Here is a 144,179-nt window from a genome sequence, read left to right as displayed (position 1 = left end):
AATTTTACAGATGTCTCCCTTCACTTCTTATAAAGTAGAAACAAACAAAAACAAATACAATCCTAATCATAGCTGTGAAAGGATGTGTGTGTGTGTCTGCGAGACGACCTGGCCGCGATTATCCGCTCTGCGATGGCTTTCCGACCGTTTTCAGATAACTACCCTGTTAGATATTCAGCTGTGTCCCAGACAGGACAGCAGTGTGAAAACCACAACGATATATGACAGCCGATTTCAAGAAATAAACTCCTGCAGTGTGTCATGCTTAACGATCAGACGACCCTCGGCCACTTTAAAAGTCCTACAGTGTGTACCTGCCCTTAACCCATTGCGACCTGAAGCCGATTCTACATGTCTCCTAAATCCCAACAGTATTCTTAAAAACGTATGTTTCTATATCAGTGGTGCTCAATCTTTTTCATGTCAAGGACCCCCAAAATTATATGTATTTGGCCGCGGACCCCCATCAAAATATTTTGTTCCAGGGACCCCCAGAAGCAAAGATTTGAGTTAAAAATGTTCGCTTTAAAAATATATATATTCAAAGATTTGCACACATTTTCACGATTTTTCAAAAATAGTAGATCTACAAGCTCATAGCGCGGCACTCGGTGCCGCGCTATGAGCTTGTATATCTGCTATTTTTGAATAGCCAAAAGTGTAAAAGAATGCATTTTAGCTCAAATCTAAAAAAGACACAGTTCCAGGTCTTAATTGGTTAATGTCATAAGATTAGATTTGTCTAAATCTACAGTTGATCCAGTCGACTAAAATGTATTTTGGCGGTGCCTTGATGGCTGGTTTTACACTTGTAAATTGCATGCTGCAAATAGCCGATATACAAGCTTACAACGCATCGCAGGCTGCAGGCGCGTTGTGAGCTTGTAGATCGGCTATTTTCAGGGCACAACACCCGAGCGCAACCAAACATAAAATGACTTCTACTGGATCTCTTCTCTACTAGTCCCTCCTCCCTGACATGTTAGTCTAGTTTTTATTTGTTGCCAAATTGTCAGTATATTTAGTCTTAGTCATCGTAGATTCGTTCTTATTTAGTTTGTCAGTGAAAAGAGGTGGTTATCTTCTTCATCTCGTTGCAGAATTTGTCCCATACGTGTTCCAGGTGATGTCCCTGCTCCTGGAGATCCACGACCACTCCATCCCCGACTCCTACATGGCTCTGTTCCCTCACCTGCTGCAGCCCGTGCTGTGGGAGCGCTCGGGGAACATCCCCCCTCTGGTCCGCCTGCTCCAAGCCTACCTGCAGAAGGGCGGAGCCACCATCGCCGGCTCTGCGGCAGATAAAATCGTATGTGATAGCATTGTCCGCAGCAGTGGTGTAAAGTAACTAAGTACATGTACTCAAGTACTGTACTTAACTCATTGAGTGCCAGAATTGCCAGAATTATTTCTATATTATGTTGTCCCAGTGCCAGAGTTTTTTTCAAAGTAAAAAAAGAGTGCTTAGGAAGCGACATACAGCCTTTTTCAGTTATACGTTAAATCTGCAAATCTAGAGATAATGATATCTTGGGTTCTGAACATGTTTTACAAAAAAAATAAACTTTTTTTTTCAAAAACACGTCAAACACGTCATTGGCATGTTGCGCCATAGCGGTAAAAACATGTGAAACACGTTAATGGCACTCAATGAGTTGAGTACAATTTTGAGGTACTTTTCCTTCTACTCCACTACATCTCAGAGGAAAATATTGTACTTTTACTCCACTACAATTAATTGAAAACGTTAGCTACTTTGCAGATATAAATCATTGTATTATAAAACCTACATTAACCAATTTAGCCCTATTTTATACAGATCTACAAGCTCACAACGCGTTGCATCGTGACACGTTGTGAGCTTGTAGATCTGCTATTTTCAAACATTTTAGTACTTTTACTTTTGGTACTTTGAGTACATTTTGATGCCAATACCTTTGTACTTTTACTAAAGTAATTATTTAATTCTGGACTTTTACTTTTAACAAGAGTATTTCTACATTGCAGTATTGATACTTTTACTTAAGTAAAACATTTTAGTACCTTTTCCACCACTGCATGTTGGGGACATACATATTGCGGACATACAATAAAAGAACCCTGTCAGGTTGTCCACCCGATCAGGGATCAATATCCCCTGTATTGTCTGGGCCCGGTATTTTGACACTTGCCTTACTTTGCTTCTTCTACCCTTCTTCTCGCAGCCTGGTTTGCTGGGGGTCTTCCAAAAGCTTATTGCCTCAAAGGCCAACGACCATCAAGGTTTCTACCTTCTCAACAGCATCGTAGAGCACATGCCCCCGTAAGTCAACCACAAGAGATATTGCTTTTATTGGAACACGATTAAAACCAGGCTTGGGCAATATACCGGTAATATCGTATATCTCGATATCTAAAGACAATACTGGTATTATAAAAAATACTGCATAGCGTCATTATACTGTACTTTATTAAAAAATTTAAATCAAAAAAATTAAAACTTTTAATTATTTCTTATTTTTTTACCTATAAACGTCTAAATTACTTATTTCTACTTACTTTATTCCGAACCGAAACTGACCCGTGGATAATTGGACCGGACGGAACCGAGAAAATATCTGGACCGGACGGAAAATATCCTAATTACTGGTCCCGGTCCGAAACGGACCCGTGCTTAGGTGGACCCGGCCCGAAACTGGACCGAGGCAAACTGGACCCGTTCCGAAACGAACCGAGGATAATTAAAATGTATTAGACCCGGTCGGACCGGGTCTCTAGACCCGTACTGGACCCGGAGCTCATTTATAGCTTGAATCACCGTGGTATTCAGATTAGCCATGTGTTTCAGTCAACTCCTGCTCCCCCCCCTCCGCCCCAACAGAGTAATCACAGACAGGCTGCGTCGCGTGCATTCTGCTCTGTGTTGCAGACAGACAACATTTGGCCGACTTTATACCGTCTGTCCCCGCAGATAATGTCCATAAACATGCTCCACACAGACGACGTTCCAACTTGCATCTTCCCGGTGGCTTTTGTTTGCATTTCATGTGCTAAAAAACCTCCATGATGTTACTACGCAGGTCGCAGGGTAGCCGCCCGGAAGACTCGCCCCAAAACACACTCGCCCCCATTTTCTTGTATTTTTTTTTACTGAGGATAAGGTTAGAAATAAGTTTAGGTTTAGGCATAGTTTTACTGAGGTTAAGTTTAGGAATAAGGTTAGATTTTGGCACCGTTTTAATGAGGTTACGTTTAGGATTAAGGTTAGGTTTAGGCATAGTTTACTGAGGTTACGGGGCGACTGTGTTTTGGGGCGACTGCAGTGCGGTGCGCGTGAGATTGGCTGCGTTTCAATCGGCTGTTAGCAGATTAAACTATGAGAAAACAGGCGATATGATTTGGGAGCGTAATTTACAACGCATTGGTCTCATTTTAAAACCGAAGGTTAAAGCGATTAATATAATAATAATAATACAAAGCTGGTCGTTGGGTCCTCACGGGTCAACACAGGTCCATCCATTTCAAATGGATCCGACCGAGAACCGTGGCAATTGGAACTGATCCGACCCGTGCCCGAGGGACATGTCAATATTTTGGCCCCGAACCGGCTCGGTTCTCGGTTCCGGGGCTCGGGTCTTCGGTTCCGGGTGTTAGTAAGGCTACAGTATAAGTTACTGTATTTGCACTCTAAGCCTAAGGTCATTTAATTCATTGTTTAATGTTTACAAGAGGATGTCATTGTATTAACCATTAAGGTTAGTTAGGCCTAGTGTATGTTGGACGGCAGTATGGGTTCGATTGACAAGTCTACTTTATTTTACCCACACAGTATTTTGCACTCAGGATTTATGCACACTGTTTTTTAACTGAGGATAAAAAACAGTGTAGCCTAATAAATGTTGTTACTTTGTTGGTACATCATACATTTTGTCCTTGGCTTGTTTCGTTATTTAGATTTTTTTTATAAAAATGTTTATATCGCATCGCATGCATGCAGACAATGTGTGCTGTCTGGCGGCTCTTATAATTCCCACTGCTGCCATCTAGCGGCGGATAAGAAATATAGCATTCAGATCATGGGGAAATTCAGTCCATCACTGGCACTATTACAACTTTTTTTTAATTGGTCGGTAATGCCGAAAAACGCGGTAACATTTAAATCAAAATACCGGTTTTAAAAAATCGATATCGCCCAAGCCTAATTAATACTCCAAGAGTTGGTAAAAATGCTGGATAAGGTTATGACTTTCTCCCTACCTTCACCCCCCCCAGAGAATCCATCACTCAGTACAGGAAACAGATCTTCATTTTGCTCTTCCAGAGGCTACAAAGTTCCAAAACCACCAAATATATCAAGAGTGAGTGCAGACGTCATAAATCAAGACCTGGATTCACATTCACACAACCAGTCCAGAATGACTTAACTGCCATCTAACGCAGTGGTTCTCAAACTTTGGCTCCGGTCCCCCAGGGAGATCCCCAGATGATTTTGAAGGGGGTCCCCAGATCTCTCTGCTAATGTGCAATATTGTTTTCTCACTCAACAGTAAACAAACCAACATACAGTATAAGTATAAAAAATTAAACAAATCAAAAAACGCTTTAAATAATTCTCAGCATTGAAAGCATGTAGATCAGCTATTTTTATAATATTCATCTCTGGAACTGAGTCAAACAAAATGTCAAAATATATATATAAACCTGGGTATACCGAGGCTAAACAAAATGATTCCTCAACTCCTACAATTCCAAGTGTTTGTCAGGGTGTGGGTTCCCCAGTTCAAATATGATTATTTTGTGGCCTGAAAAGTTTGAGAACCACTGATCTAACAGCATTAGGATTATCCAGTCTTTGTTAGCATTTCTCTTAATACACACGCTCTACTGCTCGCCATGTTTGTGTTCACAGGTATTTCTCTTCTCCGCAGGTTTCTTGGTGTTTATTAATCTCTTTGGGGTCAAATATGGAGCAATTGCTCTTCAGGAGATTTTTGACAGTATTCAGCCAAAGTAAGTGAATTTTCTGTGGAAAGTAAACCATTTGTAGGTTCACAAAAGCAGGCCTTTACTCTTGGTGTAAAGGCCTTGGAAGATGTTCATTTGTGGCTTTGGAACCACAAAAACGAGACTGATTTACGGGGAAATGGCAAAATTTGTGAGTACTTATAGATTTTGATGGGATGGCGTTGCGATGGAAAAATCACATCCAATGTAAACACCTGGATGTGAATTGTCCAGATTACCTCATACTGCCCACTGCCTCTGTGATCCAGTCGATTGGAAGAAATAATCCAGCATTTGAGTTGACAACGTGGAGAATGCCGAGTAGGCCTACATTTCAATCACAAGTTAACCGTTTGGCTGAAAATCCAATAGGCCTACAGTACAGTACTACATGTTATGTTTGAAGGAGAGCTGTCCCACTGGTCAGTAGTGTGCTTTTGACCAGCTCTGACTTATGCTGAAGTGACAGCATAATTTATTTAACCTACTTTTGCCCACTTGCTTGGCTTGATTTAATTCATTATGACTTATTTGGAGCAGGTGAGTAAGATTCCAATACCAATAGTATAAGCATTAGAAATTTATATACTCTTCCAGTGGGATTTGGCCTTATAATTTAGATCAAAATGCGCTCAGTTTTGGCTATTTTGTTTAATTCATTAATATTAGTCTAAAAGTTTCTATTAAACGTTTTCAAAAAATGTCTTGTACACGTTCAGAGAAATAAATTGCAGGGAACATCCCTAATCATCCCTAATCTGAACGGATGGTCAACAGAACCAAGTCCTTTTTTTGTTTTTGGAAGTGCTCTTAACAGCGGAAAAAGGCAGTGATACTTCTCGTATGAGAGTGATTTAATGGGTGACTAATTCTATGTATTTATATGCATGTTTCAGTCATTGGAACACTTCACTTCCCCCAAACAACCTTCATCCCTGTGAGGTTCCGATTAATGAGGTTCTCCTGTAATTATAGAAGCCAAGATGTTTTATTCATATCTGACAACCCCAACATGGCCAAAATCTAGATTTTGGAATGAAACCTATTATTATACTTAGGATTTTCAATTATGTGACTGATTTTTGTTTAGCGGGACATACGTGATTGTTGAAAATAAAGCATAGTACTCAGCAAGTGTTCCTATGAGGGAAGGTTTAACCCATTGAGACCTGAAGCCGTTTCTACATGTCTCCTAAATCTCAACAGTATTCTGAAAAACGTGTGTTTCTATATCAGTGGTGCTCAATCTTTTTCACGTCAAGGACCCCCAAAATTATATGTATTTGGCTGCGAACCTCCAACAAAATATTTTGTTCCAGGGACCCCCCAGAAGCAAAGATTTGAGTTAAAAATGTTCGCTTTAAAAATATATATATTTCAAAGATTTGCACACATTTTCACGATTTTTCAAAAATAGCAGATATACAAGCTCGTAGCGCGGCACTCGGTGCCGCGCTATGAGCTTGTATATCTGCTATTTTTGAACGGCCAAAAGTGTAAAATAATGCTTTTTAGCTCAAATCTAAAAATGACACAGTTCCAGGTCTTAGTGGGATAAAGACCGTGTTAATTCTTCTGGATATTGTGTTGCAGAATGTTTGGCATGGTGTTGGAGAAAATAGTCATTCCAGAGGTCCAGAAGGTGTCTGGCCCAGTAGAGAAGAAGATCTGTGCTGTTGGCATTACCAAAGTCCTCACTGAATGCCCAGCCATGATGGACACAGAATACACCAAACTGTGGTGAGCAATTCAGCCTGAAGAAAGTAAATTGTCCTCTTGTCATGCAGATGAAAAAAGCCTCCTACACATGGCATTATTAGTTTGCAGTGGTGGAAATTAACTAAGTACATTTACTTAAGTACTGTACTTACGGAAGTACAATTTTATTTGTACTTCCAATTTCCATACTTTTACTTCTACTCCACTACATCTCGGATCCAAATATTGTACTTTTACTCCACTACATTTATTTGAAAACTTTGGTTACTAGTTACTTTCTAGATTTTGATTGTTATCACAAAACACGCATTAACCACTTCAGCCCTATATACATATTGGCCATTTGAAAATAGCTGATCTACAAGCTCACAATGCGTCGCGTCGCGAGCTTTTAGATCTGCTATTTTCAAAAGATTTTTCATACATTTGAAAACTTGAAATGGGACATTCTGCATAATGAGTACTTTTACTTTTGGTACTTTTAAGTACATTTTGATGCCAATACCTTTGTGCAAATGTTGAACTTTTACTTGTAACGATAATGTATTTCTACATTACAGTATTGATACTCTTACTTAAGCAAGAAATGCGAGTACTTTTTCCACCACTGTTGAGTTTGTAAATCAAAGGTTGATCGTATGGTTTTATCCCGTTTCTGTTTTCAGGACCCCTCTGCTACAGGCCCTGATCGGCCTCTTTGAGTTGCCAGAGGACGACAGTACCCCAGACGACGAGCACTTCATCGACATCGAGGACACGCCGGGTTACCAGACCGCTTTCTCTCAGCTGGCCTTCGCCGGGAAGAAGGAACACGATCCCATCGGAGAGGCCGTTGGCAACCCTAAGATCCTGCTGGCCCAATCGCTCCACAAGCTTTCTACTGCATGTCCGGGACGGGTACGTTTTTTGGACACGAGGGACCATATGTTTAGACTCGTGTTTTATGTTTGCGGTCAATTGGTGTTTAAACCCCATTAACCCTTTAAAGACCTGAAGCCGATTCTACATGTCTCCTAAATCTCAACAGTTTTCTGAAAAACGTACGTTTCTATATCAGTGGTTGCTCAATCTTTGTCAGTCTTTGTCAAGGACCCCCAAAATGATATGTATTTGGCTGCGGACCCCCATCAAAATATGTTGTTCCAGGGACCCCCCAGAAGCAAAGATTTGAGTTAAAAATGTTCGCTTTAAAAATATATATATTCAAAGATTTGCACACATTTTCACAATTAAAAAAAAATAGCAGATCTACAAGCTCGTAGCGCGGCACTCGGTGCCGCGCTATGAGCTTGTAGATCTGCTATTTTTGAATAGCCCAAAGTGTAAAATAATGCTTTTTAGCTCAAATCTAAAAATGACACAGTTCCAGGTCTTAATGGGTTAAGACCTGAGGCCGATTCCACAAAATGTCTTTATAAACTGTTTTTTGAAAAAAAAAACTATGTTACTATGTCAGTGGTGCTCAATCTTTTTCCTGTCAAGGACCCCCAAAATTGTATGTATTTGGCCGCGGACCCCCCCATGTGAAAATATTTTATTCCAGGGGGTCCCAGAAGCAAAGATTTGAGTTAAAAATGTTCGCTTTAAAAAGTATACATTCAAAGATTTGCACACATTTTCACGATTTCTCAAAAATAGCAGATCTACAAGGTCATAGCGCGGCACCCGGTGCCGCGCTATGACCTTGTAGATCTGCTATTTTTTGAGTAGCCCAAGTGTAAAATAATGCTTTTAAGGTCAAATCTAAAAATGACACGGATGCTTCTCCCGGTCTTAAAGGGTTAAAAAGATAATTTCGGACTAGCCTTTTCTTTACCTTTTTTATATGATGTTATTGTGTCTGGTACAGGAGAACATTTGCATAACTCCATCCCGAGTCCACCGCAGCTAAAAACCCGAGCGGACGGTCCGTGTGCTAGATCGCACATTTTTATCGCTATTTTATTTTATTTTTTTGTTCATGTTGACAGAAACCTCGCCCACGGTGTTTTTGTCCCAAATAGGCCGCCGTAGTGTTTACATGCTGACTTGGATGAAGTCACGGGTGAAATCTCATCTCGGGAGACTTCCGGAGGGGCGCGTCTAATGCAAACACTGTGGCTAGGTTTCTGTCGATATGATCGTCGGATATCAAAAATAATACGCGGCTCGTCCCAAATTCTCCTTTGTTTACATGGTTTCAACAATATAATAACAGTTCGACCCAAGTCTTCATTCCATGTTATTTCCTATTAACTCTCTCAGTGCCAAGCCCCGAGTTATCCCGAGTTTTATCTGAATGCCCTCAGTGCCAGAACGACAAATCCCAAGTTTTTATTTAATGTTGTTTTATAGACCGTCACGGTCTGATCTTGAATCCGAAGGGAGCAGTAAAACTGTAGCACAAATGGATACGGAAATAATGGATTTAGCGTCATTCGGTTGCCGTCGACTCCATGTTTGTAGTTTTTTTTCTTTCGCCTGTATCTCTGTTCTTTTTTTTGTGTCCATTTTTCCGAGGAGACGCGTGTTTCCAACGGCCTGTAGCAAAGGGGACACTTGCTCCGGATGCAATGTTTTGCTTCCGGAGCAATAGTCAGAGACTCCTGCTCCGGAAACACACAGTGAATCGATCGATAAATATGGATCTAAACTTTTATGACAACTTTAAAACTACTAAAAAACGAAAATCGCTTGGCACTGGGTGAGTACATTATGAAAATACTCTGGCAGTCAAAGAGTGTTAATGGCACTGTGCCAGGCCACGGATCACGTCATGCTGGGACACGGCAGCACAGTACTGATTCTCATCTCGTCTTTGTGTTCCATGGCAGGTTCCATCAATGATCAGCACCAGTCTGGATGCAGAGGCCCTCCAGTACCTGCAGGGTTACCTACAGGCGGCAACAGTGCAGTTGGTTTAAAACAAATAAGAATATACTGCACCAGGAGTGGGCACAACAATGTCCCCTGAAGCAAAGTAGAGACCGGCTTTGACTGAATGAACTTAAAGACTGTACATGTTTGGTTTCTGATGATTCTAACGGATACACCAGGGATGGTATGGCTATTCTGCTTGGATTTGGGATCCATGTGCTCCTCTGAGGGGGGGGATTTTTTTTAAAGGATTTTTTTTAAACAATTGGGGCGTAAAAGAAGACAGGATAGTTGACTACATTGAATTGATTTCATTACTACTTGTTGTTTATGCGTTATTTTCTCGCATCATAGTGGCAAGTTGAAAGGCTAGCTTCAACAAGGATTTGGGTTGAGGTTTCATCTAACAAATGTGTCTGTTTGTTTCAATGACGGTAACTGACACAAGGTTCAGAGGTGTTCTGGAACGTTGATCGTAGCATGGCCAGACGGTCAGGCTACTGATGCATCTAGGCATCCAAGTTCAGTGAAAGGGCTAAAATTGGGTGGAATGATGCAGGAAAAAATCTAAATAATAACCGCTTCACAAAACCGGTGCAAACACTTAAGGGCAGTCCTTCATATGGGATTGTATCAGGTTTGTTTTTCAAAGCTTAGGTTTGTTACGATCGTTTCTCAGGCATCCAAGCCCATTCGTTGAATTGCGATACTTCCCACACGTATCAGTAGCCTAGGTGGAGATCTCTGATCGTTTGGCCATGTGAGGCTAATGTGTATCCGATGAGAAATGTTTTCTTTGTTGTTTGTACGCCTAAATTCCTATTTGTCTGTCGAATACTGTAATCTTTGTGTTTCCAACATACAGTAATGCTTCATCTTTTTCTCTGCATGTAACCTAGCTTTGTCTTCAATGTCTGATCTTTGTTTCCGCACTGTTATGTGAATAAAAAGAGGCACTTGTTTAGCACACTTACATTTCAGTCTCTTGACCGTCGAAACTGCTGTCATCGTATTGCGTTTATCCTGGGTTGTTGAGCTGATTATAATACAGACATGCAAAAGTGTCACTTTTCAGCTACAGTCACCTTTTTGAACCCAAATACGGCAATTGTGTGACACCTGACCCGAAAGAAAACATGTTGTCACCTTTTTCACCTCGGGGCTGTTTGCATGCCTGAAGGAGCTGGGCAGACTCTGAGTGATGAAGGCTCTGATCCATCATGTTTGTAAAGTGTTAACTTACAGGATCGATCGGTTTTGCTGCAATGTGTGCCTTGAAGGACAACTGACTGTCCAGGACAACACCCAGGCTCTTGACAGTTGGAACAGAAGCCACCAGTGAGGCGTCAATTGAAATGGTGAGATCATCCTGCAGGGGGCAGTGCATACCTGAGCTATAGAGAAGCTCAGTCTTGTTTAGTTGAGTTTGAGGTGGTAGGAAGACATCTACTGTGTGCAGTGCACCCCCCCATATGAGTAGAAGCACAGCCTGAGCTCCTCTGGCAGGACAATTCTGGTAATTCTAAAGTCTAAACTAAAGACAAGGCAATCAGGCCTTTGCCACCCTGGGTTTTGGAATGATTTGTCTGTGGAGACCAGGCTAGCAAGTTCAGTGTTTTCAATCACTTCTTAACCCTTTAAGACCTGAGGCGATTCTTTAAAATGTTTTCTAAATCCTAAAAAAAATATCAGACTCTTTTTTTTCAAGATTTTTCCAAAATAGCAGATCTACAACTGCTATTGCCTTGTATATCTGCTATTTTTGAATGGCCAAAGAAATCTAAAGTGACACAGATGCGTTCCAGGTCTAAACACACTAAAACGGGATGTCGCCTTACTAACCTCCAATAGAACCCCGACAAATGATTTGGTCACAAATTATGAATAAACTGCTTCAATTTATTCAATAAAATATTTATTAAATTAAAGATCTGACTTTATTGTTGTATTAGAGTGTACACTATTATATTAGACAGACATACATACTTCATATAGTCACATTGCACAATCCTGACATTTCTCATAAATTCCAGACATACTTTTTTTTCATTAACAAAACTAATATGTACATCAAAACAACATGGCGTCGCTAATAAAATCTTCACTGCCAAATAGAAATTAAGCAAAAATAGAATTTTAAGACCAATAAATATGAAAATCAATCCTTCTAAGATTAAAATCTGGCACCCATCTGAATGACTCATCTAGGAAAGTCATGAATAAAATCATTCATTTCCCATGGCCAAAGGAACGTACACGATACAAAGGTAACAGTAAAATAATATTTTACAATTATGGCACCCATAATTACAGCACGAACCCTAACTATTCCTGTACTGAATCCGATAGCTGTCTGTACAGCAAATGCAGAGTAGTAACGCTTTGTAACAATATTTCGAACCTGTTCTAAGTACAATACAATGTAGTGTTTTTCAGTTTGTTTTAAACTTAAACCAATTTCTCATCTGTCAGTGATTAAAGAGCAGCTGCCAAGGAAAGCAGTTGAAAATGGTCTGCCAAATGTGACTCTAGACACATGGATAAAAAGGATTTTTTTGTATTTTTTTTACAGAGGTGCTGTGTCCTTTGGAGGTTAAGCAACATTATGTTGCATTATCCGTAACTCAGAAGACCATTACTCTTAACGCAATAATACCATCTTATTGGTGGAAAGGTTCCTACGTCATATTTTAATGGTAAAATCCAATTCTATATGAAACTATATATGAATATAAAGCATAATTCCTCATGATGATTCCCCCTTACTAACAAGGGTGATGGGTTGTTTGGTTCCAGGTCGAACTGTAAATGTCATTCCAAATTGCTGCTTTGACTCTGGTCCATTGCTGAAAGGAAGAACAGATTTATGATTGTCAAAGCCCCAACAACAACAACAATTCATCACTGGCAGGCCATTAGGAACTAACTAATCCAGGCCACTTTATCTTATGAAGCACCTATGAAGCTCACTTACCTGGTGGCACCTTTTGATGACGATTTCTCTTGAAGCTTTTTGGCAACCTTACTCTCCAACTCACGCATATCCAATCCTGTTGTTTTGCTGGGCATGGTGGAGGTCTTGTTCAAATGCAGGCCTGTTGTTTTGCTGGGTATGGTGGAAGTCTTGTTCTTTGGCGGGGCCTTAAGGACTGCAGGGACGTTCGTTTCTTCATCAGACAAGGGGTTACCCCAGTCACCATCGCCGTTGGACTCAGGTTCACTCATGGGAGTCATTTTATTCTCCATTTCTAACATCTTCTTTTGCAAGATACTTAGGAGCGTGGCTTGGCTGGCTGAGAGAGAGGAGGTGGGTGATTGCGTAGGAGGCACCTTAGATTTGGTTTGGACCGGCAGCCTTGGTTTGATGTCCGTTTCAGGAGGTGGGAGTTTTGGAGGTGCTGGGGGCTGAGGTTTTGGTAGAGGAGATGGACTTTTAGCAGGGGGAACGGGACTGGCAGTTGGTGGTGATGGTGCACTCGTCACTGGCGGGTCAGGTGCAGGGGTGCTGGGCCTGGGTGGAGTCTCCGCGGATGGACCTTTAGCATAGGGAATAGGACTGGCCGTTGGTGGTGATGGTGCACTCGTCACTGGCGGGTCCGGTGGTGGGAAGCTGGGTGGAGGCTCCACAGCCTCATCTAAATCATCAGCGTTGGCAAACTCTGGTGGGGGAGGCAGCAGTGGCATACACACCTCTTCTTCGATCTCCTGATCCGGTGCACTCTCAGATGGTGAAGAGCTTTGATCTACACTCCGATGTTCGATAACTGGGCTGCTGGCAGGTGATGATTGAATGCCAGATACTCTGTTCAGAGCTGGCTTTGTAGATGCCGTCCCTTTTTGGACCACCGCATATATCGGGTTTGTTATTGTGGGCTCCGAAGAGACAACAGGCTTTGTATTCTCCAGAATTTTGCCTTGTGAGGCGAGAGAAGAGGACGAGGCAGCTCTGGGGATGACGACGAAAGAATTGGGATTCGAGGCAACGGGCTGGATGCTTGCGGTGGACTGCTCACTCGTTGCAGTGCTGTTTTCACGCGACAGAGAGGATCTGTGCTTGTCGCGCTCTTTAGCTGCCATTAGAAGGGACAGGGGTGTGGCTGCAGGCCCTTCTCGTACCCCACTGGGCTCACTTCCCTTCAGGTTACGCAGTTTATCTATTAAAGGACTGAATTGGCGGCCCTGACTTGGAGGTTTATCAAGCTCTGCCTGATTACTCTCTGAGTTGACGCGAGCAGCGGGCTGTTTCTGAAGCTTTGGTGAAACTTTAGGTGGAGTTGTAGAAGCAGGCTCAATGCTGGGCGGCCTCTTTGACAGGGAAGCAGGTTTTTGTGGCGGAAGGTTTTCTTGTGAGGTCGCCTTTGGAGATTTATCAAGCCCCGCCAGATTACTCTCTGAGTTGACGCGAGCGGCGGGCTGTTTCTGAAGCTTCGGTGAAACTTTGGGTGGAGTTCTCGCAACAGACTCGATGCTGGGCGGCCTCTTCGACAGGGAAGCCGGCTTTTGTGAGGGAAGGTTTGCTTGTAAGGTCGCCTTTAAGTCCTGCAGGTCCTTCTCCACGGATGAGGTTTTCCCATTGACCTGGACAGGCACCGGGACAGAGTTAAGAGACACGGAATCCTCCAGGACCAAGATGGGCTTGGGCCTCGTCTCGCGGTCCGCATGCTCGGTCAGAACGGAGGTCTTGGGAACGCTGTAGAGCTTAGCCGTGTTCTGGGGGTTGAAGCTGGACGGCGTGGGACTCTGGACGGGGGGAGGCGGGGCGGGGCACTGGGGCGGGCCGTCCATAGAGGGCATGGACGACAACCTCACAGGCTTCGGAGGGGGGATCTTCGGAGCCTTGTGTTGCCGTTCAGCAGGGGACTGTGGCGGGGCAACTTTGGTCGGCGGAGTAGTGGAAATAGGCAAAGACGACGTAGAGGCACTGGAGCAAGTCGAGGGAGGCTTCGGAGGCGCCATGGGCGGGGGTCTCAGGGAACTCAGGTCCTCGTCCTCCAAAGAAGGAGCCAGGGACGGTGGTTTTGGAGGCGGCATGGATGGCGGCTGAATGCTTGCCAAGTCGAGATCGCCTAGATCACCCATGAAATCTGGCGGAGGAGGAATGAAGTGGGCGGGTGGTGGTGGTGGCGGCGCAACAGAAGGCGGAGGAGGAACCAGTATTTCTTCTTCTTCTTCCACCAGGTCAGGCACAGATAGAGCTGATCCATTTGACCACCGATCTCCACTGACTATAGAACAAAAAGACAAGTGTTGGGGTAGGAAGCAGAGACCAGTGTTTAGATGTACGGCACACAAGTGAATCAATATAACAAAGGTTCATCTTAGCTCATTTAAAAACGTGAGCAGTGTTAAAACAATACTTCAAAAAACAGCCAGTGGTGTAAAGTAACTAAGTGCTTTTACTCAAGCACTGCACTTAAGTAAAATGTTTAGGTATTTTTACTTTGCTGGAGTATTTCCAGTTTTCAGCACTTTTACTTCTACTCCACTACATCTCAGAGGCAAATATTGTACTTTTGTAACTAGTTACTTTGCAGATATAAATCATTATATTATAAAACACACATTAACTTCAGTCCTATTTTATACATAGGCTATTTGAAAATAGCCGATGCGACGCGTTGTGAGCTTGTAGATCTGCTGTTTTCAAACATCTTAGTACTTTTACTTTTGGTACTTTAAGTATATTTTGATGCCAATACTTCTGTACTTTTATTCAAGTAACATTTTGAAGAATGTGTTTTGTATGAGATTTGCCCCGAACTTCTATGACATCAGAAGGGAGTTAAATGAGTTATAGTGTAAAGAAGTTGTTAGATAACATTTGGTGCACAAACGGCAGCATTAGGAAGATGTGGAAGAACAGAAGGGTGTTGTTTTGTAATCACACAGATTCTAACAGTATACTAAAGAGTCATTATTATATCAGCTTGTGGCCTTCATGTGTGTTGCCTGTCTAGTGTGGTCTATTATGGGAAATGTCCTGTTGTACTAATGTGAGTACAGTGTGTCTGTACTTTGCTTAGCTGTGCTCATAAGGCTATTTTATATTTGATCTATATTAATTGTGGTGTAAAGTAACTAAGTACATTTACTCAAGTACTGTCCTTAAGTACAATTTTGAGGTACTTTTACTTTACTGGAGTATTTCCAATTGTCTATACTTTTACTTTTACTCCACTACAATTATTTGAAAACTTTAGTTACTAGATACTTTGCAGATATAAATTATTACATTATAAAACATACATTAACCACTTTATCCCTATTTTAAACCTAGGCTATTTTAAAATAGCCGATCTACAAGTTCACAACGCGCCCACGCGTTGTGAGATTGTAGATCTGCAATTTTCAAACATTTTAGTACTTCTACTTTTGGTACATTTTGATACCAATAGCTTTGTTCTTTTACTCAAGTACATTTTTTTATTCCAGACTTTTACTTGTAAGGGAACGGCCACACCGCACTTTTATTTTACCTCTGGGGCGGAATCTGCCAATGCTTTGTCAATGCAAATGCGTGGATTCATGGTCTTGCAAATCTTTTCCAAGAATCCACGCATTTGCATTGACACAGCATTGGCAGATTCCGCCCCAGAGGTAAAATAAAAGTGCGGTGGGAGCGCACCCTAACAGAGTACTTCAACATTGCAGTATTGATGCTTTTACTTAAGTAAAACATTTGAGTACTTTTTCCACCACTGATAATTACTTTGATGACTTTATAGACATTGCATATTATTTCATGTAAAATGTGCAAAATTCCCTTGGGGTTGAACACCTATTGTGGGAATGGTATGGCTATTGACATTGTCTTAACCCATTAAGACCTGGAAATGTGTCATTTTTAGATTTGAGCAAAAAAGCATTATTTTACACTTTGGCTATTCAAAAATAGCAGATATACAAGCTCATAGCGCGGCACCGAGTGCCGCGCCACGAGCTTGTAGATCTGCTATTTTTGAAAAATTGTGAAAATGTGCGCAAATCTTTTGAATATATATATTTTTTTTTAAAGCGAACATTTTTAACTCAAATCTTTGCTTCTGGGGGTCCCTGGAACAAAAGAAATTGAGATGGGGGTCCACGGACAAATACATATCATTTTGGGGGTCCTTGACATGAAAAGGATTGAGCACCACTGATATAGAAACATACGTTTTTCAGAATACTGTTGGGATTTATAGGAGACATGTAGAATCGGCTTCAGGTCTCAATGGGTTAATACAGTCCCACAACATTCATAGCCTATTATAAAGCAAGCATGATAATGCAAATGATTCCTATTCTTTTCTGTTTTCATGTTATATTTCCTCAAAATGCACTGCGAGTAATATATTGCCTTCTAGGTTTTGCCCAGATTTGTGAAATCATGAAACAATACAATATCAAATTCTTTTGGATCTATGCGTTCACTCCCACAGTGTAAATATGCTTGGTATTTGTTATGGCTGCTTCGACACATTCAGAAATATATTGTGCAATGGCCTGGACAAACATTTACTTGCCCTATATTTTAACCCTTCATGGACACTCACTGCGATCTACAAGCTCACAATGCACCACAATGCGATGTGTTGTGAGCTTGTAGGTCGGCTATTTTTGCTATATTTGGGGATAGCATTTTATTTAAAATTTACTTGAGTAAAAGTACAAAAGTATTAGTATCAAAATGTACTTAAAGTACCAAAAGTAGAAAGTAGTCGCAGTCATGGTCTTGCGCATTTTTTCCAAGAATCCACACATTTGCATTGACAAAGCATTGTCAGATTCCGCCCCAGAGGTAAAATAAAAGTGCGGTGGGGCTGAGCCCTTAACAAGTTTTCAAACGTATAAAAAGTATAAAAAAATATAAAAATAACAAAAATAACAGATCTACAAGCTCACAATGCGTCGCATCGCAATGCATTGTGAGCTTGTAGATAGTCTATTTTCAAATGGCTGAAATGTATATAGGGCTGAAGTGGGTAATGCATGTTTTGTATTAATAATCAAAATCTGCAAAAAGTAACTAGTAACTAAAGTTTTCAAATAACTGTAGAGGAGTAAAAGTTCAATATTTGCCTCTGAGATGTAGTGGAGTAGAGGTAAAAGTATTGGAAATTTGAAATGCTCAAGTAAAGTAAAAAATACCTCAAAATTGGACTTGGGTAAATGTACTTAGTTACTTTCCACCACAGCCCAAAATGTGGACGGCAGGTTGAAAGCGGTTAAACCGCGATCAAACAATCCGAGGCGGCCTCAAACCAGACCAAATGCTTAACATGCTTAAAGGTGGTAAATAATTGAACTCTGGGCAAATACAAAAAAATATATATATATTCAAAATAGTTTCATGACAGATTCTTACCCAAACCGTTGGTCTTTACTTCATTGTAAGCTGGAATGACAGGAACCGTGGGTGTCGGGACAGCAAACCCTTGCAAAACCTCGGATGAGGACTGTGGGAAAAGAAAAGAACAACATTGAGACGTGATGATGACCTCTGAGATAGTCACAGGAAATGGAACGTGATATGAGAAGAAGTAGGGGAGTGATGAGATAACCTCTGCATACCGTTCTTCAATAGTCAGGATTAGAGCTTGTGAAGTGAACCAACCTGTTTTCAACACGGCTGTGGCAACATGCAGTGGCGTAAAGTAACTGTAGTAAAGTATAATTACTCAAGTAGTACTTTTGAGTACAATTTTGAGGAGTTTTTTCTTTACTGGAGCATTTCCATTTTTCTATACTTTTACTTCTACTCCACTACATCTCAGAGGCAAATATTATACTTTTACTTCATTACAGTTATTTGAAAACTTTTAGTTACTAGTTTCTTTGTAGATTTCGATTATTATTGCAAAACGTACATTAACCACTTCAGCCCTATTTAAACGTCAGCTATTTGAAAATAGCCGATCTACAAGCTCACAACGTGTCGCATCGCTCACAACGTGTCGCGATGCGACACGTTGTGAGCTTGTAGATCGGCTATTTTCAAAGGATTTTTATGCATTTTAGGCATTTGATAACTTGCGAAACGGGACATTCTGCATAACGAGTACTTTTACTTTTGGTACTTTAAGTACATTTTGATACCAATGCTTTTGTACTTTTACTCAAGTAAATTATGAATTCCGGACTTTTACTTGTAAACAGAGTATTTCTACAGTGCAGTCTTGATACTTTTACTTACAGTAAGTAAAACATGTGAGTACTTCTTCCACCTCTGTCGCAGTTGTAATGTCCCGTGAAACGAGGTTATCAGGCGTAATGCTGTTTTTGCGCAACTGATACTAAAACTTGCATTGACTGCTATTAGTAGTTAGGTAGGGCTTGTTATTGCAAGAAATGTGGAAATCCAGTTAATCGTGATATTCCTAAAAACAGCAAAGACATTTACAACAGTAGATGTTAACGTTATGTACGGTAAAAGATGGTCTCATTTTTATTCTACACATTGTCTCTCTCGAAAAAAAATCAGTCAAAAGGGCCGTCCACTCCAAGAACGATAATAATCATCGTTCTTGTTCTTTACCCATTAAAACCGTGAAAGCATCTGTGTCATTTTAGATAAAATAGCAGATGTACAAGCTTCACAGTGCGTCACTTTGCGCCTCGCTGCGAGCTTGTATATCTGCTATTTTTTTAACATTTTTGAAAAATATTGAAAGTGTGAGTCGAGAACTATTGATTTAGAAGGCATTTGTAGAATTGGCCTCGGGTCTTAATGGTTGTTTTAAGTGCGTGACGGGGTCCACACCACAACTAATTTACAATGATGACAGTGGGGAACAATATCGTTTGGATCACTTTCAGAGTGATTTTATGAACGATAGGACCATAAACAGCCAATCAAAATCCACCCCAATTTACAGGGTGTCACATTCAACACTTCACTTTACATTCAACATGTTTACTGAACGTTATTGTTCTTCAGTGTGGTTATCTCTATTGTTATTGTTGGTGTGGAGTCTACGGACAGCCCCAAACACCTTAAAATATGTTCATGTGCATTGGAGTTCATGCCCTAATGCTTAAACTAAACTAAAGTGTCACAGGTTTGATATAATATTACAGGTTCAGTAATGGCTTATGACTCGTGTCATGCTCATGCATACTTCATTCACAAAGACAACACCTCTTATTCATCACAACGGCAGATGTTAAATGAAATGGGCACGGTTTATTATGACTAAAAACCCCATGCAGTCACTTAGCTACCACACACACACACACACACACACACACACACACACACACACACACACACACACACACACACACACACACACACACACACACACACACACACACACACACACACACACACACACACACACACACACACACACACACACACAGAAAGAAAGAAAGAAAGAAAGAAAGAAAGAAAGAAAGAAAGAAAGAAAGAAAGAAAGAAAGAAAGAAAGAAAGAAAGAAAGAAAGAAAGAAAGAAAGAAAGAAAGAAAGAAAGAAAGAAAGAAAGAAAGAAAGAAAGAAAGAAAGAAAGAAAGAAAGAAAGAAAGAAAGAAAGAAAGACATGCTCCTACAGTATCACTGTCAACCAAAAATAAACACAGACAGTGTTGACATAATACCAGTCTAATAGGTTGAGCGTGGCACATGCCCTTTCTAAAAGGACAGGACAACCACTGCAGCACTACAACAAGCCTCGGCCAGAGTGACTGTCTGGACATAAATATGCTGAATCACTTTCGTGCGGTCTAATAATGCCTGAATCAAATACACACTTATTAAACTAATCTCAATCAAATGTGGATTAGCTCATGACCTTTAGAGTGCATTTACTGTAATGTTGCGGTTGGATCTGAATACAAAGAGGCCTCTATTAATCTCAATGTCTGTCACTGAATGAATTTTAACCCTATAATAGGTTAGTGGTTAATAGTTCATCAAACTAATCAATTTAATGGATTCAGTTGATTCGTTGATATAAAATATATTTGGTTGGTATTTTTGTTTGTTTTTTAGCTTCTGATATAAAATGTTAACTGTTAAACACAATAGTCATTGTTTCCATGAAACAATGACTACTCATTGCCAGTCTTCCATCCTATCACTAAGGGCTTCTGGAGAAACCAAACATTTCAGTTGCTCCATTGAATACACAGTGCAGTTGCTGTACATACACACAACAACAGACATAAAGGACATCCTATGGTGTTTGTACTGTACAGAATATGCAACACTTCATCAGACTAATCAGTTTAATTCAATGCGATTTGTGTTCGCATTGATTCGTTTGATCAAAAAACGTGCTTCTCAATTATTCAATTAATTAGATAGAATAATCGCTAAGAAGATAATCGATAGTTGCAGCTTATCCTATAATTTCCAGATTTCTTCATCTATTCTGATGACAGACTGGCTCTGGCTCGACTACCAACTTGAACAAATGACTTTGATTTTCAGTTCTAGTCTAGTAGATTTTTTTCAGTTCTAGTCTAGTAGATTTTGATTATTATTACAAAACATACATTAACCACTTCAGCCCTATATACATTTCGTCCATTTGAAAAATAGCTGATCTACAAGCTCACAATGCGTCGCGACGCATTGTGAGCTTGTAGATCTGCTATTTTCAAAAGATTTTTATACATTTTATTTATACATTTGAAAACTTGGAAATGGGACATTCTACATAATGACTACTTTCTACTTTTGGTACTTTAAGTACATTCGGATACCAATACTTTTGTACTTTTACTCAAGTAAATCTTGAATTCAGGACTTTTACTTGCAAGGGCACGACCACACCAAACTATGGCTGCTGCTGATAAACTCATGTTGTGCACAGCCGACTGTTTTTTGCAGCCATGCGCATTCTAAGAAACAGAGTATCTTGCTGTGCATTCTGTCCCATTAACCAGTGACGCACCTGTCACTCACTTTCAGGACCCTCCCCGTAGCCGCCTTCGACTCACCCGATTGGACAGAGGGGTGGAAAAGCAGCATAGTCTTAGACGAGGCGTATAGTCAGAGCGCATAAACGCAAGGTGTGTGACTGTGTCTGACATGCGGAAAGATGCGCAAGACCATCAAACCACGCCATTCCCATTGAAAAGCATTGGCAGATTCCGCCCCATAGGTAGAATCAAAGTGCTAGTGTGGCCGTGCCCTAACAGAGTATTTCTACATTGCAGTATTGATACTTTTACTGAAGTAATAACATTTAGTAGTTTTTCCACCACTGAACTCTCGCCCATATGTCACACCTTGAATATGATATTGCTGCGTGGCGCCCTATCAAAGGCACCTTGCAGAGGCATGAACATTACACAACAGATTTACAGGTGTGGTTTGTGTTTCACTTTAATGTCATGTTGAGTTGTTGCCTTGTGACTCACTTTCATCTGTCATGGATGCCATGAGCTGTCCAACCCCACGTACTGCTGGGTGTGCCCGACCCAACACTGTTGTATACGCAATAGAATCCTGACTGTTGATTTAACCCACTAGTCTTAGTGAAGCTATACAGCTGTACTTGGACCACTTTTGGACGCATTGTGGGCCCTTAGATCGGCTATTTTTGGCTTATGTTCCCCTCAGAATATACGTAGATGCTGGGGTTCAAATTGTTAACCCCTGAGAATCATCTCTCTGGATGAGTTCACACTCTCAGTGTGAACCAGCTGTTGATTTTGACAGAAATGTTTGATTTAGTTTTAGTCATAGTCTTTTGAATAACATTCCATTTAGTTTTAGTTATAGTCTTTTGAATAACATTCCATTTAGTTTTAGTCATATTTTAGTCGACTAAATATCATAAGATTTTGGTCGACTAAATTTACAGTTGATTTAGTCAACTAAAATGTGTCTAGGCGGTGCTTTGATGGCATCGTTGCATGCTGAAAATAGCCGATCTACTCGTCGGTGAAAAAAGGTAGTCGACGAACATTTTTCGTCACAGTTTTAGTCGACAAAATCAACACTGGTGTGAACTCATCCATTTGTAACTCCAAGAGTGTACAAATGGAAACAAATGGACCCGTAAACCTTTCTACGTTCCATTTGTTTCCATTTGTGCACTCTCAGAGTTAAATGAACACTATGGGTTTGACAGTGTACATGTCCATACCACAGAGGTCGATCATACATGTAGAACACTCCCCACATCTGAGGTGTGAAAACCAGTTGAGAGATGCCTTTCAAGTCACACTGTATTCATTCCATTAATGTGAAAAGGAAACTCTACCTCACACACACACCTCAATATTTAAACACATACGAGGCAGACTGGCACATGACACTTTGCATATCAAGACTGCAAACACAAACACATGCACAGCATGGGAAATAGATATACACACATACAGCACACTTACACGCACAGATAATGTTTAGAAGTAGGAACTATGTACAGCACTTTCAAGCACATCAAAATGTGCTATGATGATTAATGTCTTTGCTAATTGTTTTAATTTTTTAATTTTTAATTGAAATACGAGTCAAATAGGAGGCTGGCCAGATTGATAAGCGAAGTGAGAAAAAGAAGATTGTTAGCGTAAGCATTGACCAGTGTCTTTACTCGTATGCATCGTGAATGATGATTTACTGAGTTATACTTACAATGTAATGTTTGACTGTGGGTCTGGACCGTACTTTGGCAGTGCCCGATTCAGGGATGGCTGATGAGTCCAGCACCAGCTCCACATTGTCTTGGGTAACTGCAAATAAATGAATACATGTCTATTAGTCTGTGTCAGGCTGCTGCTGGCCTAGTGAGAGAGCACCTCCTTTGCAGCTATTTTATACAGTAAAATGGTAAATGGTGCATTTAGAGCTTTTATCCAAAGCGCTTTACATAGATTGTGCATTACAATCACCCATTCACACACACACACACACACACACACACACACACACACACACACACACACACACACACACACACACACACACACACACACACACACACACGCACAGATGGCGGAGGGAACCATGCAAGGCACCAACCTGTTCAGCGTCTTGCTCAAGGACACTTCGACACTAACTCTGTCCAACTCTGTCTTCTTTCACAGTGGTGGAAGAAGTACTGACATTTTTTACTTAAGTAAAAGTATCAATACCATATTGTAGAAATACTAATACTACTATACTAATATACAAGTAAAAGTCCGGTGTTAAAAATGTACTTGACCAACAGAACAAAAGTATTCGCATCAAAATATACTTAAAGTACCCAAAAAATAAAAGTAGTCATTATTATGCAGTATTATGTCCCATTTCACCAGTTCGTCATGTAAAAAGAATCTTTGGAAAGTAGCAGTGGAGTGAAAAGCACAATATTTGCCTCTGAGATGTAGTGGAGGAGAAGTAAAAGTATTGAATATTGGAAATAGAAATACTCCAGTAAAGTACCTCAAAGTACAAACTATATGTACTTAGTTACTTCACACCACTGGTTTTACATAATACATACTTTTGAGTGCACTTATTGGGCATTTATATTCTTGACAAGTTTAAGCTTATGAATGAAAAGTCCTAGTGTGGACATATAGTGTGCATTGTACTAGCCTAGCACATCATGGCAAAACACACAAGATCAAACAATATGGCCTGAAATGAATTGATTTAGAACAAACAATCATGAGGACAATAATAAAAAAAACTTCACTTTAAACTGCCTGCTGTATCATAACAGGATCCCAGTGGTGTAAAGTAACTAAGTGCATGTACTCAAGTACTGTACTTAAGTACAATTTTGAGTTACTTTTTACTTTACTTGAGTTTTTCCAATTTGCAATACTTTAACTTCTACTCCACTACATCTCAGAGGCAAATATTGTACTTTTACTCCACTACATTTATTTGAAAACTTTAGTTACTAGTTCTTTACAGATTTTGGTCATATTATAAAGCATAACAACTTTAGCCCTATTTTATACATAGATTTTGAAAATGTACTTTTGGTACTTTAAATATATTTTGATTCCAATACTTTTGCACTTTTACTCAAGTAACATTTTGAACACAGGCCTTTTACTTGTAACAGAGTAATTTTATATTGTGTTATTGATACTTTTACTTAAGTAAAATATCTGAGTACTTCTTCCACCACTGCAGGGTCCCATGGACCAGACCAGGTCTATGTAATTAATTACACTTTTCAACAGTGTTGAAAGACTTAGGCACCTGTCACCACCAACATAACCCTCTATAGTGACACTGTTCAATTGTTCCTTACGCATGAAAAGTTCTCTACAGACTAGTAATTGTGGAAAAGTGGCTAATTAGATAATGTGCTGAATAAGACATCTGTAATTCAGTGTCAATCAGCCTAACTTATTATGAAGTAATTCAATGCTTTTAACCTATTAAGACCTGAGGCGATTCTTAAAAATGTTTTCTAAATCCTAAAAGTTTTTTGGAAAAAAAAAAAAAAAAAAGTCACGATTTTTCAAAAATAGCAGATCTACAAGCTCATAGCGCGGCACTCGGTGCCGCGCTATGAGCTTGTATATCTGCTATTTTTGAATAGCCAAAGAAATCTAAAGCGACCCAGATGCGTTCCAGGGTTAAGTATAGGCTAGTTTTGTTGCTGACAGAAAACAAAAGCTTTCACGATGAAATGGTCACTATTCTTACAGCTACTCCATCCAAATGAAACAAATTGAACAAATTAGAAAACATTTAAAAGGATAGTGAGTGACTAAACTTCTCAAAATTATGGCAGTTGCTGGCTGCATCTGTATATCGAATAATGATCGAGAAGTCCTTTATTTTCTGAATTATTATGACTAGCTATTGTTAGAATGTTTGCATCAAATTATTATAATTATATATTAGGCCTATTGGACACACACACACACACACACACACACACACACACACACACACACACACACACACACACACACACAATGAGAGTTGTATTAGTGGTCAGTCACGTGTTCCATGTCAAGCCTCTTCCAATAGCAACAATACCATCAAGCAACATTGTTTAAACTGGATCATGAGCAATGGAAGCTATCATATTCATTAGTGTGCTGTTTTAAAACTGGAATGTGTTGGTTGCTTCCACGTATCCCACAAAGAACAAGTGGGATTTAGATGTATTTTCTGTGATATATCACAATACAGAACCCACATAAATACTTGTCCAAACTGAACGCATTAGATTGAAAATACAGTATGTGTGGTGTTTACCCAGTCCAGAGGGACCCATTCTAAACAAATGATTAATTTACAAGTGGTGAATATACAAATATTTGAATATACAAATGTCACCTAGGCTAGATCTGTTGTGTGTTTGCACAGCAGGTTTCTCTACAGCCACATCATAGAATACACAAACAATCAGATCAACTTCAAAGGACATGTTTAGGCTACAACAACACATTGTAGGCTATCCTGCCTGTCTGTCCTTCCAGGGTCAAACCAACCACACCTGGCTTTCTAGAGGTTCAGTTCATAATAATCGAAATGATCACTATCTACCTGTAGGACTGTGATGAAGTCAACGGACACAGGATAGTTGGGCACTAGGCACCTCGAAGTAAAATTGGCTATTTTGTCCAAAATGTAAAAGAAATGTATATTAGGAAAATTGTCTTAATGTAATTTAAAGTATACATGATGTGAACATGCACTGTACATCATTATCAGACTTAATTGTATCCTTCAACTTTTAGTTTATGCCCCAAAATGACTGGATTTACAGGTTTTGTAGCAATGTGCAGTTGTAGAAATGTTTAAGCATGTTCTAATACTTTACTTTAAAACATTTTCCAAATATAGGCCTATACATGTTTTAACATTTTGGAAAAAAAATAGCAAATTTAGGTGGTGCCCACCTATCCTGTTACCAAGTCAACGTGTTTACACTTCTACAGTTTTGTATTGCAATACATGGAAAAGACAGCCCTTAAAAATAAGATAACTGTTCATTCTCATCTCAATGCGTTGCATTGTAAGTTAACTCGGTCGTTAACTCTATACCTGAAAGTCTGGTCATTTGGTTAAATGAATAGTCAACAGATTTAACTTAACAGTGTCAGTATGAAAGGCCTTGTTGTGTCGCCTCTACAATCATTCTGTAACTTTATCTCGGCTTTCAAAAGTGCAAAGGTTGTTCACAAACTCTTCAGTGAAAACGGACTTTTTACATTTTTAAAGAATTTAACTTATCCTCACGTTCCATAAGTAAAGTTATATAGGTCATCTACTCACCCATCTCCTTGACTTTCAAATTGGTGTCGAAAAGAGAATGGTTCTTTCGACCCAAAAAATGCAAAGCCCCCTTTTTCATGATTATTTTTGTTTGACTTTGAGCAAAAAGAATACGATGCTCCTTTAGATAGATGTGTAGATTCAGCCACTTAGTTGAGCATTTTGTCCGGTGAGAATGCGTTTATTCCAGTGTAATAACCTGTGCTACATTATACTATGGCAACAGGTGCATACATGTGTGCTAAGCCTGCTGTGAAGTGAAGTGTGTTCCAGTGATTTGGTGAAACGTTTCGGGACAGAGAAAATGTCGCTGTCCCCGCCTCCTCCTCTCCTTTCACTGATACACACCTTTAGCCATGGATACATACGACGGTCTTCTGTCACGGCCGTCATGGATGAACTTCAACCTGGTGTTTGCACTTTTTCTATTTCTGGCCCGTACATCTACATGAACGTTCAAATTTCAAATATAAAGTGCTTAGCCCATCGCCACAGATGTTGAAATTATTTACGGGTCCTTAAAAGTACCAGTATATTCCGTATTGTTCTATAAAAAGCATTTTAATTTGATTGGTGGTTATTTTCTCATAGAGTTATAATGTATCAGAGTGCAATACACGTCCCAACCGATAGGGTCGCGTAGTTGAAAGCATAATGGAGAAAACCTGGGAAAATGGCCACCAATCGGATTACAAGGCTTTTTATTGAACAATACGGAAGATACGGGTACTTCTGAGAGCCCGTACATAATTTCAACATCCGTGGCCATGGGGTAAGCACTTTATATTTGAAAATAGAGAAAGTGCAAACACCAGGTTGAAGTTCATCCATGACTGTCATGATCTGACAATCATGTTTCAGGGCTAACCTTATACCTGATGACAGCATTCATGACTTGTTCTGGTCCTGGTGGAGACCGTTTGCCATGGATTAAATGCTTCTTTCATGTGTTCGTTTACACATCTTTGCATGGGTGACACACACTAGGGACAAAACGAGGCTTTCTAAATAATCTCTCATTGAACCTTTTCATGGCATATGGTTTCATTAAGATGAATTGAATACATAGGACCCCAATTGAAACAAGACCGCAAGGACTTTTTTGGTGTTATCCTTTTAGACCAAGTGTTTGACTGTACTCATGCTGTTTCACATTTTTGTCTAATCAAATATTCAATTAATCAATAGTGGAAGGCAGCTTAATTTAACACTGTGTATGTGATTGGCACCTGCTGGTGAAATGGATGTATTGCAGTCAAATGAAATGAGGCATCGTTTCAATGCACCTGTTTACTGCATGGGCACCAAAACATTCTGGGCACTTTGGAAGAGTGTGCACTAAAGGGAAACCTGGGCACCAAAACAGAGTGGGAACTAGGCCTCAGAGGAGTGGGCACAATAGGGAAATGTGGGCACCAAAACAGAGTGGGCACTAAACCTCGGATGAGTGGGCACTAGGGGAAATCCAGGCACCAAAACAGGAATACTTTGAAGTCTGGCATGCATATTATTGGAATGCAACTAACTGAGGTTAAGGTTAGGTTTAGGCATATTTACTGAGGTTAGGGTTAAGGTTAGGGTTAGGCATAGTTCTACTGAGGTCAGGGTGACGATTAGGGTTAGGCATATTCTAATAAAAGGTGCCCAGTCTTCTGAGGTCTGGTGCCCACTCTGCATTGGTGCCCAGATTTCCCTAGTGCCCAACCTTCCTATATTCGATACACATCGCGTGCTGCATTACTTGAGTTTGCATTACTGTTTGACTGAACATAAATAGTCTTGTGAAATGTACTCTACAAATAAAGATTGATTGACTGGTTGACAAGCTTCTGTTGACAAATGAAGATGATGTTATTCTATTTAAGGAAGGGGTTGTGCTTGGGGTCATGTAGTAAGTACATTACTACTGTATGACAGGGAGGGGACTATGTGTATGTGTGACTTAGGCGTATGCCTACCCGGTGACCAAGCTCACCAAGAAGGTATACAGTATTTATTTAGTGTGTGTGTGTGTGTGGGGGGGTGGGGGTGGGGGGGGGGGGGACAAGCTGAACCATAATAGACAGGCTGTAACAAAAACAATAGCTATCAGGCCTAGTGCAGACATCTTGGCTCCTACTGGCTACCAAATAAACAACCATAATAAATATAGCATAATGTATAATTATTGGGACGGGGGGGGGGCTACATTAACATAATAATCCTCAACCAACAATATTGTTTGTTGAAGAAGGCCAACTATGAGCATGAGCCAAAAGGACACTTTGTTTGTACAACCCATGGTTCAAGGGCTGTAGGCTAAAACGTAAAGCGGGCTTGTATAGCACGTCTATGGTATAGCACCACAATGATGACAATTTGGGGGGGAAATGAGGGCCTACTGGGGCCTACTGGCATAGCACTGGAACAGACAGACAGACACATTCACACACACACACACACACACACACACACACACACACACACACACACACACACACACACACACACACACACACACACACACACACACACACACACACACACACACACACACACACACACACACACACACACACACACACAGACAGGGATGAAAACATCGGTCCCCGACCTTTGGCCTGGTGGAGATGATAACCTGTTATACATAAAATAATATGTTTATTTACTTTCAGTTGGCTTGGTTAGTATGGGTTAAGACGTAAAGATATTGTCAATCTTTGTGTATCACTGAACCGGTGCCATTATTAGGGTAATACTCTCCACACAGGCATTGTCGTGTACATTCCACTGCATTATTTACTTAAGGAAGGTGAAGCATGTGACTTAAGAGAGCAGGCTAATGCTAAGATGAGTTGACTAATGGAGTAATGGGGATCAAGAATCCTCTCAGGCTCTCACTGACCACACAGCTGACACGTACACGTAAACAGACTCAACAATTAGTCTCATGACTGGAGTTAAGCAGTTTACTTTGTCTCTTACTACTAAACAGATCTTTAGGTTTACTAAGAAATTGTATATAATACACAAGATAAGGTCGGTACTGTTTGGTGTATATTATAATTGGATAATTGTGTTTGTGTGTGTGTGTATATGTATGCATATATGCCATATGTACATATATATGTATGGGTGTAGGTATATATACATATATATATTCAGTGTGATTGATGATAATATATTTAGAATATATTTATAGAATATGTAAGTACTTGTAAGTTTATATTAATTGCTTTATTTTGTTTGTTCAGAAATGTACTGTACAACTTGACAACTATTACATTTGACAGGCGCAGACAGTATTCAAATAGGTCTCAATTTGATAAATGTTCAAGCAACCTACACTAAAGCAAGCACATTTCTAAGCTATATTTGTTTAATGACTGCCATTACATTCAGTGGATCTCTCAAATAGATAGTGTTCACCAGATCTAAAAAACAAAATCAGTCTTATAGTTCCTCTTCACCCCGGGGCTACAGCGTTTTCTAATGAAGCAGGGGAAGTTGCAGTTATTTCTTTGGATTGTCTGCTCTGCTGCACCTAAATCGTGGTTGTCCCAGAGACGAAAGGGACCGGTTCATCCTGTTTCTCTGTCCTCAGTCGGAATTAACCATGTCGACTGATCCAGGCGGGGGAAAATGTTTAGAATGTGCTGGCAGTTGCTTCTGCTTCTAACCAGGAAATCGTGAGATGATGTGAGAGGCAGTACTACTACTCGTGTGTCGAAACATCATGAATTCCTTGGATTGGGTGGTGATGGCAGTTTGATCACTTGAATGACAATCTCATACCGACTGAGAACTGAGTTAATGGATCTTCAGATTGGACCCCATAAATCCTGTTCAGTTCATGAATCATGCCAAATGTATTCAGTTCCTTTTACTGTCATCACATTAGATTCAGTGCACTAAAGACATAAAAGAATAATTTAGGAGAAATAGAGAGATTTCAACCTATAATACCAAAACAAAAAAATACCATACAAATCTATAATATATATACAAAAGTGTTGCATTCTCAGTCAGGGCGATGCACCATGTAATAGTACAGTATAGTAGCATAATTTGTTGCACAACATGCTCTTCCTATATTTTTATGCTTTGAGTTAAATGAAGACTCAGGATTTTAGAGTCTATCACCATGCCAGTCCCACTCTGATGTCCCGCTTACTCTTGGCCTTCAAGAACACTGAATGCTCAGGGTTTATTTGACTCTCAGAGTAAGATTTTGATCTTCACTCAAGGGGGAAAGTTCAGTCCAGACTCCAGAGGCCTGTTTGTTGTCTTGTTCCAGTCCACTTGCCACCTACATTTGACCCAAGATGCTGGATACTTAACCACATGAACCACACTATTCTGGGCATGTCATATTAGGTGAACCTTTGGCAAAAATAGACAAGCATTCAGCAATAATAGCGGATCTACAAGCTCACAGCAAGTTGACACGCTTTGAGCTCGTAGATCGGCTAATTTTGGTATAGAGATGTGTTGTGAAAAAGGAGGGTTCGTGGTTAAGAGTTTGTAAGGTATTTAAATCAGTTGTTGCAGTAGCAAGACTAAGGTATGCTGAGAGATCACTTTGGACCAGTCAGGAAGCTTGACGGAAGCTATGATGTCATCGTCAAATATTTGGTGGGTGACGTTTCTTATGTACAGTATAAGATAATGCCCTGGACAGCGTTCACTGGATGTTGCAGTTTTACAGTTTTTTTTTTGGTCTGATTTTGTCAGCAACTAACTATTTTGCTTTTCAGAATCAGAATCATCTTTATTATTGTCATATCACAGGTTTACGGGTGTAAAGCAGTGGGTTGTTTTTGTGCAAGCTCCATCGCTTTTGATAGTTTCCAGAAAGAGATATAACCTGGAGAGCAACTTACCATGTCAAATCCCTTGTGTGAATGTATTTAGCCAATACACTTGACAGGTTTACTATTAATTCAGATATACACTCCAGTAAGGCCTGCCACTAACTCCACATTCGGGGACCCGCTCCCCAGAGTTTTTTGTGACTTGAAGCTTTTAATGACATACAAACTCCATGAACCATAACAGCTGGCATAAACTTTGTCATCACTTATGAGGTCATAAGTGATGACAATATAAAACAATCTGTTTTATTTTGTCATCACTTATGACCTCAGAAGTGATGACAAAGTGATGAATGTCATCAATTTGTCATCACTTATTTTGTCATCTGCACTTGACAGTGTTGCTGGCAATAAAGTGCTGACATCATTATGTCATCTCAAATTGACAAGGTTACAAGAAAGTTGCTAGTAAACCTGTCAAGGGGAGACGACAAAATATGTCATATGTCATAAGTGTTGACAAAATAAAACAGTTCAATCTGTTTATGTCAGCTGTTTTTTTTTTCATGGCTTACATACATACATGGCTTACAAGAAAATGCATATTATACTTGGATATTTGGATAATGAACAGCTTTGACATTATCAAGAGCTTTCATTATCAACTCTCGGGCTAGTAGTAGAACTAAATAATGTATTACATAATGTTTCTGAAATGCCTTTCAGAAAGATTAAATAATCTGTTTCCATCTGCTAATATATGCTGTACAAATGCACGTACAATGTGCGTACGTCTGTCTGCATCACGTCTCTATTATTACCTCAGTATTCAGTAACAAGCAAAGGGGATTAGAAGTTTTGAGCTTTTCTCACAGGCGCAACATGATCTGATTGGCTGTCCTGTGCTCCCTCAGCACCACGCTCTACTTGCAGACATATGCTGTGTTAATCAGCTCAGGTACAATGGCTCCATCAACACCGTAAACGCTTTGTTTTTCTTTGGCATGGTTGTCGTTATAGTGTGCTTTTCTCTTTTTCAATTTTAAAAGAGCAAACATGGGAAATAACAGTGGCGTTTCTCTGGAGGAACTAACCGCATGTGAGAGTCATCAGTGGTACAGGAAGTTCATGACGGAATGCCCATCTGGACTGCTGACATACTACGAGTTCAAGAAGTTCTTTGGGTTGAAAAACTTGACGCCAACTTCAAACGCCTATGTGCAGAGAATGTTTTCAACGTTCGATATGAATGGCGTAAGATCCTCTTCTTCTTCTTTTTTTTATATATTTACATATTTATTGTATCTGTTTGGAAATAATGAGATAATCATGGATTTTTTTTGATTGATTGATTGATTGATTGAATTACGTAACAGTTGTATAGTACAGTGGTACAATATTACAATGACTGATTGCTAAAAGGATAACGCAAAAAGCCCTAGGGGCTTGTTTCCATTGTGGTCCTGTGACTATCATGGATATTGTTTCACAAGGCCATATGCTCATCATCTTCACAGATGGTCACATCACATTCTATAAAGATAATATGTGCCGTGTTTTACAATTGTATCTTTTGCACAAATGGGGACAGTAGCCTAAGTTCTACATTATATTACAAAACACGCTGATGCAAATTGTATTTTTTTTGTTTGTTGCAAAAGTCAAAATTGATCTTTATGGTTAGGGCTTACTTATTGAAATTGATTTCCATTATTGCTATCAAATGCCTCATTTGAACACTGTATCAGGCGGTGTTTTGCTACAGTGTGTGAGTGCTTATGTATTCAGCACAGAGGGTCTTGTTATCTCTGCTAATAATAAATCTGGGGAACCACAGCCTATTATGAGCTTATCACACCTACTCCCCTCTCACCCAACGTAACCCATGATGCTATGACAGATGATGAGCCAGACATTTTTACCGTTGAAGAGTGAAAAAGGACACATTAAATGTGATCGGTTTTGAAAAGAGACTGACTGAATGCTGTTTTAGTGAGATACCTATTTCAAAGCTACTTCCATGCATGGCAAGAAGTTAAAGGAGGACTTCACCCACTTTCAACCTATTTTCATAATAGGTCCTCACTAATGCTCCTGATAAAATGGTGCCTTTTTTTCTACTCGGTCTGTGTCTCATAGGAGGGCTGTGGACACCTCAGAAACCTGCCTACCAGTGACATCATAATTAGGCAGGATTTCTTTTTGAAGATTAAAATTTTACAATTTTACAATTTTTATTAATGCGAGAACGATGGCTTCTATTATAGCATGCTAACTCTCCAGGAATATGATCGATGACGTCACTGGTAGGCGGGTTTCTGAACTGTCCACAGTCCTCCTCTGAGACACCGACCGAGTAGACAAAAATGGTACCAAATTATCATGAGCATTAGTGAGGACCAGTTATATGAAGATAGGTTGAAAATGGGTGAAGTCGTCCCTTAAGTGCTGTTTTTGCTCCTGAATTTTATCGTATTTAAAGAGGTGGTGCCATGGTTTTGCACTTTTTCTGTTTTTCATGTGTCTCTGAGGTTGATAGAACTTCATTAAGGCCCTCGCTGGTGGTTTTATGGTGTTTCATGTCTTCTCTGACTATTTGGAGTTTTTTCCTGGAGGCTGAAACCTTGAGAGTCAAACGTGCCAATCCAAAAACAGGGGCATAGTGACATCACAGAGCCCCCAGAAAACATACCCTCCCCCTCATTATCATAACACAACAGGTGTGGGCATGAGGAGGAGGAGGGACTAGGACAGGTGGGTGGTGCTAAGGTGGTGGAGGAGGTGCTAAGGTGAGAACCAGGCATACTTAATGAACTGGAGGCGTGTCCACATAAAAACATTTTTTTAAACAATTTCTGTAGACTTTTTTTTTTTGAAAAAAATCCTTACATAATAATAATACCTTATGATCAGGTTTTAGGGTTGAAAAATATCATGGCACTCCATCTTTAACATTTTTAAAGTCATATACCTCTCTATTGAAGAAATGTGTGTTATTCTATGTTTTGCAGGATGGATTTATTGATTTCATGGAGTATGTAGCGGCTCTCAGCCTGGTGTTGAAGGGAGAGGTGAAGCAGAAGCTTCGCTGGTATTTTAAACTGTATGATGTTGATGGGAGTGGATGCATTGACCGAGAGGAGCTGCTTCTGATAATTAAGGTGAGAGTTGGTTCTTCTTGTCACGTCCAACCTATGACTAATGCACTGGTTCTCAATGTCCAGTCCGGGGACAACCAGGGCAGGGGTGGGTCCAAATGGACGGGTCTGTAACTCTCAGAGTTCATTTAACATTTGATATTACAGTGTAGATTGGGGTCCTAGACCTAGAGATAAGGTCCATGGCCCATATAGGTCCATGGCCTAATGCAGTGGTTCTGAAACTTTTTAGCTAAAGACCCCAACGAAAAAGTAATGTAGGAAACGGAAAGAATATACAGTATTTACTCGCGACCCATAAAAATGTATCCACGACACAAAGATGGATCCCGACCCACTGTTTGGGAAACAGTGGCCGAATGCATATCAAACTGGTGGTTCATGAAATTAAAAAGGTTGAGAATAACTGGACTAATGTCTTGAGTAACTGCTGTCCCGAAACAACCATCGCAGATCCATTAGTGTCTGATTGTTCTACTGGGTGGGACAGAAGAACCCTCAGAACTAACCTCTTCCGACCTTGCTTCCCCACCTAATCGTTTTTCCCCTATTTTCTCTTATTTGTTTCTCTCTTTTTGAGTGGTGCCAACCACTCCTACATTTGACTTTGTCTGTGTGTCCGTATGTCCGTCCGTCCGTATGTCTGTCCGTATGTTTGAGCACGGCTGATTGGTCAAGCTTCACGTGACACGTGACAATATGTTGTCACGTGTCACGTGACAACATATTGTTGCTGATTGCAACACAAGGATGCAACCAGTTACACTTTCAAAGGCACCACTCTCTTCACACTGGGTGTGATTTCTTTTAATATAATGCACTTTATATTTGTGAAAATCTCAAAGTGCTTACAATAGGCAATTGCATAAAAAAAAAAATAATCATCACACCATTAAAAAACATCTAAGAAACTGAAACAAAACATTTAAAACGTGAGGGTGTAAAGCCTAGAGGTAAAAACCAGTGTAGCTAAAGAAATGCTTTGTTAAAAGGGTTAAAAGGTTATGAAAGGCTAAAGGTTAAAGCTGCACTATGCAACTTTCCTCTTTTACTTTCCTCTTCTGCCCTGGATTTGAACCCGGTTTCCTTTTGTTAGTTATTTTTGCCATTGAGCTAATAGCCTGCTTGCTGAATCTTGACCTTCAGGTCAAAGTTCGTGTCAGATCCTGTGTCTAGGTGAGACATGACCTTTGACACGATCTAAATGTCTCAATAGAAGAGCAAGGAGACAAAATACAACCACCCCAATTGTATGACTTATATTGTATATTCGACATACAGATTGGACAAAATTACATTTTGTTCATTAAAGAAAAGTTACATTGTGCTGCTTTAATAAAGATTTCTCTTTTGTTTTCGGTAAGTAGTCTTTGAGTAGGCCTACTTAAAAAAAAACACTAAGTCTGATGTATTACAACATTATGATCGTAAATAATATCTTAGCCTTATTGAGGCTAAGGGTGGTAATGTGCAGATAAATACTTAATATTTAGCTGACACCTACTGGTTGAAAGAGATAACACAAGCAGCCTCAGATCATATCATATCATTAGGTTATTCCTAATAAAGAATGTCAATCATCATCATGTCACAGGCTTGAGCAAGGCATTCCTTGGTATAAAATGCTACACTGGCTCTGAATATTGACATGTTGCAAACCGCTTCTAATTACCTCCTTTCTTCCTAACATGTTAGTCCATTCGTGCAATCAATGGAAAGACTAGTGAAATGTCAGCCGAGGACTTTAGCAACATGGTGTTTGACAAGATTGACATCAATGGAGATGGTAAGACATATTTCTACACTTTCCACAATATGACATAACCCTTAATACTACACAAAAAGCCTTTTCTGCTAGCATAATGTTTGTAATTCATGATTGATTGATTAATGTGATTTCATACTGATGTATCTCAGTGACTAAATAGCTTTGAGACAAAACGTTTACTTACTCTTTGAGAAATTAATGAAAGTTCACTTGTCATTTTTATATTTTGTGGCTGAAATACTAAGAAATTGTTGTAAAGTTGTCATTATAGAATATGGCATGTAAATTCTACAAGAAACTTTTTCTTGACCATCTTGCACTCATCTCATAGACCTACAAGTGTTCTGTGAACTAATCATTTAACTTTTATGAATCCAACTCCTAACCTGAAACGTGTGTGTGTGTGTGTGTGTGTGTGTGTGTGTGTGTGTGTGTGTGTGTGTGTGTGTGTGTGTGTGTGTGTGTGTGTGTGTGTGTGTGTGTGTGTGTGTGTGTGTGTGTGTGTGTGTGTGTGCGTGTGCGTGCACGTGTGTGCGCGTGTGTGTACGTGTGTGTGTTAGGTGAGCTGTCCTATGATGAGTTCATGGATGGGATTCAGAATGATGAGGAATTGCTGGTAACATTAACAGAGAGTTTGGATCTCACACACATTGTCCAACAGATTGAAGGAGAGGTGAAAGACCGTATAGCTGGACAATAGTCTTTATGGTCCCTTAAGTCTGATGTTGTGCCAAAACTAAAAGAGTGCTGAGCAGCATTTTGAATCATTCAAGACAGTCTTCACCAGGATAACATGGCCATGGACTTTACCTATTTGCCCTCATGAAGTGTCCTTGTTGATAGCCATCACGTCATGTCATCAAACCAGCACGGAATTCTTAAATATCTTTTATGTGCATTATATATTACATTGTATACTAGCCTGTATAAAACACTGAGATACATTATAATGGTCAATGTCGCCATGTCTCTATTTTACCTCTACATTGTCTAATAGTCTTCTGAGCATTGTTCTTTTGTTGACCAATTTGCCCTTCAATGTCTTGTTTATGCCTATAATGACTGGCTAACCACAGATATTGTAGCAAATTATAGCAATTGCAGAAATATTATAGGCCTTAAATGTCAAATGTTCAAGCATGTTCAAATCATGTACACTTTGCATTACTTCGAAGCATTTTCCAAATTCTTTATTATTTTTTTTACATTTTGGAAAAAAATGCCAGTTTCACATTGAGGTGCCCACAATGTTTCGGTGCCCTCTCTTGCTGTATCCATTTGTAAGACATGTACGATTCACTAAACATTCAGAATCACTGTGGAAAGTAATGTTATTTGTATGGATTTTCGATCAATAAATCAACACCTATTCCATAATGGTTTTATCTATCATTTTCTAGATTTTATTGACATGGAGCAGTGAGTTTTTCTCAGCTTCCCTGAGGAAATAACGTATTATGAATAATATATTTCTTAATTGATTGTTATTTTTCGACATACATGTGTTATATCTCGTACAAGACTGTCTACATGCATGCAGGTCTTCTCTTCTCTCCAAAGATATAGTAGCTGCATTGTTAGACAACACCCCTCACTGTCTGGAACTATGAGCAAACTGAAATTTACATGTCAGTGTTTGCTTTTAAACAGAATGTGCTATATTGCACACAGTTTGATAACATAATATAATAATACATGTGAATTTGTGAACCACTTTTCATACATTTTGCCTGGAAGAAAAATGTATCACACAGCATCACACACACACACACACACACACGCATGCACACGCACGCACACACACGCACGCACGCACGCACGCACGCACGCACGCACGCACGCACGCACGCACACACGCACACACACGCTTTTTATGCCGAAACCAGGAAATCACAGGAAATTGTCGTTGTCATTGTATCAATGTAGTATGACTTATGATGACTATAATCACCATGACAACGGCCACGCGTGCTATAGACGGCCTTGAGCAGTTTCAGGGTGTGGCATTACTATTATTAGACCGTTAACACAATACACCACCATCATGTAATATTACACCATCAATATAGTCTGTCTCATTTTATTATTTCATTCTATACTGTATACAGCTTTTTGACATTGTGTGCTGTTAGGCTGCTATATATGTAGCACTTTGTTTCAATTTGTTCTTTTTCCATTCATTATCAGTCATAATGTATAGTTTTAAAACAGCACAACTTGCACGAAAAAATAATTCCACCCACTCTTAACAGGAAATATAACTTGATATGTGACAATAAAGTTGAACATCATTAACTCTCTGGGTGACATTTGGACTATCCAAACACCTGTACTGGGTTTGACATCAACACCATCATGGATGTATTTAGATTGGTAACAGGATAGGTGGGCACTATAGGGAAATCTGGGCACCTCAATGTAAAATTGGCCTGTAAACAATGTAAACAAATTAAATATTAGATTTATTAAGTAATGTAAAGTATACATGATGTGAACATGCACGGTGCATCATTATGAGACTTAATTGTATCCTTCAACTTCTTGTTTATGCCACAAAAAAAATCATTTACATAATTTAAGATCATTTCTCAAATGTTTTTTTTTTTAATTTTTTGTACATTTGGACAAAAACAAAGTCAATTTTTCATCGAGGTGTCCCTAAGTGCCCACCTATCCTGTGTCCATCTTTAGATTGATTTATAACCACACACAGTGTATAAATAACACAGAGCCTTTCTTCCCCCATGAGTGGATAGAAAATAAAGGTGTGTTGGACACAGAAACGCCAGGTTTATATTTCGTCATGATGATATGTGGGCCAGAAAATAGCAGACCCACAAGCTCACAGCGCGTCGCCTCAGCGACGCGCTGTGAGCTTGTGGATCTGCTATTTTCAACCGCGCAACACCGCCGTACGGGCGAACCGGTCGCAATGACGTCACAGCCATACCTGAGTTTCGGTGAGGAAAGGGGGAGGGGCCAGGCTGAGTGGAAAACAGCCGTGTCTGTTTCAGGCAGACAGACAGAGACAGAAAGAGAGAGAGAGACTGCGTTTGTTCTGTTTGTTCTTATTATCAGCCATGGCGTCGTCTTTGTAGTTGATGTTGATGTTTTATTTTAACGGGTGGAAGGAAGACAACTAATTCCCAAAAAGGAAAGAGCGGCGTTTTCATTTGTCATTCCTTGTTGGTCAGAAAGGGCCTTACAAGGAAAGACTAATAGTCCTACTTCCTGGTTGACCACAGGTATGTTCTCTCTCTTTCTCTCTGACATATTTACTATGTTCATCTGTTCTTCTGTGTCTTTTCACCTTAGCTACGTTCTTTTATTATACCCTGACCTTGCTGCCTGTCTATTCAATGCTATTCGGACAATTGTATTCATGCTGTTTATACATATATGGCATAATTGTATAGATCCTGATTTTTGGAACAGGGTTTGTAATGAGAAACAGGTTTTGTGGCTGTAGAATGACACGAAACACCTGTAACATTATAGTATGCACAGTAGACAATGCACAGACTTTTTCCTTTCTTATATTTATAGCTCTGTGACTTTTTCCAGTAGCCTCTGTTTTAATATACCTCAATGAATGAGAAACACCCGCACACCTCCTCAATGAAGAACCACCTTTTAATAGCCAGCCCAGTACAGAGGACCACAAATGAAACAAGCCCCTATAGCATTGGTTCTCAAAGTGGGGTCCGGGGACCCCCAGGGGTACTTGAGGGGTACTTGAGGGGATACCAGGGGGTCCCCAGCTAAATGATTTATAGGAACCAAATGGACCCTTATGGGTCTGTAACTCTGAGAGTGTACAAATGGAACCAAATGGACCCGTTATCCATTTGTACACTCTCAGAGTTAAATTAACATTGATTTTACAACATGAATTGGGGTCCCAGAGATAGAAATGCCATTAAATGGCGGTCTGTAGCCCTAATGCATGTCAAACTGGGGATCCTTGAAATTAAAATGGTTGAGAATCACTAATAGAGCCGTAAAAAATCTTCTCTTATGGGGGTCCCTGGCATATCTTTTGAAATGGGGGTCCGCGGGCTAATAAGTGTCAATTTGGGGGTCCTTGACATGAAAAAGTTTGAGAACCACTGCCCTATAGGGCGTTTTGTGTTATCGTTTTAACCATGTAAATCGTACCTCTGTACTCATTTCAAACTGTTAATAAAGTATTCAATCAATCAATACGTGTATACTACTCTAACATCGCTCTTGTCACACAGATTTTATTCTTGTGTGCAAAGTACTTCTTCTCATTACAAATTTAGAAGTTAGCCTATACATCACCCAAATTCCAAAGTTAAACTATGCTGAAGCTTGCACTTTGAGCACATTGCAGCTTGTTCTGATGTATTTATGGTAGAGTTTTTAAAACAGCCCAGAGGTATGCAAGGCAGCAGATAGTTGTGGGGGTCACGGTCACCCTAGCCCCTTTCGTAACCATGTATACCTTTTTTGTATTTGGGATGAAGGTATCCAGTCACCCCCCCCCCCCCCCCCCCCAAAAAAAAGAAGGTGTACAGGGTTCTGAAAGGGGTTAGGGGTCATCCCTATGTTCCGCTGGTTCTGTGTTCCCCGGGTGCTATGTTCCCCGCTTACCAAAGGGGTTAGAGTTACGGTTGTAAGCGGGAACATAGAACTCGGGGAACGTAGAACCCAGGGAACATGTTCTGATGCCTTTTTGATAGCAGAGTTCTACCAAACGAGTCCATCTTTGTACAACGTCACCCCCAGGTGAAAGCATGTCAAACACCCCACGTCGTGTGCGACTCAAACCCTGGCTGGTGGCTCAAGTGGACAGTGGGCTATATCCAGGGCTGGTGTGGATTGACCGGGAAGCCATGCGCTTCAGGATCCCCTGGAAACACGCCACACGCCATACACCACAGCATGAGGAAGAAAACACCATATTTAAGGTGATTACTGTATATAACAGCCTATATATATCCATGACATTTGTTATCTCTATCAGGCCTCGGTTGCGGCTATGTCTATTTTATTTCTTTGCAACAACCTTTGAAATTTTATGAAGTAGAGAGTGGGGAGTTAAGTAACCTAAATTAATAATACATTTTGCGAGAAATAAATCATATTCCTTGGGAGTTGTTGTGAGTTACCGGCAACAACGGACAAAATTCTAAATAAATGGTGCATTTATTCACCTATTCACACACACTGGCGGGGGAGGAAACCATGCAAGGCACCGACTGATCATCTGGAGCAGTTAAGACTTCAGTGATAATCGGACACTAACCCGGGGGGAAGCTGGGGATCGAACCGGGAACCCCTGCCGATTCCCAATCAGCCACTCTACCTGAGCCACTGCCGCCTCCTCTCTGGACAACAGAGAACTTGGGGAACTAAAATAACTAACATTTGAGTAAATAACAAACCATGCAGTGAGGCGTGCAGTGGTTATGTTGTGAGACTGTGTACTATTCATCAAGAACAGCATGTAATATAATAATTAAATTCACAGTCAGATGTTCCTTGAACATTTTCTACAGAACCTGGGATCCATTCCTCTTGTATAATAACTTCTTAACCGCAATCGATACAACTAAGGATTAACAATCCCCCCTTTATGATTCTTATTTTTGTATTAAATTTTATTCTATTTTGTTATTATATTTTTTTCTCTATTTCTCATTTGTATGTGCTCATTAATCTATTCTACTGCCCTCTGGGCATGGGTGGGTGAGGGTGGCTGGGTAATTGTTAGGGTTTGTTTTGTTGTACGGTAGTTGTTTTGGTTTTGTTCAGTTTTTTTCCTGTTCTGTATGTCGTTATGTATTATTGTATTAAATAAATAAAATGAAAATAAATAAAAAGGTATATGAAAGTGATGTTATCTTCCCTTTAACCTTCAGGCATGGGCAGTGGAGACAGGAAAGTTCCAAGAAGGGGTTGATGAAGCCGATCCTGCCAAGTGGAAAGCGCAGCTTCGTTGTGCCCTGAACAAAAGTCGTGAATTCAACCTCGTCTATGATGGCACCAAAGAGGTCCCCATGAATCCACTGAAGATATATGATGTCGTTGACATTCCACAGCCTCTCAGTAACCCAGGTGAAAATCCACTCTCTCATATATATAAAGAAGACCAGATCAGTACAGACTGGAGAGTTTACATTCTTGTCGTTTGAAGTAACTTTTACAGTTGTTTTGAGCTTGGTTGACGTACCTAATTGCTTTCATTTTATTTCTCATTATTCAGGGTCCTCAGATGCTGGTTCTTGGACTCCGTATGAGGAAGAAGGTGGTGAGGAAGATGTTCCAGACACCCCAGAGTCTCTCCCTGCATACCCATCCAATGGTCAGTAAAAGCACTTCATTCGTCCTCTAAAACAGTGGTTTTCAACCGTTTTCATATCGAGGCCCATTATTTATTCGGCATTTGAGCCAAGGACCGCCATTTGATGAGATTAGGCTCTCAGACCCAAAACTTTCTCTTATATTTTGTTGTCGTTGGAAATTATTTTGTCCACAATTCCATGCTGTATTGAGGTGGTACCATCAGACAACCGGCAACCGGCAAACATTGATCAAAAATAACAATTCTTCTACATTCTCTAATTGTGTAGACTTCTTGTAAATTAAGTAATGCAAATGTTTAACAATAATTTAACTCTTGAGAGCGTATAATGAAACTGGCATTCATTATACGCTCTCAAGAGTTAAAGATCTATAAGGGTCCATTTGGTTACCAACTCTCCATCATTTAGCTGGGGACCACCTGGAACCCCCTCAAGGACCACTGGTGGTCCCCGGACCACTGGTTGAGAACCACTGCTTTGAAATGTTTTGAGTGCTTGTAAGGACTGTCAATACAGCTTAGAAAAGTTATTCACCCACAATTCATGATTCATAGTCCGTGCAGAGACATGTGCGGGTCAGCCTACTATTTTTGTTTTGATAGCTGATCTATTGTCGACTCATCCCCAAATCAGGTACCAGCCCCTATCCTGTCATTATGTGGTCCCCTGCTGGCTCAGAGCATTCCATGCAACCCTCTTCAGTGGAGGTCTGGCCCAAAGAGGAGCCAATTAAGGTCTGGCCGAAGGAGGAGCCAATTAAAGTGTGGCCCAAAGAGGAGCCAATTAAGGTGTGGCCCAAGGAGGAGCCAGTGGAAATGCCCATGGAAATGCAGTCTGACCCACTGGTCGAGATGACCCCTGCTCCTGATCCCATAATGCAGCCCCCTCCCATGCCCGATGTCATGTTCGCCTCCCCAGAAATGTGGATCAGTTCTCTTCCAAGTAAGTTCTTTTTACAATAAAGTACAGAGAAAGAAAATGTTAGAATTAAAAATAGCAGATCTACAAGCTCATGATGCGCTATGAGCTTGTATATCTGCTATTTTTGAATAGCCAAAGTATACAATAATAGTTAAAGTGGTTACAATCTAAAATGACAGATGCTTTCCTGGATTGAATGGGTAAAAGCACGTTTTCAGTGATAGAATGGAGCACGATGTTGAGAAACGTCTGAGGTTGTTTTGAAGAATGAATAGATAAATATCAGCTATATCTTAGTTCTTGATTGACTGCTGGACATCATTGGCTACATGTAACTAACTAACCTAACTCTGGAGCTCAATGCATTGTGTGTATGCTAATCGCTCTGCATCTCCCAGTGACCGACCTGGAGGTGCAGTTCTATTATCGGGGGAAGGAGGTGTGTCCCATGGCCACGGTCAGTAATCCCCAGGGCTGCCGGCTGTTCTACGGTGACCTGGGCCCGATGGTCAACCAGGAGGAGCTGTTTGGGCCGGTGAGCCTGGAGCAGCTACGCTTCCCCACCACGGAGAACATAACCAACGAGAAGCAGAGGATCTTCACCAGCCGTCTGCTGGACGTCATGGACAGGGGACTGATCCTGGAGGTCAGCGGCCACGATATCTACGCGGTCCGCCTCTGCCAGTGCAAAGTGTATTGGTCTGGCCCCTGTGCGCCCAACCCCAATGCACCCAACCTCATAGAGCGCCAGCGAAAGATCAAGCTCTTCGACCTGGAGTCTTTTCTCAGTGGTGAGTGATCCTCTCTGTACTGTAACCTATTTATTGTTAACCCTTTAAAACCGGAAACGCATCTCTGGCATTTTTAGATTTCTTTGGCTATTCAACAATACATTTTTTTAACTCAAATATTTGCTTCCGGGGGTCCCTGGAACAACATATTTTGAGAAGGGCCACTGATATTATAGCTACATACGTTTTTTTTCTCAAAAAAACTGTTCTCGGCTCCTGAGCACTTTTTTTTACTATGTATTTTTCAATGTTATTATGTTATTTTCAAAAGGCAGACAATTAATGTCAACAAGGTCCAATGACCTTGTTGACGTTTGTGAAAGCACACAGTGCAACCCTCAGTGATTAGCACCCATCAGGGGATCGATTATACTGGAGATAAATATTCTGTGACTACAGAATATACAAAGGTATAAGAAAATAGAAAAATTGCTGGCACAGTTCGCAATTATTATTTTTATTTCATTGGCAAGTTAAAATACATTTTCAGAGATTTGCACACATTTTCACGATTAAAAAGATATAGCCAAAGAAATCTAAAAATGACACACAGATGCGTTCCCGCTCTTAATGGATTAATGGCCCTCGATTCAGTTGAAAACACACTGAAGCGTTACCATTCTAACAGGGTTTTATGTGTGACCTGCAGGTCTGATCGCACATCAGCGGGGCCAGACGGCGAGCCCCCCTCAGTTTGACATAAACTTGTGTTTTGGAGAAGAGTGGCCTGACGGCAGGCCAAGGGAGCGGAAACTCATCATGGTTCAGGTGAGACATTTTCACACCCTGCAATAAGGCATTTGCCATTTGCTTCATTGAATACGAGTCCAAAGTGCAAGGACCATTACATTACATTACATTACAGTCATTTAGCAGACGCTTTTATCCAAAGTGCATTCAACATAGGTAGGGAACGAAACTACTAATCACCAGAAGTCTTAAGTGCATTTCCTGCAAAAACAAGCAACCAAGAGTATACCTAGCGCTACGGTAAAAGTGCTATATATCAGCTACCTACTTTCTTAAACAGATGAGACAAAATAGCAAAATCAAATGAGCACGAGCTAATACAAAAGTGTATCGACTAAACAAGATCCAATAAAACAGTACAACAATAAAACAAGAGTATGTACAACTAGTTAACAACAAGTAAGCCAGGCAAAGAGGAAGGGTAGTGTTTCCTGAAGAGGTGGGTTTTCAGCCTGCGGCGAAAGATGGGCAGTGACTCTGCTGTCCTGACATCAGTGGGGAGTTCATTCCACCACTGTGGGGCCAGAACAGAAAAAAGTCGTGACCGTGTCGATCGCCCAGAAGGACCCTTGAGTGACGAGGCAATCAGTCGCCCCGAGGTGGCAGACCGAAGTGGTCGGGCAGGGGTGTAGGCATCGACCATAGCCCGGAGGTAAGAAGGAGCTGTTCCTTTCACTGGCCTATAGGCTAGCACCAGGGTTTTAAACTGGATCCGAGCCGCTACGGGGAGCCAGTGTAGAGAACGGAGAAGGATAGTTGTGTGGGAGAACTTGGGGTGGTTGAACACCAGACGAGCCGCAGCTTTCTGAACAAGCTCCAGAGGTCTGATGGCAGACCAGTTGCATAAAGCATCTTAGGTTAAGATTCCCCTTAAAAAACGCACTCAAGTATTCCTAGAAGCAAGTTTTTGCTTATATTCAATGTAACAATCAGTTGTTTCCCTCTCCCGATGGAGAGGTGTAATTACGTTGTGCATCTAGTATCCGATCCGGTGTGCTGTCATACCCTGAAGAAGGCCATGGGGCCATCCCTGTCAGTTTTTAGCTCAATTCAATGACGAAATGGCCAGCTCAATAAATAGATTTTTAACTTTTTCACCCTTTTTATTGCACATTTTGAGACCCCAACCAAAGAGCACCTTCATGCCCCGAGTCAGCAGGGGACCACATAACAACAGGAGAAGGGCTGGTACCTGATTTGGGAAATATTACACCTTCATTTTGGACTTCCGAGCACTCCAGACTGGTGTTGGTGTCCTCCCCGACACCAGGGTCTAAATGTCTCAATCGAAGACAACCTCCCAATTGTGCCGATTGTGCTAGTTATATTGTACTTTACCATACAGATAGGTGGTTTATTTTTTAAAACGGGGTCCGGATTGTACCTTTTTTAGGTGAGATCTTAAGCAGAAAGACTAAGGATGCTTGTGCAACCAGCCACAGATTACTCTTAACATTTTGTTTCCAAGCTCCTATGCCGTGATTGACTAGGTCCCATCTTCCTCCTCCTGCTCTCTACAGGTCATTCCAGTGGTGGCTCGTATGATAAGCGAGATGTTCTCCGGAGACAACACGCGATCCTTTGACAGTGGCAGTGTTCGCCTGCAGATTTCCATCCCGGACATCAAGGACAACATAGTGACTCACCTAAAGCAGCTCTACTGCCTGCTGCAAACCCACCAGGGCCACGATAGTTGGCCCGCTTTGCCCCCTGGGTCAGGGCTTAACATTGCTCAGGCTTTACAGGCCTAGTTACAGTAGGTCGGGGTCCTACAGTAGGGGTCCTACAGGCCCCATTACAACACACCACTCACTCGCCTTTGGTCACTGGAATTGAACTGCCACATTGCTAGCATGAGTGACACTTAGTTAGCAAAGAGTGTATTCATGTATACAGACATGCACACTGTAGTATGCTTCTGTATTTAGCCTATCACTTGTTTGACCGTGTGTTTGTGTATATAGGAATATGCTACTAGGATTTGTTCCCTGCATCATGTGTTCAGGGACTAGAGAAGGAATTCGGTGTCTTCTGGGGCCAAAGTCCTGCTTACTGAAAGGCAACATTTAACAGTTAATCAGTTACAGACATAACCCCTGTGGCCTTATTTATGTAAAACGAGTCAGTGACTTCTGTATTAGCACGGTGCATCATATTTCCCAGTGGGTATTGTCCATGAAAAGGTTTGCATGACGACTTGTATGAAATGTAAAGGTTCGTTGAAGCAAGGCATTAAATGTTGTATTGTTGTATTGCAAGGAAGTTTGACATTCCATTTGTGTGGGAGAACATGTCGTGGATTTATCAAACTTTCCTGTCAAAATTTTACAAAACCAGATGGTAACATTTAAATGGAATTTGTTATTTGATGGCGCCTCTGGTAATTTGGTGTGCCATTTTCCCCTTTAGCTGTTTGTTTTTCCATTTATACGTAAGATATTTTTGTATGCATTCTCCTATATGACATTTTAGCCATTTAGTTTGTTCAGAGCCAAAATCTTAGAGAAGAGAATGGTCTTATAACTGGATCTGTTATGGAATGGATGTCGCTGCACTTTGGATGCTGAACTGTTTAATGGCCAGTTGAATGTCAACACTTTAACCTATGATCAGTTTTTATTTTATCAAATAAAAAAATGGAAAAAATAGCAGTGAGTATTTGATCAATTCATTTTATAATAAACTTGTTATGAGTTAGTGTGAGTTAATGTTGTGCTGTGTGCTTATGGCCTGAAGCGTGTCTTAGAAAAGAATTAAGTCTGCACACAGGGTCATGCTCCAAAGCTTAAACAAATATTTTCATCAGTCTGATGAAGAGCCGGTAGGCTCGAAATGTCACGTCCAATGGTGTAAAAAGGAACCAAAAGGTTACGCTTTGGAGCATGACCCAGTGTGCAGACTCAATTATTTTTGGATTCTGACCTCAGCCCAGCAGCTGTGTTTTAGTGAATGGATGTGCGTTCTTTATTGTTTGTTTCTGCAGCACATCTTTCCCTTGATGTTGAAATCATTGGCTGTGTCCTAGTGCAGCCTGAAACTAGCTGGACCATGGACAGGGATTCCTGCTGGGCCATCCTCATAATGCTTATATTGCCCTCACTGATGAGAGAGAGAGAGAGAGATAGTGTGTGTGTTGCATGCATGTATCTATCATGGCTGCTGTGATTGACTGTAAGCAGAATTCTTGTGCTTACAGTACCAGGGATGTTCTGAGCTGCTCAATGTCTCCTGTACTCGTTCAATAATTGTCTCATTCTTGGCAGTCTACACTGACATCTAGTGGATGAACCAAATAATACAGGTTGTATAGCACGTTTTCATCTGATTTGCCTTTCAACAACATAGACAATTGAGATTGTATGAGAGGCTATAAAGATTAAATGATTGAACTGCAATCATTGAATTATTATTATTATGGCTATCCAGGTAAAATTATGGCTATCCAGTTAACATCATATGTTAACTGGCATCCAACAGCCAAAGAAAATTATATAATATACCAACTTTATTCATGATTGAGTTTTTAAAACAGCTCAATGCAGGAAAGCTCCAATCTACCATGGCATCTGGTGATGGCAGTAACAGTGTGTAACAGATTATATCCATAACTGTAACTGTAGATTTATCTCTAGTGTCAGGCTTCTGGTTGAAGCTTAACCTCCTATTTGCTAATCATGCATTGCTTGCAACTATCAGCCTCTGCTACAGTTCCAATAAATATGAACCTGTACAATGGCCACATAGAAAATGTGTTGCATTGTATTATTATGTCTAATGTAAGAGCCAAGTATTTTATTTATGTTTTAATCAAATGTTGTGTATATTGCTTCGTCACTAGAGGGCGTGTGGTGAACACTCAACAGTCCACAGGTTCTTTAATTTCATGCCAATTGACCACAGGTGTTGCTGAGGAGAGGGGAGGAAGTAAGCTGTTTTTGCCTGAGATAGTGCTTCTTTTTTTGGGCCATATTTGTTAATATCTTTGTGTTGAAATCATATTAGGAGAGACAGACGATACATTGGTGAGAAACAAATGCAATATTATAGAAAGTACTGGGAAAGACTGGACATTGTTTTTCTGAGCACACCTCTAAATAATAAGTTCTATCAACAGCCAGTAGCATAAAAATTTGTCTAATAGGATTTTGTCACTTCACCTAATGATTGCCCATATGTATCCATCAGCAATTGCAGGAGACTTTAAAATCTGTCCATTTTATTTATTTGCAACTATCTCAGAGGCTTGATGAAGTTGTGTTGTGAAGTCTAGTGTAGACAATGGGGAAAATGTAATAACTCAAATGAATAATACATTTTGCCAGGAAGAAATTATATTCATTGGGAGTTGTGAGTTGGCTACACAGCAGAGAGATTATTACTTTATTAATTTATTTTTAAAAGTACTATCTTATCTCATCCAGTATTATTGTGTTGCAGTCTTACAGACCTTGCCAAACTAACATTTTGCTGCTTGTACCTGTATGAGTACTAGTGACTTTTTTGATTCTTGATTTGGGGAGCTTTAAAATCTTTGAAAAGATGACCAGCACTCACTTGGGCCTTTTAGGATCTCTTATTTATTGTGTGGCCCCAGCAGTAGATCACTCACACTCTCAGACGTTTCCTCAGCATGAATCCAGCTTTAAAATCTCCAATTTGGTGTGCCACAACACCAGACATGTAGTTCTACAACCAGGCAATGGCTCTCTTGTGAGGGTGTGAAGCTACTGTACATCAAGAACAACATTATAAAAAATATAAAGTGATATTTATGTTCCCTTTTAATCTTCAGGCATGGGCAGTGGAGACAGGAAAGTGCCAAGATTGGGTTGATGAAGCCAATCCTGCCAAGTTGAAAGTGCAGCTTTGTTTTGCCCTGAGTGAGCGCCGTGAATTCAACCTCTGGCACCAAAGAGGTCCTCATGAATCCACTGAAAATGTATGATGTCTGTGACATCCCACAGCCTCTCGGCAACCCAGGTGAAAATCCACTCATTGTATATGAATACCAGATAAGTACAGACCGGAGACTTAACCTTTTGTATGTTCCTGTAGTTTAAAAGAACCTTGGCAGTTGTTTTGAGCTCAGTTGACCTGCTTAAATGGTTTTGTTGTTTCTCATTGATTCTTCAGGATCCTCAGATGCTGGTTCTTGGACTACATATACAGAAGAAGAGGAAGATGCTCTAGTCGTCTCAGAGTTTCTCTCTGGATTTCCATCCAATGGTCAGTATAAATATGTTTGTAGGCATCCCTTTAACCACTTGAACCCCAGCATCCATATTCTGGGGGGAACATTAGCCATAAACTTAATAGAAAGAGTCCTCTTGCACACCTACGTTCAAGGCTAGATGCATAGGAAAATAATCAACATGAAAAGAGGCAGACGTCCCGCACACTGGCTTCTCTTACAGAAGTAGTTTTATGGAGTACAGCACAGCGTTTCCGTCCAACTGACCTTCATCAGGTATCTACCTGATGAAGGTGTTGTAGACTACTCGATAAAACTACTGATGTAAGTGAAGCCAGTGTGCAGGACTTCTCCATCTTTTTGGGAACATTAGCCAAGAACGGAAGATCTACAAGCTCACAACACATCATGTAGTGAGCTCGTAGATCACCCATTATTGGCAAAAGAGATTTGGTGTAGATGGAAAAAATAATAGGCTTTTTGGGCTTCAGGCTGAGCTACATGTGCATGTAAGGGCTGTCAATACAGCTTTAAAAAAAAAAAAGAAGTTATTTACACTCTGTTTTCATTCCATGATTTCTAGTCGGTGAAGAGACATGTATGGATTATGTTTGGTTTGATAGCTGATCTGTTCTTGACTAATATTTCCCAAATCAGGTACCAGCCCTTCTCCTCTTGTTATGTGGTCCCCTGCTGACTCGGGGCATTGCACGCAACCCCCCTCAGTGGAGGTCTGGCCCGAAGAGGAGCAAGTGGAAATGGCCATGGAAATGCAAGCTGCTCCACTGGTTGAGATGACCCCCGCTCCCCTCTCTGATCCCGCAATGCAGCCCCCTCCCATGCCTGATGTAATGTTACCCACCCCAGAATTGTGGATCGGTTCTCTTCCATGTAAGTTATTTTGGAATGAAGTGTATAGATCACATTTATGTGAATGTAACTCTGGAGATCAATGCATTGTGTGTATGCTAATCGCTCTGCATCTCCCAGTGACTGACTTGGAGGTGCAGGTCTATTATCGGGGGAAGGAGGTGTGTCCCATGATGGCGGTCAGTAATCCCCTGGGCTGCCGGCTGTTCTACGGCGACCTGGGCCCAATGGCTGACCAGGAGGAGCTGTTTGGGCCAATGAGCCTGGAGCAGCTACGCTTCCCTAACGCAGAACATCTGACCAACGAGAAGCAGAGGTTCTTCACCAGCCGCCTGCTGCAATTCATGGACAGAGGACTGATCCTGGAGGTCAGTGGCGTTGAGGTCTATGCAGTCCGCCTCTGTCAGTGCAAAGTGTATTGGTCTGGCCCCTGTGCGCCCAACCCCAATGCACCCAACCTCATAGAGCGCCAGCGAAAGATCAAGCTCTTCGACCTGGAGACCTTTCTCGCGGGTGAGTGAAGTTCCAGCTGCAGCCTCTGAACTATTGCTCTTCATTACTGATTTAAACTTGGACAGTTGTTAAGGGGGTACTTGATTTATACCAGGGGTCTTCAACGTTTTCAGCCCAAGGACCCCTTAGCTGAGACAGAGATGAAGCAGGGACCCCCTCATTGTTGTATAAAATTGTGTTTCAGATTAAACTTTTTTTGTTTTGCTGTTTTTTTCCCCTCTACACCCAGACCTCTTTGCCAGAAATAGCTGATCTATAAGCTCACAACGCCTCGCAGCGCGAGGCGTTGTGAGCTTGTAGATCAGCTATTTTTGGCTAAAGTTCTCCTCAGAAAAGGGATGCTAGGGTTCAAGTGGTTTAAAAAAAACATTTCACACAAAGATTTGGTGGACCCCCTGTAGTAACTCTGAGGACCCCCTAGGGGTCGCAGACCCCCTGATGAAGACCCTTGATCTATACTATATATACAGTATAATATGTATACATTTATATATTAGTTGGCAACATGTTTTCGTTAGCTTTTGTAAATGCAATTTCGCTGTCAAATTCCAATTTGTATGTATTGTTCGGTTCCTCCAGATTTATTTGTGAAAATACTCATTGTACATGACTGCATGTACATGAAGTACAGTTCTAACAGGGCTTATGTGTGACATGCAGGTATGATCGCCCATCAGCGGGGTGAGACGTCGAGCCCCCCTCAGTATGACATAAATCTGTGTTTTGGAGAAGACTGGCCTGACGGCAGGTCAATGGAGCGGAAACTCATCATGGTTCAGGTGCATACGAGTCCAGAGGTTGAGGGACGGTTACATGAAGCGTCTTGTGGTTAAGATTTCTTTGTTATAATATAAGATGTGCAAATCCTTCAAATAAAATTCAGCATAACCTTAGATCTTAAGCAGATCTTAACCTTAGATCTTAAGCTGGGAGACTATAGGTTTGTGCAAACGGCTATACAAATATTCTTTAAATATTTGTGGTTCCAAGCTCCCATACTGTGATTGACTAGGTCCCATCTTCTTCCTCTGCTCTCTCCAGGTCATTCCAGTGGTGGCTCGTATGCTAACTGAGATGTTTTCCGGAGATAGCAACATGCGATCCTTTGACAGTGGCAGTGTTCGCCTGGAGATTTCCATCCCAAACCTCAAGGACAACGTTGTGTCTTACCTAAAGCAGCTCCACTGCCTGCTGGATATTCACCAGGCTTAACCACATTGCTCAGATTATTTATACAGGCCCAGTGTGGCAGCTCGCACGGTTTCCTACCAGGCAACAACACACCGCTCACTCGCACTGGTGGTCACTAGATGTGAAGGTTCATCTCAAGTATGTTGCTAGTTATCAAAGAGTGTAGACAATAGACATGCAAAATATAGGATGCTTGTGTATTAAGTCTTTCACTTGTTTGACTGTGTTTGTGTGTATATAGGAATATGCTACTAGGATTTGTACCCTGCATCATGTGTTCAGGCCCAGAATTTGTGTCTGCTGGGGCCAAAGCATTTATAGACATAGCCCTGCTGTCTATGGCCTTATTTATGTAATATGAGTCGGTGGCTTCTGAATTATAACGGTGCACATTTCTTTCCCAGTGGCTATTATTCATGAAATGTTGCACAATGTCTTATGTGAAATTTTAAGGTTTGTGAAGAAAGGCATTAAATATTATATTGTTGCATTGCAGGATGACATCTACATGCATCGTTTATGTTAGTTATTCATGTAGTTCTTATGTTTTCTCATACTCGCGTTTGAGATTACATTTTTGTGGTAGTGGATTTATCAAACTTCATCCAAAATTTAGCGCAATTTGTCATTTTACGGTGCGTGCCTCTTGTAATTTGGTGTCGTTTTTTTTCTCCATTCATACTTTTTTTTTGCCTGTTTAAGAACCTTAGACAATGGCATCATAATCTGTTATGGAATGGATGTCGCTGCACTTTAGGGGCTGAACTGTTTAATTGCCAGTTGAATGTCAATGCTTTTTACCCTATGATCAGTTTTAATTTTATCAAATAAAAATAGCAACGAGTATCTAATCAATTCATTTTACCTGCCCATCCACCCACATACATTTATATTACCCTAGTGAGACAGTCACAAAGAGTGTGTGACTGAGTGTTTGCATGTATCATGCCTGCTGTAGATCACTTGTGTGAGTGAGTGTTTGCATGTGTAGCCCCTAGAGGGAGGCATAGATTATATGATGTCATAAGTGACACAGGTATATAAGGCCTTTCTGAACAGGCAGGTACGAGGCTGCCAATCTGTGGGTCCTCACAACACCATGCCGGTTACTGTGTTGTGAGAGGAGGAGGTTTTGTTTGAGAGCCAACTTGAAGAGTGGTAAGCCTGTTTGGTGTCTTATTGTTTTTACAGTGTCTACTTATGTATGTTTACTTTTGTTGTTGTACATGGAAAATGGAAATTGTTTATTATATCATCAGGTGCATACCGTTCATGTGTTTGAGACATGCAAGGAGTGTTGTCTCCAGGGAATTGTGCATGTAAACTGGATATGAAATGTGAGTATGATTCTATGTACATGGAAAAGAGCTTTATACATTTCTGCATGTGATGTCTGCTGTGTGATTCTGTGTAACATTCTACATGTTTATGTGCTGACATTCAGTGTACAGCTGCAGTTGAGGAAGTGTGGCAATTGTGAACCAAGTCACTCATGCAACCTTACAGAGTCACATGGTAATGTAGTTTGTTTTATCTTTACTTTTAATATCACACTGTTATTTGGATACAGTATGTGTGTATTATGAGTTAACTGTGTTTGGTAGTTGTTTGTAGGGTCATGTGGAGTGAGCGGCCTAGGTTTGACCGCTGTTCCTTTTTCTTGATAGTGTTTCCTTTGTAGTTTGAGTACATGGCACAAATCAGTTGGCCGGCTACCGCAATCGAGCATGGTTTTGCTCCTAGAGTTAGACTTGGTGATAAGCAGAGCAAATCTCTATTTGTTTGTTTGTTATTTGTTTGAGAAACCATCTTCCCCATCGTAGCTAACGCACGTAACCCAGCTCTGCTTGAACTCCCTTTGTATTAGGCTGCCATACAGGTAAGGGGCTTTGTACACTATTTGGACTGCCGTGTGCAAACAGGGCATTGGGCCTTTTCGTTTGTTGTGCTCTATAGAGTTGCAGTGTTGGCCTTGAGGTCAAGTGTAAGGTGCTGTGTTATTGTGTGATTTCACCCATTTGATTCCCCTCTCTAAGCCTGCAGCCATCAGGAGTGGAGCACAAGCAAGCTGTTTTTTGTGGGAAGCATTTGGGGAAATGTTATATGTTGTATGTCATTGCTCACTTCAGATTTTAAATGAATTTGGAATAAAACTATGTTTTATTGAAATTCCTTATTTTTACCAAAAGCAAATAAAGATTGTATATTTTTCTATTATACTTGAGTCCTGCCTGTTGATCATTATAGCGGGGTAACACATCACTATGCCTATCTGTAGAGGCTTGAAGCTGTTGACTCGAAGTCTGAGAGCTTGCAGTAGTACCAGAAATTGCCCGAGTTGTTCTGTTCTCCTGTACTCTGTCAATAATCTCATTTTGGGCAGTCTGCACTGACATCTAGTGGATACACCGAATAATACAGGTTATATTAAAGACATAAATATGAATAGCAATTATTGCAGTTGACCAATCTACCTGGCCTCACACAGACGTTAACTGGCATCTACGTTCCACAGCCAGTGAAAAGAAGCAATATACCAGCTTTGATGTTCCAAAAACAAATGTTGAGAATTAGTGTTAACAGTTTGGTTACTAAAGAGACATGTTCACAATATACAGGTAGAAAGTGTGTATTTACTACTATATTTGTGAGGACCACATGTGTAGAATTTGAGAAATAGACGTCCAGTTTTGTGCACCGAAAATAGCAGATCTACATTGCGAGCTCGTAGATTATTCCTGGCATTGGGGTAGTTAAGAGTTAAAAATGGCAAACTGTTGATGTCCTCACAAGTATGGTACTATAAATGTGTGTGGGGCATTTATAAGTTTCTTGTGGAAGAAATGACTCACTGATAACTTTAAGTCTGTCCTCACACCTTCACCCAGCTGATTTAGTAGATCTCAAGGTCCAAAAGTACTGTGTGTGTGTGTGTGAGAGACATCATCTTTGATAGAAAGAGGGAGAGATGTTGCTGCTTATTACATAATCTTTGCACTTGATGTCTCCAGCAGGAGGAACAGGCCAATGTATTAATCGTCAATTATTTTTATTTATTTACTGTACCCTATAAAGTGCAATAGGAGATCATAATGAGTTTGTCAAGGCGGGGGTGATTCCTGGTTACATCTAGTAACCTTTGGTCAGAAGGGATGCCACTAAACACACATTCCTGTCCCAGCAGCAGTGGTGGGAAAAAAGTACTCAAATGTTTTACTTAAGTAAAAGTATCAATAATAAATACTCTGTTACAAGTAAAAGTCTGGAATAATACATTTACTTGAGTAAAAGTACAAAAGTATTGGTATAAAAATGGACTTAAATTACCAAAAGTAGAAAGTACTCATTATGCAGAATGTCCCATTTCACAACTTTTCAAAAGCTTTTGAAAATAGCAGATCTACAAGCTCACAATGCACAGAGCTTGTAGATCGGCTATTTTCAAACGGGGCAGAGGTGGTTAATGTATGTTTTGTAATAATCAAAATCTACAAAGTAACTAGTAACTAAAGTTTTCAAATAATTATATTAAGAGAAAAAGTATAATGTTTGTCTCTGAGATGTAGTGGTGTAGAAGTAAAAGTACAGAAAATGGAAATACTCCAGTAAAGAAAAAAAATACCTCGAAATTTTACTTAAGTACAGTACTTGAGTAAATGTACTTTACACCACTGCCCAGCAGCCACTTCCCCTAGCTAGATCAGTGTGCTTTTCCAGTGGACTTTGCCCATCTTTATTAATGAGGAAGTCTTCAGAGTTACTGTCCAGGTGTGGAACAACATGAGCTGGATTTGTACAGAAGCGGAGGATAAACTGAAGTGAATAAAAGCAACATTCACCAACCAGACATCAAAGGTAAAGTGACTTTTATAACCTCAATGCCTACAATTCAATTATTCTGAAGAAATAATGCTGGTATGGATTCAGTGTCAAAGCTAGTGATAACTTGTTTAGCTGTGTCACAACATTCAAGCTCTATCAGGGATCTTCAACGTTTTCAGGCCAAGGACCCCCTAGCTGAGAGAGAGACGGAGCAGGGACCCCCTCTATATTGTATAAAATTGAGTTTCAGATTCAACTTTTTTTGTTTACTTGGTCTGCTCTGTTTTTCCCTCTACACCTATACATTCACACAAGGATTTGGCGGACCCCCTGTAGTAACTCTGAGGACACCCTAGGGGTCCCGGACCCCCTGTTGAAGACCCCTGCTCTATATCTATAATCCGAATCTCCTAATATTTTTGAAAGTATCACATTGGTATTTCGCTGTTTGAACCTGAATGAGTGTTGACAAATAAACGTGATTATTGAAAAGTTCAATACTTATTTTTGATAAGAGATTGAAAGATGGCGGTCTTGAAGTAACATTTACATTTGCTATCATGCGTATGATTTTGTCTAGACATTTTTATTTGTGTTATGTATACAATTTGTGTTGATTTGAATAACGGTTTAATATATTAATGTCTGTTTTTAACAAGTATTAATTAGCCAGTTTTATTGACATTGACCATAGTGTTGCTAGGTGATCATGTCAAACAAAGTCTAAGCAATGTGAGCTATATTCCTTAATCATAGCTGACACACACACACACACACACACACACACACACACACACACACACACACACACACACACACACACACACACACACACACACACACACACACACACACACACACACAGGCTACATATATATGCAAAATCAACCAAAATGTTGGACTGCAATTGGACTGCAATATTAGAGTTTTACAGCTGCCTCAGGTTGCTCCTAACAACAGATAAGCTAAAACAACATCATGGTGTTGATATTGTATCATATCACTGAAGATACAGGCGTGCCAGCCAGCGTGACACCAAAGATGTTCAGGAGCAACAGTCCCTACGGCTTTGAGACCAGCAGCTACACAGGATCTACCCAGTCCAAGTATGTATTCCCTGGCTGTGCTCCTCCCATATATTCTGTTCCCATACCATTTATCATTCAGTTACTGATTCCGCTGTTGTAATGACTGTATTTTATCTGTAGCAGTGTCTACTCCTCCACCCAGGATGATGTGTCATCACAAACATCAGGTCTATCCAGGCCCAGTGCAAAGTCAATTTACAGTATGTATGAAGTACCTGAAGCGTGATTCATTAAAGACTATGTTTTTTGCCCCCCCCCCCCCCCCCCCCCCCCCCCTCGGCCAAGCTAACATTGGTCAAGCCTCACGTGACACGTGACAATACGTTGAAAGAGTGTGCTCGGATTGGCTAGTGAGACGCATGATGTATAGCGGCCTTTAAATAGATGTGTCACTTTGAAAGAGTCTTGGTCTCTTTCAAAGTGAGGTAAGACAGGAACAATCACGAAATGGCTGAGAAATGGCGGAGCAATACATTATGTAGACACACTGGTGTCATCACAATACGTAATATAAATAGCTTAGACAGGATTAATCAAGAACAGTACATTCCAGTACAAACTGATATCACAGTTGATGACAGTTGATAGCACGGTTCTGCTGGCGGAGACTTGTGCTCCGAGGAGCACATTTTCTAGTTTTACATCTGTTTCATAAATATGACAATAGGCCTGATACATCCTTCTCCCAATATACCCATCATCACTCCTAGGGATAGAGTATACTGTAGGGATGCTAGGGTTCAAGTGGTTAATGTAAAATGTCCTGGACCCCCTGTTGAAGAACCCTGCTCTAATGCGGTCATTCCTGATCTTGTCCTATGAGAATCTTACATAACATCTTCAATTATGTCTTTTCATCGCCGGTGCCACTGTTTCCAAGACATACAGCATAGCTGGTCTCACTACTGTCTTAGACACCTTCCCTTTCACTCTTGCTGGTACCCTTTAGTCACAAATCACTCCTGACATTTGTGTATGTGTGTGTGTGTGTGTGTGTGTGTGTGTGTGTGTGTGTGTGTGTGTGTGTGTGTGTGTGTGTGTGTGTGTGTGTGTGTGTGTGTGTGTGTGTGTGTGTGTGTGTGTGTGTGTGTGTGTGTGTGTGTGTGTGTGTGTGTGTGTGTGTGTGTGTCAACAGGGCAAAGGCAGGATTACGCAGAGTCCATAACCAAGATGATGGACAAATTCCAGTACAGAGTGGAGGTATCATTTTTGTAAACACACACCAAGCTCTCCATCTTGTCCTTATGATAGACCATTGGTTCTCAAAGTGGGGTCCGGGGACCCCCAGGGGTACTTGAGGGGGTTCCAGGGGGTCCCCAGCTAAATGATGGACAGGAACCAAATGGACCCTTATGAGTCTGTAACTCTGAGAGTGTACACTCTCAGAGTTAAATTAACATTGATTTTACAATATGAATTGTGGTTGAAATGAAAATGGTTGAGAATCCCTGCTAGAGCCGTAAAAGAAATCTTCTCTTATAGGGATCCCTGGCTTATCTTTTCAAATGGGGGTCCGCGGGATAATAAGTGTCAATTTGGGGGTCCTTGACATGAAAAAGTTTGAGAACCACTGTGATAGACTGAAACCTATTACCACGTAAACGAATTTGCTCGCAATACGCATCATTCGTGAGCACAATCCTTCTGCATGCTAAACCGTATGTTCACTCCTATACCACCTCTCCTCTCCTCTGCAGCACCTGTTAACGTGTGCCCTGGACGGGAAGGAGGTCCAGGGTGTGGGTGACTGTGTGGAACGCCTGAAGCTCATGGACAGCATGGGACGTGTGTGGGGGCAGGACATGCTCCTGGAGGCCCGCAATGGCAGCCTGCTGCTGACAGACATTGAGACCAAGGTTGGTGTTTTTTACAACAGTGGTTCTCAACCGTTTCAGGCCGCAAAATAATCATGTTTGAACTGGGGACCCCCCCCCCACCCTGACAAGCACTTACGTTACAGACTCAGTTCCACAGATAAATATTGTTGCGAGGCGTTGTGAGCTTGTAGATCTGCTATTTTCAAAGTTTTTGCCTCTTACAGTATATTATTTGACACTTTGGTCTGTTTTTATAGTATAGTTTGTTCATTACTTTTGATGCAGTAATGGTCTTTTTCTTTCTTTTCTTTTTTTGAGTTATGAAAAATGTCTGAAAAGTCCTTAAATTGTCACTTCACTGTCATCTGGGGACCCCCCCAGGTTGAAAACCACTGTTATGTGAGACCTAAAGATCTGTAAACGGGGCTCCAGTGGAGGCTGAAGGGGTTATGTCTACATGTGAATATCTAATGCTGAATTTACGCTCCATCATACTACAAGGGGTCCGCCAAATCTTTGTGTGATATATATGTATTTTTTCTTGAACCCTAGCATCCCTTTTCTGAAGAGAACTTTAGCCAAAAATAGTGTGAGCTTGTAGATCTGCTATTTTTGGCAAAGAGGTATAGGTGTAGAGGAAAAAAGAGCAGACCAAGTAAACAAAAAAAGTTTAATCTGAAACACAATTTTATACAATATAGAGGGGGGTCCCTGCTTCATCTCTCTCTCTCAGCTAGGGGGTCCTTGGCTGAAAACGTTGAAGACCCCAACCGCCACCTTCTAAAAACAATGGTCCTTTTTTGATAATTGGTTTCATTTGTAGTAAATACCATATATTCTAATCTTTGGTGCTCATTCCCTTTCTCCTGTCTTTGTGGGGCTCAGGAGGAGCTGGAGCGTCTGGCCCTGAGCAACATCGTGGATCTGCAGGCTGTGATGGACGGCGGCGTCTACGACTCCCTGCTGACTCTGACAGTGAAGGACCGCCGGAAGAAGACCACCACCGTCTTCATGTTCCAGTGTGAGGAGCTCAGGGTGAGGACAATACAGGCTCTATGCACAGCAGCCACATTGGGAATAGAATGAATTGGGCCTCTTCTTACTTCCTTCACAGGTGTTACCAATGATACTAATTAAGGCTCTGTTCCATTTAGTGTGGCATAGTGGTTGTCTTATTTTCAAGGACCCCCATAACTCTGAGAGTGTACAAATGGAACCAAATGGACCCTTACGGGTCCATTTGGTTCCATTTGTACACTCTCAGAGTTACACACCCACCATAAGGGGCCATTTGGGAACCAAAATGGAGTGTTTCTAGTGAGCCAACATGCACAATATCAGCACCCTGACCAGAATGGAACAGAGCCTTCATTAATATCATTGGTAACACCTGTGAAGGAAGTTAGAAGAGGCCCAATGTCTTTCCAATGTGGCTGCATGCTGTGCATAGAGCCTATCAAGCCTACTGGGATGGGACTGCATCAAGGCACACACTAGGATGAGACCAGTGAATGTTGTTATTTTCCCTTCCACAGGCAGACTACATTAAAAAGGACCTATCAAGGGCACTCTCACGCAAGTGGGAGGATTCCTCTAGCCTCAGGTGAAAGTCTTTTAGCTCACTTTTGCACACATAAAGTATCTGTACATTCATCCGTCTGTTCTTTCTGTGACCCAGTGAACCTCCTCTCTCCCGTCTTGTTGAAACAGCCTTCTAGACACTGTTCAAGTTCAAGTTTATCATGTCCCAAACTGGGCAATTTTTGTTACAGCAGATAATAATAAGAAACTCCAAAACACAGTGAACTTACGTACACAAGACATAAACATAGACATGATCACAAGATCCAGATAATAATAGCTATACCTCCTCCTGCTTTCAGGTCCAGCACTGTGTCTGAACCTGAGCTCATTCCAGATCTTCAGAACACCACCCCGCCCTCCGAGCCTGCAGCGTGGAAGCCTCCCGATGACCCCGTGGCTCCCTGGAACGCTCCCGACTATGGTGAGCAAATGATGCAATAACAAAGGGTCCAGTTGAACCCACACACTTCCTTCCATTTTACACAGCAAAATCCAAAGTGTCAGAGGTTCTCAAACTTTTTAATTTAAACGATCCCCAGTTTGATATTAGGCCACAGACCGCCTTTGATACCATGTTGTTGTTTTTTTTAATCTCTGGGACCCCAATCTACACTGTAAAATCCTTGGTGTTAATTTAACTCTGAGAGGGTACAGATGAAGCCAAATGGACTCGTAACGGTCCCTTTGGTTCCATTTGTACCCTCTCGATGTTACAGACCCGTGCAAGGGTCCATTTGTACCCCTGGTGGTCCCCGTGCCGCACGTTGAGAGCCAGTGTGTTAACCCATTCAATCCGGGATCGCATCTCTGTCGTTGTTACGAGCTTGTAGAGCTGCTATTTTTGAAAAACTGGGAAAAGGATTTGAGTTACAAATGTTCGCTTAAGAAATATTTTTGAATAGCCAAATAAATCTAGAATGACAGAGATGCGTTCCCGGATTGAATGGGTTAAATGAACTCAGAGTGTAAAGGTGGTTGTCATGCCAACAGCTCATCTTATGACTCTCATTCAGGTACACTCCCAAATAAGCATTTAGATTTATTGTCTCCGCCAGGCCGAAGGCATGGTGGAGAGTATGTTTTCGTTACCGTCCCGTTGTGTCCCCCCCCCCTAGCCAAGCTAACATTGGTCAAGCTTCACGTGACACGTGACAATATGTTGAAAGGGTGTGCTTTGATTGGCTAGCGAGACGCATGACGAAATACATACCTATAAATAGGTGTGTCACTTCGAAACATCGTTTACATGTTTCGAAGTGACATCAGTGCCATCAGCCAAGCTAACATTTAGTCAGGGGATATTAGCAGAAAAAGTTCCAATCTTGGAATAAATTCCTTACCAAGAATCCTCACCAATGTGTTTGTAAAGGTGTCTAGTAACACATCTCACAAAGACTGAAATGCAGTTTCCCTAGTTTCCCAGTTTCCCCACACCTATCCATCAGCCAAGCTAACATTGGTCAAGTGACACGTGACAATATGTAATATTGACAGGATTAATGGAGAGTATCTCTTCCTCTCCGTCCGTCTCTATGTGTCCGTCTGAGAACACCCAACATTGGTCAAGCTGCATGTGACATCACAATATGTTATATAAATCGGTAAGACAGGATCAATCAGGAACAGTACTTTCCAGTACAAATTACCCGACCGTGCGTGTGTGTCCGTCTGAGAACACCTAACATTGGTCAAGACCTGCCAGTGGCTGGCAGGTCTATATTACGCTGATGTAATATAAATAGCTTAGACAGGATCAATCAGGAACAGTACTTTCCAGTACAAACTGAGATCACAGCTGAGATCACACAATGCAACTAACTCCCAGCACGCGAACTGAAGAAGCAGCAAGTCATCGTCTGAAGCTTGGTGTAGTAATAATGACTGTTCGATGGTTGATTTGATTGTGGTTGCTTACCACCTCTGTATCTCATTACTTATTGCTATAATAATATAATTGCTATGATATAGTAACATGTTCTATCTTTGGTAAGAATTAGAACATTTCTAGAAAACTATGGTTAAAGATAGGGCAAGTGATTTCCTTTGGTTAAAATAGCACGGGTCCGCTGGCGGAGACCTGTGCTCCGAAGAGCACATTTTCTAGTTTTTACACTGTAATCTTGGCCGTATGTCACTGTTTGTGTAGAAGACGACGACGAAGGCACTATCACACCTGTGCCAGACACTCCACGTGAGGACACCCCGCCGCCTCCCAGGAGGGCGTCGCCACCACCACCACACTCCTCTGTCACAGAAGAAGAAGAAGAACCTTTGCCACCTCCACGCCCGTACACAGAGACTAACAGGAATGTGGTCAGTGTTCTTCATACTCATCCATTCCCTGAACCTTTCTGTGGTGGAAGAACAATGTAGAAATACTCTGTTACAAGTAAAAAATCTTCCGAAAATAGCAGGGCTTGTAGATCGGCTATTTTTGAACAGCCATGGTATAAAATAGGGCTTAATTGGTTGTTGGTGTGTGTTTTGTAATAATAAAAACAGTACAATATTTGCGTCTGAGGTGTAGTGGAGTAGAAGTATAAAGTACTCTGTGTGGAGTTTGCATGTTCTCCCCGTGTCTCCTAGGGTAGTTAATACCCTCACAAAAACATGTAGTAATCCTGGTCACTATACTGCCTCCCCCTGGTCAGCCGGGGCGTCTGATGGAGGGGAAAGGAACTGGTTGGAATAACGTGTTCCTTCCACGCGCTACGTTCAACCAGGGAAACTCCCCCCTGTCAGGTGACAAGAAGGTCAGTTGGCTCTCATGCATTGAAGGAGGCATGAGCTCGGCTCTGGCCTCCCTAGGCTGTTGGGGGGAGTGTAGTGCCCAGGATCACTTAGCAAATTGGCACCGGGTGAAAAAAGGGTATAAAGTATAAAGTATTCAAAAATGGAAATACTCAAATAAAGTAAAAGTAACTCAAAATTGTAAGTACAGTACTTAATCCCTTTCCACCACTGAAGCCTTTCTGTTTGTCAGCCTGCACTTTAGTAATATCATAGTATGTATGGTATCGTGTGCAAAAACACAAATATATATATAATGAATGTGCATATAATGTACTATGGCTGTAATCATTAAGGTATGTATCTGGTATCCAGTCAACAGGAATGAGTGAATATGTATTTGCTCTACAGGATATATTGAATCACATCTTCAGTGACCTTGAAATCTTCATGGGTCACATAGCTGCAGTAGTGGCCAAAGACAAGAAGAAAAACAAGAAAAAGAAGGGAAAGCGTAAGTTAAACCCCAAATAAAGCTGCATTTTTAAAAAGCTCTTTTATTTAGCCAGCTTTGCTTTCGAACAGTTGAGAAACAGGAAACTGATGTCAGTTATATATTGTCCTGATCTCTCTTTAACGATGACCTATTTTTAGCCATAAAGGGCATGCCTCCTGTAGAAGACTTTGCGGTCTGTCTCCAGAAGATCAAATGTGGTTTCAACCTTCTGGTAATGCCTCTTGAACCACACCACCTTGCTAATAGCAACAATGTTGCCAGTTAAATGATTCTGTGATGCATGGTGAACTGTTTGGATGTTTGTTGATGTTCATCACATAATGAGCTTGTGTTCACTTCGACAGGGAGAGCTCAATGGAAAGATTGATAACCCCAGCGCCCCTGACTTTGTCCATTGCCTGTTCACCACGTTGGCTTTTGTAAGTCTCTGCAAACACCACTGTTAATTTTGACAGCAAATTTTCATTTAGTTTTAGTCGTGTTTTAGTTATCTGAAATGTTTTAGTTTTAGTCTAGTTTTAGTCGACTAAATATCACAAGATTTTAGTCGACCAAAAGATATTATGGCGGTGCCTTGATGGCGTGGTAATGCTGATTTTACACTTGGTTGCATGCTGAAAATAGCCGATCTTCAAGCTCACAACATGCCGCAACGTGACGCGTTGTGAGCTTGTAGATCGGCTATTTTCAGAATGCAACACCTGAGCGCAACCAAACAAACAATGACTTGCCTTTTAGTTATACTGGAGCTCTTCTCCACTAGTCCCTCACTAACATTTTAGTCTAGTTTTTATTCGTTGACGAAATTGTCAATATATTTAGTCTTAGATTTAGTCATCATTGTCTCTAATTGTTGTTACTTTTCACGCTTTTAACTAATGTCACAGATTTCTTTGTATTCAAGGGGAGTGTGATATGTTTTTGTTAAAATAACTGTTATTCCGGTAAGTATAATCATTGCACCAGTAATCATTGCTTAGAGTGTTTGTTCAGTAACAGGGGGTCTCCTTGTCTCTCCAGCTATTTAGTGAACAGAAAATACCAATTTTATCCATCATGAGCAAACAATCTATAGACGAAGATCAATTGGAATATAGAGCTATTTAACTATTATTTTAACAAAAACATGTGGCTTACAACATCACCTTTAATAGAGTATATTTGGGGTATAATATGTTTCTTTGATCTATATAGGTAGTCTCCCACTGCTCCAAGGACCTGCCTCCCACCATCGTAGCCCCCCTGATAGAACCTTTGAGTATTCGTCTTATGGGTGAAGAGGCCACTCCAGAGGAGGACGAGCTATGGCAATCTCTAGGAGACGCCTGGAATATCCCCAGGTGGGACACTATGAGTCAATGCAGTGTGCAGAAGTACCTACAGTATAGGGCTGGGCAGTGGTGGAAAAAGTACTCAAATGTTTTAATTAAGTGAAAGTATCAATACTGCAATGTAGAAAAAAGTTAAAGCCCGGAATTCTAAATTTACTTCAGTAAAAGTACAAAATTATTGTTATCAAAATGTAAAATTAATAAATTGTAAATTGATTTCAAACTTTTGTCTAGATTACGATTATTAAACATAAGAAAGGGAAAATAGCAGATCTACAAGTTCAGAATGCGTTGCGACGCAATTTGTTTACGCCACCATTGTACAACGAAGCACAGTATAATATAGGGTTAAGTGGTTAATCAGACTAATTGATTTGGGCTATTACTTTGTGTCGATTTGTTGATACTGTATGTACAGTAGGACACAAAAAAAAAACAATTGTGACACACTGTGAGCTTGTAGATGTGCTATGTTTGGCGAAGATATTTGGGATAGAATAGATGGAAAAAAGTACAGAGCCAACTCAGGTCCAGTTTTCAAAGTCTAGAGTAGTGTTTCTCAATGGTGCGGTACAGCCCCCCAGGGGGGCGTACAGAGAAGTCGGGTTTACTATATTCGAGTGCACCAATGTTGCCAGCTCTCTCTCTGTTTTTTAATGTTTTTAAATGGCTATGCCTCTTTTTAACGCGTCTGTTGTTTTTAAATGTGACAAGCACCATGAGTTGCGGAGGACGGTATTTTGCTCCCTTTGTATGCCTAGTGTGTATTAATGGAAGTGACAATAAAACGTATTCTGATTGTGATGTATGTTGGCAGCACCAGATGGCCTGAAGATGATGAAGACATCCCTGTTTACGCCCTGGTGTTCTTTGATGGATGGCAGGCTCCTGAGGTGACTGACGCACCCCAGGCCAGCCAGCATGTCAACACACAGGAGAGACAGCACCCTGTCCCCGAGAGACAGCACCCTGCCCCCGAGAGACAGCACCCTGTCCCCGAGAGACAGCACCCTGCCCCCGAGAGACAGCACCCTGTCCCCGAGAGACAGCACCCTGCCCCCGAGAGCCAGTACTCTGTCCCTAGCCAGGTAAAGCCTGATTTATATTTAGCTGCACACTGGTGTTGTTGTGTGGCGTAAATAGCAGATATACAAGCTCACAACGCGCCACAAATGTGACGCGCTGTGAGCTCGTAGATCTGCTATTTACTGAGCCCGACACCAGCCTGCAACTAAGTATAGCGTGACGCTTAAGGCTGTAACTGTTAATTATTTTCTTAGTGATTATTGTATCTATTACTCTTTCGATTCATTTGATTAATACATTTTTGGAAACTTTTCACCTAAAATGACGTGCCAAAAATAGGATTTTATAATGAATACATTATTTTATTAAGTTACAACCCCTGCCAGCTAGTAAACATTTACATTCGAGTCGCACAGCTGCTAAACCCTACAGTGTACGTGTTGATTTGACCAAAAATGTAATTTGTGAAAGAATTCCAGAGAATCATTTTTTGTCTTCTCCTGTGCAGAGATCAGCCCAGTGGACGCCGCCCCCACCATCATCACAGTAAGTATAATCATATAATAATGTCAATTAAATATGACTGTTACTCTAAATCAGTGGTTCTCAAACTTTTTCATCATGTCAAGGACCCCCAAATGGACACATATTAGCCCGCGGACCCCCATGTGAAAAGATACCTTTTAAGGACCCCCAGTTTGACATGCATTAGGGCTACGGACCACCATTTAATGGTATTTCAATCTCTGGGACCCCAATTCATGTTGTAAAATCAATGTTAACTTAACTCTGAGAGTGTACAAATGGAACCAAATGGACCCGTTAGGGTCCATTTGGTTCCATTTGTACACTCTCAGAGTTACAGACCCATAAGGGTCCATTTGGTTCCTATCCATCATTTAGCTGGGGACCCCCTGGAACCCCCTCAAGTACCCCTGGGGGTCCCCGGACCCCACTTTGAGAACCAATGCTCTGAATGTTTCACGCTTGTGATGGATAGCATAATAGTTGCCCATTGAATGTTTTTTTCTGTTTCAGTCCAGATGAGCCATTAGACCCAAATTACATGCGAGTTATATATGACTTCACTGCAAGGAATCCTAGAGAGCTCAGCATTACAAAAGGAGAGATAGTTGAGGTGAGCATGGATCCAAGCCTTTCTCCTTCGTGGACATTTTTCTCTTATTGTATGTCATACTCGAGAGGGTGGGGTGGGAAATCCAGTGGTGGACAGAAATAAAGTACATTTATTTGAGTACTGTACTTAAAGTTTTTTTTGTCGCATTCCAGAGGCAAAAATTTGATGACCTAGTCATCGGTCAATAGGAGACTCAATGAATTCGAGGCTTCATGGGGTGTGTAATTGATATAAAATAAGTTGGTTTTGGGTGAAGTGCTCCTTCCTTGACAACTTTGTTTTTTTACAACCAAGGTTTATATTTTAGCTTGTAATTAAAGTAAATAAAAGATGAGTGTTATTTTTGTTTTTTTTCATTAACTGCTTTCTATAGTTTTTGCAATTTTAGCGATATTTTTTACAGTGGGCGGGGGCATTCTGTCCGGTGGCTAAATATGCCTTTTTTACACAATAAAAAGGCTCCTGTAGTCTTTGATGGCCAGATGTGAGTTATTGGGGGCTAGAAGAGCTACTGTAAATAATAATAAAGAAAACGCCGGGTTATTGTGTTTCAACACTCATCTTTTATTTACTTTAATTACAATCTAAAACATAAACCTTGGTTGTAAAAAAAACAAAGTTGTCCTTTAAGGAGGCTACTTTAATTCAGTATTAGCCACTTGAGCCCTATTTCAAATATAGTGAAAATAGCAGATCTACAAGCTTGTATGTGTGCTTGTATGTCTGCTATTTTCTTGTTTTAGAAATGGTTTACATTTTAATACAGCAATGCATTGATATTAAAAAGAAAATGCACTTTCCAATTTGTGCTTTTGAACATTACGGTTTTTTTTTACTTATGTTCTTTTTTTTAAAGCAAGTTCTTCAGTGCTCAAGCACAAATTTGACTGAGCAACTTTCCCTTGTAGTTGAGTAATACTTGACTATTTGACTCAAGTACTGGGGTTGAGTACTTTGTCCATCACTGAGGAAATCCCACCATCAGGAGGGTAATGCCACTCAAATGATTTGGACTTGTGCTCACGGTAATTGTTTCCCTGCAGCTGCTGGACGTGTCCAAGCAGTGGTGGAAAGTGAGGAACGGCAGAGGACAGGAGGGCTTCGTCCCCAATAATGTCCTGGAGTCTCCAGAGAAGCAAGCAGCAAATGAGGTCAGAATTCAACACACATTCTAAAACACTGTGGGTCAAGTTCAACTCAGTTTCCAATCTACACTACTGTAAGTTACCAAGACAAAATCAAACAATTGAGGGAGTCACAGCATAATTGTAAACATGGTGCACTTGAATATTAACCCATTAAAACTTGGAAAGTGTCATTTTAAATTTTAGCCATATTTTAAATGTTATATTTATTGCAGTTATACAAGCTCATAGCTTGTAGATCTGATACTTTTGAAAAATTGTGAACATTTCTGCAAATCTTTTGCATAAATCTTATATTATGTAAAAAATATAAAGTTTTACATTTTAAGCAAACATTTTTTACTCAAATCTTTGCTTCTGGGGAGTCCCTGCAACAATATATTTTGAGTTGGGGATCCGCAGCCAAATACATATAATTTATAGGGTGCTTGACATGAAAAAGTTTGAGCACCACTGATTTAGCAACATACGTACGTTTTTCAAAAAACTTAGATTTAGAAGACATTTTTAGAATCGGCCTCAGGTCTTAATGGGTTAAACTGCCCCCCCCCCCATTCTAATCCATCCATTACTGTTTCATTGTTTTAGCCAATTAGTGGTCCACCTGTCCTAACCAAGAAGTCCAAATCTGCAGAAGTGAAGGCATGGCTTGAGTACAAGGGCTTTAGTAAAATGTAAGTGACACACACACACACACACACACACACACACACACACACACACACACACACACACACACACACACACACACACACACACACACACACACACACACACACACACACACACACACACACACACACACACACACACACACACACACACACACACACACACACACACACACACACACACACACACACACACAGAATTGAGAAACTATTCAATGCTTGCTATGGATGTATATTTTTTGTCAGCACGGTGCGTTGTTTAAGCCCACTGAGTGGCTCTATGCTGCTGGGGATGACCAGGGAGGAACTGAAGGCAGTCTGTCCAGAAGAAGGAGGGAGAGTCTTCCTCCAGCTACAGGCGGTCAAATCTGACATGGCTGTAAGTGACACACCACAGACAGACGAGGACGACAGCACTACATTTGACCATGTTACATATTTCACATAATGTTAGACGTGTTTTGAGACACGTTTTTAATGAACAAAATCAATAGCCAAAAACAATTTTCCAAAATATTTGAATAATTACAAATCTTCTCCAGCACTGGAAAACTGTTTTTTTTGTCATTTTTGTCAGGAATTTCATGACCGTGGGAACCCAGTCACAATCACACAGGCTGTAGTTGAAATGTCTCCCATTGCAGTTTCTAATGCATGTTTTGTATTTGTTTGCTTTGTTTTCTAGCTTGCCAATGAAGAGAGACCATCCCAACCCACAGAACTCTAAAGGATCATGTACCCTTTTAACAAGTGTTGCACTCAGCAAAACATGACATCCTTTCAACTGAAGCTGGGGCCTATTTCACGAAAGCAGAATTAGGGGTTGAGCCTGGATTTAGCACCTATCCTGGCTTAATTTGGCCAGGATCACTTACTTATTCCAGTGCCTTGTTCTTCAAGTTTTTCCACTGTTAATTCAACACATGTGTTTGTATATGGACTCATTTTAATGACCCTGCATTCAAATAAAATGAAATAAATACAAAAAGATATAATCAATTTAATTATATTACTGAAATAGAGTGTGACCATGAATCATAATTGTTTCACAATGACTCATGTGATATGTCATTGTCACTCTGTTAACACTATTCGATTGTTCAGACGTGACGTTGCGCCCCGCTAGAATAACTTCCGGGTCCAAGTGTTTTAATGTTAATAATAATAATGTTAAATCATAATAATAAATAAATACTTAGTACTTCTATGATATTAGCATTAAGACCCTTATTAACCCTCAATGTTTCATTTCTGAAAAAGGAGGTTATTGTAAAAAGATTTACGGGTTCCAACATGTTGTTTACAATGAAGAGTGGACGGCGCTGGTGCCTTTTGGACCCGGACGGGACGTCGGACTACAAAATTACGTCAGACTTAAGAACCGAATAGTTCATATTGTTGTTAGATGTTTGATAATATATTACAGATTTCTTTTGTATATTATAAAACATGTATATATATAAATTATTAGTTACGGGTTTAAAAGACCCTCTTCACTGTACAATGTAAGTCAATATTTTAAATTATCAATTTCTAGTCAATGGAGAAATTATTTTTGATTTCTTGTCCACCTTTGGAGTTACATCATAATGGCAAGGTAACTACACAACCCAAACCTCCTATACCAAAGTGGTCTTGCCCTTTAAGCAGTAAATCTGATCACAAACCAATGAGTTTCCCCACACTTATTCAATTCTTATGCGAAAATCAAAGATCTACAAGGCTATGGCCACATCATCAGCAGAGATTCTAAGGCAGTTCTACTCTGTAACAGCAAAGGGGTTTCAGGGGAAACCAGCAAAATGAGGAATAATATAATAAAAGACTGTCTTGCTAATGAAGCGTCATGTCTCTAATTTTTTACAATGTATTTGATATTACCTTTATATTATTAAAAAAATTATACATTCCATCCTCTATATATTGTCCAGCAACCTTTATGATAAAGGCGAAAAAAGATAGTAGACCTATGGGAGCCAGATTGCTCAGATGCCAAGCATCCTGTGCTGGAATTCGAACCCATTATATTGTGGTCTGAAGTCAACAGCTCTTCCAAAGTCCAGAGCTCGAAAGTTTGTCACTAGTTGATCGAAAGTTTGTCACTACCGAAACGAAAGTTAAATCCGAAACAAGTGTGGAGGCCAAAATCGTCCCCCCGAAAACCTGTTAGGAGTACGTTTCAGGCAATTTAGAGTTGATTGGTAGTACTTTGTAGTGACACTTTTTTTGGTCCCTAACATTCATCGAGCTCTGGACTTAGTAAATTTATTTTTTCACCATTGGGTCACTACCGAAACGAAACCGAAACGAAAGTTAAATCCGAAAAAATCACCAAGTGTGGAGGCCAAAATCGTCCCCCCGAAAACCTGTTAGGAGTGCGTTTCAGGCAATTTAGAGTTGATTGGTAGTACTTTGTAGTGACACTTTTTTTGGTCCCTAACATTCATCGAGCTCTGGACTTAGTAAATTTTTTTTTTCACCATTGGGTCACTACCGAAACGAAACCGAAACGAAAGTTAAATCCGAAAAAATCACTAAGTGTGGAGGCCAAAATCGCCCCCCCGAAAACCTGTTAGGAGTACGTTTCAGGCAATTTAGAGTTGATTGGTAGTACTTTGTAGTGACACTTTTTTTGGTCCCTAACATTCATCGAGCTCTGGACTTAGTACATTTTTTTTTTCACCATTGGGTCACTACCGAAACGAAAGTTAAATCCCAAAAAATCACTAAGTGATTAAGATAAAAGCTTTTGCTTTTATCTTATTTTATTTTTTATTTTTTTTGCTTTATTGTTAATTGGTTGTAATTGGTTGTAACTGTATTTGTATTCTTGCTCTGTAAAGCACTTTGCGCTGCATTTCATGTCATGAAAGGTGCTATACAAATATACAAATAATAATAAGTGTGGAGGCCAAAATCGTCCCCCCGAAAACCTGTTAGGAGTACGTTTCAGGCAATTTAGAGTTGATTGGTAGTACTTTGTAGTGACACTTTTTTTGGTCCCTAACATTCATCGAGCTCTGGAGCTCAGGACATTCACAGTTCAAAAATTCCACCTTACTGTGGACATGCATGCTTGAGATTTTTTCTTTGAAATCATTTATAATTTGGGAGATATTTAACTTTAAGCACCCCATGTATTGTCGATGCGGCAATGGACATTTAAAGGCAGGCTTACAACTACATACTTACGCCTAGTAACCTCATTCATACTTTAAAATGTTCATCTTACTGTGGACATGTTTGCCTGAAAAGGAATCTTTGAAATGTTGCATAGTTTTAGAATTGTACTCCTTTAAAAGTTCAGAGATTTAGAATGGAGGCGGATGGAAGGTTTTGGGACATTAAAAAACACTTTCACCTAGAAACTTCAAAAATTCCACCTTACTGTGGACATGCATGCTTGAGTTTTTTTTTTAAATAATTTGTAGTTTTGGAGATATTTAACTTTAAGCGCCCCATGTATTGTCGATGCGGCAATAGACATTTAAAGGCAGGCCTACAACTACATACTTACTTACGCCTAGTAACCTCATTAATACTTTAAAATGTTCATCTTACTGTGGACATGTTTGCCTGAAAAGGAATCTTTGAAATGTTGCATAGTTTTAGAATTGTACTCCTTTAAAAGTTCAGAGATTTATAATGGAGGCGGATGGAAGGTTTTGGGACCTCAAAAAAACACTTTCACCTAGAAACTCCATTCACAGTTCAAAAATTCCACCTTACTGTGGACATGAGTCAGGGGATCTTAGAATAATCTCACATTCTATTCCAATTCACTTTTTAAACAATTATTTTACTGATTTTCCTTTCAGACCCCAAATTAGATATTGCTCAATTTTTCAAATATTCACTTCCAATTTGAAGCTCAGATTATACTAAGATCCCCCGGGCCCTGTGAAGGTATCTTAGTATATTCTGAGATTCAATTCGAATTCACTTCTCAAGTCTATCTTACTGATTTTCGTTTCAGAACCTAAATAAAACATTGCTTGTTTCTGTCTGCTTCTGTGATGTATGTATGTAATGTACTTTGTGTAATGTATTGTGTATGTCCTGCCTGTATCTTGAACGGTGACGTCATGGACACAAAGCAAATTTCGGTGAAAGCTGACAATAAAGTTGTATCGTATCGTATTGCTTCATTTTTTAAATTTTCTATCCCACCAAAAAATCAGGAAAATGCTCCATTTTTCTGATATTCTGCTTAGTATTTTGGCTTCTTTTGATTTGGGACTGACACTGAGAAAAGCTCAAAATAGTTTTTTTTTCCAAATCTTTCATCCCAGAATAAAAATCAAAGAATGACTTTGCCATTTTTCCAATTTTCTAGCCTACCCAAAAAAATCAGGAAAATGTTTCGTTTCGGTAAAATTTATTTTACCGAAACGAAAGTTAAATCCGAAAAAATCACTAAGTGTGGAGGCCAAAATCGTCCCCCCAAAAACCTGTTAGGAGTACGTTTCAGGCAATTTAGAGTTGATTGGTAATTTTCGTTTCGGTAAAATTTATTTTACCGAAACGAAAGTTAAATCCGAAAAAATCACTAAGTGTGCAGGCCAAAATTGTCCCCCCAAAAACCTGTTAGGAGTACGTTTTAGGCAATTTAGAGTTGATTGGTAGTACTTTGTAGTGACTTTTTTTGGTCCCTAACAGTCATCGAGCTCTGGACTTAGTAAATTTATTTTTTCACCATTGTGTCACTACCGAAACGAAAGTTTGTCACTACCGAAACGAAAGTTAATTTTCGAAAAGTAATTTTCGTTTCGGTAAAATTTAATTTTCGTTTCGGTGAAATTTATTTTACCGAAACGAAAATTACCAATCAACTCTAAATTGCCTGAAACGTACTCCTAACAGGTTTTTGGGGGGACGATTTTGGCCTCCACACTTAGTGATTTTTTCGGATTTAACTTTCGTTTCGGTAAAATAAATTTTACCGAAACGAAAATTACCAATCAACTCTAAATTGCCTGAAACGTACTCCTAACAGGTTTTTGGGGGGACGATTTTAGCCTCCACACTTAGTGATTTTTTCGGATTTAACTTTCGTTTCGGTAAAATAAATTTTACCGAAACGAAAATTACCAATCAACTCTAAATTGCCTGAAACGTACTCCTAACAGGTTTTTGGGGGGACGATTTTGGCCTCCACACTTAGTGATTATTTCGGATTTAACTTTCGTTTCGGTGGTGACCAACTTTCGTTTCGGTAGTTTGATTACAAAATGTAAGTTGTGTAAAAAATAATCGGACTATACTAAGTTGTTATTTGTTTGTTTAAGTCAGGCTATACTCTACTCAGAGTCATAAGTTTACAAAATGTACTAAAGTACAGTGAACGTCTGTGCGGTTTGTCTTCATCACTGAAAACAATGTACATGTAAACTGATATCATGTGCAGTTGGGGTGAAGAAACACAACCATTTCACTCCTAATAATACCTATTTGATTTGACATCCTGACTTGCTGCTGTAGCTGAGGCTTGAACCTGTAGCCTGCGGCTCACTAGTCAGTGATTCTATCCATTCACCTACAGCTATTTCCTTGGAATCTGCGGTTCTGAAACTTTTTGTTGTCAACCCCCCAAATTGACATGTATTTGGGCAGTGGACCCCAATGTGAAAAGATGTAGTGTCAGGGCCCCCCATGAAAAAGATTTATATTTATGCTGTAACACATTTTTTTAAAGTTATTTGTCTTGTTTGTTGTTCAAGTCAAAGCACCAGGGAGGCTGTACTTGTCAGCCATCTGTTAGCTTAATGGGTTGAGACGCAGTATTCATGATCCAGAGGCCATGAGTTCAAATCCCATTGATGTCTTTCCTATGATTCTTTCCTTTGCAGACTGGCTTCCAGAAGATCAACTGAAAAGTACCAGGAAGGCTGTACTTGTCAGCCATCTGTTAGCTCAATGGGTTGAGACGCAGTATACATGATCCAGAGGCCATGAGTTCAAATCCCACTGGTGTCTTTACTGTGATGCTTTCCTTTGCAGACTAACTTCTAGAAAAACAAGTTAAAACCACCAGGAAACCTATAACTCTCAGCCAACAGCATAGCTCAACTGGTAGAGCGTCTGTCCAATAACATGACTTGACTTGACTTGAGTGGGTTCGATTCCCACTCGAGTTAAGTGTCCCAGGTAACTTGAGGCAACGGATAAATTGACTGATATCCTTAGTGATGCTTCCCTTTGCAGACTAACTTCTAGAAAAACAAGTTAAAACCACCAGGAAACCTGTAACTCTCAGCCAACAGGTTAGCTCAACTGGTAGAGCGTCTGTCCAATAACATGACTTGACCTGACTTGAGTGGGGTTTTTTTTTATCCGTTGCCCCAAGTTACCTGGGACACTTGACTCGAGTGGGAATCGAACCCACTCAAGTCAAGTCAAGTCATGTTATTGGACAGACGCTCTACCAGTTGAGCTATGCTGTAGGCTGAGAGTTACAAGTTTCCTGGTGGTTTTAACTTGTTTTTCTAGAAGTTAGTCTGCAAAGGGAAGCATCACTAAGGATATCAGTCAATTTATCCGTTGCCCCAAGTTACCGGGGACACTTGACTAGAGTGGGAATCGAACCCACTCAAGTCAAGTCATTGGACAGACGCTCTACCAGTTGAGCTATGCTGTTGGCTGAGAGTTACAGGTTTTCTGGTGGTTTTAACTTGTTTTTCTAGAAGTTAGTCTGCAAAGGGAAGCATCACAGTAAAGACACCAGTGGGATTTGAACTCATGGCCTCTGGATCATGTATACTGCGTCTCAACCCATTGAGTTAACAGATGGCTGACAAGTACAGCCTTCCTGGTAGTTTTCAGTTGATCATCTGGAAGCCAGTCTGCAAAGGAAAGAATCATAGGAAAGACATCAATGGGATTTGAACTCATGGCCTCTGGATCTTGAATACTGCGTCTCAACCCATTGAGCTAACAGATGGCTGACAAGTACAGCCTTCCTGGTAGTTTTCAGTTGATCTTCTAGAAGCCAGTCTGCAAAGGAAAGAATCATAGGAAAGACATCAATGGGATTTGAACTCATGGCCTCTGGATCATGAATACTACGTCTCAACCCATTGAGCTAACAGATGGCTGACAAGTACAGCCTTCCTGGTACTTTTCAGTTGATCTTCTGGAAGCCAGTCTGCAAAGGAAAGAATCATAGGAAAGACATCAATGGGATTTGAACTCATGGCCTCTGGATCATGAATACTGCGTCTCAACCCATTGAGCTAACAGATGGCTGACAAGTACAGCCTTCCTGGTGCTTTGACTTGAACAACAAACAAGACAAATAACTTTAAAAAATGTGTTACAGCATAAATATAAATCTTTTTCATGGGGGGCCCTGACACTACATCTTTTCACATTGGGGTCCACTGCCCAAATACATGTCAATTTGGGGGGTTGACAACAAAACGTTTCAGAACCGCAAATTCCAAGGAAACAGCTGTAGGTGAATGGATAGAGTCACTGACTAGTGAGCCGCAGGTAACAGGTTCAAGCCTCAGCTACAGCAGCAAGTCAGGATGTCAAATCAAATAGGTATTATTAGGAGTGAAATGGTTGTGTTTCTTCACCCCAACTGCACATGACATCAGTTTACATGTACGTTATTTTCAGTGATGAAGACAAACCGCACAGACGTTCACTGTACTTTAGTACATTTTGTAAACTTATGACTCTGAGTAGAGTATAGCCTGACTTAAACAAACAAATAACAACTTAGTATAGTCAGATTATTTTTTACACAACTTACATTTTGTAATCAAACTACCGAAACGAAAGTTGGTCACCACCGAAACGAAAGTTAAATCCAAAATAATCACTAAGTGTGGAGGCCAAAATCGTCCCCCCAAAAACCTGTTAGGAGTACGTTTCAGGCAATTTAGAGTTGATTGGTAGTACTTTGTAGTGACTTTTTTGGTCCCTAACACCACAAATGGTTTACATACTCTTTACGAATGTCTTACGCATCATTTGCTTAACATGAATGATAATTCTAGTAATTGTTTGGTGTCTGCATTCATGAAAGCCAGGTAGTTTGCAACAGGTAAGGAGAAAGTCCACATTAACAGACAGTCATAAATGATGAACTGTCTTCACTTTACTGTAGGGCACATAATAACATGTACAAAGGATTTATAGATATTTTAGGAATGTTTTACAAAGCATGTTAAACATGAACAAACACATTAACAGACAGTTGTAAATGATGAACTGTCTTCACTTTACTATAGGGCACATAATAACATGTACTAAGGATTTATAGATACTTTAGGAATGTTTAACAAAGCATATGTTAAACATGAACAAGCTACCAATAGCTTGTATATATTATGTAACATCAGTTACAAATGATTTAATAATCATTTACAGATGTATTATACATGGCTTATTCATGAATAGTTACTAATACCTTTATAGATGATTTGTAACCGTAGTTATAAAGGTTTTAGTAATCATTTACGAATGTCAATAAACAGGTTGTTAATGATTTGTTAATAGTCTACAAACTGCTTATAAACGTTTATAAATGCTTTAGAATTGGTCGTTACAAATGATTTAATAATCTTTTACAGATGTATATAAATGGCTTATTCATGAATAGTTCACTACTTACTAATACTTTACAAATGATTTGTAACTGTAGTTATAAAGGTTTTAGTAATCATTTACGAATGTCAACAAACAGGTTGTTAATGATTTGTTAGTAGTCTACAAACTACTTATAAACGTTTATAAATGCTTTATAACGGGTCATTATTGTAAAGTGCTACCATTTTTGTTTTTGACACAATGGTGTCACTACCGAAACGAAAAAAAATTTACAAAGTCCAGAGCTCGATGAATGTTAGGGACCAAAAAAAAAGTCACTACCAATCAACTTTAAATTGCCTGAAACGTACTCCTAACAGGTTTTTGGGGGAACCATTTTTTTTTCTCGTTTCGGTAGTGACACCATTGTGTCACTTCCGAAACGGAAAAAAAATTACTAAGTCCAGAGCTCGATGAATGTTAGGGACCAAAAAAAAAGTCACTACCAATCAACTTTAAATTGCCTGAAACGTACTCCTAACAGGTTTTTGGGGGAACAATTTTTTTTTCGTTTCGGTAGTGACACCATTGTGTCACTACCGAAACGGAAAAAAAATTACTAGGTCCAGAGCTCGATGAATGTTAGGGACCAAAAAAAAAGTCACTACCAATCAACTTTAAATTGCCTGAAACGTAGTAGATTAGTAGGCGATAATTCCAATATTCACTATAGGCCTACACTCCTCATGTTTAAGCCTAACGGAATTATATATTTATGGACTATATAAATTGTTTAAGAAAACTAAAAAAAAAACTATATAAATTGTATATATTTTTGGACGACTTGTGCATTTAATTTGTCGGCAATACTTTGCCACGCTTTCTCCCTGGATCCATTTATTGCGGCCGTGTTTCCTTTCTTGCTTATTATACATTTTAGTTCCTCATATGATTCCGGAGAGACATCTAATTTCTCTTTTGGGTCTTGAGTCAAGACCCAGGCTCCCGGGGAGACATCAAATTTCTCTTTTGGGTCTTCTTGAGTTGGGACTTAAGACCCAAAAGAGAAATTTGATGTCTCCCCGGGAGCCTGGGTCTTGACTCAAGACTCTTTTGGGTCTTGAGTCTTGGGACCCAAAAGAGCTTGTAGATCTGCTATTTTTGAATAGCCAAAGCTAAGTGGTTAAAACTGATTGTGACACTATCAGTGGCATACCCACCGTAGAGGCAGGAACTAACCCTAACCCCTAGAAAATGAAGTAAAAGACTGACTGAAAAACAGGCAGTGAAAAAAACACGGACCATCTCGCCAGACTTTGTCAAACCTGCAATTGACTTAAATCCAGGCTTATTTAATTCTCCTTTCATGTAATAGGCCCCAGGTGTCACGAAACACTCTTTGCATGTCAGAACTGTATTGTGTTCAGAAAAGGGTGTATGCATTCCCTTTCTCATTAGTGAGATTCATGTACTAAGTCCTACAAGAGCTTAAACATATCTACTCAGATTGTTTAAAATGTATGCATGTACTTTATCTGTCAGTGTTGCTTATTTACTATCATTGTCAATGACTATACTATATATTATATAATTAGAATCTAATCAGATCCCATGTCAGGCATATTCTGTTTAAACCATGATGTAATGTAAATGATTTCCATCAACATGTCATATCATATTAAGTTGATCTATTGCAATACATTTCCCACTGAAGAAAATTGTATCACCTATTCTGAATGTTCTGAAAAAGATTCTGGAGTAAAGATCAGATATTCCTTTTGGTCAGTGAATAACCTTATGGAACAATAAACTATTGTACGATGCAAACATTTAATGAATAAACATGCTTTATTTAATTCTTCAGACATTACACATGAACTATCAGAAGCATCTCTGTAAAACATTGGCAACTAATTTCAAGCCATGAATAATGACTACAGATCACTGAACAAAACAGAAAAAAAGAACTCCAATATTGTGTCCCATAATATGATGAGAAAAAAATACAAGTTGAACACAAAATGATCCATTATATGAGCATCAGGATACTTGTAATGATTGTGAAATTAGAACATGAAAATACATCAATATGTAATATGTCAAAGAAATACAACTTTAATTAAAGGTACACAGTGACATGTCCCTCTGTGAACGTAATATTTTAAGGATGTGTTTTTTGGTGTGGATAAACTGAGTACTGAACAGCAACTACACAGTAAAAAGCCTGTGTTAAAAACTAGAGTGTACAAATGTAACCAAAAACTATTTGACACTACATTTGTAACCTCGGTTCAATTACCACTGAGGCTTTTGCTGTGTAAATGGTTCTCTGTGGTGAATGACGTGTGCTGTTAAGGGCCATTCACAATTAGCCCTATAACTATAAAGATAACTATAACTATATCGTTCACTATTGTCATTTCTTTTATAGTTGGTGTGAACTCTGCCATCCACTTGACTTTTTTAAAGTCAAGTTGATTTTTAAAACAATTCTTTTATAGTTATAGTTATACGCTAGTTATAGTGCTCAGTGTGAATGGCCCTTTATTCATTAGGATATACAAACTGCACAACAGCGAGGGGCAGCTATAGACGGGCAAAGAAAGGTGTATAATGGTGAGGTAGGGTGCACAATGCTGTGCATGCCACACACACAAACTCTGGTGCAGTAAATCCATCAACAGGCAACACAGGTAAAACTGAGACTGTACAAAATGAGTAATTCAAAAATAAAGAGATGGGAGCAGAGTTCCATATTTAGATTCTTCTATTCCGGTGGTTCTCAACCTTTTCTGGATCAGGGCCCCACTTGAAAGAAATATTTAAAATGTTCGCGCCCGCCCAAACACGGCAGCCTATTCTTTTTTTCAGAGCATGTTTATTTGTCTTCTGGCTTGGATCAAAAGGAACTAATAATTAAGTTCCTACTGTATTTATCGATATTGCAATGAAAACAATTTTTTCAAAGTTACATTGGTTAGCTAAGTACATTTCAAAGTACATTGGTTGGCTTTTTTTTTTCAATCATGAAAATTTGTGCAAATTGTTGAATATGTGTATTTTTAACTCAAATCTTTGTTTCTGGGGGTCCCTGGAACAAAATATTTTGAGATGGGGGTGCGTGGCCACATTACATATAATTTTGAGGGCCCTCGACACGAAAAAGGAACATTGAGTGGAAATAAACAACATGAAGCAAATAAAAATGGGAAACGTATGAAATATCGGGTCTGATTATTTTTCAACACATAAGAATAGTAATAGCAGAACTTCTTTACTTCTGCTTTCGTGACTAAATATCAACTCACAATGATATTTGGTTTAAAATCTAAAACATCGATAAATCGTTTGTATAAAATCTCTTATCTCTATAGCCTTACAAAAATACATTTTGTACAGGAAAACCAATGATCACACTTGGGGTTAATTTATACTTTGCCGCTCGACCCGTTCGATAAGAGTTGCTTGACAGAAATGACAGTAGACCCTTGTCTTAAGGCTTGTTTGACTAAGTATAAATCAGCCATTACTTCACCACACAAAACTCCAGTGCCTCATTTCAACACTGAGCAGCTACTGTATACTTTCCCGTATTCTTTCCTGAATTAAGAAAGATTCCAATTCATTCGCCCAAACAATGCTTTTTCTTTCTCAAAATAAACATGTACATGTGTATAATAAAACACAGTATGTTGGACAAAATACCTTGTTATTAATACAAAGGCTGACACGAATAGGATGTATTCTGTTTTACATTTTCTCAACAGGACACTGTATGGTAGCCTACTGTGTTATAATCGTACTATTTCAGATCTGTAATCTTGGCATCAAGTATCACTTTTACAGTAGCAACAATATTCAAAGAACGCTCACAGTTTGATGGACACTTTATGGGAAAAATGTCCATTGACAGGGAAAAGGTTGTGATAACACGGATGCAGTGTTGATTTCGACGATTAAAACTATGGCGAAAAATGTTCGGCGACTACCTTTTTTCACTGACGAAAACTAAATAAAAACTAAGCTACTCAACAAATAAAAACTAGACTAAAATGTTACTAAAGTAATTTTATGTTTGGTTGCGCTCGGGTGTTGCGCTCTGAAAATAGCCGATCTACAAGCTCACAACGCGTCGCGCTGCGACGCGTTGTGAGCTTGTAGATCGGCTATTTTCAGCCTGCAACCAAGTGTAAAATCAGCCATCACGACGCCATCAAGGCACCGCCAAAATACATTTTAGTCGACCAAATCAACTGTGGATTTAGTCGACTAAAATCTTATGACATTTAGTCGACTCAAACTAGACAAAAACGAAAACATTTCAGATGACTAAAATATGACTAAAACTAAATGGAATTTTATTCAAAAGACTATGACTAAAACTAAATCAAAATTTGATGTCAAAATCAACACTGCACGGATGAGACATGGAATTGTAGAACACAAAGATCCCAAGTTATGTTTTGGTGATCGCAGCTTTTTGGGTGAGATTCACGAAATCCCCCTGAGGAACCACACTGATGATGGACCAGCGTCCCCTTCATGGTTCACTTCCACAGGGGGAACAACAGAGCACTTTTTTTTTACTGCTGGACCAAAAGAACGATTACAAGCGTCTGTCTGTCGGACGTGACGGCTGGCCCAGCAGGATTACATTTACCGCTTTACATTACAGCCCACTGTAAACAGCTTCTCCGCGTCTCTTCCCCATCGGGTTCCATGCAGGCATGCACTACATGATAGAAAGCACTTGTAAAAGCTACAAAGAAATGTGTTGCTCTTCACTGGAAGGCTTAGGTATAGAGACAACTGTAGTGTACACACACCAAGCATGCAGCCGGGCGGCTTGGTGTGACTGTGGACTGTTATCACAACAGCATATAGGTAGAGATGTACTCTATGTTTGTTGTTGGCTGATAAAGACAAGACAACGTTTACATGACAACGGCTTACAGACAGACAGGGCTAACAGTGGCCCAAAAGCTCAAATCAAAAAGGCACTAGAAAGTCTTGGCTTGGTGCATACAGTGCACTGCATGCAAAGGGAAGAACAGCAATCAACGTTTTCACAGTGGGCCCCATTGTTTTGTTTTTTTTTGGGGGGGGGGGCCCACTTTCCACCAGGGCCAGGGGACTGGATGGGGTGGGATCAAGGCCCATGCACAACGTGGTGTACAAGGTCCATATATATATATATATCTCTAATGGACACAGTGAGGTAATGGTTGGGGCTGCATTCACCCATCTCTATGTATGCTCCCATGAGCTGTGGTTAAAGCAACAGCCTCTCCACATCACATTGCCTCGTCTTGCTACACAAATACATCTTCAGACACATACCTATTATGGTAAAAATCCACTCTGCTCGGTTGTATAATAAAAACTAATGTCATTTTCTATATTCATAGCAAAGTATTTTGTTTGTGGCTACAAAATAACTCTCGATTAACTGATTGCTTCATGGAATGTTTGCGGTTGACCACAGGAAGTCGGCTCCTCTCCTGCGAGAGGGCACTACTGTAGGTTCTGCTGGCTTTCCCTCCCTTCTTATATAGTTCACAGCAAACGTACTGTAAAATCACAGACATGCTGTGTGTGGGCTCTTAGCGAATAGATCTTCTTCTGCTGCTACAACAAGCACTGTGACAGCTGAGCTGATAGCTGGCATGGCAACACGCAAATAAAGACGGCATCTCCTCTTCTCCATTTCAGCAGTCACTGTTCTGTAACTCAGCCTTTTATGACAGACAACTCCACATTATGAGATGATTCTACATGAAAATGGATCGGGGCGCAGCTTAACGTGAAAACCCCACTTAAAGAACGCATTGTGCAGGAAATGCAAACCTTCAACAACAACAATCCAGCTGCAACAGTCCTATAACTTGTTGTCATTCCATTTCTGGAGATGCTGTGTATGCACTAAGCTTGGTAAAGGCAGCATGAATGTGAACTTTAACAAAAGCAAATTTCACAATGAGGTTGCCGTAAATCTCTGCATGTGCCTCTGCATGTGTTTACGTGTGCATGTCGGTGAACTGTTATGTCAGTGCTTTAATATGCCTTTGCAATACCTGTGGTGGGGGCTAAAAAACATGCCATCAGATCACATCAGCGTGTGACATAGAGCCATTCGTTGATGGGCCAACGTGGCTTTGGTTTGGCTCTATACTAGGTCTGCTCCCTTTTTCTCCACATTAAACATCTTCGCAGAAAATAGCCGATTTACAAGCACACAACGTAACACGTTGTAAGCTTGTAGATCCGCTATTTTTTTTGCAGAATGTTTGCCACACAGAATAGGGAGGCGAGGCTTAAAGTAGTTAAGTGAGAGAAAACAACTATCTTATTGTCTCCTTTTGCTCCATGCGCAATCAGAGAACGACCCCAGATAGGCAGGGTCACCCAATGCTGATTGAGACCGAACATGTCACACTGAGCATTAGAGAGACACATACAGGTGAAAACAGAAATAGAAACTGGGGTAGAAAGGTTCCCCTAGAGAAGTACAAGGTTGAATACCCTTCATTAAAACTAGAAACACAGGCAGGCAGGTTGAGCACTGAAGAATCCTTCACTCATTGCGATTGTGAGTGTGCAATGTATAGAGAGAGAGGGGGGAGGGGGTTGATCAGAAACAGGTAGAGGAGCAGCTTTATTCTCATGCCTTAATCTCCTGTGGGGTGTCATGCTGGGATGGGATGGGATGGGTGGGGGGGGTTGCTAAGAGACGAGGAGACGATGATGGTCGGTCGTCGTGGCTTCAGCGCTGTCCGGCGGCGATCGGGGCCATGGACAGCGTGTCCTCCTCGTCGATGGTGTCCAGCTCCTCCTCCGTGCGCACGGCGTGCGTGATGAGGTTGAGCTCCTCGCATAGCGTCTCGCTGCGGTACGCCACGCGGATGTCGGGGACGTTGGTGCGACGGATGTCGTTGCTCACGGGGCCCTCCTGCCCGTATTTAGGGCCCAGCCAGTAGCTCTTTGCCTTGAAGGTATAGGAGAAACCGTTATGGAGGAGGAAAGTTATACACGACTCTGGAATGAGACACACTAGCTCAGTGGTTTGCAAACTGTTTAACTCAAGACACAAAAGAAAAATGTGACGTGAAAATAGCAGATCTACAAGCTCACAACGTGTCAATTGGCGCCACATTGTGAGCTTGTAGATCGGCTGGTGATTGGGAGGTGAATTGGCATTAAGATATACATGTGAGGAGAGCAGAACAGCTGCTATATGTTACCTTGTGTGAGAAGCCACTCATGAGGACACTGTTCCTTGCCAGCTCACACATGTCACAGGAACTCAACTTCCACACCTGTGCTGCAATGCTGTACTCCTCCATCAGAGGTTCCTGTGGCCACGCACGCACGCACGCACGCACGCACGCACACACACACACACACACACACACACACACACACACACACACACACACACACACACACACACACACACACACACACACACACACACACACACACACACACACACACACACACACACACACACACACACACACACACACACACACACACACACACCAAGAATACATTTGAATAAAAAAGAAAATGCAAAAATCTTCAAACATTTTCCTAAAATGTCAGAAATGTCAATGTGCTGCATTGCGACACGTTGTGACCTTTTAGATCTGCTATTTGTCATGCGACTAAGTATATAATACATAATTATATAATACTAGAGGGTCGGGGCGCTGCGCGCCCCTCCCCCCTAGCCGCTGCGCGGTGCTTTGTGTTTGTTGGTCTCTATAATATATAAAGCCATAATAGGAGATGTTCCCAATGGAGCTATGCCCAAATATGGAGTGTGTTGTCTGACCTCACTTGGGTCTCGTTGGGCGGTTATATAAAGCCATAATAGGAGATGTTCCCAATGGAGCTATGCCCAAATATGGAGTGTGTTGTCTGACCTCACTTGGGTCTCGTTGGGCGGTGGTCGGCGATGACGCTAAGGAACAACATGGCCGACTGTAATGTTGTGAGTTTGTGTTGGCCGCAATTAATTATGCTGCGAGGGGGCAGATGTGTGCTGAGCAGTATGAAGTGGCCTACAGACTGCGCGTAGTAATTCTGCACGTTGTGGCGTGTCTTGTTAGTGACATTGATATGTTGTTTTTGTGTTTAGTCCCACACAGTGGCAGTTTTTTTTGGGGGGTTTTGGGTTTAGAAATGTATATATATATGCTTGTTTCTCTCACAAAATCTGCCAACACTGCTGTGCTGTGGTCTTGGTGGCGTCTGAAGTGGATGGGCACTGTGTACTGACCTTGGTGAAGTGGAACTGGAGGGGGTCGTCGGTGGACAGGGAGATGGGCAGACCTCTGGACAGGTACTCTGGCAGTGGGTTACGGTGGTAGCTCAGGAACAGGCTGTTGTTGCTCAGAGGGGACATGGCGATGCCCACCTGGGCCAGGTAGTACAGATACTGCAACACAGGGGCCTGAGGGGACACACACACACAAACCACAGATTATTATTAGAGCCACAAACACTCAGGGGTCCAAGCAGAGAGAAGTGGAACTGTTAACCACTTTGAGCCATTTAGACCTGGAGAGCCTATACAAAACTGTGTCCGGACCCCACATGTTTGAGAAGCACTGCTCTAGACCAGTGGTTTTCAACCAGTGGTCCGGGGACCACCAGTGGTCCTTGAGGGAGTAACAGGGGGTCCCCAGCGAAATGAGTTAACATAAGCGCCACAATCATTTTAACCGCTTAGCTTTGGCTATTCAAAAATAGCAGATATACAAGCTCATAGCGCGGCACCGAGTGCCGCGCTATGAGCTTGTAGATCTGCTATTTTTGAAAAACCTTGAAAAAGTGTGCATATCTATGAATATTTATGTTTTTTTTAAGCAAAAATGAACTGATATCTTTGCTTTTGGCAGTCCCTGGCACAAAACATTTTCAAGTGGGGGTCCGCAGCCAAATGTATAACAATTTAGGGGTCCTTGGCATGAAAAGGTTTGAGAAGCACTGCTCTAGACACTCCTGACCTTTCTGAGCAGCAGTCCATGGGAGATGTTCTCTGACAGCATGAAACCTGACACCAGGTGATGGATAGGCCCCGCCTCCCCACAGTGAGGCCGCAGTACGAAAGTGTTGAAGCCCCGCCTCCTGTTATCGGACAAACACAAGAAACGTTGTCAAGGTCTCTGGTACACAGTACAATCCTTTCAGCTGTTCATTTAATGACCAGCTGAAATTAAATATATATTTTTCACACATTTAGAGCATATCCGTGGTCATAACGGGGGCACAGTTAACGGATGGATGCTATTTTTGCACAACAAAGTATAATACAGGCCTAAGTGGTTAATCAAACCAAACCATTAGGTCAATTATAAAAAACCTCTATGAGAATGTTTTCGTGTTGAAGAATTACATGAGAAATAAAATAATACAAAAACATTAATAAAAAAAAGAAACCCACTATTTCATTAACCTACTTGATACTGCCCCTGATGTAAAAAACGTAATTAAAAAAAAAAAAAAAAGGTTTTGAGTTTTCGACTGGGCGCTGCCTACAGTACCTGCGCAGGTGGTTGAGCACCGTCATGTTGGCGTAGGTGTAGTAGAGGTAGTAGGAGTAGGGAGGGTTGTGCTCGTCGGCCCAGTTGGCTGGCAGCGGGCTGTCCAGGTTGAAGATGTGATGCTCGGGCTTGGACTCGTCGTCCACACTGTCGAAGCCCACCACCTAATAACACACACAACACAGGCATGATTAAATCATTCTGAAGACAGAAATAATTATGTAAAAAAAAAATAGAAAAAGCTCTGCAGATTGCCTTTGCTCTTAGATTAGTTAGATTAGTAATTTAATTCTGAGAGGACCCGTTGAGGTCAATCTTTACATTGAGTTATATTAACCCTGGATTTTACTGTTTTTTCCTTCAGAGAGCGATTGGTCAACTCTACTCTCAACTCAACTCTACGTATATTAATGAACAATACATACAGTATCAATGTTAAGTAAATACACCGGACTTAGCAATGATGCAAATTTTCATCCGCAGTCCCGACAAAAGAAAAACATTAAAACACGCAACAATAGAGTACAGTACATTACACATGGAAAACAGAACAGATACAAAAACAGAGGTACTAAACAGGTACAAAAGTTGCAAAGTATACCTATTTATGGCAAAGACGTTTTTTTTACTTGACTCTAAAAATAGCGTTTTATAGAACAAAAAAGATATACTACTGCATATACTAAAGTAAGTTGTTTATAATGTGCAGTATTAATTACAGTACAAGTAGTTGCAGGATACTGTGTTAGATAAAGTGCAGGATTGATTATGAATGGAAGATTGGTTATCAAGTAACCATTTTTTTAAGATTGTGTATGTAGTGCTTGAAAGATGTCAAAGTAGGACAACCTCTTATGGCCAATGGGAGATTATTCCACGTCGAACAACCCTGTATTGATAGGACATGTCCGAATGTGGTTCGCCTGCGATGCATTTCACAGTGCCCCTCAACCCTAGGCCAGGCTTGGGTACATCAACGGTACAGGTCTTTGGTACAGTATGGTCATGGACTGGGGGGTGCGGTCGTACTCACATGCTGCAGCAAGAGGTGCAGCTCTGGGTGGCTTTGGGGGTTGATGGTGGCCTCAAACAGAGGCATGAAGATGTTCTCCAGCATCTCCTGGAAGTTGGCCAACTGTTTCTTGGTGTGGTACACGTCACTGCAAAGGGGGTCAAATGTTGATGCAATCAGAAACCCACACCCAGCCACTGTGCAGCAGAGACATGGAACGTTGCACCCAGGGTATCTGCACACTTCTAAAGTACAAATGGTATGCCTTTTAAGACCTTTTTAATACCGCTATAAAGAAAACAATAATACCATTAGGAGAATGATTGTGCTGTGAAGAGGAGGTTCTGTACTCACAACAGGCGGGGGAACTGGATGAGCCAGCGCACGTTGTCGGAGTAGACGCGGTGGTTCACGGCCCACTGACCCAGCTTGTCCCACTCGTCACGTGAGCGGCCGTATATGGACAGACGCAACTCCGAGTTCTGGTACTTGCTCTCCTCCAAGTCATACATGACCTCCTAGAAAACACAGCGAAACAATGGATGGGGCAAATGTCAAGACATTTTCATGTCAAAGATTCATGTCAGAAGAGAAGATCTTAAAACAACTGAAAAATAATTCATTTTTTTCCCAAAATGTTTCGAAATGTTTAAGAAAATAGCAGATCTACAAGCTCATGTGATGCGATGTGAGCTTGACTTGTAGATCGGCTATTTTCAAAAAGCCTAAGTATAGAAATACTGTAGGGTTAAAGTTGTCCAACTGATTTTGATACTATATTAACAAATTTAGCTGGGGACCCCCTGGAAATCCATCAAGAACCCATGGGGGTCCCCCATGTCAAGGAACCCCAAATTGATATGTATTTGGCCACAGACCCCCGTCTGAAAATGTTTTGTGCCAGGGACCACCAGAAGAGAAGGTTTGTGTAAAATTATTCAAAATGTTTTATTATTCAAAATGTTCCAAACATTTTTGAATAGCCAACATATAACGGAGAACCACTGGTGTACTGTATATGACCCAACTGTTACACACCTTGACGATGTGTGCGAAGTATTTCCCCTCGATGTGGTTGTCAGTCTTGATGAAGATCTCTCTGAGGATGGATTCTCCGATGGGGTTGTACTTGGCGTTGAACTTGTCAAAGCGATGGAACGTGTTGCGGTCCTGAGAAGATGAAGGTAAGAAAGAAGATTGAGAAGATGTCTGGCATTGTTAATGCAATATAACTAACACAACGTGAATGAAAAACCTAATTGAAAAAACACATCCCCCTCACGTATTAGAAGGAACCAGAACCAAGGACAGGTGTTTTCAATGAATTTAACGTGGTTAAAATGGAGTTTGAAGTTACAATGGGTTTGTGTAGTGGAATATCAAATATTTAAATCAGGGGTCTTCAACAGGGGGTCCGGGACCCCTAGGGGCTCCTCAGAGCTACTATAGGGGGTCTGCCAAATCTTTGTGTGATAGGATTTCGTTTTTTTTTACATTGACCACTTGAACCCTAGAATTCCTTTTCTGAGGGGAACATTAGCCGAAAATAGCAGATCTACAAGCTCTCAACGGCTCGCACTGCGAGGCGTTGAGAGCTTGTAGATCGGCTATTTTTGGCAAAGAGGCTATAGGTGTAGAGGGAAAAAATAGCAGACTAAGTAAAAAAAATAAAATAATCTGAAACACAATTTTATACAATATAGAGTAGGGGGTCCCTGCTTCAGGTCCTTGGCCTGAAAACGTTGAAGACCCCTGATCTAAATACTGAATCAAGCAACTTCAAAAAACCGAAATGCTAATGTGGCCCTGCCCCTGGCTCCTCACCGCGTGCATGTCCAGAGTGTCTACGCTCAGGTCGAAGGCCGTCAGGTTCATGGTCTCGAACACCTCCATGAGGGTCTGTCCGCGGCCGCGCTCTATATGGACGATCTCCTTGGGGAACTTCTTCATGGCTCTCTTGATGAAGCGCAGCAGGTGCTTCTGGTTCATGCAAGAGGACGCGTGTATGTGCGTGTCCACCTGGGGGGCAAATCAACACTGTGAGTAGCACGCCTCCTGGATCGCTACCAACACTCCATATAGGAAGGCGCTATACCAGGGGTAGGCAACTGAGATAAGCCTAGGGCCAATATCACTCCCAGACATTCCATCGCGGGCCGGGCCTCCCCGCGCGCGCGTGCATGTGCGTGCACAACACGCGCGCGCGGGCGCAAAATTTTTCGGGTCTAATTCGGGTCTAACTCGGTCTAATTCGGGTCTAATTTGGGTCTAATTCGGTTCTGTTTGACCAATATAAATCAACATTTTTTCCGGTTTAAATATCAGCACAGGCGATTTTTCTGGTGATTTTTTTTTCTTCTCCATTTTCCTCTAATCTAGCTATAAAATGTTATAAATCCTTTAAAATGCATCGTGTTTATGAGTGCATGATTTCAAAAGTGGGTTCAAAATCAAAAAATATTTTTCTAAAAAAAATTTTTTTTTTTTTTCAATTTTTTTTTTTCTCAAAATTATCTCACGGGCCAGATATTATTTCTGGGGGGCCAATTTCGGCCCGCGGGCCGCCTGTTGCCGACCCCTGCGCTATACTATAAAATAAAGAGACATTATCTCTGATATCCTCATCTATCATCAACTAGTAGATGCTGTTGGGGGAGCAAAGGATAAACTCCTCTCCAATGAGCCAGTTAACCCATTAAGACCGGGAACGCATCTGTGTCATTTTAGATTTCTTTGGCTATTCAAAAATCTTGGAAAATGCAATGCAATACAAATCTTTGAATATATATATATATTTTTAAAACTAACATTTGTAACTCAAATCTTTGCTTCTGGGGATTCTACAAATGTCTTCTAAATCTCTAGTTTTTTTTTTTTTAATGTTGCAATAATATCAGTGGGACCGCCCAAAATTATATGTATCTGGCCGCGGACCCCCATCTCAAAATATTTTGTTCCAGGGACCCCCAGAAGCAAAGATTTGAGTTAACGATGTTTGCTTTAAAAAATATATATATATTCAAAGACTTGCAAAAATGTTCAAGATTTTTCAAAAATAGCAGATCTACAAGCTCATAGCACGGCACTCGGTGCCGCGCTATGAGCTTGTATATCTGCTATTTTTGATTAGCCAAAGAAATCTAAAAATGACACAGTTGCGTTCCCGGTCTTAATGGGACATTAAGACATCAGCAGGTGCTGCTATTGTGTGACCCTTGCCTTGCGGATGTTGTAGAAGTCTCGGTGAGGAACCTTCTTCTGAGCTGCCAGCTCCTTCATCTCATTCAACAAGATGTGCATCTGGAATTTAGAGCTGAGGTACTGTAACCGTCGGTAACAGAAGGATTTCCTGTGAACACCACGGGCAGAAAAACATGTCATGTCAAAAATGTCAAATGTCAGCTAACCAATCAGCGCAGATAAAGTGCCTACACCATGCTGATTGCAAGCAGCCTTATTGCTGATGGAACTCAGCATATATGGACTAAACTCGGCCACCAAACACAGTGGCTGCAAATGAAGTGTTAAAATCATGGCTGAGATGAGTTTATCTGGGTACAAAAAAAGCCAAAACACAGAGCGTGAAACAGCGACCATTTATGGTTCACAGAACGGTTGCACGATCGTGAGCCTGGGAACCAGCTCCCTCCCCATGCCGGGAATCCCTTGCTTGCCAGGGAAAGTTCTCATCGACAGTACTGTTCTACTGTTCTGATCCATTTATTCAATTAAAGTGTGGATGAAATGCTGTTCTCTTATTGTCTTTGTGAATAAAACATACAAACACTCACACTGGTCCGTTGATAATGAGGGCCATCATGACGTTCATGTCTGCAATGTACTCCTTCAGGTCAGGGTACGGCAGGTCCAGTTCTGTGCTCCTGGATATGAGAAGCACATGGTGTTGTTGCTGTTATAACTGGTCAGGAATCGAATCGCAGCCCTAAAGCAAGTAGTAACTAGGAACTGGCTCTACACCTTCAAGTCCACTGCTCAAAAAATGGAAAGAAACAGTACAGGAAATATTCTAAATGGAGAGAATAACATTTAGAATTAGAAACAATGAGCCTGATTTTAATAGAAGATGGAGTAAATGGCCAAATTATGGGGCCGTTGACTAAGTTGGGGAATGACTGATGAGACCCAGCACCGACTCCATAACGGAAGCTTGGGCTGTGATCTTTTATATTAAGATTATTTAGGAAATAAGAAAATTAAAGAAAATTTAGGAAAAAGGATCTTAAGAACTGACATAAAAATAGAGACAACCAACTGTTCGCAACATAGAGGACACACATCCCCCCGCTTATTTGTATTTCTTTTATTTTTAAGTTATCATAATTAATATCACTAGTATTATCAATACTAATTTAGCATTAGTATAATTTGCTTTGTTTGACTTGTGTAATTATGTTTTTTTGGTTACTGCATTTATTTTAGTGAGTAACAGTGGGTGTATAGAAAATACAAAATGAACCAATGTAATATGAATAACTTGCAATAAAAGTATATCAAAAAACTGGTCAGAATCCAAAGATTGGACTTGAAAAACAAGTTGAATTTTCAACATAGAAGCCACCAACATAAATGAGCACCACTGACTTATCCATGGAGTTCTTATTGGTGTAGACGTGGATTACTCCGTCCACCATCTTGCAGCTGTATCCCGTGTCAGCGGGCATATTCTTGGGGTCCTGATTCTCATAAGGGTGCGTCTCCGAAACAGGGGGGTGAACAGGGGCATCTGGGAGAGAAGACAAAACAATCTGTCTGATTACAACATCCGTGTCAACCAAAGCTTAATTCTTGAAATTGGCAGATTAACCGCATGACCACTAGTGTCCCTATTCTGTGGCGAACATTTGCCGAAAATAGCCAATCTACGCGTCGCAACACGATGCGTTGAGAGCTTGTATATCGGCTATTTTTGGCAAAGAGATTTGGACAGTACAAGAATTCAAATTAGATAAGATAGCAGGGCCTCAGAATTACACTAGCAGAGGTGTCAAGGGTGCTGAGGTTGTCGGTTCATTCATGCACAAGCATACTTGTCCGTTTATGTACGCATGGGGCACACACACACCTGCATCTACAGGCGTCTCAGGGATCTCCTCATAGAGGTTCAGGTCCAGGGCTCTCTCTCCCAGCTCCCGCAAGGAGTGAGCTGTTGTCTTGCAGAAGTTCTGCATGGACCGGGCGATGTACTTCTCCCGTATGAACAGCGCCTTCACCACACACTTGGCAGCGTCCACCAGGTCAGTGAAGGGCACCTAATAACACAAAAAGGAAAGCAAACACTACAGTATATAATATATATACACAGGGTTCCCACACATTTTAGCAATGCGTTATTTACCCATTAAGGCCTGAGGTTCCGATTCTACAAAATGTGTTCTAAATCCTAACAGTTTTTTGAAAAAACATATGTTACTATATCAGTGGTTCTCAAACTTTTTCATGTCAAGGAAAATAGCCGATCTACAAGCTCACAACGCGTCGCCGACTAAATCAACAGTAGATTTAGTCGACTATAATCTTATGATATTTAGTCGACTAAAACTAGACAAAATCTAAAACATTTCAGATGACTAAAATATGACTACAACTAAATGGAATTGTATTCAAAAGACTATGACTAAAAATAAATACAAATTTGCTGTCAAAATCAACACTGGTCCTCACCCCACACTTCTCCTCTCCAGATATTGACACACGTTGGTACTCCCTCTCCATCGGCGCCGCCCTCTCCCTGAAGCCATCATCCACAGTGCACACGTCCTTCTCATTCATTAACCTTAAAGTGCAAAAATAGAGAGAGAGAGACGGATGTGGAGAGAGATGGGACAAAATGTCAAAACAAGAAGACAGATGGCAAGCAAAAAAGAACAGAGAATAGAGGCAAGATGGGAGTAAAGACTGATTTATGTGTCATTGTGCTCCGGTGTGGCATGGTGAAAATAGCCGATCTAATCGACAAGCCCAAAATGGGAGTTCCGAGATTATAGACTGGCTATTTTTGCCACGCGTCACTGGTGCACAACAACGTATATAAATTAAGCATAAGACAAAGAATGTGTGATATGAAAGGAACCAGATATTTGCAGTACAGTTCGGTTGTGCTACGTGCTTACATGAGGCTACCTACAGTATAAGGTTTATTAACGACCAGAGGCCTAAACTTGAACCCATTAAAACCAGGAAAGTTAAAGATTTTAGCGTTGGCTTTTAAAAAATGGCAGATATACAAGCTCACAGCGCGGCACGAAGTGGCGCGGTGTGAGCTTGCTATTTTGGGAAAAAATATCTTGAAAGTGTATAATGCTGACTAATTTTGAATTACGAAAAAGTTTGAGAACTACTGATTTAGAAGGCATTTGTAGAATGGGCCTCAGGTCTTAATGGGTAAAACCACCTTGTCTTTGAGAGCTAGTAGTACCATTATATCATACTGTGGCTATAACGAGGACAAAAACTAATCTCTCCAATGAAAGAGGAGCGGAGAGCTACAGAGAGAGACAGACAGCAAAAGAGCATGGTTACCTGTTTCCACTACCATGCTATTACCATGTATCACCAGCAGAGGGCAAACACAATGCATTGGAATGTACTGATGGATTACATGGCCTTGGTCAGAAATACAAAGAGAGAAGTGCACTTAAAAACTAAGTATTAACAATTCAACAGAAACTAAACATTGTATATACATAACATGCAGACATAATGTAACACTCTGAAGTCAAGACGAATAGTTTGCCAGGAGTACCTTTGAAAAAGCAGAGTAAACAGAACATATTTTTACTAGTACTTGAAGCGGCTTCACTCACTCCAAGTCTGCGGCGCTGTCGATTTTCATGAAGTCCTGCTTGGCGCGGAGCAAAATCTCTGGCTCAAGCCTGGGGTGATATGCAGTGGGCACAGGAGCAGCATGGCAAGGCAGGAGGCAGGGTGGGGGGAGGGGGGGGGGGGTGAATGACAGGAAATTAAAGAGAAACCAAGAAGACAGACAAGACAAGACAAAATACACACATAGACGCAAGAGCAACAGAAGACAACACCCATGTAAGCGTAGGGGGGTTAGACAGAGGGGTGAAAATAAATAAAAAGGTTAAGACAGGAGACCGGAGACAGGAGTCAGGGTGATGGAAGGATGGAGGGTGAGGGTGACACAAAACAGAAAAATGCCGTTAGTTAGTGGAGGCACACGCCAGGGGCGTCACGGCCATTCACTGTGCGTACGACGCGACACCCTCACTCTCACAGATCTGTGATTTCATACCCCCCCACTTTAAAAAAAAATATATATTATTTTTTTTGGATAATAAATCGGTCAAATCAGGCAAAAATAAGAATTAAATAACCTAACCCTAAAACCGAAATAAAGTAACCAAAACACCGGAAAGAAACTTTCAAAATCCGCCAAAAAAAAAACGCATTTTTAAAACAATACAAAATTCGTTTACATTTGACAGTTACAAATGTTCGCTTGAAAAAAATGACATGCAAAAGATTTGCAAAAAATAGCAGATCTATTTTTTCAAAAATAGCAGATCTACAAGCTCATAGCGCGGCACTCGGTGCCGCGCTATGAGCTTGTATATCTGCTATTTTTGAATAGCTAAAGTATAAAATAAGGGGTGTAGTCCACCGAAAGTCCACCCCCCCCCCACCTTCTGAGAGCCTGTGACGTCCCTGGCAGGCTGGCACACGCTGATTTGACAACAAAGGGGAACCCCGCCAAAGAGGTGCCAGATCACACCCACCCAAAAAGATTGGCTTAGTGGTGCAGATACCATCACCCTATAGCAACTCAAGACTTCCTAGACATTCGTGGGTAGAACAGGCTGGGACAAAAGAAAACGTGTGCTGCTTGCTGACAGCCGGGCCGGCCTGGTTAGCTTCTGGCTGCATTTAGTTTAGTTTAGTTTAGTTTAGTTTAGCACCGGAACTGACCTGTTGGAAAGTGTCGAGTGCACACGCATGGAGTGGAGCCATGACTGTTTGTAAAGGTGGGTGGTGGGGTGGGGGGGTTGTGTAAATGTATAGGGCAGTGGTTCTCAAACCTTTTAAATTTCAAGGATCCCTTTAACAACCCATTTAGACCAGTGGTTCTCAAACTTTTTCATGTCAAGGACCCCCAAATTGACACTTATTAGCCCGCGGACCCCCATTTGAAAAGATATACGATACGATAATACGATACGATAATACTTTATTGTCAGTTTGCACTGAAATTTGTCTTGCGACCCAGAAACAGCCATGTATGCAACATATAACAGTACACACATTTGACATGACACAAGAAAACAACAAAATACAAATACATACATAAAGACATGCAAAGACAAGAGCAATGTCCACCACTCAGCCTACCCCTGGCTTATAACTCCTGATTAAGCCTCAATGTCGTCTGATGGACAAAGGACCTCTTCAGTTTGACCTTATTGTATGTAGGAACACTGTATCTCCTTCCTGAAGGCAGCAACCTATATTCTCCATACAAAGCATGGCTAGTGTTTGAAGTGATATTCCTTGCCAACCTTATCATACTGTTATCATACGTAGATGTATAGAGCCTCTGAAGTGGTTGTCCAACAATCTTTGAACAAATGTTCACTTGTTGCAGCAGTTGTGACTTTAAAGCTACAGACAGACATCCATACCAGGTGGTACTACAGTACTGCAGGACACTCATAATAACAGAAGTGAAAAACAAAAGAAGAATCTGTCTACTAGCACCAAAAGATCTCAGACGGCGAAGGAAATAGACTCTTTGTTTTGTCTTCTTACCCACTGATTCAATCTGGTCTTTCCATGACAAAAGGTGGTCTATTACTACTCCTAGGTATGTATACGAACATACCTGGTTGATCTGTTCACTATGAATAGTAATAGGGGATCTGTGTATCTCTAGTGGGGCACCAAAAACAATCTCTTCTGTCTTTTTTGTGTTAATGATAAGAGCGTTGTTATCACTCCATTCCACCACCTTATTTACTCTGTGTTGGTGCAGTCCAGGATCACTGGAACTATCCAAAAGAGAAATCAAAACTGTATCATCAGAGAGAGATATGCCACGGACCCCCTCATAGGAGATGATTTTTACAGCTCTAGCAGTCAATTCTCAACCATTTTAATTGAAGGACCCCCAGTTTTGCATGCATAAGGCTACGGACCCCTATTTTATGGCATTTCTATCTCTGGGGCCCCAATTCATATTGTAAAATCAATGTTCATTTAACTCTGAGAGTGTACAAATGGAACCAAATGGACCCTAACGGGTCCATTTGGTTCCATTTGTACACTCTCAGAGTTACAGACACATAAGGATCAATTTGGTCCCTCCTAACTATTCATTTGGCTGGGGACCCCCTGGAACCCCATCAAGTACCCCTGGGGGTCCCCGGACCCCACTTTGAGAACCAATGATTTAGACCTGGAAAGCATCCGTGTCATCTTAGATTTAAGCTTTTCAAAAATAGCAGATCCACAAGCTCATAGCGCGTCACGAGCTTGTAGATCTGCTATTTTTTTTTAAATCTTGAAAATGTGTGCAAATCTTTGAATATGTATTCTTTTAAAGTAAACATTTTTAAGTCAAATATTTGCTTCTGGGGGTCCCTGGAAGGATTGATATTTTGAGATGGGGGGTCGGTGGCAAAATACATATAATTTTGGGGGTCCTTGACATGAAAAGGTTTGAGGACCTCTGATATAGTGACATAAGTTTTTCAGAAAACTGTTAGGATCTAGAAGACATTTTGCAGAATCGGCCTCAGGTCTTAAATGGGTTAATTCTGAGAGTGTACAAATGGAACTGCATGGACCCAGTCTGAACCCCCTCAAGGAACCCTGAGGGTCCCTGGACCCCACTTTGAGAACCACTAGTATAGGGCAATAATATACTGTACAAAGATCGAAGACTTATGCTGCGGTGCGTGTGCGTGTGCGTGTGCGTGTGTGTGTGCGTGTGTGTGTGTGTGTGTGTGTGTGTGTGTGTGTGTGTGTGTCTTCTACATACCATCTCAGAGTTGGGCTATAGGAGCAGACTATTTGTTTTTATATTTGGCAGTCTAAGACATACCCACAGACTGGTTGTTAGAGGTTTCCAACAACTGGGGATGCCCAAAAAGGAGGCAAAAAGGCGTAGTATAGTGCTGTCTCTGCTATAATTGGCAGCCGCCACATATGGCACATACTCTGTTACTTATATCCATAGAGTATTGAGTGACATGCTCATTGTATCATGAAGACATATGCCATGATTTTGTGAACGTAACCTTAACTGTACCTTTAATATTTGTGTCCTTCAGTGGTGGAAAAAGTACTCACATGTTTTACTTGAGTAAAAGTATCAATACTGCAATGTAGAAATGCTCTGTTGCAAGTAGAAGTCCGGAATTCTAAATTTACTTGAGTAAAAGTACAAAAGTATTTGTTTCAAACTGTACTTAAAGTGCCAAAAAGTAAAAGTACTAAAATGTTTGAAATTAGCAGATCTACTAGCTCACAACGCGTCGCGATGCGACGCGTTGTGAGCTTGCGCGTGCGCGCGTGCGTGCGTGCGTGCGTGCGTGCGTGCGTGCGTGCGTGCGTGCGTGCGTGCGTGCGTGCGTGCGTGCGTGCGTGCGTGCGTGTGTGTGTGTTCCCTACTTGATGTCCTGGCTGATTTGCCGCTCCAGGCGGTGGCGTCTCTCCTCGAGCTGCTCGATGGGGCTGTCCTCAGGGAACTCATAGGGAGCGCTGCGCATCTCGCTCTCTGCCATACTGCGAGTGAACAGCTCCTGGGTGTAGAAAAAACAACCATAACACAGTATGTCATCCACACAGACTCCTGTGCATATACACACACACTATCAGTGCGGTAAAGTAACTAAGAACATTTACTAAAGTACTGTACTTAAATACAATTTGGAGGTCTTTTTGAGCGGTGCAACCGCTCCTATAAGAGGGTTTAGGACCCATCCGTGGTGAAGGTTTTTCTTTCCGTCGTGAAAATGTGTCTTTCGCTGTGACGCCATGCTGTGGAAAACACGCCCATAGGCTAAGCTTTGCAGGACGTGCTGTGATTGGCTAGCGAGACACATGATGAAATTAACTTCAAACTTCGCAGACGCGCTGTGATTGGCTAGCGAGACGCATGATGAAATTAATAATAATGTAAAAAAATCACACCCTGTGTGAAGAGAGTGGTGCCTTTGATGAGCCCCGTATTGATGTTGTCATCAATGTTTGTTTATTGGACAGACAGACATACATACGGACGGACACACGGACAAAGTCAGATATAGGAGTGGTTGGCACCACTCAAAAATGTAAGCACGTCACTTTGCAGGATGTGCTGTGATTGGCTACCGAGATGCATGATGAAATTAATAACTCATAAATAGCACCGCTCACTTCACACTGGGTGTGACCAATACTTTTACTTCTAAAATATCCGAGTAGCCTACTTCTTCCACCACTGACTGTATATACATTTTTCTATCCTGTGGTTTTTTTTCTTTTCTTTTTTTCTCTCCTGCTCTGAAATACCACTGTTGGTCTATGAAGCTTTGAATGGTTTTTAGGGCCAAAATACATTTTCTGATCTTGTGGGATATCATGAATAATCCAGATCTCTGCAGGTCATCTGAGGAAAAGGTCTGCTTTCTGTCCCTAAAACCCAAAATAAACACGAGGAAGCAGCAGGAACAAACTCCCAATAAAACTGCAGGTCTGCTGCCACTCTTATTCATTTTAACCCTTTAAGACCGGGAACGCATCTGTGTCATTTTTTGATTTCTTTGGCTATTCAAAAATAGCAGATATACAATCTCATAGTGCGGCACCGAGTACAACATATGTTGTTCCAGGCCCCCCCCCCCCCCAGATGCACAGATCGGAGTTAAAAATGTTTGCTTTAAAACATATACATTCAAAGATTTGCACAAAATGTCACGATTTTTCAAAAATAGCAGATCTACAAGGCACTCGGCGCTGCATGTCTCTCCCCATCTCACTCTCCACGTTTTCTGTCCATCTCTACTATAGTCTATAAATAAAGGCATAAAAGCCTACAAAACTATATTTAAAAAGAAGAAAAAAATCACACCCAGTGTGAAGTGGGCGGTGTGTCGTCATCACAACATGACTCACTTAAAAAAAAGAATAAACGACTTTTTTTTAAGTCCATACTGCTAATCATAGGGCTGCACATGTGTCATGTGTTTAACTAGCCAATCACAGTCCTGAATTTGCAAAGTCAGCCAATCACATTACAGCTAGTGGTGATGACACTAGCTGTAGTGTGATTGGCTGACTTTGCAAAAGTATAGATTTGCATTGACTGTGGAAGGGTTAGGGGTGTAGACTGCGTTGTAGACTATTGGCCAATCACGGTGCAGGATTGGTCAGTGTCCAAAACTCACTTATGGGGGGCGGTTACACCGCCCCAAAAAGCAGCACTATGTAGTTTGGGGTATCAGTGGCCACTTTGGACAAAAACATGGCAGCCAACATCTTTGACTTCATTACCCAAGAGTCTCTGCGAGCATGTCCGCGGACACGCTGTGATTGGCCAGTCTCTTTGACTGGCAGTTCTGCCTTGGTGCCGTGGCAAATTCCAGGATGAAACTCATCGCCTCCCCTATACAGTAATACAGTCAAGCCTCTAGCAGGGACCCCCCCCCTGAGTCTATACATTTATGGAAGGATGATTGTTTTTGCTTAACCCATTAAGACCTGAAGTTGATTCTACAAATGTCTTCTAAATCCCAACTGTTTTCTGAAAAACGTATGTTTCTATGTCAGTGGGTGCTCAAACTTTTTCATGTCAAGGACCCCCAAAATGTACTGTATCTGGCCACCGACCCCCATCTCAAAATGTTTTGTTCCAGGGACCCCCCAGAAGCAAAGAATAGAGTTAAAAATGTTCGCTTTAAACAATATATATTCAAAGATTTGCACACATTTTCACGATTTTTCAAAAATAGCAGATCTACAAGCTCGTAGCGCTATGAGCTTGTATATCTGCTATTTTTGAATAGCCAAAGTGTAAAATAAAGCTTTTTTAGCTCAAATGAAAAAGTGACACAGATGCGTCCCAGGTCTTAAATGGGTTAAACATGTAACTTCATAATTTTGTGGGACATAATATGCTATATAGCTGTTAAAACGTTACATACTGCAGTGCTGCTGTTAAACTCCTACTATTAGGTTCTTATCAATTGTTCTTGTATGAGACTCGTTGTGTCTCTGCCTTAGTGCATTGTGTTTGAAAGCAACACTCAGGTCTTACCTCAGCGATCTCCTTGTACTTCTCGTCCATGAATGATCGCACTAGGTCAGCTTCCAGGTACTGAGAGATGGGGGTCCCTGGTAGGGATCTCTGGGGCTTGAGGGGCTTGGGCGCTGTTGCACCACTCAGGTCTGGAGACACAATGAGAAAAGGGCATATCATTATAGTGACCGATATTGCACATTACCATGAACAATGACTGAGCAAGGACACTTGCTCATTGTTGCAGACACTTTTTTCACCGTGAATGTGCATTACATCATTCACAACCAGTGGTGTAAAGTGACAAAGTACATTTACTCAAGTGCTGTCAGACTTAAGTAAGATTTTGAGGTATTTTTCGCGGCGCTAGCCGCTCTATACCTGACTTTGTCCGTGTGTGTCAACGTTCTGATTGGTCAGGTGCGTCAACAAAGTGATTGGTCAAGCTTCACGTGACACATGGCTATAAACACATTATAAACACATATCGATGACAAAATGTATCAAAGGCGCCGCTACCTTCACACAGGGTGTGATTTTTTTACTTTACTGGAGTATTTCCAATTTTCAGTACTTTTACTTCTACTCCACTACATTTCAGAGGCAAGATTTGTACTTTTACTTTACAATAGAATTATATGAAAACTTTTGTTACTAGTTACTTTTTATAATTATCACAAAACATACAGTAACCACTTCAGCCCTATATACATTTCAGCCATTTGAAAATAGCCGATCTACAAGCTCACAGATGCGACGCATTGTGAACTTGTAGATCTGTTATTTTCAAAAGATTTTTTATACATAATGATAACTTGAGAAACGGGACTTTCTGCATAATGAGTACTTTTACTTTTGGTACTTTAAGTATATTTTGACGTCAATACTTTTATATTTTTTACTCATGTACATTTTGAATACCAAACTTGTACTTAACAGAGTATTTCTACAATAGGCTATTGATACTTAAAACATTTGAGTACTTCTTCCATCACTGTCCACAACCCCAACATGCAACTCTCCTCGCCTGCAAGTCTCCTGGCATTTTTTTTGCTGAGCTGACCCACATGTTTGTAATGGAAGGTTGGAACATCACATATGACCCATTAAGACCAGAAGCCGATTCTACATGTCTCCTAAATCCCAACAGTTTTCTGAAAAACGTATGTTTCTATATCAGTGGTTCTTTTTCATGTCAAGGACCCCCAAAATTATATGTATTTGGCCACGGACCCCAATCAAAATATGTTGTTCCAGGGACCCCCCAGAAGCAAAGATTTGAGTTAAAAATGTTTGCTTTAAAAATATATGTATATATTCAAAGATTTGCACACATTTTCACGATTTTTCGAAAATAGCCAAAGTGTAAAATAATGCTTTTTAGCTCAAATCTGAAAATGACACAGTTCCAGGTCTTAATGGGTTAAATTCAGCTGAACATGTCCTGGTGCACAGCAGCATGTCCTGAAGCACTGACAGCCCGCAGCATGGCTCTGGGTCTGGGTACACCCATTACATTTACATGCACATACTATACTCCAGTTGCACCACCTCACACTCACAAGTTCAAACTTAGCCTAGTTATAGCTTAAACACATTCAATCCGGGAAAGCATCTCTGTCATTTTAGATTTCTTTGGCTATTCAAAAATAGCAGATATACAAGCTCATAGATCTGCTATTTTTGCTTTAAAAAAAAAAAGCTACATTTAAAATGTGTCCTCAAAACTGTTTATTTTGATTAAAATATAGATCTATATAGTCTCATTACACTGTCTGTGTTTGTGATAATGAGCGTCCCAAGTTCATCCCAACATACATTGAATAAACACTATATATACCTAAACCTTTCTATGTGCAGCAGCAACAACATGATTGTAAATGCATCCCACACATCTACCAGGTAGAATGTATCTACACGATCAGAAATAGATACGGTGTATCAGACACCTGCTGCCATGGAGACTGGAGGTAGTGGATAAGATGAAGAGAACACCTTAATAACCCCGCACAGTTAACCCTGGGCGTTAATTTTAAAGGAGTAGTTCACCCAAAAAAGAAAATAAGATTTTTTGTTTTGGGTTACAACTACTCCTTTAACCCATTACAACTGGGAAAGCATCCGTGTCATTTTTAGACTTTTGCGTTGGCTATTCAAAAAATAGCAGATATACAAGCTCACAGCGCGTCACTTCGTGCTTGACAGTGTGAGAACTAACTGATTCAGAAGGCATTTGTAGAATCGGCCTCAGCCAGGTCTTAATGGGTTAATTCTGAGTGTGAAATGGGATCCTTATACAGGTAAATTAACACGAGGGATGTTGCCGTGTGGAAATTCTCGGACTGAGAGCAGAGAGCACTCACAGACAGACAGACAGACAGAAATCCAAATGGACAGACAGACAGACAGACAGACAGACAGACAGACAGACAGACAGACAGACAGACAGACAGACAGACAGACAGACAATGAGCCTGCTTTTTATTTACATTTAGTTTTCACTTCATGTTTTCAATTTCAATTATTTTTAATTTGTGTTTTTTAAGCGGGCTTGCTAGTTTAGTCTAGTTTTTATTTTGTGAAAATCCTTAAGTTTTATTTTTTTGTTTTCATTTGTTTTACTTGGAAAAAAAAAAGAATTATGTTCGAAAAATGACATCTTAAATTCTTCAAGTACATCCTAAAAGTAAAAAACAACAACCTGTAGTAATAAGGTGTATGCCTGTATGGGGTGCTGGGGAGGTACTATAAAAGAGAGTTGATTCAAGGTAAAGAAAGTAAATTGAGCGGAATAATGTACAACTGTTTGCTTAGCCTGTTTAACGCAGGTGTATATGTGTCACCATGGGTTTCGCATGTGAAGCAGATACTGGACGACTGAGGTCTGTCTTTGGCTGACTCAGAAATGCAATGGTTGAAACTAACTGTTGAACTGAACAGAGGCTGAAAGATCAGCTCTGGCAAAAGTGCCGCAGCTGAAACAAAGTGGCAAAGCGTACTTAACAGTATGACATCATGTGACATTTATGTAGAATTCAAACAAGAGTTTAAGCTAGAAAAACACCTGTTGTGTGAAACCGAAAGTACAGACTGTAGGTCATTTGTAATTTTAGGGTGGAAGATATAAAGGGCTGGAAAGAAGTCAGAGCTGACAAAAATATCTAACGTACTATAACTCACCCATCTATGTTGAAGTAAATTTTATTACTCCAATCTGATAAGCCAAAAGTTATTTGTAGATTGGGGGATTTTCCGAAAAAATGTCATATCATAATAAGAACATTGCGGTAAGTGCAATAATAATGCACTTACCGCATAGTTATGGGTACCACATAAACGCTTTTCAGCCATGCCTTTTGCTATGAATATTGTTATTGTATAATGCATATTCATGATTCTGTACTCCATACCATGTGATCATGGTCTTGAGTTAAATAAATGATGATGATGAGTTTTTATGTAGGGTAGTCATGGGGGCGAGATTCAAAAAGCTACGAAAAATTGCGAAAAAGAGCCAATCTAACTGTAAAGCTTGCCACGCATCGCATCCCGATCCAACGAGTGAGGCGGTGGCATGACATAAAAATAGCCGATCTACAAGCTCACAATGTGTAGCTAGCTTGTAGATCTGCTGTCTTTGCAATTTTTTTAAAGAACAATATTGGATACTATTGGATAAGGACTAAAACTAAGGACATTTTCTGTAAGATTTGAGTTTGTTTTAGTTGTGTAAACACACAATACAGCTTCAGTTAGATATCGTTTTTTGGTAAAGCGTCGTTTTTAGTTTTTATTTCAGTTAACTAAACTACATATTTTTTCATTTCTAGTTTCCTTATTTCGTTTTAACCCATATTAGATTTGAGCTAAAAAGCGTTATTTTATACTTTGGCTATTCAAAAATAGCAGATATATACAAGCTCATAGCGCGCCACTTCATGCCGCGCTATGAGCTTGTAGATCTGCTATTTCTTAAAAAAATAAAAATAATCTTTCAATATATATAGTTTTGAAAGCGAACATTTTTAACTTCAATCTTTGCTTTTGGGGGTCGATGGAACAAAATATATTGAGATGGGGGTCGGCGGCCAAATACATATAATTTTGGGGGTCCTTGACATAGGACAAAGTTTGAGCACCACTGATATACTGTAGCAACATGAGTTTTTCAGAAAAAACTAAGGATTTAGAAGACATTTTAGAATCGGCCTCAGGTCTTATTGGGTTAATGGGTTAATTAACTATAATACCCATTATTACACACCCCTGCTGTGTGTGTAATGTGTTAGCATCACCCCGGGCCCTGTGGCTCTCCACATGCAGCTGACAACCAAACCAAACCCCACACACACCCTGCACCTGCACATACAAACAGATCTGCATTTAGGTCTCTGCACTGACACACACACAGACACACACCTGGGTATGACACAGAGAGGAGCCTTCCCCACCTGCTAGAAACAGACGACTTTTAGTCCACTTCAGACAGAGGGCCCACTTTAACCCATTGAGACCTGAAGCCGATTCTACATGTCTCCTAAATCTCAACAGTATTCTGAAAAACGTATGTTTCTATATCAGTGGTGTTCAATCTTTTTCATGTCAAGGACCCCCAAAATGATATGTATTTGGCCGTGGACCCCCATCAAAATATTTTGCTCCAGGGACCCCCAGAAGCAAAGATTTGAGTTAAAAATGTTTGCTTTAAAAATATATATATTCAAGGATTTGCACACATTTTCACGAATTTTCAAAAATAGCAGATCTACAAGCTCGTAGCGCGGCACTCGGTGCCGCGCTATGAGCTTGTAGATCTGCTATTTTTGAATAGCCCAAAGTGTAAAATAATGCTTTTTAACTCAACTCTAAAAATGACACAGTTCCAGGTCTTTTAATGGGTTAAGATCTAACACCTTGCAACAACAAAATAAAAACAAACCTGACTACTACTACAGGACAAGAACGTATTAAAAGGAAACAAAGATCCGAGGCACAATTTTGTTCAAGCACTCCAGCACCGTGTTTATGGCGTTGCAGCAACGTTACATAAAAAAAGGGGAGAGAAAAAATATCCATGTCCGATAAGGATACAGTACATCATAAATCAAAGTTGCAAGACAGAACTATAGTTGTGTACACAGAGGACAACCCGCTAATGGCTTGTAAAGAGTGTCCCTGGATGGGTGTGCTGTGCTCATTGTCCCACATAATTGTTTCCATTATTAGTACCGTGTCTGTGCCCTGTGACAATTAGTCTTTGCCATCTGCCTCCTGCTTATAAACAAACGCCCTGGCACACTCCAAGCTGACCTGTTGGGACTAACTGCGACTGCGGCAAATGAACAAATCGCTTTGCGATGGGAGAAGTCTAATGTTTAGAAGCCGATTCTACAAATGTCTTCCAAATCCCAACAGTTTTCTGGAAAAAAAACGTATGTTTCTATATCAGTGGTGCTCAAACTTTTTCATCTCATGGACCCCCAAATTATTATATTATTATATTATATGTATTTGGCCGCCGACCCCCATCTCAAAATATTTTGTTCCAGGGACCCCCAGAAGCAAAGATTTTAGTTAAAAATGTTTGCTTTGAAACAATATATATTAAAAGATTTGCACACATTTTCATAGCACGGCACTCGGTGCCGCGCTATGAGCTTGTATATCTGCTATTTTTGAATAGCCAAAGTGTAAAATAATGCTTTTTAGCTCAAATCAAAAAGTGACACAGATGCGTTCTAGGTTTTAATAATCTACACAGTAATTAAAGAACAGGAAGTAAGCAAAGCCATAGACTACATGGTTATTATGTACGAGTCTTTTCAGTTATGCTAAAGCTTCATTATTGACCATTCAATCTAAACCTGTTGGCAATTAGAAGGTAGGCTTTCTGCTCACTTCTTCATATGCTCTTGTGTTAATTGCTCGGGCTTCACACCTAAACAGTGAGCTATCCCTCCCTCAAAGATCCCTGCTGCCGATTCGACATACTCAAGTCAGTTGTGTGATCAGACCCCACCAATGTGTGACTAACTACCACCAACGGTAAGGGACACACTGCAAAACCGGCTGGACCACAGCTTGTGTGTTTTCATGGGCTGTCATGATTATGAAATTTAGCTTGACAATTAATTGTCACTCAAATACTTGCGATTAACGATTTAATTGTGTTTCTGTCATTGAACATTATGAATAAAACATTTATTTTAGTTTTTTAGGCAAAAGTTTCAAAAGTTGCACAGGGCAGATATGACAAGCAACATATTTAATTACTTTACTTTAAAAAAAAAAAAAAAAAGATTAATAGTAGAAATAGCCAATCTACAAGCTCAAAGCGCGTTACGATCTGCTATTTCTAAAAATGTGATTTTCTTTTGGAAAACAGTACGGCACTTCATTCTGCAGAGTCAGAATGCACAGAGAAGAACAGGTCTCTGTAGTGTGGAGGAACAGAGCACTGAAGTCTGACGTGATTTACGTGTCCTACCTGGGTCACGTTTTTTTTTCCTGCAGAAACAGATTAGAATGTACAGCAGGCATGGTGATCTGGATCATTAAGGGCCCTAAGCTAGTCAGCTGTACCTATTTTGATGTGTGTTTCAGAGAACTATCCTACAGGGGGGTATAGATTTTTGCCTGTGCTTGCTATAATCTAACGACAGTTAGACCTCCAAGGACACACACACACACACACACACACACACACACACACACACACACACACACACACACACACACACACACACACACACACACACACACACACACACACACACACACACACACACACACACACACGCAACTGTAAACACACACATACCTATATTGTATGCATGCATGTGTGAATCCGTACAAAGATAGATACATACACACAACAAAGTCATCACCAGTATAGTATCCAGACATAATCCCCACGTCTCTGCACAACAACAGATGCCTCCTAATCCAGCGACCCCCCTTCCCAACCCCCAAACCTATTTCTCTCAATGACATCATCATAGTAGGGAACACCCTTCGGCCTTCGCCAGACCACATACACTGTCAACACAGCAATAAACACTGAGTGACAGCTGAAACTCACCCGTATAAAATAATTTATATGGAAAGTCAAGCTTAGCAGGAACTGACACGGAATGACAGGAATACTGTTTAGAAGTACTGATTTATAAGGCATTTGTAGAATTGGCCCAAGGTCTTAACCCATTCAATCTGGGAACACGTTTGTGTCACTTTGGATTTCTTTGACTATTAAAAAATAGCAGATCTGCTATTTTTGAGAAAAGAAAACATGAAAATGTGTGAAAATCTTTGAATATATATATACATTTTTAACTCAAATCTTTGCTTCTGGGGGGTCCCTGGAACAAAATATTTTGAGATGGGGATCTGCGGCCAAATACATATATTGTTGGGTGGTCCTTGACATGAAAAAGTTTGAGAACCACTGATATTATAGCAAAATAAGTGTTTCATAAAACTGATTTAGAAGACATTTGTAGAATCTCCAAAGCAAAGATTTGGGTAAAAATGTTCCCTTTAAAAAAATCACACCCAGTGTGAAGTGGGCGGTGTGTGGTCATCACAACATGACTCACTTAAAAAAAAGGATGAATTACTTACCCAAGTCCATACTGCTATTCATAGGGCTGCACATGTGTCATGTGTTTCGCTAGCCAATCACAGTCCTGAATTTGCAAAGTCAGCCAATCACATTACAGTTAGTGGTGATGACACTAGCTGTAATGTGATTGGCTGACTTTGCAAAAGTATCGATTTGCATTAACAATGGAAGGGTTAGGGGTGTAGACTGCGTTGTAGACTATTGGCCAATCACGGTGCAGGATTGGTCAGTGTCCAAAACTCACTTATAGGGGGCGGTTACACGGCCCCAAAAACATATTCAAAGATTTGCAAAAATGTTCACGATTTCAAATAAATAAATAGCAGATCTACAAGTAGGGAACACCCGTCGCCCTTCACCAGACCACATACACTGTAAACACAGCAATAAAAAACACTGTGAGTGACAGCTGAAACTCACCTGTGTAAAATAATTCATATGGAAAGTCAAGCTTTGCATGGTTGACTGACAGTGAATTTTGGGCTGTACTGTAGATCTGCTGTTTTTCAATAGCTCAAAGTATTTAAAAAATCCTACTGGTGACATTTTAGTCTCCTGAAATGTTTTACTTTTAGTCTAGTTTTAGTCGACTAAATGTCATAAGGTTTTAGTCGACTAAACATCATAAGATTTTAGTCGACTAAATCTACAGTTGATTTAGTCGACTAAAATGTATTTTGGCGGTGCCTTGATGGCATCGTAATGGCTGATTTTACACTTGGTTTCGCGCTGAAAATAGCAACGCGTTGTGAGCTTGTACTGTAGATCTGCTATTTTCAGAGTGCAACACCCGAGCGCAACCAAACATAAAATGACTTGCCTTTTAGTTCTATTCTCCACTCGTCCCTCACTAACATTTTAGTCTATTAATTGTTGACGAAATTGTCTTAGTCTTAGTTTTAGTCAACGTAGCTTAGTTTTTATTTTGTTTTCGTCAGTGAAAAAAGGTAGTCAACGAACATTTTCCATCATAGTTTTAGTCAACGAAATCAACACTGCAACCAAGGCATGGCGGACTGTAACCAATAGAAACCACTAGATTGGAGGCCCTACTCCATGAGACAATATTCTATTATAATTTTGTGCGAGTCATTTGTGAGACAGGCTCCCCATGGGAAACGAAGCCTAATGGCCCGCAGGCCCTTTCTTCCCTCTAGCCAGTTCTGTCTGCGTGTGTGTGCTTGAAACAAGCACTTTGGTTGTTCATTTTCAACCGCAGTGTTTCTCATCACGTGTCTCATCTTGGCAGCACACAGGTTGCATGACTGCAAACTGTATCTTCTCCGCAAAGATGCCCTCTGTGTGTGTGTGTGTGTGTGTGTGTGTGTGTGTGTGTGTGTGTGTGTGTGTGTGTGTGTGTGTGTGTGTGTGTGTGTGTGTGTGTGTGTGTGTGTGTGTGTGTGTGTGTGTGTGTGTGTGTGTGTTATACACTGTTCTTTCTTTGTATAGTCTCTAGACCAGTGGGTCAGGAGGACCCGTTTTTGTGTCACAGACCCATTTTTATGGGTCACGAGTAAAATATCCCAGAACTTTGCAAAACAAAATCTAAAAATGTCCATATACATAAAAAGAAAAACTTTCAATAGTCAAAACGAGCGTTGTGAGGTTGTAGATCAGCTATTTTCACTACTTTTGAAATGGGGCTTAAGTGGTATAATTCCTAACGTACGTTACTTTGGGTCCCGGAGAGACACCAAAATGTATCCTTTGGGTCTCAAGATGAACATTTTTGGAACTGCTGGTCTAGACTCTATAGGTGATTTTTTGACACCGAAGTCAGATCTACCTTTCTTCTCCCTTGGATATAACTAATGACATATTATGTCCCTGCTCTGTGATGATCACTGTGACAGCTTATAGCAGTGGTTCTCAACCTTTTTTTTTGGCTCAAGTCAATATGTAAATCTTTCTCACTAAGATACAGTATGTCATGAGGAAAACTTGACATTAGGATTGAAAATAACCACCAAGCGGTTAAACTGATGTGATATTGATAAATTCCAAATATTTTATGCTGCACCCACTTTGAGAAACCACTGGCTTCGAGGACAGACCATCATTAATCATCAGTGTATTTTAACCGCCAGAGTAAAACATTGTCTATAGCAGACTTGACAGCGATTCCGAGCGTTTTCACTAAGCTTTGAAAAATCATAGAATATTATCATTCATAACGATTCGTCCACTGATCGCTTTAAAAGAAGAAGTATCCGAGTCTCAGAATTGGGGCGCGGGGGGGGGGGGGGGGGGGCGGGGTCACGATAATCTATTCCAAAGTTGGCAGTTGAATGTGGGTTGTTTTCGCCAAAAAGCAACAGAAAGCACGCAAAGTAGAGAAAAGGGCTTTTTTTTCCAAATCCATAAGAATGGTAGTGAATGTGGCTGTTTTTGTTGCTATCACGTGATTTGCTGCTTCACAATACAGTTCTCAAGAGTATAATCCAAGTGTCCTTCATCCAGTCCGTGTCCTCATTACTTCCAAAACACTTCTTATTTTTGCTTAAATCGTACCATATACCAGCCATGACAAAAAAGGATAGTCACCTTTCTGAATGTTTCTCTTGTAAACTGTTTGCCTACAATAACATGCCCAATATATAGGGATAGATTATCAATTGATTATGTTATTAAATGATCAATCATCAATTGTTTTTTTTTAAATCATTTTTTAATCGATTAGTTCGATTAACTGTTACATCCCTAGTACTGAGCATAGACTGGATAAAGGACACTTGGATTACACTTTTTGGGAGTTTATGAACACATCTTTCATAAAGTTTTGCTATTTAAAAATAAAGTGTTTAGATGCTTCATTAACTGTAAAAGAATGAGATACAAGCCATTCAAGCCATACGGATGTGAGTAACTGAAAGAAAAGTCATTGTGTGGGTGAAGTACTACAATGTCAACTGACCTGCAAACGTTGTGCTGAGTGAGTGTGTGACTGGAGCTCTGAAACTGACCGGGAAGAAAGACAATACTGTGTGTGTGTGTGTGTGTGTGTGTGTGTGTGTGTGTGTGTGTGTGTGTGTGTGTGTGTGTGTGTGTGTGTGTGTGTGTGTGTGTGTGTGTGTGTGTGTGTGTGTGTGTGTGTGTGTGTGTGTGTGTGTGTGTGTGTGTGTGTGTGTGTGTGTGTGCGCGCGTGCGTGCGTGTTGTGTGTGTCTGTGCGCCCGCGCACGTGCGTATGTCTGGTGTGACATTGCGATGTCTAACCTCCAATCCACTCTCCCTCAACTCTTGAGTGTGACGGTCCATTTGGTTCCATTTGTAATGCACATACTGTACGGTGTACACTGTACTTTATGATAGTGTACAGCATTGGTTCTCAAAGTGGGGTCCGGGGACCCCCAGGGGTACTTGAGGGGCTCCAGGGGGTACCCAGCTAAATGTGTTAATATAGCATCACACTAATTATGAACGTTTATACTTTGTTTTTAAAAAAACAGCAGATCTACAATCTCATACCCCCTATCTGCTATTTTTGAAAAATCGTGACAATTTGTGCAAATCTTTGAATATATATATTTTAAAGCGAACATTTGTTGCTCAAATCTTTGCTTCTGGGGGTCCCTGGAACAACATATTTTGAGATGGGGGTCCGCGGCCAGATACATATCATTTTGGGGGTCCTTGACATGAAAAAGTTTGAGAACCACTGGTGTACAGCAGTGGTTCTCAAACTTTTTCATGCTATGAGCTTGTATATCTGCTATTTTTGAATAGCCAAAGTATAAACGGTCATAATTAGTGTGATGCTATATTAACACATTTAGCTGGGTAACCCCTGGAGCCCCCTCAAGTACCCCTGGGGGTCCCCGGACCCCACTTTGAGAACCAATGGTGTACAGTGTACACAGGGTCAAACGGGGTAGAGCTGCAAACTATCAATTATTTTTATTTATTTTTTAATCAAGGAGTGTGTGTTTTATTGTTTAATGTTTTAATTGTTTACATTCTTTATATAATCAGCAAATCGATGTCGAAAAATCCCAATTCAACTTTATAATCGACTCAATTTTAATTGTTGAAGTATTTTGCCTATAGCGACAAGCCCAAAACAGGAATGCACGGTTGAAAGTGGTTAACTGTTGCATTCCTCTTGGAATTAATGGTCCATTTAGAGTATTAAAAAAATTATAGTAATAAATTATTATCCACCGACAGCGACAATATCAAATTGGGGGTCATTTTTTTAATACTAGCTATGTTTAAAAGCATGTACTTTTGAATGCTTAAGTATTTTTTTTTAAAACAAGTACACCAGAACTTTAACTCAACAACTAATTTGACAGAGCCGTCTTTCCCTTTTCACTTTCACTCTTTTACTAGTTGAGTAATATTTGAGCATCTACATACCTACACCAGTGGTTCTCAAGCTTTTTCATGCCAAGGACCCCCAAAATGATATGTATTTGGCCGCGGACCCCCATCTCAAATATTTTGTTCCAGGGACCCTTGGAAGCAAAGATTTGAGTTTCAAATGTTGTGTACAAAAAAATATATATATATATTCAAAGGTTTGCAAAAATGACCACGATTTTTCAAAAATAGCAGATCTACAAGCTCATAGTCTTTTGAGCAGGAGCACACGCACGTCGCACATGCATCGATTAAAGACAACCCTTAAGTTCACACCTCAACAAAGTTTACAAAGGCTGCCGGACTGCCGTGTGTCACACCAGCGTGAATTAACATAGGAATGAGCCTATGAGATGCAAATCAATTGTCCATTGTGTGACCTGCCAGTGTAGGTGTTAAGCGACGTGCAGCGTGACGTCTTTAAAATAGCGTTCCACCAGAGATTAGATTCACCAATACAACATTGGTCTACACACCAAATCTATTCGACAAAAATGGCAGATCTACAAGCTCACAGCGCGTCGTGAGCTTGTAGATCGGCTACTTTTGGCGAATGTCCCCCCCAGAATAGTGGATGATGGGGTTCAAGTGGGTCCTCAGCGGGCTGAGGATAACAAAACAACGGTCACATGCACACACCAGGTTTCTGTGTGACCAGGCTTCTACAACAGCATCACATTCAGTTACACACAAACCTCTGGTTTTTAACCCTGAGAGCAGCGTTGGGTGATACAGACAAAATCTATAATCATAAATTATTATTTTTTTGACCAAAGGCCCCATTAACGATATTGTGGAGTCTACTGGTGCTTTCACAAAATATTAACAAAATTAGATTTAGGATTTTAAAAAAAAGGAAAATCATCAGTAATGCCTGTATAATAAAGGTTAAAGGCACATTACTGTAATGTATAACCTTTAAAACCAGGAAAGGACAACACACGCAATATTGCGATATTACGTTATCCAAAAAGTCACAGACAACACCTAGTCTCATATCCCAATATCGTTACAATATTGAGTGGTACTGCTGTGGTCAACAACGGAAAAAAGATTTTTTGGCACAGAGGTAAAAAACCAGGTCACAGTCCTCATGCAACATGAAAATGATGCCACTCAGCAACAGCAGCAATGATGGAGGTCAATCGTTCTCCATCAGAACATGAAACAGTGAAATCCCAGCCGGAGGAGGAGCACTCAGTCAAACTGTGGACCGACATGACATCAGTGAGTGACACGCATGCGACAGTGAACAACCTGTCACTTAGGCCTTACACACACACACACACACACACACACACTACCACTGAAGATGCCGATATCACCAGTGGTGGAAAAAGTACTCGAATGTTTTACTGAAGTAAAAGTATCAATACTGCAATGTAGAAGCACTCTGTTACAAGTAAAAGTCCGGAATTCAAAATTCACTTGAGTAAAGTACAAAAGTATACTATTTTCAAATAACCTAGGTATAAAATAGGGCTAAAGTGGTTAATGTATGTTTTATAATGTAATAATTTATATCTGCAAAGTAACCAGTAAATAAAGTTTTCAAATCATTGTAGTGGAGTAAAAATACAATATTTGCCTCCGAGATGTAGGGGAGTAGAAGTAAAAGTAGTGGACATTGTAAATACTCAAGTAAAGTACAAAATACCTCAAAATTGTACTTAAGTACAGTACTCAAGTACAGTACAGTACTGGTGACGTGCATGCCACAGTGAACACAACCTGTCACCAGGCCTTATTACACACTACCACTGAAGATGATGCTACTTCACTATAATCACCCTGCCTGCCTCAGGGGCACCAGCTCTGATGCTGCCGACCCTGAGCCACAACCTTCTTCCATAATAACATCTGTGCACAGTCACACTACAATGTCAACGGACAGACTGCCGGTGGCAGGCAGGCAAACCTCCCCTCCTCAATTTCTCCTTAGTCATTTATAGTCTAGTACCAATCAGGCACAAAGCTGCATAGACCCCTTAACAGACAACGTCATACTGGCTGCGTGCAGCCAGTATGCGCGCAACGAAACCCATTATATCAGGTCTCGTTAGGACGCGTCTCACTAGCCAACACACACAAGAGGGGGTTGGGGTGTGCTGAAACCAGTGCACCCCGAAACAGGTTGGGAATTGATTGCGTGAAACAATCACCTGTGCGTCCAGGCTCAATGTTAGTAAACAAATAATTGGTCTATTGGACTGAAGTCCCGACTAAAAGCCATTCACTGTAAATCACTGACTTGCTTTCATTAACAATTAGTTAGGCCCGTCACTAAGATTACATCATCGTCTGATCGCAATTATTTGAGATGATTGCAATGATTTTTTTTGCATAATTACCAGAATCATTTCCATGAATCTGTATTTTAATAGCGAAAATAGCCAATCTATCTATTGACTATTTTCCCTATTTTTGAGAATTTATATATAGTATAATATAGCATAATATTATTAAATGCATGGCCTGGTTTTATTGTGATTATTGGTACCAGTCATTGTCAGTCATGTCTCTGTACATTTAAGTTATTGTCATATCTGCTCTGTTCCAATTTGCGTTGACAAAGCCTAAAAGTCAAAAAATGTCAAAAAACAATTAAATTGCTTATTGCAATTATTTGTACAACGATTAATAGTCAACCAGAATGTCATGATCACGACAGTCCTACTGTATAAGTATAGTTTCTCACTGCTCCAACATCAAGCTCTGCTTTGAGTGACCAGAGAGCAACAAGACCCCTTCTCCCCCGTCTGTCCATCAGTCCTGCAGATGCCTTGTAAATCTCCCTCGCCTCAAGCATCAACCTCATTTTTACTGCGCTATTGTTCCGAGTGTCGTTTACGTACTGTCAGCGGCAGCAGCTCACTCACTGTGTGTCACTTTGTGCATATAAACTTGTGCAATACATTTTTGGGGGGGAGGAGGAGAGAATCACAGACACATAGCTAAGTCACAGAACATGTGAAACTTCCAGTTAACATGGTGTTCAGATAACAGGCTCTAGAGTCTGCATATGACATGCCTCATCATCTGTCATCAACATGGTACAATACCTTTATATCTTGTCCTATGTCCTGCTCTCACAGTCCCAAGTTACGATGGCGATGATGGCCTTGCGCGGACTCTTGTGGGATGCTGGGACATGCAACTAGGCCTGGGACGAGCTGCAGCAACACCCTCCCCCACCGGCACAGTTAGTGGATGGAGAGCAGAGCGAGAGAGAGAGAGAGATAGTGTGTGTGTGTGTGTGTGTGTGTGTGTGTGTGTGTGTGTGTGTGTGTGTGTGTGTGTGTGTGTGTGTGTGTGTGAGACAAGAGGAGGAAAAGGAGAGAGACAATAGTGCACTCTCACCCACACACAAGCCGTGGCAGCACCAGGATGCGCGATCTCTCTTTATTTTCCTCTAACTGTGTTGTTTCTCCTGGTGACTGTGTTCCTGTCCTCCAGTGTTTTACCCAGATTCCCCCTCTCTCTCTCTCTCTCTGCCTCTTGTCTCTCAAGCTGCTTCCTGGATTGGGCCGGTTTTTCTGTACACAAACAGCGCAGCCCACAAGCTCCCCTATTTAAACGCTAGTTGGAACATACTACGTGGCAAGGAAAAAAAGGGGGGTAGGGGGGTGGGACTGGGTTGAACCATTTTTTTTTGCTCTATTCATTGTGCAATACAGTGTGAAGGAGGTTTCTGTCGGAATAGCCACTCCCCCTTCCAGCCTCTCGACTCATGATGACAGCATTACTGACTGTGATTGATCTCATGAATGCAAATATTCTACAAGAACTGTGTTAGTAAAGGTTGTGTGTGTGCGTGTGCGTGTGTGTGTGTGTGTGTGTGTGTGTGTGTGTGTGTGTGTGTGTGTGTGTTTATTTATTTAAGTCTACATTAATTAACCCATTAAGACCGGGAACGCATCTGTGTGTCATTTTTAGATTTCTTTGGCTATTCAAAAATAGCAGATCTACAAGCTCATACTGCGGCACCGAGTGCCGCAGTATGAGCTTGTAGATCTGCTATTTTTGAAAAATCGTGAACATTTGTGCAAATCTTGGAATATATATATTTTCAAAGCAAACATTTGTAAATCATTTAGTTCCAGGGACCCCCAGAAGCAAAGATTTGAGTTACTAATGTCCGCTAAAAAAAAGAAAAACATATTTTCATGATTTAAAAAAAAAATAGCAGATATACAAGCTCATAGAGCTATGAGCTTGTATATCTGCTATTTTTGAATAGCCCAAAAGAAATCTTAAAAATGACACACAGATGCTGCTGCGTTCCCGGTCTTAAAAGTTAATTGAAGAAAAAATTGTGTGACTATGGTACATTCAAATGTAATAAATTAAATGTAATGGCTGTGTGGGTGTAAGAGCAAAATAGACAGTGTGAATCAATGAGCTACACCAGGGGTCTTCAACAGGGGGTCCGGGACCCCTAGGGGGTCCTCAGAGTTACTACAGGGGGCCGGCCAAATCTTTGTGTGATAGGATTTGTTTTTTACCTTAACCACTTGAACCCTAGCATCCCATTTCTGAGGAGAACTTTAGCCAAAAAATAGCAGATCTACAAGCGCACAACGCCTCGCAGCGCGAGGCGTTGTGAGCTAGTAGATCGGCTATTTTTTGGCAAAGAGGTGTTTGGTGTAGAGGGAAAAAAAGAGCAGACCAAGTCAACAAAAATCTGAAACACAATTTTTATACAATATAGAGGGGGTCCCTGCTTCATCTCTCTCTCAGCTAGGGGGGTCCCTGGCCTGAAAACGTTGAAGACCCCTGAGCTACACAGTATTATGGTAAACACTGCCTGCCAGACCGCGCCACTGTACTCTGAACAACACTGCATGATGGAGAGGGGAGGAGCCATGTCCCTCTCTCCTTCTCTCACATGATCACTGCACAAGGAAAGCCTGTTTACCACGTCAGAAAGGAGGGTCATCTGACCCTCACTAGGGAAGCTTCCTCTCCTCAGCCTCAGATGAACTAAAAGACTCTCTCTCTCTCTCTCTCTCCACTCCAAACCAAGGAGGATCATAAAACGGTCCTTGGTTACAGCTATACATCATGGTAGATGTATAGCAGTGGTTCTCAACCTGTGGGTCGGGACAGTAAAGTGACAATTTAAGGACTTTTAAGACCTTTTTAATACCCAAAAAAAAAGGGAAAATACCATTACTGCATCAAAAGTAATCAACACACTATAATATAAAAACTGGTCAAATATTGGCCAAATTTGTCAAATAATATAAGAAAGAGACAAAAATTGTGAAAAGAGAAGATCTACAAGCTCACAACGCCTCGCAAAGCGAGGCGTTGTGAGCTTGTAGATCTGCTATTTTCACAATGTATCTGTGGAACCGAGTCAAACTAAATGTAATGCCTCGACTCCTACAATTCCAAGTTCTTGTCAGGGTGGGGGTTCCCAGTTCAAATATGATTATTTTGGGGGCGGGGGGTCACGGGCCAGAAAAGCTTGAGAACCACTGACGTGTAGTATAGTTTCAAGTAGTAGCAAGACACATTGAGAGCCCGAGGAAAAACATCAGACGCACAACAGCACGCCACACCTCCCTGTGCATGGGGAAAAAAACAAAGGGCAGACGCAAAACCATACTGAGGTCTGGTTCTGGATAGGTCCTCATTTTGGTGAAACACCAACCACATACAAATAACCGAGGCTGCCAGTACGCAGACTATAACCAATTACACAGGACTCTGAGGTTTTCCACTCAGAGGAAACTATGCTAACAGGGCTGTTCTGGTGTCTGAAATCAGGACAGAAATTCATTCTGTTTCATCTGTCATGCTGCCAAGTCTAAACTCCTAGTCTAGCAGGTCTAACAGGCAAAATATAACCGATATGCTACTGTGCTGTCACCCCTATGAGGCAGTTTCTCACTTGTAGGCTCTTGTAGGGTATACATTACCATCAAAACATACCTCAATCTGAACTGGTCTACCGCTGTGCTGTAAAGTAGCTCACCAACAAACTAATTAGATATTCCCATCACCCGGTGAGCGCTGTAATTAACTCAGATTAAGCTGTGGAATGAGATAAACACACAAACTGAGCTGTGCTACTTTTATAAGATGTAACCTCAGGCATTGCTTTTTATGGGAGAATATAACACAAATAAAATACAGTCATAGATATAGATAGAAGGTATGGCTAGGCCACACAAGCGGCCCCTAATTCAGTGGTCACAGCTACCTGCTTTTCTGGGGGACCCGATGATGCTTATTGGTGCTGCATGATTCAATTTAACAACTATATACAGTAAGATTGATTACATGATCAGCACAGTAGATTCTATACATTTATTTTTATGTATACAGAACAACAAATAGAGAGTATACATCACACAGGCAGATTTTCCTTTTCAGACACAAAACATCAACCACACCCAACCTCTCCGAAGACCACTTGACATTAGACAGATGTTCAAATGGAAGAGCAGAAAGTGGACCTACAGTATTTACACAATAAACTCAATGGTCCAGGAAGCAGCTAAAATATGGGGTTTGATGACAACCAGACATGAGCTCTGACTACACCAAAGCAATTTCATAATTAACATGGGCCTTTTTTTTAAGAGGCATGTTATACGCGAATAACTGAACTGAGGCAATAAACATGCAAGGATCACTGACAAACTATGTAATAAAGGCTAAAAGGTTTTAAAAGTAGAATCTTTCATTTCCATCTGAGAAGGATGCATTTGTTAACAAATGATTGGACCCAAATGATGATGAGAGACCATAGTGGTCAACTCTATGTAGACTAGAGGCATTGTGTCAATGAGGAGGAGATGTGAAGCAACCTGTGAAGCACTGTTGGTTAGTTACTGGTTAGTTTAGAGATGCAAGCTGATGATGGAGCGTTTCAGCGTGTCGCATCACCATGGTGCCGTACAAGAGAAGTCATGAGAACATGGTAAGGTGCTACCCCACGTATCTGTATCTGAAAATGTCAAAGCTACTGTGTTTGTGCAACCAGATGTAGAGCAGGGATGATAGATTTGTCTCGTCTGTTTAAGAACTGACTGATTTAGAAGAGAACTTAAAACTTCTGGTGATTAGTAGTTTCCTTGCCTACCTATGTTGAATGCACGTATTGTAAGTCGCTTTGGATGAAAGCGTCTGCTAAATGACTGTAATGTAATGTAATGATACAAGTTAGGAAGGGAACATTAGATTCTGAGACTATGAGAACGAGGCCATGGATAATATTATTAAACCTGGGTTGTGGATTAGCATGTGACAGATCCAAAAACTATTTTATCTACTATCGGCATTATATTGGCCATCAGCGGCCTCGCTCTCTAAATATTTATATCAACCGTTGAAAAACCCTTGTTAAAGTCCTGTCAGCTGTTCATACCACTGTTTTAGTAGGCTATAGTTAACAAAATAACATCCGTTTCTATTATATTTCTTGCCATTTCCCAGGGTAACAGAAAACAGAAAGTTTATTCAGGACTGTTGGGCTATTATTACAAGCAGAAACAGTATAAAAGGTACTAATTTGTGATCTTAGCACCGAAGTAGTCTGACGTAATTTACACATCCTACCGGGTCGCGTTTTTTCCCCCCCATTCTGAATTCCCATAGACGTGTTTAATATCGCGTCAAATAAGAACTGTGTTCCAAAAATAAACAAATGATCCCGGCGGTTTGACTCTTATGGATATGAAGCATCAACTGACGGTGAGAAAACGCTAATGTTACTTCTGCCGAATTAGTTACATTTTCACCAGAAATAGACTGTATCAAATATGAGAGACTGACTATCATAAACGATACAAAGCCACCCCACTGACAATATCGCAGAGACAGTTTGTTTATTTTTGGACCACAATTCTTGTATGAGACGATTCTAAGATGACCCAACGTTATTCTCCATAGAGAAATTACTTCAACGACCCAGGGGATGAACGCGTGACGTCAGGAATTCTGCTCTATAGAGATCAAAATCACAGCTGGGGTGTTGTACAGTTTGATTGAGGCCCTGCTGTGCACACTCACTTAAAAAAAGAAACTGATAAACAACTCTTTTCCCAAAGGTCTAATCAAAAGCACAACACGTGTGTTGATGGAGTGACCCTCCATAATTTTCACTCCCATGCTCCCAGAGCAACAGCAGAACTGAGCTTCTTGTTTTGGATCTGCCCAAACAAAAAGCCTCATCTCTAAACAACGTGTCAAAGGGAATAAAATGAGACAAACATTCAAAACACTGACCCTATTCTCTCACTTCTCAATGTTACGAATCACGGCCTGTATCTCCCTGAGAGAGTCAACCATGAACATTGTCAAAACAACACTGTATCCTCCAGTATCCAGTGGTGTAAAGTAGCTAAGCACATTTACTCAAGTACTGTACTTAAGTACAGTTTTGAGGTATTTTTACTTTACCGGAGTATTTCCAATTGTCTGTACTTTTACTTCTACTCCACTACATCTCAGAGGCAAATATTGTACTTTTACTCCACTACAATTATTTGAAAACTTTAGTTACTTGTTACTTTGCAGATATAATGTATTACATTATTACATTATAAAACATACATTAACCACTTTAGCCCCATTTTATAGCTAGGCTATTTGAAAATAGCCGATCTACAAGCTCACAACGTGTCGCGTGAGCTTGCAAATCTGCCATTTTCAAAATGTTTTGCACTTTTACTTTTGCTACTTTTGATACAAATTGCCACCACCACTGCCAGTATCCCAATACACAGCTCAAACCCATACCCAGGCATGCAAACAGCCCCGAGGTGAAAAAGGTGACAACATGTTGGGTTTTTTTTTTTCGGGTCAGGTGTCACACAATTGCCCTATTTGGATTCAAAACGGCTATTGTAGCTGAAAAGCTACAAGTTTACTGTACATGTCTGCATACCCAGATTACCCACACGTCCACAAATATACATACGAACACACTTGTGCGTAGACTGCGTACACCCCTGAAAACAAACGGTTTTCCCCCTCCACCACATTTCCGATAATCCAGATCTGTTTCCAGTCACCACTCAACATACAAGCACTCCATTTATCACTGCTACTTTCACAGTATCTCAATATAGCAAAGAGGATCACTGTGGTGCTACTTGACACTGACAACATACAGTGCTGTACTTAAACCATTCAGACCGGGAACGCATCTGTGTCATTTTTTAGATTTCTTTGGGCTATTCAAAAATAGCAGATCTACAAGCTCATAGCGCGGCACCGAGTGCCGCGCTATGAGTTTGTAGATCTGCTATTTTTTTTGAAATATCGAGAAAATTTGGGCAAATCTTTGAATATATATATATATTTTGAAAGCGATTTTTTTTAACTCAATTATTTGCTTCTGGGAATTCTACAAATGTCTTCTAAATCCTAACAGTTTTTTGTTGTTTATTTTACTTATGTTCCTATAAATCAGTGGTTCTCAAACTTTTTCATGTCAAGGATCACCCAAAATAATATGTATTTGGCTGCGGACCCCCATCTCAGGGACCCCCCCGCCCAGAAGCAAAGATTTGAGTTACAAATGTTCGCTTAAAAATATATACAAAGATTTGAACTCATTTTCACGATTTAAAAAAAAAACTACTAAATCTACAAGCTCATAGCGCTTGTATATCTGCTGTTTTTTGAATAGCCAAAGAAATCTAAAAGTGACACAGATACTTTCCCGGTCTTAATGGGTTAACATTGCTTGACCGCCTGGAGTTACTAGAGGGCAAGTATCCCTTTCTTTGAAACAGAGGCTGTATCTGGGATCAAAGTAGGGAAGGTGGCAAAATGAAAAGGCTTTCTCCCTGCGGGAGCAGCCAGTGATCCTCTGGCCTCTGCCATCATGTCTGTCTGTCCTCTAAAACTTTTACAGAGGCAGCCAGGCAGGCAGGCAGGCATGTGCAGTGGTGGAAAAAGTACTCAAATGTTTTACTTAAGTAAAAGTATCAATACTGCAATGTAGAAGTAGCTACTCTGTTACAAGTAAAATTCCGAAATTCAAAATTGACTTGAGTAAAAGTACAAAAGTATTGGTATCAAAATGCACTTAAAGTACCAAAGTAAAAGTACTAAAATGTTTGAAAATAGCAGATCTACAGATCTTGTAGATCGTCTATTTTCAAATAGCCTAGGTATAAAATAGGGCTTAAGTGGTTAATATATGTTTTATATTGTAATATAGTTATATCTGCAAAGTAACTAGAAACTAAAGTTTCCAAATAATTGTAGTAGAGTAAAAGTACAACATTTGCCTCTGAGATGTAGTGGAGTAGAAGTAAAAGTATTGGAAATTGGAAGTACAAATACCTAAAAAATAGTACTTAAGTACAGTACTTGAGTACATGTACTTAGTTACTTTCCACCACTGGGCATGAGTACAGACACGCACGTGTGCACACACACACACACACACACACACACACACACACACACACACACACACACACACACACACACACACACACACACACACACACACACACACACACACACACACACACACACACACACACACACACACACACACACACACAGACAAACGTGCACAATTTTCAGGGTCAAAGTTGCTCGCTCGTTATTATCACCCATCATCGCGCAAACCAAAAAGCCCTATAACTCAACCCCACAAGCGTCGGCAAAAGTCCTACATGTCATGGAGACAGTGAAGCCTGATTTATACTTGCTATAAATACTACAAATGAATGATCTACAAGCTCATAAATGTGTGCAGAGCCAGGTTGTCTGCTTTGCCCTCCTAGAAATGTGCAGTTTAACCCCAGGGAGCTGATGTGCAGCAACCTGCGATTAGGGATGAGAGACGATAATCGTGCTTATCGTTTATCGTGATAAAAAAAACGCTCACAATAATCGTATCGCAGAGATTAAAATCTATAGTGAAACTGGGACCAATTCACATTTGCCGAGCTGCATATCCGGTACCACTTAAACCCTCTAGAGCTTGTTGTGAGCTTGTAGATCGGCTATTTTCCACCCCAGACTATGGATGCTGGGGTTCAAGAAGTGGTTAAAAAAAAGTGGCATTTTAAGAGTTTTAAGCATATTTTTTGTTATCGCAATAATATCGTAAAACGCAATTATTTTGGTCACAATAATCGTGACATGAAATCTTCATATCGTCCAACTCCCTGTAGTATCCAACTCCCTGTAGTATGAGTGCGTGTGGTGGATTTGTGTTTATGTACGCACACCCAATCATGCGTACCATGCAGGTGTTTGTAACGGGGAAAAAAAGAAAGTGAACAATGACAACGACGACAACAGGAAGCAGGCCTTTAACTGGAAGGGGCCTTCAGTACGTTGGCCTGTAATGTCACAGAAGGCTCACTGACAGAGCAAGACACACCAGCTGATACACATTTACCAGTAGTCAAATGAATGGGATTAAATGGGAAGCTTATGCTCATTACAGCCATATCAGTATGCTTTGCTGTGCCTCTTAGATGAGAGCCATCATAAACATCCACATAAACTGTCTGTCAGCCTACAAATCCATCAGCGGGGGTAGGGAGTGTCCCATGGCCATGCCTTGTGTAGTTGAGCCTCTACGGTAGTTAAAGTGTGTATTGTGTGCATGTGTGTACTGTGTACTGTGTGCGTGTGCGTGCGTGCGTGCGTGTGTGTGTGTGTGTGCGCGTGTGCGTGTGTGTGCGTGTGTGTGTGTGGACTGTTGGCTATCTGGTTACCCCCCCAGCTCCACCTGCCTCAGTGTAATAGCCATAGACTTGGGTTTCTGGTTCTCCAAAATCCCTTTTCCAGGGCAGACAGAGTTTTTTTCTGTCACACTGACAGACCCATGGCTATTCTTAGAAGAAGAAGAAAGCCCTGGAATGTTCCGTCCAAGCACAGACCCAGCTTGTGCTCACTCAGTCATGTCTGACTGCAGAATACTTGAGGACATGCATTAATAAAACAGACTCGCTGTCATGACCAGAGACTCCCTCTAGTGGTGACAGGGGGAAGTCAGTTGCAGTATTATCATGATATACTGCAACTAGAGCAAACATATTTGACAGTAAATAGACTAATGACAAATGTTGCCCCTAGCAAACACTTCAAAAAATACACAATTGTTTTTAAGTGTGTAACATACTAAAATAACAAGGTTCTGACATTTAGGCCGTTGGTTCTCAAAGTGGGGTCCGGGGACCCCCAGGGGTCCTTGAGGGAGTTCCAGGGGGTCCCAAGCTAAATGATAGATTAGGCACCAAATGGACCCTTATGGGTCTGTAACTCTGAGAGTGTACAAATACATTTGTACACACTCAAGAGTTAAATTGACATAGATTTTACAATAGAAATTGTAAAATGTATGTCAAAATATAAAAAGTGATAGAAATGCCATTAAATGGGGGTCCGTAGCCCTAATGCATGTAAAACTGGGGGTCCTTGAAATTAAAATGGTTGAGAATCACTGCTAGAGCCGTAAAAAATCTTCTCTTATGGGGGGTCCCTGGCATATCTTTTCAAATGGGGGTCCGCATGCTAATAAGTGTCAATTTGGGGGTCCTTGACATGAAAAAGTTTGAGAACCACTGATTTAGGCTATGTTTCAAAAAGCAACAGGAATGTCATACTCCTGTAATAACACTGTAAGTTACAGTCTGTATTAACACTGGTTTCTTTCAAAACAGGCCTGAAAACAGGAGACCACAAGGGGAGACAAATGTAATTTTCCCATCTCTTTTTTGCATAGTGTTTTTGTTGATGACATGTATTATTGTGTTAATTATGATTAATTGAATACACAGGACCACAATGGAAACAAGTCCCCAGGACATTTTTGTGTTCTTTTTAGCATTGACTCATTCCCTGCTTAGAACGACTAAAACAACTTTTTATTTTTTTATTTTTTACCCAAAGACCAAGGATATATGATTTTTCGAAGATCTAGACTCCCATCCACTTCCTTGTTAACTTAAAACTTAAAAATGCTGTATCTCGGCTCCTGAGTACTTTCTTTTTTTCAATGAAAAATCTTGGCAGTGGGCAAACGCGGCCAGAAATAATTCAGGCAGTGAATGAGTTAATGTCTTACTGGACCACGAGCTGTTTACATTCTGACTAATAAAAGTATTCAATCAAATTAATCAATCACCTACCCTACCATATCACAGTCTCCCTCCCAGCTGTGAGAGAGCGTTCAGTCAGCTCAGCCGGCTCTCTGTAAAACTTCAAAGAGCGGTACTGTACTGTAGGTTATGAATGAACTACGAAGAACTGTGACAGGTTGTCTGTCGGGAGTGGATAACTGCATGCTTACGTTACACCCGCAGCCGCAGTGGCGTGCACAGACATTTTGAGGGGCAGGTGCTCAAGTAAATTATACTTTTTTTTGTTTACTTGGTCTGCTCTTTTTTCCCTCTACACCTATACCTCTTTGTCAAAAATAGCCGATCTACAAGCCCACAACGCCTCACAGCGCGAGGCGTTGTGGGCTTGTAGATCTGCTATTTTTGGCTAAAGTTCTCCTCAGAAAAGCCTGGGATGCTAGGTTTCGAGTGGTTATGGTAAAAAGAAAAATCATATCACATAAAGATTTGGCGGACCCCCTGTAGTAACTCTGAGGATCCCCTAGGGGTCCCGGACCCCCTGTTGAAGAAAGGGAGTCTATCTGTAGACTCTAGAGACTCTCTAGAGTCTATCTGTGCACGTCCCTGCACCCGCAGCCGCATCACTGAGGTCCACGGGGGAAGACAGGGGAGAGGGGCTCAATCATTCCAGTCTGCGTGCCAAAGTCCACAGTATGACAAACAAACGGTTAATGGAGAGCTACAGTGTACCCTATACTTCATGCTGACAGCTGTGTTCCCACTGTTCAGCAGCTGATATGATGCACACGATAACATTTTCGGTGAAGCTATAACCAGATTAATAGAATCAAGCAGTGGTGGAAAAAGTACTGATTCTTTTTTTTACTTAAGTAAAAGTATCAATACCACAATCTAGACATAGAAATAGAAATAAAAGTTCTGTATTTAAAATGTACTTGAGTAAAAGTATAAAAGTATTGGCATCAAAATATACTTAAAGTACCAAAAGTAAAATTACTCATTATGCAGAATGTCCCATTTCACAAGTTCAATTATACGTATACAAATCGTTTGAAAACAGCAGATCTACAAGCTCACAACACGTCGCATCACGACGGGTTATGAGCCTGTAGATCGGCTAATAGCCGAAGTATATATGAGGCTAAAGTGGTTAATGCATGTTTTGTAATAATAATCCAAATCTACAAAGTAACTAGTAACTTAAGTTTTCAAATAATTGAAGTAAAAGTAAAAGTACAATATTCGCCTCTGAGATGTAGTGGAGTAGAGGTAAAAGTATAGAAAATTGGAAATACTCCAGTAAAGTAAAAATACCTCTAAATTATACTTAAGTACAGTACCACTGCAATCAGTCCATCTGGTTGCAGAGTTTCACAGAAAGCGTTATCATGTGCATTATATTATAATGCACATGACCAGATAGACTACTAGATAATGTAATGCACATGATATTTTCAGTGAAGCTATAACTATCAGATTTAACCACCATTGACGTGAAATTGGATCAAGTGAGGTAAAAAGAAAGCAGAGTCATGGGTTTTTATGTTCAGCATCATGTCACACATCCCACCCAGGATGCAAGAGAGTGAATAATGCCGGGAGAAGGTGTTCCCTCCTCCCCCATCAGCACACACTGTTAACACTACATTATTACGTCATATTGCTAGAGCCCTGAACCTCCTAGTCTGTTACAGTACAGTACATACATAGCCTGCTTTTCTGTGATGCAGCAATGGGCCTGGTGGAGGAAAACTTGCCTGTAGGCGGAGTGAGGGACTCCAGAGAAAAACACAGGCGGGAATAATCAATGCTCCAGCAGCATATTAAGGGATGTAAACAAACACTGTTGTGTAACAGAGCTCTTTCAACCACATTGACAAATTTTTGTCAAAAGTGAAAGAATCTTTCATTCTTACACATGCGTAGCTATATTCCTGCCAGAAGGACCATACAGGAGCAGTGATGCAGATATGGAGATAACTATGTACAGTATGCAATTATTATACTGTGGTGTGTCACTTCAGATCAAGGAATTTGCATGTGAATGTGAATCTCACTGCATATACCGAGTAGTTTTGCTGTTTATTCTCAGAATTATCTGAGAAAAAGCACACAAAAAGAAGGGCGGCCCAAATATGGTTCCTATGACGGCCGGTGAGTGCAGAGGGCTCAGCCAAGCGGCTAATTGAGGGGGTCTTAAATGACTGCGCAAGAGGAGAGACCTCTAAGTTATTTATCACTGCTGCAGAGACGGGTTGCTTTGGTACACACATCATACGGTATGTGTGTGTGGATGCGTGTTACTGCCTGTGTGCGGCTCATGCAGCCTTTTCAAACATTTAACATTGAACGTTACTCGAAAATATACTAAAGCCTAATTTACAGTGTCACTCGCTAAAAATAAAAATAATTCAGCTGAAAATCAGGTTGTACAACAAACGTACAAATTAGATTTTAAGGTTTTTAATTAAATGAGATCCGAAACAACACGTTGCAGTGTGGATTAACTGCTTGGCTAAGCAGCTAACTGTGGGTGCCTTGAACAATGAAGCAAAAAAAATACCATTAACTTCAAAGCTAATCCCAGTGGAGCATTGACGTATGTTGATGTATGTATCAGTCTAAATTCAAAGGAAACCCAAATTTCCTATTGGCGGAGGAGAAGCTCCTGACACTAATCACAGTAATGTATGTATGTATGTGTGTTTGTTTTTACTCTTATTATCACAGTAATGTATGTATGTTTTTACTCTTATTATTACAATAACTTGTAAACATATAAAGTACTGGCATTCATAAACATTTTACACTTTCAACGTTAATGTTTCAAGACTGAATAGCATAATTGTTAATTTTTTTATTTAATTCAAGTGATGAGGCCTAGAGCCCACAGGCATGGTTAGTGAGTGGGACAGCATTTCTCTGTGCGTGTGCGTGTGTGCGTGTGTGTGCGCGCGTGTGTGTTCAATGCCTCCCACTATTGTCAAGGTGCGTATCAGAGAGTATTTAGTAAACTGATCGTTGAATTATCTGACATCTGACACCCCCATAATGGCAACAGGAAGGCTGCCAGGAGGTCAACAGCCTGCTCCACTAGCAATGTTGTTCATACAACAAAAATCCGCAACAATGGATTAAGAATGTGAAAGAAACTAACTTTTCGACAGTTTCATTCCAAAAGTCCAAAGGTTACAAACATTGAGAGGTGGGACGAGGAGTCCAATCCATTTCACAATGAGATTTTATGGGTCCGGCCTAACAGATACAAGTGATTGATAGACTGGTTGATAGAGTGGAACACAGGAAACAAAATGTAAAAAGGGAAGGAAAAAAAAACACGTGGTTGCTTATATAGTCCCCTCCACAAAGATAACATGGCTTGACCAAACAGTTGGAGAGGCCATTGTGGAGTTGATGGCACGAGATAAAGGGGTGTCCACTCCAAACCCAGTCCACGAGGAGGAGAGAGGCCATATAAGACAGAGCCTTGATAAACCGTTCTGGCTACAAAAGCGAAGGCCGATGCCCGAGTTATAATTAGTTGCGTGCGGGTGTCACACACTGATAGTAGGCAATCTATAAGCTCACGACATGTTGTGTGAATCTGCTATTCTCGATGCGCGACACCCCACACGCAGCTAAGCATTCATAAATTGAGGCTATTGGGCCCCACTGATGGCTGTCCACCACATTGCCATCTTCTCAATCCAACATCCTCTGCCTGCTGACAACAAACAGCAGAAAGCTGTTAATCTATAGGGACTAGTTGGAAGTGGTCAAAACATTTTGCTTCTGTGCAAATATCGAGTGTGTAATGTAGAGATCAGGGATACAACATACTATTTCCACATACTGTAGCAGTCTTCAGTGATTGAACGGACTCTGAGAACATACTCTATGGGATAGTCTGGGGCTCAACTAGGCTCAAAACACAAAAAGCTTGTACAGCAATTTCCCCAAAATATTCATCCCAGAATAGAGACACTAAGGTGTAAGTGGTTAATTAACATATATGTTTTTTTTACGGAAGACACATAACTTTTAGCATGAACTTACTGTATAAAAATGATGAACATATTTTTAACTATGAATAATTGAAATAGTTCAGTAATTAACGAAGCTTGTTGTTCAGCGTTCATTCATAAGACCACAAATCTCCACATTGGTCAAACAGAGTGTCACTTTTCCCACTGTTGTGTGTGTGTGTGTGTGTGAAGAAGAGCTTGAATTCCTGAACATCACATGCACAGGAATGTGTGCATCTGTCTGACTCCAGAACCCCACAACTTAATGTTTCTTTGAAATCCCACATCCCCACCACCACCACCACCACCCCAAACACACACACACACACACACACACACACACACACACACACACACACACACACACACACACACACACACACACACACACACACACACACACACACACACACACACACACACACTTCCACTCACCAGGGCTGGTGGTGCTCTGCAGGCTGCCCCTCTTGCGCAAGGGGGATTTGGGCTTGGGGTTCCCTTGTCCCTTGCTCGAGCAGGGGGATGACATCGTGCCGCCGTTACGATTCGAGCGCAGTGAGTCAGAGAGCTGCAGAACAGAACAGAACAGCCGGCAGAGAGAGGGAGAGAGCAGAGGAGCAGCTCCTGTGACGAAAGTGCTCTCTCTCAGTCAGTCTGGGGTGGCAGAGCAGCAGCAGCAGCAGCAGGGTCCACGCTGGGCCTGTATAAAATCCCATCTGCAGAGTTGGCTCCTCCTCCTCCTCCCAGCCAGCATCAGGCCAGCAGCAGCAGTCAGTCAGTCAGGCCCCACAGGGGCCAGATGAAAGGCTGCCCAAGGCTTCCCTCGCGCAAACAGGGGGGCCATCCCTCCTCGGTTGCCCCAGCAACCGTGGGATGAGCGAGCTTCCCCCATGATGGCTGATTCGAATACAAACAGTGGCAGAGGAAGGCATTGCAGACCAAAGTATCCAGTATGACAGCCAGGGGAAAGGCCCGACACAATCTGTTGTGTTCAGCACAACAGCTGAGAACCAAGGTGCATGTGTGTGCAACAAGGCAACAATGTGTTCCACTCATCTAATAATAGATACTAGAAACCCTAGATGTGGCAATGAATAGAAATCCAGGAGAAAGAAAACTACAAACTGCAGACCTCTCAAAACAAACTGGTCAGGCCTCACACCCAGAACTCACCTAACCCCTGCTCATTATGCTAGGGTGGGACGGCTCAGGGTAGAGCCATGGTTCTCAAAGTGGGGTACGGGGACCCCCAGGGGTCCTTGAGCGGGTTCCAGGGGGTACCCAGATAAATGTTGGATAGTTAGGAACCAAATGGAACCTTATGTTGCTGTAACTCTGAGAGTGTACAAATGGAACCAAATGGACCCTTACGGGTCCATTTGGTTCCATTTGTACACTCTCAGAGTTATGGTGGTCTGTGGTCTAATGCAGGGGTTCTCAAAGTGGGGTCCGGGGACCACCAGGGCCCAACATACATCAGCTATTTTCAAAAAAATCTTGACATTCTTTGAAAATGTTTGCATATTTTTTACATTTTTAACTTTAATCTTGGATGGGGGTCCTTGGCACAAAATCTTTTCAGATGGGGGTCCGCGGCCAAATACACATTCATTTAGGGGTACTTGACCTGAAAAAGTTTGAGAACCACTGGGGTAGAGGACAGAGTTAAAGCAACTTGCAATGGGCCTGGTCTTCAAAATACACAAGCAAACAGGAATATACCCATGTACTTGTCAGACTACTTCAATAGCATAAAAGACACACACAGACACAACACCAGAGGGAGCTCCACTGATCTCAGATTCGGCACAAACATGGGGTCAAATTTGTTCTACTGCTACGCCACCAAAATGTGGAAAGCACTACCAACAGACATCAAAAAGTGTGACACAATACCCTCCTTCAAAACAGCCATAAAAGAGCACCTGTCTACAAATGGTAACTGGTCCTATTAACGTCTAAGCTTAACACCAGAAATGACCCCCCCCCCCCCCCACCCCCAAGTGTTTACTGTAAATAATACGCTTTATTGCTACAAGTGTTGATGATGTCTTGTATATTATTGTATTGTCTTTAAATGCCTCGATGAATTGAATACACAGGACCACAATGGAAATAAGCCCTCAGAGCTTTTTGTGTTATCCCTTTAGCATCATTGTATAATCGTACCACTGTACTATTTGCAAACTGTTAATAAAAATCAATCAAACAATCAAACAAACAAACAAACAAACAAACAAACAAACAAACAAACAAACAAACAAACAAACAGAGAATCTACATTCAAGTGGACAGCTGTTAAAACTAAAGATATTCTGATAGTAGTCATTGCTATAGAGTGTTTGTTCAGTAACAGGTCTCCCCATCTCTCTTAAATCTCTTCCGGAAAAATCTCTGAAGAGAATGAACAGGCAACCAGAGACACTGACAGTGCACGCACGGGAAGTGAAATCCTTTATGCCTGACATTTATGTATTATAAATAGTCACAGCCGATACCCAGGAAAGCCATCTGTGTAACCCAGACGTCTGTGTCCAACTTCCTCTATCGTGGTCCCTATGCTTAGGGCCTCTTATTCACATTTATAGGTTGTATGTTGGCTTCCCAAAATGGGGTGACGCTGAAGACATGAATAAAATAAAGCAACACTATTTGTTCATTTGATTTTATTCCGAATTTGACTGTGCTCACTGCTGCTTTGAATGAGATATTTATGAAGTATAAAAGTCAGTAAGTCACAGTCTTGCTTAGCCGCCCTACATGAATAGGTGGTAAAACATGTAGGCCTGTCACAATTATTACATAATAGTCTAATCGCAATTATTTGAGATAATCGCAATTATTTAGTCATAATCGTTTCCATGTTGAAAAATGTTCATACATAAAAACAAATCAGAAATAGCTGATCTACAAGCTTACAACGTGTCACTTTGTGACGTGTTGTAAGCTTGTACATCAGCTATTTCAGCTATTTTTACCTTTTTTTTTGTATAAAATGAATACTTGTCAGTAATTTCTTAGTATATTATTTCAGTTATTTGACCTATCTTCCCTGTGCAATTTTTGTAATTTTTAATATCTTCCAATGGTCAATGTCAAAAACACAATCAAATCGTTAATCGCAATTATTAGTGTGACAATTAATCGTCAACTTAAATGTGTTATCTTGACAGCCCTAAACACATGAGGGCCAGAGTATGGGGCTCTTGATCACTTTAAGAGACAGCCTTCAGTCCCATGAACTGAAAGATAATGTCAAAGTCTGAGCTGAACTGTCCTAGTCTGATTTATTACAGTGAATATTGGTATTCAGATAGTTTTCATTCACATAGTAGAGTAGACTCTATGTGAAGAATCTACAGAGTACAGACTATTTGAGCACATTTTGCCATCTAGTGGTCTGAAAGTAGAACGCATTGAGGGAAAATAATATTGGCCAGACTGAACACTGTCTAGAAGCTGCTGTATGATGAATTTAATTTTTTTTTTTTTTTTGCAAAATTGGCAGAAATGGGAGTGGCCTTAGAGAGTTTAACCATGATCCTAGAATCCAGGGGAATTTGTGGTTCAATAGTTAAAGGCCAAAATGTAAAGCTGGTTGCCTTCTGTGGACTACTGGCAGTGACTGCATGAAATGTTTGGCACCGCGATTGTCCAGAAATTTCCGAGATTAGTTGCGCGTCTGCACACAACTAACACACACACACACACACACACACACACACACACACACACACACACACACACACACACACACACACACACACACACACACACACACACACACACACACACACACACACACACACACACAGGAGATAATAATACGTATATACAGAACTAAAATGACCTATTCAAATTTGAGTACATTTAGGTTAGTTGGTTCGTAATTTCGGTCTACATTTAATGTAGGCCAGTCAAAAACGTTTTTTTTACAAATATCTTGATGAAACATAGCCCCAATCTTGGGTAGATATAATGGTATATCGTATTGCCGCACTGGATGAATAGCATCCGGTGCAAAAACAAAATGCCAAAGTATTATAGTAGTTAAGTATAAAAAAGGTTGTAGATGCTGTACAACATTTACAATGAATCTGACCCAGTTTCCATGAGCAAGCCGACGATGGATGTACCCTCTGTGAAGCAGCAACAACACGGTTAGGAAAAACAGAGGCCTACTTTTTACTGAGGGAAAACCATGCCCCCTTATTTATACCTAAACCATAACGCTAAAAAAAATAATCATGGACCGTTTAAAGGCTCTTACCAAGACAGCAATTCTTAGACCGTCTTCTGTGACTCTGTGCCTCTGCTGTCTGGTCAGGCTTTCTGCCTGCACACCCTTTTGCTAAAAATGAGACTAACTGTGAACACTGCTGGCTGCTTGGCCAGTCTTTTTTTCATTCCCTCAGTGCAAAGCTCAGGGATTCTGCATTTTTGTTTGCAGAGGCCACAGCAAAAAGCTCTTTGAAATAGCCTAATGCTAGCCAATGGGAAATGTAACAAGTAAATATGACCCCCATGCATCCCCCACCCCACACACATTCCAATATAGACAAAAACAAATATTTTTTCTACTGCTCTAAACGACCACCATCTGTAATTTGACACAGACGCAGAGTAATCGTCCCTCCAGGCTGTGGGATAAGCGTCCCGTCAGGGCTATGACCCGGAACTAGCCAATCACAGACATGCACAAACATACCGTACCTGGGTGGGGTACCGAACTTTGCTACTTTTATGGCAGTACTTTTAATAAGTTAATAGCACCATCTTGTGCTGAAAAAATCCTCGTCATTCTGTACCAAATGTAGATACCATATCATCAGCGTCAGTGAGACAATAGGCATGCTTGTACCATGATCTAATAAAGTTAAATGTCATAGAGGCATGAATAAATATCTGGGTCTGTCAGCAGATGCTGTTTGTATTTAATCCTACTTTTCAGCAAAGATTTGAGTTAAAAAGGTTCTCTTTAAAAAATAAATATATTCAAAGATATGCACACATTTTTGAGATTTTTCAAAAATAGCAGATCTACAAGTTCAAAATAGCAGATATACAAGCTTATAGCACGGCACCAAGTGCCGTGCTATAAGCTTGTATATCTGCTATTTTTGAATAGCCAAAGCTAAGTGGTTAAAATGATTCTGACGCTATGTTAACTAATTTTGCTGGGGACCCCCTGGTGCCCCCCCCAAGGACCACTGGTAGTCCCCGGACCACTGGTTGAAAACCACTGACATAAGGCATTTCCACTGTACCAGCGCATTTTCTGTTATTTAACAAAGTGCCAAGTTGTAATTACATCACATCTCTGCCAATGTGTGCAGCATCCATTTCCAAGTTTCCTGTATTGGACATAATGTAGTCAAGTGGCACTGCCTGGTGGGAAACTCATGTAGTTGTAGACTATATCTGACAGACACTACATCAAAGCACTGTGTTCAACTTATGTTTTATAATTTTTGAGAGATGCCTGCTCTGCTCAAACAAATATGAAGCGTGGCAGGCGCAAAACAATGGTAAAGAGATATGATAAACATTCACCGAGTCTGGAACCAAATATGAATGAGCTGATGGGAGACTACATACTCAGGGTTTATGGATTGCCAAAATATGGGTCAAGATACAGTATATTCTGCACTATAGATTATGCAGCTGTACACCACATGTGCTGGCTTGTTCAATGCTTTCTCTGCTCTGAGAGCTGAGGGACTTTTGAACGTAATGTTCTGCAGGAAAACGTATAAGCCATTTCATGTGGTGCTCCAGGCCCTAGCCATGGTTCACATGACGCCCGTCTGTCACAAGTGTCATGGCGCAACTTGTTCCTGGTTTTGGAAATGTCTCCATTTACAACCCGTACATCTACATAAACGCTCAGATTTCAAATATAAAGTGCTTACCCCACGGCCACGCATGTAACAAGTTAAAAACGCCCGGGTCTAAGTACCCGTATCAGATTAAAATGCTTTTTATTGAACAATACGGAAGATACGGGTACTTAGACTTAGGTACTTAGCATATCTTGCCAAATCTGTGATTGTTGCACAAGAGATGATCAGCCAAAAATCCATAAAGAATTATATACTTTTGCACAAGATGATACCTGGCTGCAATAATTGTAAGGTTCATTTGCTGCTGAATTGTTTCTCTTCAACATTCCTAGAGACCTGCACAGTAAGACTAGAGCAAAACAAATGGTCTAAAGAAGGATTGGCACTGATGTCGCTGGGGTCACTTTCCTAAGTGCCCGCTCATCTGTCTGAGTCAGAGATACAAGTTGAATCACTGAAATCTAAGAATTTCAGCTGTACTTGGTAGGTAATGACGTGTATACTGTATGTGTGGTGGGCTGCAAACAGTAAGTCACATTTGGATATTCACTTACCATCTTCTTTGCTGCTTGCCATTGCTGAGGACTAGCTGAGTCTGGGGGGGTCGGTGGGGGCTTTTGGTAAAGCTACCTGTAGATATCACTTGATCTGTTGTATGTCTGCAGAAAAGCATAGAAGTAAGTTAAAGGTGATATATATAATAAATAATAATAATAATCCTCATTTGTAAGTGCTTCACAGACATAAAAACAGCAAACTAGCAAAATGTATGCAATCAATAAATAAGAACATAGAATGGGCAATAAAACACAATTAGGAAAATCTAGCTGTCCATTCCTCTAGTTAAAAGCCAGTGTAAAATTCGTTTTTTTAAATAGTTTTAAAGACACTGTTTGTCACACAGAGGTATAGCCTGTCTGTCTCCTTTCCAGTGGAAGCTTATTACTCCACACAAATATTCCACAATATAATAGCCTATTATGGGGCATTTTCTCACAATTTATTTGAGAAATAGCAGCAAAAGCCCATATGATGCCACTGCAATAACAGCACTATATCCATGAATATCTAAAGTTTTGATATAATAGGCAACTAACGTCAACTAACGACGGTTAGTGTAGATAGCGCTATCTGACCCAGTGTTACCTAACATGCCTAACTGTATCGTTTAGATATCGTAATAGGCAATAAAATATGTTATGTAATATTTTAAATAGCTAGAAAACAAGTATAGCTAACGTGTAATGTCACCTTTATTTCCAATAAGTTTTGTAACAGGATGTGTTGTTGTGTCTGCTGGCTCAGCTCCGTGTGGTTTTATTTTGAGACAAGAACTTACTTTGTTTGCACTGTCTGTCTGTTTATCTGTGTGAGGAGATAATAATGTGGAAGTGGAAAACTTGAAGGTACCGCCCCATAGAGTTAGGACCGCCCCCTAATGACGACGCAGCAGCAGGCTGTGATCTATGAGAGTGACGACACTAGCGTAGATTCCCATTGCAATAATTGAATGCGGAAATGCTCTGTCTACCTCAATGAGAAAGTTCCAATGTTTGGAACTACGGCCCATAGCGGCCCGCTTTGCGGCGAGATCAAAGCGTGACGGAACTCTCACTCACTCTCTCTCTCTCTCTCTCTCTCTCTCTCTCTCTCTCTCTCTCTCTCTCTCTCTCTCTCTCCCCTCTCTCTCTCTCTCTCTCTCTCTCTCTCTCTCTCTCTCTCTCTCTCTCTCTCTCTCTCTCTCTCTCTCTCTCTCTCTCTCTCTCTCTCTCTCTCTGGGTCTGCTGCACGCACGGCACGCACGCACGCACACACGCACGCAGAGAGAGAGGGAGGAGAGAGAGAGAGAGAGAGAGAGAGAGAGAGGGGGGGGAGAGAGGTCATAGTCCATCCTTTCTGCCAGTGACTCTTACAAGATGCATTTCACTGTTACTGCACCTAGTGTAAATTATTAATATTACATTCTTCTAGATCTAGAGCACAGGGACACATTTCTCCATGCAGTGAGCTATCAGAATCAGTTTAAACTGTTAATTATATCGACACATTGATGACATATTATATACAACAATAATTGCAGCCAATTCTAATGGTTATTTAAGATACTTTACTTGAATATAGCCTAGGTGTATATGAAGGCATCATTTAAGCATAGCCTATACATATATATTTATTTTCTACACAGCAAACATATTGTATGTCTCATGACTATGACAATGATGCCACCTAGAGGCATGTTGACCATCTTGACCCCAGAAGAAAGCAGTTTTGCTGCCAAAATGTTGTTTTTTGTTCCATAATATGGCCTAATGAATTATTTTTGGAAGTTATGAGTATGCAATTACTTTTTTATATTTCTTTCAGTCAGCATCACCTTTCCTAGGTTGAAAAGCAGGTTCCAGCAAGTGAAAGACAAACTTTTAGTTAACACAAGAGCAGCAAACACGCTAACACAAGTGATTCTGTACTACCCAGTACTGTAACTGGTAAAAAAAAAGAGAGAAAAAAAAGAACAAAAAGGCTTCTTCTCATGCTGTCGAGCTGTGGATTAGTTTACCTAATCTATAGGAGCTTATAAAAAATAAGTTAAACTAAACAAAAGGCATTTTTAACGAACATTGGAATTACGTAAACCTATGCTCAGTATGACTGTGTACCGTATACAATTTAATTGTGGGTAAATAGGTAATTCTATAAAAGTGTAGGTATTGGTAATGGTGCTTGGAAAACATGGTAAAATGTGCGTTCTAATATTTGTACATTTCTGTAATATTAGTATTTGTATTGACATTGTACTGCTATGTAGTTTTAAAGTCAATGGCTTAGCAGAATATGAGGTCATCTGAATTGAGGATCTTTTGTGTATGTTGGTGTGGAAGTATAACTGTAAGATTGAATGACTGCGTATGGCATGTAAGCATTATTATCTGTATAAGATGTGCTGTGTGTATTATTCCATCAACGTTTGTGTATGTGTTTATTTAACGTATGTATTTCTTCCTGCTATGTACTGTTGGAAGAATAGCCGAATAGGGCTGAGATCCAAGTAAACCATCAATCATTCAATTACCTCATGGCAATCATCAGCAGATCATCTGTAACAGATTGCATGCTGCCGGCAGCCTATATACAAACCCTGGTGATATTGAAGAAAGAAGTGTGGGCTGCACTATGGCCCTGTACAGCCGGAATTGCTGAGAAGTAATGATAAGGGCATCTTTATGTGTCCCTAAAAGAACAAACCCCTCCTACCACCTACTACAACAGTATTGTGAAATGTCATTCGGTATAAGTTGCCATGGGGATGGCAGAGCCTGGAGAAGCTGGGGGCGGGTTGACTGGTCGTCCACTGCTGAGGTGTGAGGCCTGTTGTGCTCAACTGAAAGACAGTGTTTAACAGTGGCAGAATAATAATAAGGCTGTTTGAAGTTAATTTCATTTTGTGTGTGTCTATATATATATATATATATATATATATATATATATATATATATATATATATATAAACATTACGGTTCAAGGTTAATATTACATCTTGTGCACAGTTATGTAATTTGTGTTCTGGTTCCTCAGATATTGCAGTAGAATTATTATTATTAATAATAATAATAATAATAATAATAATATTAATAATAGTACTAAAAATAATAATGCTAAAATAATAAACATTATACAGTTTACAACAAGCGAAAAATAAGAATAACAAGAATTGCAGCAGTATTCAGAAAGAGAACCCCATCAATCTATCCATCTACAGTATCTATCTACAGTATCTATCTATCTATCTATCTATCTATCTATCTATCTATCTATCTATATATATATATATATATATATATATATATATATATATATATATATATATATATATATATATATCTATATCTATATCTATATCTATATCTATATATCTATATCTATATCTATATCTATATCTATATATATATATATATATATATATATATATATATATATATATATATATATAAATGTGTCTCTCTGTCTACCACAGCCCTTGATGTGATAATCTTCTTCTTTAAGATGAATGTCAGACTGCTGCTTGTGGTTCTTGAAGTTTAAATGTCACCTTTGGGTCAAAGTGTTTGAACTGCATCTTTCGAAAGGTTTCAAAAGAGGCAGGGTATCACTCTGCATATTACATTAAAGAGGAATAATGCATGCCCAGATTATTCATAAAGATATTTTAAAAAAACACTTTAAAACTACATTTTCATAGATTGTTTTTAATGATATATTAATATTGATATGTCCCTTTGTCAATGGTCCTGCCTACACAGCAATGCCATGGGCAATATTATGAATATGCATCCAAAATTAATGTTTTGCAAACATTGATTTAACCTTTATTGCAGCATCATTTTCACTGAAGTTTCAACCAAAAATATTGCATCAAAACAGTAGTTTTCATGCAATACAATGGAAGTCATTATTTACTTAAATCACAGCATCCTGATAACATCCTCTCACCTTTTTGTATCTGAACAATTGATCATCTAAACACAAAATCCCACTGTATGTTTCTTCTAAGGCGGTAAACTGCAGGCTTAAGATCATTTCACTGTTCAGGTTGCTTCTCCCATAGTCCCACTTCATTACTGTTAAAACTATAACACCAATGTTTTGTTTAGTTGATACAGAATTACATTCTTGCCTAATTTTCCTATGTACAGTAGCTGCAACTTACGTTCACATGACTTGGCTCAGAAATGCTTTCTTCCTGTTGGGCCTCACTGAAAGCATGTCTTAAAGGTCTTCAGTGGCCAACTGCACATATAATTGCACGTGTAATCTTTTAAGTAAAAGTTACTTAAAGGATTAGTTTCATTACTTTCCTCACCAGAAAGTTGTCTTAGCTTAGTAGTCATCAAAGCAGGAATGAGTTATGGCCAGTATATACAGTATGTATTTTAAGTAAATTGATCAATAACATTTTACACTGGCATCCCAACATAATGCATTTTCATTGCAGTTGTCTCTACATATTAAAGAAATCTTGATGAAAGAAATCATGTGTTAACAAATCTCATTCAGTTCTCCTTTCTCTTCATTTCAACAGCTTAAAGTTGAATTTGGAGGTTAAAACCTACTTTGTCATCATAACTCAATCCTGAAATGTTCAATTAAAAACGCTCAAACTTGCTCAGTTCTCATTTAAAACAAAAACTCTCTTCATGAAAGTCACATTTGGCCTTGTCCACATTGTTTATTGTACAAAAATACAACCTGCAAGTTGCACCTTAACACATAGTTGAAAGATTTGATTGTCAACCTAATTAATGATTTTGAGTTAACTATACAATGACCTGAGTTGCCTAAACATGGTACTTTTAAGCTCAAACAAATTCCAATCGTTTAATTTTGAGGCAATCATGTTTCCGCATTTTTCTGAAGTAAAGTCATACTTATTACATTTGTGCCATGGGATATCTCTCTATAAATGCAAGATCCAAAAAATGTCAATGTTAGCAGGCCAGACAACAGTGATTTTCTTTTTTTAATAACTGTTATTAATGCTGATATCTTTGACATTACATAATTTAATATGTATTATATGTTGCAGTTTTACCCACTAATATCTGCAAATTATAAAAAGTAATTGTTTGCTTGAGCCTCAAACATAGCTCATTTGTCAATAGCAACCTGTGAATATTTGGAAACATTTTGTCTTTCATGAATAAAAAATGTCATGAATGTCAGCATCCGCTGAAAGTGTTTAGAAAGAGTCAGCTGATGTACATGCTTGCTAATTTCAGATTCAAAATGTTCAGGAAACATTTCATTCCATTCGATTTACTTTGTAGAATCACACATAGAGTATAAATTTGTGTTACTTGATCTTAACAATTTGAACTAAACAAAAATGTATATTAATCCACTGATGAGTTATTTGGATACAGTACTGAGAGATTACATTAAAGACCAAAATAGCAATTCCTTATCGAACATACAGTACATTTCCTGTTTGATTTGCAAATACATCTCTAAATACATCTCCGACAACTGCATGAAACTTTATCAATACAACTGTTTTAACCACTTAAACCCTATACTTAGTTGACCGGGATCCCCCAAGGCACTATAGTAGATAGATAGTATTTCCCTCCACACAAAATATCAGGCTAAAACAGCAGATCTACAAGTTCACAACGCGTCGCATCGCAATCGGCTATTTTAGCTGAATGTTCATCACCCGTAGAATAGGGAAGCTAGGGTTTCAGAGGTTAAAACCAGATGAAAATGGCAAAGTGCACTTCTGCAAATGCAACAAATAAAATAATCTGACTTCACCAATTAAAATCATCAATATTACTGGATAACTTTCAACATATTGAGAGAAAGAAACTTACAGTACATGTTCTTATACTGAATCAACCCCTGAAACATAGTAAATCTGAATAGGATAAAATTAGCTATATTTATTATCATTATTATTTTCTTCAGAAAATAAAGACTTAGAAACCTTAGCTCTCTGTAATTACATGGTTATTTGTCTTTATCTGGTCATTCTCAAGAAACTCTGATGTTTCCTCAGCAATTTGTCCAGGTATACGGAAATCAACCGGCACGGCCTGTGATGTCGGGGGTGGTATAGGGCAACAGGCTTCCCCCTTGGGACTGGAGGTGCTATGTGAGCCTCCTTGAGGCTCTAGGTTGCAGCCAGTGCCCTGAAGAAACTGGAGGAAATTCTCTTCTATGGACCCTTCGCGGCTGGGCAGCCTGTCCTCCTCCCTCGCTCGTCGAAACAGGCAAGGGAGATGCTTTCCCAGCTCCTCGCGGATCTGCCTGTTGAGGCAGCCGTAGAAGAACGGATTGGAGGTGAAGCAGAAGTAGCCGATCCAAGTGACCACCTCCTCCAGAGGCGCCAGCATGGCCGGAGGGCTGGCGGCCAGCGCCGAGTAGAGGTGGAAGGAGAAATATGGCAGCCAGCAACAGAGGAACTGCCCTCCTATTGCGGCTAGAACGGCTGCGGCCTTCCCCCCTCCGAAGGGGCGCT

General features: G+C 40.5%; 7 protein-coding genes across 13 annotated transcripts in view; 4 read left to right on the top strand and 3 right to left on the bottom strand.

The window, feature by feature from the left end:
- Nucleotides 1-10,533, top strand: part of cse1l (CSE1 chromosome segregation 1-like (yeast)) — a 22,630-nt gene extending 12,097 nt beyond the window's left edge. For both annotated transcript variants that reach the window (XM_084061201.1, XM_084061202.1), the window contains exons 19-25: nucleotides 1,101-1,309; nucleotides 2,205-2,302; nucleotides 4,252-4,337; nucleotides 4,908-4,989; nucleotides 6,577-6,723; nucleotides 7,368-7,599; nucleotides 9,516-10,533. In XM_084061201.1, coding sequence (XP_083917327.1) covers nucleotides 1,101-1,309; nucleotides 2,205-2,302; nucleotides 4,252-4,337; nucleotides 4,908-4,989; nucleotides 6,577-6,723; nucleotides 7,368-7,599; nucleotides 9,516-9,605 — 944 coding nt within the window. In that variant the 3' untranslated portion in view covers nucleotides 9,606-10,533. The remainder of the gene's footprint in view (nucleotides 1-1,100; nucleotides 1,310-2,204; nucleotides 2,303-4,251; nucleotides 4,338-4,907; nucleotides 4,990-6,576; nucleotides 6,724-7,367; nucleotides 7,600-9,515) is intronic.
- Nucleotides 10,534-11,432: 899 nt separating this feature from the next.
- LOC311048309 (uncharacterized protein) lies at nucleotides 11,433-26,990 on the bottom strand. Its single transcript, XM_084061529.1, has 5 exons — nucleotides 26,734-26,990; nucleotides 23,131-23,228; nucleotides 17,906-17,996; nucleotides 12,533-14,783; nucleotides 11,433-12,404 (listed from the first exon to the last, which is right to left on the bottom strand). The coding sequence occupies exons 1-5, from the start codon at nucleotides 26,810-26,812 to the stop codon at nucleotides 12,305-12,307; spliced, it is 2,619 nt and encodes an 872-aa protein (XP_083917655.1). The 5' UTR covers nucleotides 26,813-26,990; the 3' UTR covers nucleotides 11,433-12,304.
- A 5,592-nt stretch (nucleotides 26,991-32,582) lies between these two features.
- LOC311049388 (guanylyl cyclase-activating protein 1-like) lies at nucleotides 32,583-37,314 on the top strand (the record flags this gene model as incomplete). Its single annotated transcript, XM_084062955.1, has 4 exons — nucleotides 32,583-32,780; nucleotides 34,538-34,687; nucleotides 36,380-36,470; nucleotides 37,013-37,314. The coding sequence occupies 4 exons, from the start codon at nucleotides 32,583-32,585 to the stop codon at nucleotides 37,150-37,152; spliced, it is 579 nt and encodes a 192-aa protein (XP_083919081.1). The 3' UTR covers nucleotides 37,153-37,314.
- Nucleotides 37,315-39,453: 2,139 nt separating this feature from the next.
- irf6 (interferon regulatory factor 6) lies at nucleotides 39,454-47,894 on the top strand. The gene is made up of 8 exons (XM_084062881.1): nucleotides 39,454-39,697; nucleotides 41,205-41,386; nucleotides 42,341-42,536; nucleotides 42,685-42,783; nucleotides 43,418-43,726; nucleotides 44,104-44,496; nucleotides 45,146-45,264; nucleotides 46,767-47,894. Exons 2-8 carry the CDS (start codon nucleotides 41,213-41,215, stop codon nucleotides 46,995-46,997), a joined length of 1,521 nt encoding a protein of 506 aa, XP_083919007.1. The 5' UTR covers nucleotides 39,454-39,697; nucleotides 41,205-41,212; the 3' UTR covers nucleotides 46,998-47,894.
- Nucleotides 47,895-57,874: 9,980 nt separating this feature from the next.
- On the top strand, nucleotides 57,875-70,607 carry eps8l3a (EPS8 signaling adaptor L3a; the record flags this gene model as incomplete). The annotated part of the gene is made up of 19 exons (XM_084061858.1): nucleotides 57,875-57,939; nucleotides 58,042-58,121; nucleotides 59,057-59,121; nucleotides 59,619-59,777; nucleotides 60,624-60,773; nucleotides 61,274-61,341; nucleotides 61,622-61,743; nucleotides 63,469-63,635; nucleotides 64,464-64,566; nucleotides 64,707-64,780; nucleotides 64,914-64,988; nucleotides 65,764-65,909; nucleotides 66,718-66,988; nucleotides 67,435-67,472; nucleotides 67,965-68,064; nucleotides 69,108-69,215; nucleotides 69,798-69,883; nucleotides 70,127-70,259; nucleotides 70,566-70,607. The coding sequence occupies 19 exons, from the start codon at nucleotides 57,875-57,877 to the stop codon at nucleotides 70,605-70,607; spliced, it is 2,052 nt and encodes a 683-aa protein (XP_083917984.1).
- Nucleotides 70,608-80,247: 9,640 nt separating this feature from the next.
- ampd2a (adenosine monophosphate deaminase 2a) lies at nucleotides 80,248-137,816 on the bottom strand (the record flags this gene model as incomplete). 6 transcript variants are annotated; one of them, XM_084062350.1, is made up of 19 exons in its annotated part: nucleotides 80,248-82,539; nucleotides 82,603-85,403; nucleotides 85,660-85,770; nucleotides 86,703-86,876; nucleotides 87,433-87,553; nucleotides 87,970-88,133; nucleotides 89,003-89,129; nucleotides 89,336-89,499; nucleotides 90,020-90,151; nucleotides 90,806-91,000; nucleotides 92,201-92,330; nucleotides 92,773-92,862; nucleotides 93,584-93,725; nucleotides 94,065-94,251; nucleotides 94,664-94,775; nucleotides 95,806-95,874; nucleotides 99,632-99,762; nucleotides 102,258-102,388; nucleotides 131,757-131,850. In XM_084062350.1, 18 exons carry the CDS (start codon nucleotides 131,848-131,850, stop codon nucleotides 85,182-85,184), a joined length of 2,496 nt encoding a protein of 831 aa, XP_083918476.1. In that variant the 3' UTR covers nucleotides 80,248-82,539; nucleotides 82,603-85,181. The 6 variants fall into 6 exon arrangements, with proteins under 6 accessions (XP_083918476.1, XP_083918480.1, XP_083918477.1 ...); XM_084062354.1 differs by lacking the exons at nucleotides 80,248-82,539; nucleotides 131,757-131,850 and adding exons at nucleotides 117,283-117,393; nucleotides 117,581-117,742 and having other exon boundaries at nucleotides 83,521-85,403; XM_084062351.1 differs by lacking the exons at nucleotides 80,248-82,539; nucleotides 131,757-131,850 and adding an exon at nucleotides 137,719-137,816 and having other exon boundaries at nucleotides 83,521-85,403.
- Nucleotides 137,817-143,646: 5,830 nt separating this feature from the next.
- The window catches only part of LOC311048314 (G-protein coupled receptor 61-like), a gene marked incomplete at both ends in the record, with an annotated part of 1,449 nt that continues 916 nt past the window's right edge, over nucleotides 143,647-144,179 (bottom strand). Inside the window, one exon of the mRNA XM_084061539.1 lies at nucleotides 143,647-144,179. This exon is cut by the window's right edge and continues 916 nt beyond it. Within this exon, the coding sequence (XP_083917665.1) occupies nucleotides 143,647-144,179 (533 nt within the window).

Source organism: Gymnoscopelus microlampas (assembly GCF_963454915.1).
Source record: "Gymnoscopelus microlampas genome assembly, chromosome: 7".
Taxonomy (NCBI): domain Eukaryota; kingdom Metazoa; phylum Chordata; class Actinopteri; order Myctophiformes; family Myctophidae; genus Gymnoscopelus; species Gymnoscopelus microlampas.
The sequence above is the reverse complement of the archived record's forward strand: the minus strand, read 5'-3'. Positions and strand labels throughout refer to the sequence as shown.

Coding starts and splice junctions, on each gene's coding strand:
- irf6 (XM_084062881.1), top strand. CDS start 41,213: ATGTCAAACACCCCACGTCGTGTGCGACTCAAACCCTGGCTGGTGGCT. Junction 42,784..43,417: donor CCCTGCATACCCATCCAATG/GTCAGTAAAAGC, acceptor TCCCCAAATCAG/GTACCAGCCCCTATCCTGTC. Junction 44,497..45,145: donor CCTGGAGTCTTTTCTCAGTG/GTGAGTGATCCT, acceptor TGTGACCTGCAG/GTCTGATCGCACATCAGCGG.
- LOC311048309 (XM_084061529.1), bottom strand. CDS start 26,812: ATGAAAAAGGGGGCTTTGCATTTTTTGGGTCGAAAGAACCATTCTCTT. Junction 23,229..26,733: donor TTTGAAAGTCAAGGAGATGG/GTGAGTAGATGA, acceptor ATTTATTTGCAG/TTACCCAAGACAATGTGGAG. Junction 14,784..17,905: donor AGTAAAGACCAACGGTTTGG/GTAAGAATCTGT, acceptor TTTGTTCTATAG/TCAGTGGAGATCGGTGGTCA.